The sequence below is a fragment of the Rhinolophus sinicus genome, chromosome 1 (assembly GCF_057876585.1).
Source record: "Rhinolophus sinicus isolate RSI-liver-muscle chromosome 1, RSI-T2T, whole genome shotgun sequence".
Lineage (NCBI taxonomy): Eukaryota > Metazoa > Chordata > Mammalia > Chiroptera > Rhinolophidae > Rhinolophus > Rhinolophus sinicus.
The window spans coordinates 18,142,716-18,286,894 of record NC_142501.1 but is presented as its reverse complement, the minus strand read 5'-3'; the positions used below and the strand labels follow the sequence as shown (position 1 = coordinate 18,286,894).

The 144,179-nt window shown below is 38.7% G+C and overlaps 1 protein-coding gene across 1 annotated transcript; it reads right to left on the bottom strand.

Annotated features, from left to right (window-relative positions):
• Nucleotides 1–54,249: 54,249 nt before the first annotated feature.
• Nucleotides 54,250–115,238, bottom strand: C1H12orf42 (chromosome 1 C12orf42 homolog). The gene is made up of 3 exons (XM_019732077.3): nt 115,133–115,238; nt 58,041–58,418; nt 54,250–54,698 (listed from the first exon to the last, which is right to left on the bottom strand). Exons 1-3 carry the CDS (start codon nt 115,188–115,190, stop codon nt 54,250–54,252), a joined length of 885 nt encoding a protein of 294 aa, XP_019587636.3. The 5' UTR covers nt 115,191–115,238.
• Nucleotides 115,239–144,179: the final 28,941 nt, after the last annotated feature.

Genomic DNA, 144,179 nt, shown 5'->3' with positions numbered 1-144,179 from the left:
GTAACACTTTGTATAAGTTTTGTAAGCATCCTTCTGACTTTCATTGGCCCCAGATATGTTTATAGATCTTTGGTAACCTACTGTGAGACTGTGAGAAATATATATATATATATATATATATATATATATATATATATATATATATATATATATATATATATGAATGATGCCAAAACATGTATACACATTTTAAGAAATAAAAAACTATTAAAATTGTAATACTCAATATATACCAATAACAAAACATGAGTACAAGTCACGTTTGACTTCTGCAATTACAAGAGGTGCTCAAAGTGGTTACCATCAGCATAATTTTAATGCAGTGTTTTTTTTCTTAAAATGTGTATACATTTTTTTGGCACCCTCTGTATAAACATTCACATACACACATATATGCATACATATACATATAAGTATAATATATATACACATATATACATAATATATATACATAATATATATACATATATACATAAATTTTTAATGTAAATATATATACATAAAATTAAGAAATCTATAATATTTTAATGATATTAAAGTTATATAGTAGAGAAAAGACTATACACACTTTATATGTTTTCACCAAATTTCAGGATAGGGTCACAATTTAAAATTAAAAAAAAAAGGTTTTGGCCACCCTCAAGGCAGTGTTGCTCAAATAATTGAAATACCATTAGGCTTGCCATGTGCTGGGTGCTATGCTAAGTGCTTTACGTAAGAGATCTCACTTTAGCCTCTGTGCAGTGGTACAATGCTGCTCTCATTCCCAGTTTACAGAAGAGAGAACTGATGCACAGAGAATTACTGGTCCAAGCTCCAGTAGGTGGGGGAACGTGGGGGATATAACTCCAGAGCCCATTCAAAACTATTTTTGCTTACTTACAATGATACGGAATTTAAAAAAATATCTACTTACTGAAGAGAGGTTCACCAACTTCCGCAAAATTGACTTGTTAGATTCCAGAAGGGATTTAGTTCATTGGGGAAGATGCATTTGTATGCTTTGGATGTCTAAAGCATATATGCTCTAACACGGCAAAGCAGATCCTAAGAAGACTGGTCACCGCTTCTGCCTCTCCCCTCCATCTGCTGTGGCATTTCATAGAGTTCTCCAGGAGCTGTAACGCACTGGTGTGAAAAATGAAAGTGAAGAATAAATTGGAAAAATGTCAAGAAGAATCTAGGGAGCTATGAAAAACTCACCAGAAAGTTTCAGATTGCTCCCATTCTCCTGGTTCCTTTTTGACAATGGAACATGTGTCCCACAGCTTTCCTTTCTCTGTAATTATACATTATACAGCTGATTTCTCTCCCTTGGGATTGAGTCTGGAATTGTCAACAGGACTCCCATCTAGTGAGACCACAAAATTCCACAAGTCTCATGTTCTGTGGGTTGATTTACAACACGTGAGCCAACCAAAGGTAGGCCAGTTTAGTTTTCAGTTCTGTCCATTTGCCAGTGATCAGATGAGAGGACAATGATCCTAAGAACGACGATGATAATGAACTCATTATGCACTTCCTTAACAGGGCTCAGCACTGTTTTAAGCATTTATATATAACATCTCATTTAATACTCAGGTCACACAACTGGTAAATAGTAGCGCTTGAACTTGGATCCAGTTTGACAGAGGAGCCTGTACTCTGAACAACAGCACCAGAGCTGTCGTGACTGGATGCTTAGACTTTAGAATATTGATTCTCCCTGTGATCACAGAACATAAATAGAACAGTCACATCATTCAACCTAGTAGTACAAATCTGTGGTGTCTCTCCTTCTCTTTTACCTTTTTTGTCTGGTAGTGATGACTTGAGAGCGATTGAAGATGTATCATGAAGGTTTGTTGAATGATATCTAACTTTGTGAGAGAGAAACCGCAGCATATAACAATGATCTAAACATTCTCTTTTCCAAAATACTGACAAAGGCAGTTTCTACTGACAGGGCTCTGCTTCATTTCTGCACTAACGGTTCAGTTCCTCTGACACAAAGATCTAGTTTACCTCGTAAGTGGCATTCTCTATTTAAACGAACTACGTTGACAAGTTGTTAGTCAAAAAATATGTATTCTGATTAATAAGACTACTGAGGTAAAAACATATCAAAATTAAGCCCACAGAAGAGAAGGTCCTCCTCAAGCAAGACATCTTAAGATGGGGTGTCCCCACTGCCATTTTTGTTGTAGGAAGCAACTGTCATCATAAAGCAACCCCACTGAAAACTCTGAGGCACTTGTTCCTACTGACTCCCCTGAAATGCTTATCTACTCTTTCTGCCGTGTCTGCAGGCCTGACCACCAGAGAGAAGGGTTTCTTGTTCATGCCACACACAACTGACTACCCTGACCTCTCCAATCTCTCTCAGAACAAACCTCTCTGAAACTGTCAAGAAAAGGTTCCCTTTTCTGCCAGGAATGAGTAGCATAATGGATGAGTCACAGCCACTGATCAATTAAAAAGCTGTAATCCCTGAAGATTTATTCTCTTTTCATCTCTCTCTGCCTAAGCCCTGCCCACAAAAGTCAGTAATCCTGGATGAGTGTCTGTAGAACCCAGGGTCCTCAGGTCCTGCCAAAAGGCCTGGATTTGAGGGCGGGTGGTGCAGAGTGAGCCGCCCGTTTAACCGCCTGAATGACTGCCCTCTCCAACCAAGCTCTATCCACCACCACAAAGCTGATGTTTTCATGTTCACTCTGGAGCAGGATGAAAACGCCCAAGGCCTAGAACACAGGACTCAACGGAGAAACAGAAATTAGAGTTTTTGAACAAATTGTATGGGGAAAAAGACTGACTTGGGACTAGAACTGTGTTCACTGAAAATGTGTACATTTTATAAGACAAATATGTCAACAGCCTCCCCCTGAGAGAGGAGGTAATAAAAATAGTTGTTCTTCCATACCACCTATCTTGAACTGCATTGTGCCTGCCCCTTAATTCAGATGTTGAAGTCCTAGCCCCCAGCACTTCAGAGTGCAACCATATTTGGAGATAGTCTTCAAAGAGTTAATTAAGTTAAATGAGGTCATTAGGGAAGGCTTTAATCCAATACAATGGTGTCCTTATAAAAAAAAAAAAAACAACTGGACACAGATATGCAAGCACGCAGAGGTGAGACCATGTGAAAACACAGGCAGAAGGTAGCCATATACAAGCCAAGGAGAGAGACTTCAGTTGAAACCAACCCTACTGACGCATTTGTCTTCAACTTCTAGCCTCCAGAACTGTTGTCGTTCAATTCAACTGTTGTTTCACTAAGCCACCCAGTCTGTGGTACTTTGTTATGGAAGCCCTAGCAAACCCATATACCACCCACCATGCCAAAGTGGCAAAGATGGTGTTGAATTAATCTCTTGATGGAAACAGTTCTCCCGATTGTGCTTAAGTTCACAGAACACAGGTTCTCGGTGACAAGCACAGACTCACTGGCATTTTGGCAAAAATAAAACAAAAAAAAACACATAAGATAATTTTCTGTCTCCTCCTTCCTCTTGATCTGAGCCTTTGCTATGGTCTTTGGCAACACTAATATCGGATTCCAGAAATATGATTCTTTCTGAGGTAACAGCTGCTCTTGCATTTATATACATAAAAAATTCTACCCACTGTAATTTCTAATTTCCCTTGTACTTGAACTTTAGTGACTCCTCTGTCCAGAACATTCGCCTCCAGAACCCAGTTGTCTCGGCTCAAATGTCATTTTCTTGAAGATGCCTATGCCAACCCTTGAGATGAAATGAGGCATCTCTATTAAATATTCTCATTGTACCTTTTATTTTCCTTCATGATACTTATGACAATTGGAATTAAGTACTTATGAATGTGGATGCTTTTCAAATGTCCCTCTTGGTAGGCCATAACCTTCATGAGAGCATGAGCTGTGTCAATTTATTCCACTTGTATCCCCAGGACTTAGCCTAGTTTCCAGCACATAGTAGGCTTTCAAGACATATTAAAAGCATGAATAAACCAATCCTACTCAATTTATATATGTATATATATTTTTCTCTTCAGTTTTACTCAGGCCTAAAAATTCTGGTAAAAGTAGAATCTTCCTGACATCTGAAGGAAGAGCTCAGGGGTGCTTTCATTTAGGGTAGCCGATTACAGCACAGGAGACCCAGTTAAATATGAATTTCAGATAAACAATGAATGATTTTTTAAGAGTAAATATGTCCCAAATATTGCATAATCATTATTCATTATTTACCTAATTTTCACCTTTTGACTGGATAGCCTATGTTTTTATTTGCTAAATCCAGCAACCCTACATTCAGAGCATCCTACGAACAGGAAGTAAGAAAAGAGGCCAACAAGAGAAGTGAAAACCACCAAGTCCTTGAGAACAGGAACCAGGAAACTCACCTTTGTCTCTGCCCCACCCATTCACACACACACATACACACACACACACACACACACACACACACACACACACACCCGCAGTACCCAGCACAATGCCTGCCACAAAAACATAAATAGTTTTGAACTGAACTAAAGTTTTAACATTCCAATAAGTGTTTCCATACACAAAGGACCACGAAGGTTAGCATATTACTAAAAAGAATAAATATAAGAATAAGTCAGTAATTACATGACCTTAAAGCTGGAAGGATGTGGGGATTCTACTGACTTACTCCCCAGAGGGTGAAACATGGCCCACGTTTCTGTGACCTGTCTAAGACCCTGTTGGTGGCAGTGGCATATCTGAGGCCACAGCCAGATCACCTAACTCCAGTCCAATGCTCCTTCCACAGCCCCAGACTAAAGATATTTCTGACAAAGGCAAACCTTTTCTGGACTAGAAAATTCCACATCTACCTTCTCAGCCAGCTGCCCTGGCTGTGTAACCAAACAATATCCACCAAGCTATTATGCATATCCTTTAAAGAAAGCCAACTGAGAGCTTTCCCCCTTTTTAATCTAATAAAGATTACTCTTATAGATGGATGGAACACAAGAATAAGTCAAAAATGGATATAATTGGTCAAAAACATTTAAGGCCTTTTGCACGAAGCTGCCTTTTATTTGTAGACATATTAGATTATACCAAAGATCTCTTTATACATTTTTTTAAAGGGTGGCAGCTTCAATTCAATAGTGTTAGTGAGACAATCCCTTAAGCTGTGTCAAAATGCCAGTTATCCTAGATGCCACCCAGATTTGAATAATTTAGAGAGAGACAAAACAAATGTAGAAAGAAGGAATCATCTTTTGACTACTTCGGCTTTTAAGGAGGCTGCTTTCCCCTACCCCGTCTTTTTCCTGAAGCATCTTTTTCTCTCTATCAGTGGTGACAAGTGTCAATCAAGCCTTCTGTGGCTGAGAAGGGGGGAGGAGTGGGCAGTGAAGCCAAGGGGAGGAGAGGGGTAAGAAACATGAAACATTCTTGAACAATTGCTCCAGGAAGATTCCTATCAGTGTGTGGTCTGGGGGAAAGAAGTCTTTTCCTTTTTTCCCTTCTAATCTCTAACCTACTATTTACCCCTTTTTATAAACTTGAATCTCTCTGTTGCCCCAAAGGCTCCAAAACAAATCGCTGCTCGGCCAGGATTAAGCTGCTTTGTTGCCAACGATTAGCAGGTTTGCTTGCAGTTTTAACATCTTCAGCAACAGCTGAATGTCAAATGATACAGGAAATACTGGTCTTATTTTGACCAAAGCCATATGAATCTTTGAAATAAATTGGGAGAAGGTACCAAAGAGAGGATTCTAGAACATTCCAGAGAGGAAGAGTTTAACAGGGACAAACTGAGAACTCTATCAACATTTGTGTTTCTGTTTTTTTTTTTTTTTATGCAGCCATTGTCTTGAAAAATGTTACATCCCAGTCAACCCCCTGTCTCAAAGAAAAAATCTGCAAAACATCTAAGTTAAGTCCCAGGCTCTAGGAATATTAAATATTTTGTGGTTCAATATCCACATAGCATTCATTTACTGAATACCTACTATGTTCTAGGCACTGTGCTGAAATAGAAATGAATATATTCTCGTCCCAGTTTTCAAGAATCTTCTGTTATATTCACTTATATACTCATTTCAGCATTTAATCATTTTTGAAAAACCAACAATATAATTACCAGGTTTCTTCCTATACAACACTAAGACCTTAAAAATCAAGGGCTACCCCTTCAGTCTTTACCATTTCCTACTGCATTTCACATTGACCTTCCAAAGGGTAGCTGCTTAAAGCAGCATCGTGCTACAGGGAAAAGCACCAATCAGGAGTCAGGGGCTAACCAATTTTGTGGTTTTGGACAACCCTCTTAATCAGTGGGTCTTTGGCTTTCTGCATTTTTTATGTGAGGGAAGCCCCTTTCTATTATCTCTTCCAATGTTAATGCCTGTGATTTCTTGACTTAGGGCAAGGAGAGGAGTAGGGATTATCAGATTTTAAACACCTTGAGGGCAGGGTTTGTCTCTCTTATTGAAGTCAGGGGTGAACTGAGTGCCCTGTGTGCCCTGCAGTAAAGATCTATACACTTCAAATTCGAACCAAGAGTCTGTGAAGCAGAAAAGAAAGTAACCTGTGTAGGCCTAACAAGGCCCTAGGGCTCAAGCCAAAGCCAAGATCTAGAGCAGACCCAAGATTATATTATATGTGGATAATTTGAGGCAACCAGCCCCCAGCAGTGTCCACGAGGCTTGCAGACAGGAGCAGATCAGCTCGTCAGGGGCTTCTGTGTAAGAATGTATAGGAAGCAGGAGCGGGGATGGAAGGAAGGCTGCAGTCTTGGTAGGTCTTGAAATACTAGCTATACAAATGAAAATGGACATAGTTCCCTTGTACTGAGTATATTTTGCCATAAAGGCAATTTCTTCTACCTTTGTGTGAATCTGCTTCCCGTCCCCACCTGGATGTCCCACCACAAATCACTAACATAACAGTGAAGTTATCCTGTGTGGGACACAAGGATGAAGCTAGATCAAGCCCAGAAGTCTTATTTCTGCTTCTCTCTCAACAATCTTGCTCCATCCTCATCCTCATTTTCTCCAGTATCTCCAGTATCTCTCTCCCTCTCCATCGGCTTCTTCCATTCAGTCTATAAATATTGCTCAACTCATTCATTCATTCATTCATTCATTCATATTAATTGAGTACGTACTATACACAATCTATAAAAATGACTAACTCTCATCCTTAATACCATATATCTTTATAACTTTCCACAGAAACCCTCTACTTCTTTCCCAATAGGATCAACGTAATTGATAAGAGTATGTTCGATGTTTTTTCACTCGTTGTAATTTCTTCACATCTGCCTTCCTTCCTGACTCTTTGGTATCACAGAAGACTAAGAAACAGAAAATAAGAGCTTCTTCTATCAGTTAGGAGGTTTCAGCATGCCTCTCAATAGGGAAATAACAGGAAATCCAGTGATAGCCCAAGCTCCAGACAGAGTATGATCAGTGTTCTGGTTGCTTTACTCTGAGATTCTTTCAGTGATTTAAAACACCAATGGTAAGGTAATGGTGTATTTGAGAAAAAGGGGTGAAGAGAAGGAATAAAACAGAACGAAGAAAAAGTAAACAGGAGTCTTCCATTATATTTATAATATTTCATATCTTTAAGCTGAGTTGTGGGTACTTGGGAATATATAATTTTAGACTTAATATTTTTTGTGAAAAGAAATATGCTCAAATGTACTAATAAAATGAACATTCATAACCACATAGAACTTGAGTCCGTCTAAAGACCCCTGTGGTTCCCGCCCCATTCACATTTTTCTTCTAGACTTGAGAGGAAATTAGCATACTGAATTATGCATGTGTTTGAATTTAATGTAAATGGAATAACTTTATATTTCACTCATGACTCTTTTTCTTCTATGTCTTGGCTCTTTTATCTCAACTTTTTTTTTCATACATGCTAATGCATATGGTTACAGTTCATTTCTTTTTAGTACTACATAGTATTTCATCATACAAATTGACTACAACTGAACCTTGTGGGGAATGCCAAGAAGCCAATACATCTGTGAGGTGGAACGTTTTGGGAAGTACCTATGAAGCTTGCCAGAGTTCATGAAAAGGTTTGCATTCTGAAATGTCGATGACGTATAAGTTCAGGAAACGTAGGTTAATTGTGGTCTCTTTTACACTAATTTTTAAAAAATTTGTTGATGCATCCTTTATGTATATAATGTGGTCCATCTTTATATTTTTTTCAAGAGCTTAAGCAGTTACATATCTGCTTATTAAAATCCTCTTGTTAATTTTATTCTTCAAATCTTTATGTCTTCTATTTTTTTTTATTTTTTTTTTTGGTCTGACTACTGTTCTAGAGAGATTTGCCACTGTAATGTTTTGTGGATTGTGGCTAGTGAAGAAGTGGTAGAACCGAGGAAAGAGTACTTGGTGTTATGATTATAGTCTCTGAAAAAACATCAAAAAAAAAAAACAACAAAAAAAAAACATCTACATGGATAAGAGCAACACTCAATGCAAGCCCACGGCGCCCATACCCGCTCTACTGGTACACAGCATATCCCACTTACTGCTTGGTGTGCTGTGAGATCACGGGTCTCTCTACAAATTTACACTTAATTTACTTTCTCAAACTTTCCCCTAAACTGCCTCACATGTTTGACAGTGATGACACATCGGACCACTTAACTTGCCTTAATTCCCTGCCATGTCTTGCTTTTGCTCCTGCTGTTCCCTCCTCTTGGAATGTCCTTCCCCAGCCCATATACACATATCAAGAACCCTCCATATCCTCGTGAGTCCTCTTAGATTCCTCCTTCCTCTGAACATCTATAGCTCTTACTCTATTTCTATTATGAATTGCCCTATTTTGCATTGAACGATATTTTTTGTGAACATATACTCTTTCTCCTACTGTACTCTTTCTCCTACTGTTATTAAAGAACCTTGAAGTCTGGAACTTAATCTTGGTCCTTTTGGTGGCACAACATACCTAGGAAGGACTCATTACACAAATGTTAAGAGAGTACACAAATTTCCATGTTTGAATGCAGAAACTTTCATGACTATAATTTTACTAATTAAAAATCACTTTGAAAGACCATCTCCCTGAACTTCATAAATGTTCTGGGTTGGAGCAAACTAATTATAGGATATGAACAGACTTCCATAAATACTACTGACATTTTTATATTAATTGCGTAATTCAAGACCCAGATGTTCCAGACTTGTACTAAAACAACTTGAATCAATTTGGATGCTCAGTTCACACCCATGACAGCTTTTGTGATATGTCAATTATATTTCCTATTTAGCTGATTTTGTCCCCATTTTTTCCAGCATGATAAGTTGAAGTGGCTAAAGGTAGAGGCGTCAAGAGAGGCATAATATGAGGGTCAAGAAAATAATAAGCTATTGATCATTTTAGGAGTTTCATTCAAATTTGAACTTTTCATGAAAATATTAATAATTAAGATGATTTTTTAGACATGTTTGTAACAATTTTCAAAATAATTTCTTTTCCCTGCGGAAGTGTAGACAGACAGGTGTACCTTGCAAAGGTATCAAGGCAGTGGTGATGTGAGTACAGAGTGAGCCACACTGCTTGGGTCTGAATACTGACACCACCATTTACTACTGTATTTCCCTGAAAATAAGACCTAACCATAAAATAAGCCCTAGCATGATTTTTCATGATGGAATCCCTTGAACATAAGCCCTAATGCGACTTTTGGAGCAAAAAATAATATAAGACCCGGTCTTATTTTTGGGGAAACATGGTAGCATGGAATCTTGAGCAAGTTACCTAACCTCTCTGCTTCCATTTCCTCACCTGTAAGTGGCTTCATTGACAGTACTTATCTTATAGTGTTGACTCTAGCATTAAGAGAGTTCATACATGCAAAGCTGCTGGAACAATGCCTTCCATACACTGTAGGTGTTGAATTTCTGTCATTCTAATACTGTACATGGAAATGTGCCTACAACTGCCTCTCCTCTACCTGATGAATCTTTTTGTTTTTCAAATAAAGCGATGAAAAAACATGAACTTAAAATATATATGTGTACTACCTTTGGAATAACTTTTTAAAGATTCTTGCCAGTTCTGGTGGTGACTTGTGTTGGCAAAATAATTCGGAAATATTGCTGGTGGCCCAGGAAACAGAATAAGAAACTATTCTTGGTCAAATGCACCGAAGTTTCTCTAGGAGTATCCCCCTCCCAGTTGCCATTATCTAATTGCTCTGAGATTGTATTTTAGGAACGCTTATGTTTGCCAAGCATTTTATTGTTTTTCCTTATTTTATGAACAAATGCATTTTATTTACATATTTTAATTAATCACCACTTTTAAATATCTTAGTTGTCTATTATGTGCATTGTGAGTTGGGAATGTATCCTAACTCCAGATCTGGTTTTGATGTGACACGTCAAATGCTATTTTAATCCTCGAAGGCTAAGCACACATTGAGATAATAAATTACTGGGTTAGATTTTGCCAGATGAGTAAACTCTTTCAAGTATAACTGGAAACCTTGTTCCCCTAATGGCTTGAAAAATGAAACACACCTCTAAAAACACTTACCTTGAACTCAGTGAGTTGTTGATTTGCCCCATGGGACCTGCTGGGGTTTATCACCTGAAAGTCTCTTCTTTAATAATGGTTGAAATGTAGGTTTACACTCAGATGGTATTTGTGATTATCTCAGTTCAGTAAACTGCAAACCTGATTATGCTCCCAATTAAAACAGCAGAGGTTGCCTATTTCTCAGCAAGACACATGAAGCCACAACAGGATCTTGAATGACCAAGATTTCATTTCTTTCTCAGAATATTTCATACGATTCAGTAATCAGTAAAATTGGTTCTTCTACAATAGGCCTCCTCTGTCATTAGTGAGAATTAGCAAAGTTCTATTGCCTTAAAAAAATAAAGTGGTCTATTACTGTGAATGAGCGTGCTTTTCTGTGTGTGAAGACTTCTTTTAACTTTAAGGAGGGTTTTCATGCTTTTGTGTTGTGAATTAAATCACCTTCTCACGAGGTTTTCCCTTGTCCAGGAAGGAAGAAAATCAATCTTTCATTAAATCTGGGAAACGCCAAATCGTGCTTACAAAGACGACTGCAGACCTGGCAGTTCCAGGAGCATGTTGTACATAGGGCGTCCAAGGAAGCATCACTTCTCATCCAATGCCTACACATTACAAAACGTTTGTTAATCTTTTTGTAACAAAGTACCATATATATATATATATGTATATGTATATGTATATATATGTGTGTGTGTGTGTGTATATATATATATATATATATATATATATATACACATACATACACTTTTTTTTTAAGTTTTAAACAGGAACACCAGTGCCCATTTTCCTATAGTAGCTTCTTGGCTTGTGGGGCTGAAGTATTTGAAGTTAAATCTTGCATGCTCTGAAATGTAACCCATGCAACCTGGCCTGAGAACTATCACACAGTTGTTATGACAGATACCCCTCAGCATCTGTGTTAACTATGGCTTCCTGGTGGATTTGAACTTCAAATGTCAAGTCCTCTATCGTGTGTGTGTGTGTGTGTGTGTGTGTGTGTGTGTGTGTGTAGATGTTGGGGTTGTGGGTGGGTATGAAGAGCGAAATAGCAAACCAAACTGAGATGACAGACAACATTGGTTCAGTGACAGGAGCCCAGGCCCTGGAATCAGTTTGAAACCCAGCTTTTTCACTTACCTGCTATGCTACATGAGGCAAGTTCCCTAGCTAAATCTTGGCTCCTTAGCTGTAAAGTAGACGTAGAATACTTATTTCATTTGGTAGTTGGGAGGATTCTTGATAATGTCTGTGTTTATCCCATAGAAGGTGTACCAGTTAGTTTTTACTGCATAACAATCAACCCAAACTATGCAGCATGAAAAAAAATTTTTTTCGTTTTCTCATGATTCTGAAGCGTGGCAATCTAGATTGGCCTCCATTGGGCCGTTCTAGTCTTTGCTGGATCCCTGCATGCATCTGCCAATCGCTCTGCTTCTGCTGTTCTCAGGGTGCCTTGTCTTTCCTTCATTGGTTAGTGCAGACTTGTTCCTTTGGTAGAGGCAGGGCTCCAAGAAAGTGAAAGTGCCGAAGGCCTCGAGAACGGAGCTTGTTACTGGAACAATGTTACATCTGCCAAGTTCTATTGGCCACACCAAGACACAAGGAAAGTCCAAATTCACAGAATGGGGAAACAAATTCCATCTCTTAAAGAAAGGATCTGCGAAGTCACATTGCAAAGGGCACAGATATAGGGAGGCCATGAATTGAGGCCATAAGTGCAGTCTGTATACTACAGTAGGTGTATGACGGATTAAGGCTATAACTATAGAGACAAATCTGCTTCCTAGAGTAGAGCAGGAAAGGTCATGAGCCAAATCTGGTCATGGCTTGTTTTTGTGAATACAATTCTATCGGAACACAGCCACACCCATTTCTTGACATATTATCTGTGGCTATTTTCACACTGCAACAGCACAGTTGAGTAATTACAATCCAGGTGCTATGGCCTGCACAGTCCCAAATACGTACTATTGGGTTCTTTACAGATAAAGTCTGCTCTAGAGCTTTGCTACTCCAAGTGTTGTCTGTGGATCAGCAGATTTAGCATCACCTGAGAGCCTTTACAAATGCAAAATCTCAGGTCTACTGTATTAGGGTCTGCACTTTAACAAGGTTTCTTAGTTAATGCACACTGAAGCTTGAGCATTGCTGGACTAGAGAACAGCTATACTGCTTGGATATAATCTGAGGAGTTGTAAGGGTCCCAGCAATGGTTCTTAAAGAGATAGACCCCAGCTGTAGGGCCCAGCAACTGTTGTTTGTTTGGGAGCTTTGGGAGCCAAGCTAGTTGCTTGGTTACTTCTAGGATCTTTGGCAGAGGTCTTGCCCTTGACCCAGGCAGTCAGAGGGGAATGCAGGCCCCATGAGTGCACACTGTGAGAATGAGGCTATGGAGCGCCCTAGTCTAATCAGCCGATCAAGTCTGAGCTCTAATTTTTGAGAGACCTAGAGAGGAGGGACCAGGGAACAGCCAGGAGCAGGGTCTGAGTCAAGCCAGTTCTGTAAGTTGATGGTGTCAAAAAAAGAGAAGGGAAGCATGCAATTCAGGGACCATCCCTAGTACTGCAGGTGGATGTTGGCATGGCTGGCAGCTGAGACTTGCAGGACAATTGAGACTGGGCCACGGTGCCTGCCCTTGGGAGGGTGATTGAATCCCTGCATTAGCTGTCTTCTTGAGCTTTCAGTTTTTTCTCAAGAATATATGGATGAGAATAAGTGCATCTGAAGGATTCCTATGAGGCTACAAGTGAGCGCTCTACAAAATTGGAAAAAAATAAAACCTTCTTTAGGGATTTCTTATAAGCATTTAGTTAATTCCTATAAAGGCTTAAAATGTAACCTATTGTTATAAACTTTGTCAGCATCATAATCATCGACATCATCATTAGACCGAGAACCAAAAAGTCATCAAAATCCCAGGTCGTTAGTTCTTAAGATCAGCTTTGGTCTTGATTCCCTCTTACCTTTCTCCCATCCCTCCCTGGTCTCTTCTCTCTGCGCCGTTCTCAGAATGTCTTTCTCTTTCTATAAATCACCTTCATCCTCCTGTACTCCATGCTTTTTCTGGTCTCTCACAACCTTGGTTGGCTTGTTGTGCTAAGAGTTACCCCTCTCCTTCAGCTACACTGCCAGGTGAAAAATTCACGTTGTGTTTCCTATCATGAGAAAATGTGGCTGGTTACCTTGGCCATACGTGGTTAGCTGGCCTACCTATGATCGATTCCCCTTGGGTCCAATATCTATCTCTGGTCCAATCACCTATGTCTGGGTGAGGATGGATGATTCTCCTTGGCAAGTGGTGTGTGTGCGACAGGTATTGAGGCTTGCTCTTCTCAGTCATCTTTCAAACCCTGTTGGTCTGGGGGGTGGGGAAGGAGACCCTGAGGATGTATATGGCAAAAGCTGTTGACTTACTGTGGAGACGAATGTGGCAACTGGAGACAAAGTGTGACCGATCTTCCTGTTGGAGACTGGTTGAGGTTCCAGCTTCAAAGGACTATGGACAGAAATCAGGAGAAGAAAGGAAGAGGCTAAAGTATCAGTAAGTACAGCTCTGAAAACTTGACATTTAACTCATACATAGTTTTGGATCTTCCACCATGTGCAAAGACCCTTATTAAAATACTTCATATTCAGAGTTATCCAACACCATGGAGCATTTACTGTGTAACATGTTACTTATAATAGTAATAATAATGATAATAATAATAATAAATGTTATTACTATTATAAAAATCAACACTTGCTGGGTGTTATCATGTGTCAGGTACTAACATAAGTCCTTTACATGCTTTTTTTATTTAGGCCTCACAACAACTTTGGGTCACACAGGAAGACACTCAAAATGCCTCACAACCTACATGGCCCAGACACCAAGCAATCTGAATAAATGCCAATCAGAAACAACTGGTAAGAGCATATAGGGCCCCATGGGTTTAATAGCAGCTCTAGACATAGCTTCTCTTGTTATCACCATTAGTAAGTGAGAAAACTAAGACATAGAAGGAAAGACATATGCTGGCATGGCATTTGAAGTCAGAGCATCTAATTCTCAAGTTCTCACTTCCTTACCTACAAAATTTGGAGCTCTGAAGAGTCACACTTGTTCCTTAATTAACAGAGTTGAAGTAACCGTACACCCACGAGGCACAATAGTAGTTGGACTGCATAAAAGCCTACAGCTGGAGTTTGTATTTAATGCCAGGATGCTTGTTTTCTTGTCCCAGGATAACAGGAATGTTAATCAATTCCCACTTCAAGATTCATTCCAAACATTACACTTTCTTTGCGGCCTTTCCTGAATGTCTGCACCCTGTTCCATACACAAAATTAGAGTCACGTCTTCCTTGGTGGTATCAGGAGCACTTTGTGAATAATTCTGTCAAAGCATATCTTACATTGCTTTGAAATTATGTATATGTACATTTCCCCAAGAAGACTGTGAGATCCTAGAAGTCAAGGACTGTGGCTTTTATGACTTTGTGTCCCAAGTATCTAATATAACATTTAGGACATAGTAAATGCCCTACACGTGTTGTTGAATAGATGAAAGAATGAATGAATGGCTGACATAACAAATTGCTCATGGTAGAATGAATGCTATGTTCTTATATCATTCAATCATGATGAAGAGACAGTTACATCAAGTCTCCAAAAGCAAATATTTAATAGAATTTCTATTCTATTTATTATTAATGTATTATTTATTACATTTTGGAAAAATTATGAAAGTTATTGACAAGGAAGATTATAAAAATCATTTGGCCTCAAGATATACCAAAGCATTGTTTTAAAACCTCTGTGAAACACAGAGCTGTTTGTTTAAAAAAAAAGAATTGTATTCGATGTTTCTTCCTGAGTCCTCCTTCTTCTGTATCTGACTTTCCTTTTCCTCACCCCGTAACATCACGCAGCACTAAGATGCCACTTCATTTATTTAGATTCTATTTTAATGGGTTAGTCATTTACCTAATGGAGCTGGCCTCTCTTGTTTGGGAAGCAAACATATTGAAAAGTAAATACAACTGAATAGATCAAGTAACCATGTCCGGTGGTTACACCTGCCATTCAGACCATTTTCCATGGGCAATTTGAAAAATATCTGGCAAATTTCTCTATTTGCCTTCTGACGATTTAATAGAAAGAGCACTGGAACATCAGTTAGGAAATCTGGGTCACAGCCACAGCTCTTTGATCTTAAGAGTAGTGTGATCATTGGCTGGTCACTTTCCTCCCTTGGTCTCATTTTACCTCTAAAGACTTTCCAATCTTAAAATTCTACATTCAATTCATTAAATAAATATTCACTCTTGCTTCCACTCTGAGTAAGGCACTCTGCAAGGCATTGTGGGACACAAAGGTGCAGACAACCTGGCTTCTGCCCTCTCAGAGCTTGAATCTAATAGGAGAACTGACATAAGATCAAAAAGAAGCTGGAAACATGTATTAAACTCACCTGTTGTGAGGCTACCTATCCTGTGTTATAAATCCCTTTCGAAGAGTAGTCTTCATTATTAAGCCCTACAGATCTACACCTATACACTTATTTAATTAAGCATTTGCTGAGTCCTAAGTAATCTGAAAAGACCTTCCAAAGACAATTAAAAGTGAAAGCAATAAGTGAGAGAAACATTTTCCCACAGTGGATGCATCTTTTTCTCTTCCTTCTCCTTCGTTTGGCTCTTGGAATTTACTATTCCATGTCTGAGAGCACGAATCACACAGGTTCTCTAACCTCTTGCTTCCAAGAAGCCAACAAAGGAACTAACTGTGAACCTTCTTCTCATGAGCTTTCCGAATTCAGCATTGGAGCCCAGCTCTGAGGCCTACCTGTTCCATGATGGAAAAATGTAGGGACACTGTAAACTGCATTTTGCTTAACCTAAGTTCATTTTCTTTCAGTTGTAGTCTGAAGCATTTCTCCAGACTTCACTTCAGTCTTAATTTTTAAAGCAGAAACTCTTGAATAATAGCTTAGTTATGTTTTCTGCACTTATATAACCATGGCAATATCTTTCTTTCTTTTTTTAAAATAGTAGTAGCTTGCACAGAAGTGGTCATCAAATAGCCTGTGAAATATTATTTTTAAGATTGCCATATTTCAGTCTGTCTTTAAAAAAATGTTGTTCATGATAATTTCCAAATCATTTCTTCTTTCTGTTAAAAAAATCTTAAAAGGTCACTAAACATCAAAATTCTACTTTCTGAGAAGTCATTTTATCCCACTTGCCATCTGCAATAAAATAAGCATCACATGTGTACTCACAAGATACTGCCACCCTAACATTTGGAATAGAAATATATAGCAATTTGGGTTAGGTGGTTAAACATCTTTTTTAAAGAAATCAAAAACAATATTTTAGTAGCTACTTTAGAGAAAAAAACAACATATGGAAATCCAAATTTATACAAAGGATATATCTGTGATGATTCACTTTATAAAAAGATTCACCAAAAAAATTACATTTAATATTACATTTTCCTCATTGAAAGGAAATTTATGTATATAAACTTCTACTTAAATCCAACTTTCTATTATGCAAATTATGACCTCCAGCATTATTATATTATACTCTTATTTTACTAGTTGTCATTTACTGTCATAGAATCATAAACTCTGGATTTCTATGGGAAATCACTGAGCACCTGCATGTTATGGAAAATCCTACTACATAATGTATTTGAAATGAAGTAAAGATAGGAAAATAAAGTTTTGAAAAAGTCAAGTAGTTGATAAATGTTCCTATGCTGTACATGCTCCAACCTCTGCAAAAATGTTCACAATATTCTTTTTGCAATCATTAAAATAATTCCAATTAGATATTCAGGAAATAATGCCCTGTTTTATTCAGTGTCCTATCACTTGCATTTTTAAAGTCTGCTTGAAAGGCATATTAATATTATAATTGCATAATGATTTATCTTGCCCTTCGCCTAAGTAGAAAATGTTCCTTTTTGTTAACAAAACCCTATTCACGGTAAGCCTAACTATATACTGGGAATCATTCTTAGTCACTAGATTTAATTCTACGAAAATGCTTAGGTCTGCCACCCTTTTCCAGCTGTAACAGACAAGGTAATATTATTTCTGTTTTGTTAGAAAAATGAATGTCATCCTGGCAGTGCCAGAAGGAGAAGAAAACGAAATAAATGTGTGTGATGTCATCAAGAAAGAGGTACTTTAGGGCCGTGTCTTTCATTGCTGGTTGCACATTAGAATTATCTGGTGAGTCTTTAAAAATCCCATTTCAGAGGCTCCACCCATTCCAATTAAATCAGAATCTCTGGGGTGAGCCGCCCTAGGCATCAGTATTTGTTAAAGTTCCCAAGGTTGATTTCAATGTGCAGCCAAGGTGAGAACTGGGTTATGGGGCAGACAAGAGGAAGATACAACCTGATCTCTTGTCTGCCTTCCTATCTCCAGATCTCATTTCTGATGCTAACAAATAAAACCTTCAGCCACCTCAATCTTTTGGTCTTGAAAGTCCTACTACCCTCATCGGCAAGGGCCCCAATCCCTGGTGGGGGTTTAGGCTGATTTCAACCTAAGAAGGACTCTTCTAGGAAAGAGCTGATCCCTTTGAGACGATGAGGGCTACCTGCTCCAAGCACACCCGCAGCATGCCATCCCCTTGGGAGGTCATCTGCTTCATGTGGCTTGGTCCATGTACAGATGCTTAGAGAAGGGTGGTAGTGGTAGTCACTCCATGTACTATAGGAATCTTCCCACATTTTCAGTCTTGGTCCCTGAAGACCTGTTCTGACAATCGTCTGTCAAGTCTAAGGCTATCTCTTCCCTTGAGCAATGACCAGCATCTATGAAAAAAGAAAACAGATATGAAAAAATTCCTAAATTAGTGTCAAGGCAGAATGCTGATCAACAATGGTGCTATAGATAATTATACATATAACATGTCCCTTCTTTGTCATCTTGTCTCCAAGGTCACAATCTAATTTATTTTCTACTTAGACATGATGTATTTCGCACTTTTCTTTTCTCACTTTACTCCCTACCCTCTTTCATGCGATGAAGTTCTCTCCATTTACTTCTAGAGATTTATCCAGTGTGTAAGGACCCACCATCTATAAACTGATATTCTTATTAAATAATCAGAGACGATTCCAAACTACGTAGACATCTCTGTGGGTCTTTATTTGAGGTGATTGTAAAAGCAAATATATTATTTCATTCCTTAAAAGAACACATACAATGGTAAGCAATAAACAGAAACAAAGAAAAAAAGAAAAGAGGGTATTATTATATTATCCTGTTTCCACCAAGTATCAGGGACGAATGTAATCAATAAATGTCTACAATGAATAGAGTTAAATAATCTCAAAGGACTGATAAAAGAGTGTACTTTTCAAAACTTGAGCCCCACCACAACGGTACAAGAAGTATCTAATGCTATTATATTGAAATAATAAAAAATAATTGGAAACAGACATTGGAAAACTCACCTAGTAAAGAAATTTCAGCCATGGTTATTTGCTATACAAGCTTAGGCAAGATTATTAAGCTCTCTTAGTTCCAATTTTGTTTTTGTTTTTTAACCTATGTATTCATAATAATTATAGAGGGACAAAATAGCTTCACAGAGGAACACAAGCTATGGAGTTAGAAAAATGTGTCACTGAATTCCACTTCTGTTAAATACTAGCTGAGCAATCACAGGCAAGTTAATTAACCTTTCTGAGCTTCATATTTTTCATATAAAAGAGTGAAAATAATCCCTCATGTAGAAGAGTTATTTAAAAGATTAATGAGATAACATGAATAAAGTGCCTATTTAAATGCTGGGAGCACCCTAGCACTTTATAATTGATATTATAATTTCTCATAAAGTTGGAAGCTACTGCAAAGATTAGTGATTGTAAAAGCCAAATACTGGGCTGGCAGTTTTTAATTTGTATCATAGGTATTTACTGAGCTTTGACGCAGAGAAGTCACTGGGGAGGAATAAAACAATGTATACAACATTACTTTGCCCTCAATCAATAATAATTTAAGTGAGACACAGGACACATACACATGTAACTATTGGATTGGCAGTATCTTGGCAACTAAGAGCCTAATACCTGCCCAAACCAAGTGCTTTAAGGCAGCAGAAGAGGAGTTTCCAGCTAGGGCAATTCAGAGAGTAGAGGGCCTTTAAGTTGGACCTTAAAAGAATTGGATGGGCCAAAATGTGCGTAAAGGACATCCAGGTGGGACACATGTGAATTAGTCAATAAAGCAGCCAAAATAATGGACATACTTTACTTAATTTGGCCCTAGTTTTGACGGAAAGGAAATGATCAGCAGTAATTTGATTGCTAACCAATTACTGTGAGTCATCCTAAATTTGTCAGTATGATTCCAGTTTACAGATTCAGCCAAAGTAAATCCAAAAATAAAGTATAATACTTTAAACGCCAAAACATGGAAACATTCTATGTGACTCTAAGAAACAGTTGCTTCGAACACTGAGGCAGAAAGATGTCACGGGATTGAGAATATCCACTCTCCTGATACCAAATGGAACTGGTTATCAGTATCTTTTACAAGAACATAACTGGAAATCAAAGTGACTTTTCCTGAGGGAAGTTTCACCAGATAAATATTTGCCATACATTAATTTACCTCTTTAGCAATTAATTCTATTTTAAGAGGGCAGAATTTAAAAGATTTGGAAATATACCAGAATATATTCAAATGATCTTATGTCATATGACTCTGTACCATATGTGATCAAACTTAATTAAACTGATTTTTTAAAATGTTACTGTTTGCTTACAGTGTGGGTATAACTCTTGGAACCTAAGCATTCTAAATACTGGAAGTAAAGTCATAAAAGTAGTTCAACCGTGCAAAGATTTAATATCTTTTTAAAGACATGGATGTGGGAGAGAGGGATTATCTGTTCATATGCTCAGAGTAAATAACCCACTTTTGGGCCCAACAGATGGAGGCTTTGAATCTGGGGAAGAGAAAGCAGAGAAGAATAAAAATGCTGAGCTTAAAATGACCATGTGGACTATATTTTTAAAAGCCTTCTTCTCTACTCAGGGTCAGCTCAGAGGCTCATTATTTACAGGTATAAGAAAACACAGAAGTCTTCTGGGTCTGAAATTTCTTAGTTTGTATTATTTATTCCTCAATAGCTACGCTTGATTTTTAATATGATACTTAATTTTGTAAAAACTGAATTAAGATGATCATATTTTATTTTCCCTATTTTCAAAAATTTATTTTAGTTCCTTTAATATATTATCTTGATAAAACTATGCTTTGCAAGAAACAAAAAATTTTATGATTGTTAAAAAAGAACCAACTATAAAATCAATTTGTAATAAGAAATTTCAAGCACATGAATTTTTAACTTGGTCAAATAAAGGTCTCTTTCTCATGGTAACGAGTAACATTTTCTCAAAAAAATTGTTATCAATAATCTCATCATGTTAATATTTTGAGTTCATATTTAATCAAATGATATTGAGAAAGTATACTGGATATGTAAGTATTGTAACAACAGAAGACAGCTAAGTGACTTGCAATTTCTCAGACTTATTCTTGCTTGAAAAATAGAGCAAAAACACACATTAAATTTGTTCCAGGCACTATAAAACAATTTAAACGCTGATGAAGAAATCTGTCTAATATTCTATTCATTTTATGTCAAAGGAAATTTTATGTTAAGCATATCATCTGTGAAATTGGTATTTCTTACAATTTCAGAAAAGTAACTATTCATTATTCTATTCAAAGATGAAATGTTTAAATGTTGTGAGGTTGAAATGAGAAAGCTCTGATTCTCATGAATATTTCTAGGCTGGTTTGTCCTCCCTACACCCGCCCCAATAATTTCCTCTTTCCTGTTGAGTTCTCCTCCCTTTAAAATTAATCTAACCCATCAACTTCTCCAGGGCACCTTCCCTGAGTGCCCCTACTCCAGCGGGCCAAGCATCTTGACCACTCTGCCTATATCTCTAGTGATTGGACTTGGCTATACTGATTGGGAATGAAAACTTGTGTTAAAATGATCATGTAGCTATAACTGAACTAATTAAGCCTTAGTTATGAAGAGAAAAAAACAGCTAATAGCTCTTAAGTCTTCATTAGGTACCAGGCTCTGTGCTCAGCCCCTTATATGGATTATCATTCCAGACTCCCAACAACCCTATCTGCTATGCACTATTATTATCTCCACCTTACAGATGAGGAAACTGAGGCTTGAAAAAAACATAGGTAATCTGCCCAAGGTTGTGCTGCAAGTAATTTGCGGGGAGAGAGAGCACTTCAACTCAGCTCTTTCTGACTTCAAAATCTATTCTCTTAATCACTGGGATGTACGTCCTTTATTTGGGGTCTTATTCTAAGCTTAAGACCTAAAACTCCTTTGAGATGTAAATTCAGGATTTATAAAAAGCATTTAAGAGAAGAAAACTTTTTAAAACAATGAATTAGTTTTTCTTATCAAATGTTCAGCATACACTACTGTTACTCATTTACATCTATGGAAATCAACGTGATAATATTTAACTCTCACTATCCAAGGCTGTTATTATGATAAGTCAACAATAAAGTACACCAAATAGTTCAATTTAAACTCTCTGGAAGAGTCTTCATAGCTAAATGACCACTCAAGTCAAGGCAAGGCAATTATGTATTCATTTAAGGGTTTCATGTGAACAAAGCATTTTTAATTTGAAAATCATATTGTCTTTCTTGTAATTGTTTAATGTATACATAAAAGATATGTGTGTGTTATAGTAATATATTATATAAAAGATTTCCTCATCCCCTTGAGAAACATAAAGACATAAGAGTGATCTAGACAATTCCAAAGACTGACGAAGGGCTTTGAGGCAACCTCTTGGTGCCAAATAGAAATGGAATGAGATTCTGGCCTGACCCCCTCTAGCTGCGGGACCTTGCAACAACCCTTTAACTTCTTTGTCTCTTAATTTCTCCACCTGTAAAAATGGTTTATTGAAAGAATTCCATGTATGTGACAGTGTTTGCTATATATTGACTTTAACAGTGCTTGGTACATCGTTCACTTTAAAAAAGAAGATAGTTTCTTTTCTCTTTCTTTTAACATTTTACATACATTTATTGAACCCCTACTAATGTCCTAGACCTAGTTCATCCCCTGGGACTAGAGAGAGTGAAGACAGAATTGAGCCTCCAAAATCATCCACAGCTTAGTGGATAAGACGGATCAGAAAACCAGCCAATGAAACAACATGACCTGTGCTGCACAGAAATGAGCAGAGACTGGAAGGAAGGAGGACCCAGGTTGGAGTGAGGGCTCTCAGGGAGGGAAGGAGCGTAAGGTGAGTCTTAATGGGTCAGAGGAAGATTGAGGTGGGTCTGGGCAGGGCGACCCCAGCTTGTGAATACTCATGGAGGTTCTTATGTCTTCTCATTTAAACCTCACAGCAACCCTGCAAGTTACATATAACTATTCCCACGATTCTGATGATGCAGCAGCAGGGCCTTATTAATGTTTAGAACTAGGAATACCAGAGAATAAGTAAGGCATGACAATGATGTCACACCATGATTCAAAGACATAGCAAAAGAGGGTAGGGACTAAGACCAGTTGGGCCAGAATCTCAACAGAAGTAAAGCAAGAGACCCCAATCAACTCTATCCCTAGGTTGCAGTGACTAGACTTCTAAAGATACCAAAGGTCCTGTTGGAAGTCCTTGGAGTGGTGAAAAGTTTGGGAATGTCTGTTTTCGCTAAGAAAACTTCCTCACAGGGTCCCACATCTCTCTTTTCCTTGGTCCATCTCAATCCAGGAGAGAAGGCAGGCACGCATTAGAGGCTGCTGAACAAACAGAGACTACCCGGTTTCAGTACACCCCATACTAAATACGAGAACAAACTCAAACACATAGAGCAGACAATACCAAGTGATGCAAATCAGTCGGCTTTATGTTATCATACTGAAAGACTAATATTACCGGTTAGGGAGGAAACAAAAGCCGGGGTGAGTGAGCAAACCAGTCAGCCCTTCGATTTTCTTGCCTTCCAGGAAAGAGTTACATTATGTCAACATTGACTCAGCAGGGCTGGTTGCTATTTTGAAAGAAAGTCATGTTACACCCACTAAGCTTTTTGTTCAAGCCAGGACAATATCCCCTGTAGAATATCAGTTTCTGCATAGTTAGAATCATGATCTGGGTTGAGGTAAATGAAATTGTTTTCCCACTTTAAAGAAATCAAAGATATCTGTGTGTGTTTAATTTTATAAAGGACTCTAGTATACGTTATTTCTTAGAATGTCAATTAAGACTCTTTAGAGTGAGATAAAAATGCAAAGAGGTTTATCAGCTCCTCTAACAAAGATAGGGCTTGCTGCAGGGGCATGGTTCAGTTGCGGGTTCAAATGATATCGCCAGGCATTGGTTTTCCTGTCTCTCAGCTCTTCTCTCTTCCACGTTGGCTCTCTTCTCCTGTGGTTGCAAGATGTCGTTGGCAGCCCCAGACCTCACATCTCTCACCTTCACATCCAGTAGGAAAGGCAAGCCTTTCCCTCAACAGCACCTACATAAAGTTCTGAAACACAACCCGATTGGTACAGCTTTGGATGGAGCCCACCCCGATGACACCAGTCATCATAGCCACAGGCCTGCAATATGTGGACAGCCCAGGAAAGAGAGAGGAAAACTGAAGGAGTCTACTGGATTGACAACAACGCCTGACCTTCCCTGTCCCCAGGCTAAAGAGTGGTGCTGAAGTGCCCAGATGCCGAAGGACAGAGAAGTTTCTTCACGATACTTCCAGAATGCAAGAGATGTTGGAAAGGTCCTAGAGACCCTTAGAAAGAAACATGTCATGGGGCCACTGCCTTTTTCAGCTATAGGAATGCCTGGAGGGGAGACACAGAGAAACCTCAGTCTATATCAATACATGAATACTGCTGTGTCCCCAAGGGGAGCAGCCTGTGGTTTCATTCACTGCTGAGAACCCACAGGAACACTGTGGGAACTCTGGCTGGATCGACGACTAAACTCAGCAAGTAGAGCATTGCCCTCAACTGTCTGGCATGGCTATCATTCCCCATTGTATGAGACTAGACCCTTGGGGAAATAAAACACCCATAATTAACAACACAAGTTTCCTGTGTTGGGTGTTTCCTATATACCAAGAACTTTGCTGGGGTCTTTCAAGCATTATCTCATTTACTCCTCCTGACATATCTGTGAGGTCGGTAATATCATCATACCGGTTCCACAGATGACTGAAAGGAGTGAAATAACTTGTCGAAGGCCACACAGCCAGCAGGTAAATCAAATCTAATGTCAAACTCCATGCTCTGAGAGGATGATGATCTTTCAAAAGCTCCTCAGTAACATATCAGCTCTTAAAGGAGGTAAATGGGGTCTTATTAATCTTTGTGACCTTTATCACTACGACAAGCACAATGCCCAGCATATTGGTACCCTACCAATTCGTTTATTGATTCCCCACACGCTATGGAGGCCTAGTGTGTGTCAGCACAGTATTGGTCCCTGGTCATACAGAGCATGGCAAGGTGCTCTGCGATGAGCTGACTTTCACCATTACTGACAAGACAGAATAGTCACGTCATTAAGCTGACTTGATAGGGTGGGGGCATACATGGGTAAAGAAGAGGACACACGACTTCCCACTGGATGGACACTGAGAAACACTGGAAAGAGGTTCAATTGAGCTCTAGACACCAGAGCTATAAGCTAGTCCTTAGCTTTCAAATTAAGGGTTCCCATACAGCTAGGTTCTAACACCCAGGTAGCTAACTTGGATGTGGGACCTGCAGCTTCAGTTAGTGGGACATTGGAAAGATTCCAGATTTTGGTCAATGAGGTTGAGAACAAAGATCATCTGTGTGCCAATCCTGGTTCTGCCACTTAGTAGCTTTGTAACCTTGAACAAGTTGTAAGGTGAGATAATAATAACATCACTCCTGAGGATTAAAGGAGCCAATACGTTTAAACACTTATTGCTGTGTGTGTTAGCATGTATCGATTCAAGCCTCACAGCTCAACACTGACGTCCCATCACACACTGCAGGCTGATCCTGCTTTCACACCGCCCCTCCGAGTATCCACATTACAGACCTAACATTCATCAGACTCATATACTGCCATGAAAAATGCTTGGAAGTTACCACCTATGTGACTGTGCTCAGGAGATGCAATGACTCCTTCTGCTCCCTTGCTGACTATCCCAAAGGTTAACAATGGCTTTAAAAAAGAGGATAATGTATCCAGAACCAGGACTAAGGTGGACAGAGAAGCATAGAGCTCAAAACTGAAGGAGGCACTCTCTCTTAGGATCATGCAGGTGTCCACGGTTTTAAGAAGAAAAGCTGATAGGATTTCAGTATTTGAGTTGCCGTTGAGTGTACAATTTATATAAGAATAATTTATTTTCTAGAAAAATTATATTTTTCTATCTCTTTATGTCAAAAATTTCTTCCTAAATATGTCTTAAGTATATTTATTACAAAGAATGTATATTGAATTTGTTGTTGTAACTTTTGCCTTTAAAGTCCAATCTAGACATTTCAAGAGGATAGTAGTTACAGTGACAGCATAGTTTTCAATCTTTTTGAGTTCCCCCGTTAAAGCAGACATAGAAATTAAACAGCAAAAACCAAAGATCCATGGAAAACATTTACAACAAAACTAGCCAACCACGTATTCCCTAAGCAAATGGGGACAAATTACCAGCAGCCACAAGACCTACATGGAATTGGCATCTGTGTAGGAGGAAGTAGACAGAAGCAAATAGTGCCATGTTTGACGGTGAAAAGAACCCCAAAAGGGGCAACTGTTACTTCCTGGGAAGCACAGTGGGCCAACTTGAGAACAGCAGATGAAACAGGATGGATTTTCTGTCTCTAGTACCAAGGGAGTTCAAGAAGTGTAAAGTTAAGGACTGGAAGGAGTTGGAGCAGCATGACCCTTATGAACTCTCGTAACTGAAACAGACTGCTTTTGAATGCAGGAACACTGCAGAGAAAATACTAGAAGTAGAATAAAATTGAGCAAGTTGGGGAAAATTAAGATTCAAAAAAAGAGAAGATTCTATGGTGATGGAAGGAGAACTGACTCTGGGTGGGGAGCACAAAATGTGATCTACAGATAATGTATTATAGAACTGTACACGTGAATCCTATGTAATTTTGCTAACCTTTGTCACCTCAATAAGTTTAATCACACAGTGTGAGGGATATAAATGATAAATGTCTAAGTTTTGCTTTGTCTTGTGCACCTGAAACTAATTAAATAAAAAAAAAAGAGAGAGAGAGAGAGAGAGAGAGAGAGAGAGAGAGAGAGAGAGAAGATTCAGACCCAAGTAGGGTGAGGTAAACAGTCAGGAAATAAATCTCAGGAAACAAGTGGTCATATTTTTAAACATTACATAAAAATAACAGAAGAGGGAGCTTTGTGACACTAGAAGGGCTTTGCTGAATACTGCCTTATTCTAAAAAGGTAAGGAAAACTAATTTCACATAAAAACGAACAACACAGAAGTATCAACCTCATATGAAGTATAAAAAGAGATGAGACAATAAAGAGCATAATAACATTTCTAGAGATGATAAAAGCATGCCAGAAAAGAATTCCACAAGCAGACCAAAATGCAACTTGCTATTTCAAAATCAATTAAAAGACATTTTAAAAATTATACATGGCATAAAAAATAACATAAATCAGAATTTTTAAAGCTGACAACTGAAATAATAGATCTTAGGAATTAATTAGAAATACAAGAAAATATCCTTTCAGATTAAAACAGAAGGATCCAGTGTGAAAAAAACACACAGTTGATGAATTAAGGGACTATAGGTAAAAAAAAAAAAAAAAGAATGTTTTTTTTAATAAACAAAAAGATAATAAGAGTTCATGAGAAAGTGATAAATACAAAGATGGGCAAAGAAGATCTAACATACAAACACTAGGAGTCCCTGCAGAATAAAACGAAAGCAAAGGGAAAAAAAATAAAACAAATACAAAAATTTTTAATTAAGGAAAACTTTCCTAAAATTTTTAAAAAATTTGAAACTACATGTTGAAAAATACATATTGACTCAGAATAATCAATATCCAGAAAAATTCTAGTAAACGCAATAAACTTAAAAGAAGAAAAATTGGGGCATTTAGAAACAAAGATCATATGACTTATAAAGGAAATAAAATTAGATTTATACCAGACTTTTAACAGCAATATTCTACTCCTAAAGAAAATAGAATAGCATCATTAAAATATTGAGACAAAAAAGCATGAGCCAAGGTTTTCATATTTATTAAAACTGACTTTAGAGAATACAAGGCACAGATGAACTCTTATCAATATGCAAAAATTAAAGGAATACTATTCTAATGAGCCCATTCTATGGAATTTACTGGAGAATAAGTTTCAGACCACCAAAATGAATAGAGGACTAAAATCAAATAAGAGCTTGAGAGAGAGTGTATAATATGTAACAGATGAATGCTCTGATAATGTACATAGATACCTTAAAATACTAAAATGAGATCAGAATGGCGAGAGAAATGTCATACCAAAACCCTGAAGAAAATGTATATTTCATGATGAAGCATTCAAATTAAATTCATGAACAAGTCAGATGCCTATTACCACTTCTATTCAACATTATACCAATGCTCTAAGCCAGTTCAAAAGTGTAAGGGAAAAAATATACTAATTAAAAGGTAAGAAAAGCAGAGTAGATAAACACTGTTCCTTTGACCTTCTGTGAACACATTAAAATTACAACTAAATTATAAAACAATCAAACTGGAGAACTATCTGAAGTCTCAATAGGCACCAGAGCCTGCGGGGGTGAATTCCACTCAGTGAATCCCACACAGCAGCCCATAAGCTGTGGACGTGGACAAATCCCATACCCAATCAGACTCAGGGTCAATCCCACCCACTGATGTGCTAATAGTAATCAAAGTTCAACTATAACAGGAAAGCACACACAACCCACACAAGGTACACTCCTGCAGCACCCAGAGCAGGTGACCAGGGATACTGTGCCAGGGCCCCACAGGGCACCTACTGTATAAGGCCTACTGGCCAAGTCTGGGAGATAAGGCAGACCTACCTCATACATAGAAACAAACACAAAGAGGCAGCCAAAATGAGGAAACAAAGAAATGTGTCCCAAATGAAAGAGCAGGAGAGAACTCCAGAAAAAGAATTAAGGAAATGGAGGCAAGCAACCTACCAGATACAGAGCTCAAAAAAATGGTTATAAGGATACTCAAAGAATTTAGGGAGAACTTCAACAAAGAGATTGCAAGTATAACAGAGGACATAGAAAACATGAAAAAGAACCAGTCAGACGTGAAGAATACAATAACTGAAATGAAGAATGCACAAGAAGGAATCACCAGCAGAATAGGTGAAGCAGAGGATCGAATCAGTGATTTGGAGGACAAGGTATCAGAACAAACCTAACCAAAAGAAATAAAATAAAATAAAAATAAGAAAAGAACATGTTGCAATTCAGTCATGATAGTCCAAGAGGTTATACACACTATTAGAATGAATAAGGATTCAGAAAATTCTGCATTTGTGATCAACGTACAAAAAGTTAGTTTCCATATATCCACAAAAACAATCAGAATGTTGTATTTTTTTCAAGGCACCTTTGAAAATAGCATCAAAATCTATGTGATACCTAGGAACAAATATAACTGAAGATATACAAGACTTTAAGAAAGGACAAAAACATATCAAGTCTCCTCATACTGATCTATAAATTCAACATAATTTCAATTCAAACCCTACCAACAAGCTGACTCTAAAATTTGTATCAGAGATTAATTGGCCAAGCAATTTTGAAAAACGAGATGGTGTCCTCACCCTACCAGCCATCAAGATTCATTAGAAAGATATAGTAATTAAGGTAGTGTGGTTTTGGTACCAGGATAGACAAAAAAGCCAGCTGAATAGATCCAAGAATCCAGAAACAGAAACACATAAATGAAAATTTGAACCCTGAGTTGTAATTGTTTTAGTTGATTCTGTTTTAGTCTAGAATCCAGTGTTTTGTCAGGGCTCAGATTTCACTATTTTAAGACCCTGAACTGGAATTAGATTATAACAAGATCTATTTTCCTGGAGTCAGTTTTTTTTTCCTACTTTGATATACATAAAATAACTTTAAATTTTAGGATATTCAGTTCTCATACTGACACTTTTTAGACTACCCACTAAGGTAAAGTGGGAAAGCTTTGGCATGGAAGGCAGGAGATGTTAATTGCAGTGTTGTCTCTTGTCAGTGGGTCATTGTGAGTGACTCTACTCTTCTTTTCTCATTTGAGGATAAAATGGAATAAAATTCACAAAAGCACTTCCAAAATTCTCAGGTATTTTTCTGGCTTATGGCCAAAAGCAATGATTATAAAGCTGTTGTAGCTTTATCATGATGCAGAAACTGTACTGAATACTTTATATTAGTTATAGGAATTCATCCTAGAAACAACCTTATGAGAAAGGTGCAATTACCATCCTCATTTTATGGTTGGCACACCGAGGTTAGGAGGAATTAAATAACTTTCCCAAGGTCAAGGTTAATTAAATAATGGAGTTCAAACTTACATCTGTGTCTGCCTGGAGTCTCTCTATGAAATATTGTTTGAAGTTCAACTGGTACATTTTTAGCCTTAATTTCAGAGTAAAGGAAAAATTGTATAATCTGAATTAGTTAAAACCAATGCTATCTCTCCCTAAACCATCTTTACGGAACTAAGTTTACTTCACTGTTTAATAAAATGGTTAGTCTGCTAACAAGAAATGCATAGGTCACCAGTAGCCTCTTCTGAAAAAAACCAACAAATTTAAAAAGTGTGAGAAACTTGGACAGGATGCTGTTTCGTGAAACAGGAGTAAACTCCTAATGCCATGTTTATGGACTAGGTCTTGCATTGACACATGAAGAAGCTCTTTTAATTAACTGGCTAGGAATTTAATATCTTCACATATGCAAGGCAAGTCGACTTGCCAGGCAACCAGATACACTGAGCTTTGTATATTAGTTCTGCTGTTCTGGCTTCTGAGTGAACCTTCTAAGTCATGGGCATTAAGGCTGTCTTAAGTAAGTGGTTTTGTGCTCAAATGTTCCTTGGGAAAATTAGGATTTGGTAACCAGTGGCAGAGAGTACAAGATGACCTAGAAAATTAAAAATTAATAATAGCAACAATAATAAACCACAGGAGCCCAAAGAAAAATACCCAGAAGTTTAATTTGCTGAATATCACATGGCCCTCACTAAATATGGACAAAAAGATCTTCAGAGCCTGGCCAAAATATGAAACTGGCAATTAGGCATACCATGCAAGTACTTATCTCTCTTTGCACGGCTTTTCCAGAAACCATTTCCAAGAAGATAAGGTGAATTTTGCCACCTTACTACAGCAGTAAATGTGAAGGCATATCTTCAGTCGCAGGAAGAGTGCCAAACTCAGGGGGTTTTTGTATCCTAATTAATGGTCTCCTGAACTATACTGCCTTAACAAAACTGAGGGTAGTTTTCCTAAAGACAGACTTTTAGTTTTTCTGATTTTCCTTCATGAAAGGTAAGAGTATTGCACTTACGATAAACAAATACTTTCCTACATTTTTTAGTTGTATCATTTACATCTTTAAATTTTTCTTACCATTTTATTTGAGCTATTCAATAGGGCCCACAAACTCTGTTTCTATTTATGACATTATAATCACTTTAAGAGTAGTTATTATAAGTCCCATTTATTTGGAAATTAGCCATCTAATTAGCTAATATTACAATTAAAAATTAGCTAGAATATTACAGCTTCAAAAGATGTGTGGTTGTATAGCAAAAGATACTTAGCATAATGTTAAGTTTTAAAAAGTTAACTTTAAAATTAAGTTCAATTTAGTAAAACGGAACTGGGTATGGGCAGTAGTACATCCAAATCGGAAGAAATAGAACAAAATCATAACTGTGGTTAATTTTCTTCTTGCATTGTCTCTGAATTTTATGAAACAAACATGTATGAGATCGAACAATTAAGTTCACGAACTCATCCTAGAAAAAGTGCCTCATTGCTCATTGCTGAATATCACTACGGTCACCTTCAAAGTACTGCCCTTGGGAAGCTATGCACCGATGTCAGTGCCTAGTCCACACTTCAAAGCAATTTTGGAACTCTTTTTCTGGAATCGCCATCAGAGCTGTTGTCGTATTAACCTTGATGTCCTGAATGTCATCAAAATGTCTCCCTTCCAAAATTTCCTTTATCTTCAGGTAAAGAAAGAAGTCATTGGGGGCCAGATCAGGTGAGTAGGGAGGGTGTTCCAATACAGTTATTTGTTTACTGGCTAAAAACTCCCTCACAGACAGTGTCGTGTGAGCTGGTGCATTGTCGTGATGCAGGAGTCATGAATTGTTAGTGAAAAGTTCAGATCGTCTAACTTTTTCACGTAGCCGTTCAGCACTTCCAAACAGTAAATGTGGTTAACTGTTTTTCCATCTGGTACAAATTCATAATGAATAATCCCTCTGATATCAAAAAAAGGTTAGCAACATTGGTGCAACAAGTTCAGAACTTAATTGTCAGACTTGGCATACATGTATAATGAAAGGAATGGAAAGGAGTGTTATCTTAAAAAGAACACCTTCTAGTCAAGGTGGGCCCAACAGGTGGCCAAGCTGAAAAGCCACTCACAAGAAAAAAAAAATTGATTTAAGTGAAGACATAATACCTCTTTATTTTAAACATTTTAATGGTCTCTTCACTACTGGCCTACCATCGTGTTATGTTTCCTATCAGAACTGAACTTGGGCCCGGGCAGGGCATCCATAGAGCTATAAATGCTTCAAGAATATGGTAATGCCCACTGGCAGCCTGGTCCTGTGTTCCTGGCAAGAAATTTCTCACCCTTCCTCACACTCTCAGCCTAACCATCTTTACCTGCATAGGCTAATCCCATTATGTTCCTACATGACTGTATATGATCCCAGATCATACCATAAAATCAGGACTCTCACCCCTATATGTCTCTGTACATCCCGTAATCTGATTCAATCTCTCATGTTCCTTCATGACTCCATTCCATCTTGGGGGAGGCAGCTTGGTCAGCAGCAAAATACCCTACATCCTCAGTCTCTTCTTTCAACGTCCTCTTCACTTTTGTTCTTTAACTGAAACCTGTCTTCTGGAGCCATGAAAGGGTTGCAAGAGGAAGGGGTTTAATTCAGAGTTGACTGCCCATTAGACTATAGTGTCCCAGGGGATTAAGAAAGGAAATGAGCCATCACCCAATTAGGACAACTTCTAATAAACCAAAGGAAGAGTCCTATGGACCTTGGCATCCATGGCCCTCAGCGCAGTCCAGACACACATTTGATACACAGTGCCCCCTGCGGACATATATTAGCTGACTGACTAGTGGATTTTAATGCCAGGCTGCACATTCTACACTCGTTCAGCCCAGAAATCCCTTCAGCCTGACGTTTCCCATTCAACAATCCACAATTTAGCATGTTATTTGATCTTTTGGTTTGACTGTTGCTTAAAGACTGGGATGTGTAGGTTCTGTCTCACAGGAGAATAGAAAACAGAAGGATATAAGAACTAAAGAATAATTCTTTATAACTACAAAATTAAAGTCTAAAATTAAAACATTCCGATCATATGGTGCTTTCATTTGACTGGATGATTTTTTTTCACTTCTTATGGTTTCTCCTCCTCTCCCCTATTTATCTGGTTACCTAGGCAAATGGTCCCAACCAACATTGTCACTCATTCTTTGCAGCGCTTGGTTTCTTTAGGCAAGTGCTTTTGATGTGTGAGGCAGTGTGTGAGATGCTAGGGATATAACAAAAAACAAGGCTGAATACATCCCTGCCCTATTTACCTTCTACCAAAATGGCAGATGAGTGCCTTATACATTTTGATTCTATTTCATTCTGTTCTATTCTAATAGACTTAGACTTGTATAAGAAAATAATAATTTATTGCAATAGCCATTTTAAATTAACAAAGTAGCTTTATATCTGGTATCTTTATTTGATGCTCAAAAACAATCCAGAAAAGGGGACTTGTTTTTCTGATGTCATTTACTGATGTCAAGACCGCTGAACATAACGACATTAGCAGGAGTTGTTCCAAGGGTATGTGGACACTGAGATGGGCATAGAGTGGGTGACCTGGAAATGGTAGAGGGAGAGGACAAGAGCTGGCATCTGGTGGAGAAAATAAATTCTCTACACAGTGCCCACCATCACTCTTTGGAAATTTCTTAGCCTGGGTAGGTGGTTTGCTTTGACTTTTGTAGGACACATGCTGTTGCAACAACTCTGTTTCCCACCATGCCTCAACCTCTTGCCTGGGGATGTCTGTTGACCAAGGCTACCTGGGATGTCCACCTTAAACAGAAATCCTTCTCCCTGGCATTTGTGGGAAGACCCCTCTCTAGTGTAATCTACCAGGCTGGCAAGCAAACAAAATGACCTTAGCCCAGACAAGTTAACCAACATCATCTGTGGTAGGGTTTACATTCCTTGAAGACAAACACTGTGTCTTTCTTTTATTAACTTCTACAAAAAGCTTCTAAAAGCATTAAACAAATGTATGATTAAAGAGGTCTCATTAAAATCAAATTATGATAATTACAGAGAAAACTATATTTTTATTTTGAAGTGATACCCAAGTTTTCAAAATTGGATATCAAAACTAAAAGGAAATCCCATACAGCAAAACCTATAGGATTGGTTGTATTTGTGTCTGTATCTTTATGTCATAAGGCAGGTGACCCAGCCCTGGACTGACCAGCTGAGGGTTATCAGTTAGGAGAATGTGTATGTGCTGTATTACCAGAGACTTCAGGGATGTGAAATTTCTATTAGATTATCTAGTCTGATCAGCCCCCTTGGCATTTTTTTCCTCTGCATTTAAAGTAGCTATCTTTGCACCCCTTTGTGGTTTTTAAATTCTGTAGAAATTCAAACAAATAAAAATCAAAGCTTAGGAGTGTCAATTCAGTCAAGATAAGCATGTGCAAGATAAGTCTATCTCTCCATTTCCTCTCTAGATGTAGGACTAGACAAAAACAGTAGTCAGATGGAGCCCAGGTTAATCTTGAATGTTTCTTGCTTAATTTGACTATTTAAACATTTTAATTTGGTTCTTGTCTGTTCTACATCTTTAAAAAAAGAAAAAAGAGTAGAGTATTTTTAGATTTAAAAAAAATACCATATTTTGTGAGCAGGTGGAGAACTAGAAAAAAAATTCCACTCACCAGGTGTCACACTATCAAACAGTATACCAGGTGTAAAAAGTGGAAAAAAATAACCTTCTAGGGTATCTGCAGAAAATTCCAAGAAAGGCCAGAGCGTGACTTTCCTAAACCACGGCAGCCATTTTGCTTTGGAACTTCACTACAAAGAAAATGCAACTATTATAAAGATATATGCCAATTAGGAATACCTTCAAACCTAAATCTAGGAAGAAACATACACGGAGAAGAGTATAAGTAAGGGGTAGCTGTTTTCAGCATCGCCTGCTTTTTCTCACATTCTCCCACATCCTTTTTCTCACATTCTCCTGCATCCTGCAATGCTCACCCATCCTTCACTCACCTGTGGATATCCCACATAGCCTTCCAGTTCCAGATAAGACACCATCAATTCCAGGAAATTTCTTCTGGTTCAAGTCAATTCACCAACACTGTGCCAGGCACTGAGGAGTCAGCAGCCATGAAAACAGACATTGGCCTCAAATTGCTGAGCATCTAGTGGAAAGAGAGACATCATCACTTACCAAACATTGATTGAGCGCCCACTGTGGGTCCAGCAGGAGTCTAGTAACACATATGACATGAGAAGGTATCTAAGTCCAGTACCAAAGGGGAAAAAAGCCGTTGTAATATGTATAGGTGTGTGTGTGTGTGTGTGTGTGTGTGTGTGTGAATTTGTGCAAGTTATAAGTACATAAGTGATATCACAACTGCTTATAAATAGAATTAGAATTTTAAATAATAACATTTTAATAGTAATTTATAGCTTAAAAAGCACTTTCCTATCAGGATCCGATATAATTCTCAAAAAAGCTCCATGGGATAGGAAGGACAGCCAGTCTTCATGACTGCATTTTACTGATGACAGATGCAAGGGTAAGCAAGCGTGGTAACCGTACAAACGTAAGCTGGAAGGATACAGCAAGTTCAGCGTAAGAGTTACCTCTCAAGAGGGAGGGCCAATGAGGCATGGGAGGAAAAAAGAGAACAAAGGTGACTTCAAGTTTGTCTGCAACATTCCATTTCTTTTATTTAAATAACATTCAAAGCACAAGGGGCCAACAGTGAACTTTAGTTCATTCTTTGTGACGAGTAAACAGGCCTTCCTCTATGAGCTTCCGGTCTTCTGCATTTCAAAAAGTCTTTTCAAGATAACAAAGAAGGAAAAATATACAAGAAAAAAGGAATTAATGGCACTGTAAGAAACTTACATCTCCCTCTGTATTTCCACCAGGTATTGTAAAAATTAAATGTGATCATAGAAGTGGAGGTCTCGCCTGGCTAATAACAATAAGCATCTCATAAACTGTCCTTCCTTTTCTTTTCTTTTCATTGTTTTGTTTCCTATTTTTCTTCCCCCCTATACTCAGCAATGAAATCGTTCTGATTCATACAACAATTAGAGCGAGTTGTTTACATGTCTTCATCCATTCATAAATCAGAGCTTCCTGCAGGCAAGGTTCCTGTCTCAGTCAGCTTTGTATATTCAGGGACTGGCCTCATGCCTAGTTAATAGGTAGATAAGAAAAGTTTGTTGCAAAATACACATACATATATACACACACACACACTCACACACACGCATGCACACTTCACAAACTGGGGCCTTAATTCTAAATGGTACTAGTACAGCCTTTTTCATTTATTTTTTTCTCCCTCAGTGGTCTGCTTTTTCACTGGGATTCAAGAATAAAAAAGGAAGAGTGATTTAAAAAAAAGAAAAAAAACCCAACTCACTCAGGATCAAGCTCACAATGTCTTTCAAGGGTGGCTGTCTGAATTACAAGTCCTCCTGAACTTGGAAGCAAGATTTGGTAGCATTCTACTTGGAGAAAAATGAGCACTTGCTATTGATTTTTCCCCTGATTCAAAGAGCATGCAGGTGTTTAAGCATTTATGAAACTGATTGACTCCCCTCCAGCCGCCAATTGATAATAAGTTTAAGCTTTGGCGTGAGGCTGTAAAAGGTTTGGTTATATTAACAATACTAACAGTCATGGGTTCATAAATCTTAAGAGAAAGGATGCATATGTCACATATAACGCATGAAAAAGTTGTTCTTTTATCATGGATAACTCACTATTGTACAGAGACCTAGTTGATCAGCTAGCTATTCCATTATTTGAATAAGTATCTGATGTCTTGTTTTCTTTCAGGAAGGCAGGTGCAGGATGAAGCAGGAAGCCTGCCAAGAAAGATGATAAATTACCATTTGATGCTGGCGACCAGAGCTCATGAACACAGGGCTGCCAGGAATTAAGAGGGAGAGTAACCAGAAACGAAGGGGAAATGACTTCTGACTACAACTTGAGAGCTGTTTACTTTCAGTCTTCATTATCTTTGTGGTATTTTAAGGGTCTCGGTTACTTTTGTAACCTTCAAAATGAAGTACTGCTTTAAAACAATCCTACATGACCTCAAAATATTACATTACACCTGCCAAGGTCAAACAAGAAATCAGAGTTGAGAGAGAACTGGTCAGTGGAAGCAAATAGTCTAAGCAATCACATGATGACTAAAGCAAAGGTGAAGTGTGGCTGCACCTTCATTTGGAGGGAACACCTGGGCTGAGCTCAGAGAAATACTCTGCCCCAAGCCCACTGCATTGAACAGGGCATGTTCGTAAACTTAGAGTAAAACTAGTAATAGTAATTATCATAATCATGGTGTTTGAAATCAGTCTGTTTCATTAACTTCTCCTGCCTACATGTTACCTTTTCTGTTATCCCATTACACATTTATAAATCAGTTTTTTAATATGTATGCAAAGAATCTACCCGAATCACCACTGACAATGGCTATTCTTAATTTATTAAATTCAACCAGGATTTATTGAGCACCTAAAAAGACCTGGCTCTTGGCTGGGTGTTGGGGATGTACAGATAGAAGACCCAGCCCCTCCCCTGAAATCATGATTTAGTGAAGAAGGGCAGATATAATGCAGTGTGCTCAGTACTGGTGATGGTGGTACCAGAAGTGTCATGGGAGAGCAGGGAGAGTGCACCTGAGGAGCTGGGCAGGCTCAAAAAAGGGTTCCTAGCAGTGGTGACATCTGAACTGGCAAAGATGTGAGTAACAAAGCCCTTTCCAACATGCCAGCTTTCTGTCTAGAACTCAGGATGAAAGTGTGGATGGTAAGATGTGAAATGACAAGTTCTCAGGGTCTTATACCACAAAGGATTCTGGATTTCCAACAAACAGTGTGGAATTGATTATGGAATTAATGAGAAGTCCTGAAAGAATTTTGGGCAGGGGAACCATGGGATCAATTAGCATTCAGCAGCAAAAATGTACAATACAATATGGTGGGCACCGTGCTAGGAACATGATCTAAGTACTATGTGAACACAGAAAAAAAGCTACTTATTCTGGGAATGGAGAGGGGGAAGGTCATGCTTCCCAGAGGGAGTCACACGTAAGACGGGTGTTAGAGGACCAGGAGGAGTTCACCAGGTACAAAGGGAATGGAGAACATTTCTACCAGATGCGGTGGGAGTGGTGGGGAAGAGAGACTGAGGTGAGAAAAGAAGGGGGAAGAGGAGAAGAAGAAAAAAAGAGAGAGAAAAATTTTCAACAGAGTTACGAAAAACTAAACACAACTTCAGATTAGATTTTGATCTATTATACAAATTATACATTTCTAATGAAGAGCACCCTTATTTTCGAACACACTACCTTTTTTTTTTTTTTTTCTGACAACTGATATAGAGACTAGTGGGGTTCTTCTTCCCACAGAAAAAAGAATCATAAGAAATAGAGTAAAATCAAGACTAGATAGAATTGTGTAGACTTTGAATATTTGAAAGTCTCTTTCTCTAAAGAGACTTTAGAGACCAGTGAGTCTGAACCCTTCCTTACATCCAGGAAAAACTGAGGCCCAGGGAGGGTGAGTAACTTAGGTCCACAACATAGGCACATAGCTAGCTAGAGTCCATGGTGAGAAGGGCAGCTCAGGTCCCCGGACTAGGGTGTGACCTGCCATTCTCTGTCTCTTGACTGTCACCCAAGTGTGCTTCTCAGTGTTTTGGTAAGCTCTCCACTTCCGATAAATCACAAGTTCATTCTATTCACACATAAAGTCTGGTTGGTTCATTTGTTCTGGTTGATTTTTATGTTACCTGTGTGTTCCCTATCAGACACTAAGTAGACGAATAGTTTTTAATCCAGATTGATTTCTTCCTCACACCTTCAACACCTAAGATGCTTAGCTGTTAGGATATTAGTCATTCTTTCTATGCTGGCGTGACTCAGTATCAGAAGAACTGGGAGCTAGAATTCATGTTTGCAGCCTAGATACACCACTGAATTTCCTATTGGGGACCGCTGGGAAGCCTTTGCCCAGGTTCAATGTGATAAGGAAAAGAGCATGGCCTGGGCTGGCCCGGTGGCTCAGGCGGTTAGAGCTCCATGCTCCTAACTCCGAAGGCTGCCGGTTTGGTTCCCACATGGGCCAGTGGGCTCTCAACCACAAGGCTGCCGGTTCGATTCCTCAAGTCCTGATGGCTCAGTTGGTTGGAGCGCGTCCTCTCACCCACAAGGTTGCCAGTTCAACAACAAGGGATGGTGGGCTGCGCCCCCTGCAACTAGCAGCGGCAACTGGACCTGGAGCTGAGCTGCGCCCTCCACAACTAAGACTGAAAGGACAACAAGTTGACTTGGAAAAAAGGCCTGGAAGTACACACTGTTCCCCAATAAAGTTCTGTTCCCCTTCCCCAATTAAAAAGAAAAAAAAGAAAAAAGAGCATGGCCCTCTTTTTCCACTTAGAGTCACTCACGTTAAACAAAAGAAGTTAATAACAAAGGAATAAGAATGCATTGCGTGTACACATTACACTAATTAATATATAATAGTATTAATTGAACATTAACTGAATATTATTATTCACATAATTATTGAAAACTAAAATTTTAATGGATGTAGTGATTATTTTTCAATAATTAGTATAAATAAATACAGCATTGAATACTGGCCATACTCTCCTATAATGGAAAGTGTGCTGCTCTAACTAGTAGAAGCCATGTCTTAACTATGTAATTTTAGCTCCATTGCCAACTCTGTAACCTCGAACACACCAATGAACTCTCCAGGCATATTTCCTCATCTGTGAAATGAAAGGTTTGGATGTTGTCATTCCTAATTTTGTGACTGAAAACTGGTCAAGTTTATTAATATACAGGATGCTGAGTCTAGAGGTCTAAAGGTAAGAATAAGGAGGTGGTGTGGGAATAGAATCATTAAGTTACTTTAAGAAACCAGAAACTGGGGAAAAGAATGAGAAGAGAGGAAGAAAGGGAAGGAGGGAGAGGAGAAAGGGTGGGGGACGGGAGGCGGAAGAAGAGAAGCACTCGTCTCTTACTAGATTACTTCATGCGTCTGCAGCAGAATTAATAAATATATCTACAGAGTCAGACTGACACACTTGCAGAATGTCTCTTGATGTTGGCTATTTTAACTCGAAAGTAAAATCTAAGAAGTGAAAGCAGACGGAAACAGTATTTTTTCCATCCCCATAGTGAGTATTCAATGTGCTGTCCAGGGTCAAGTTTTCTCCCAAAAGATCCTTGTGCCCTCGCCTGTTTCCCAGTTGTCTTTCCTTTCCAGACTCATGATAAGATATTATCAAGGGCTGACTCTGGCGCAGAAACCACTCTACGTGCTTTATTATGTATTCATTCATTTAATCCTTGCCACAACACTAAGAGGTAGGTACTGATAGTAATTCTATTTACAGAGAGGGAATTTGAGACACAGGGAGGTTAAGTAATATGCCCAAGGCCACACAGCTGTCAAGTGGCAGAGCAGGATTTAAAATCAGTGTCACTGCATTGTCTGGGTTCTTAAACATATACTCGGGTGTCACGAATCAGATGGTCCTGTGTCCTTCACATAGGAGATGGTTAACCTTGGGTACATCTGTAAATTCAGTCTGAGCTTTAAACTGAGAACAACAAGAAAACCTATCTCTCTGGGTTGTAGTGACTATTAAATACTCGGTATATATGAAGGGCTTAATTTTTTTTTTCTCTCCCCCTTAGAAAGCTCAAGTCTCTCCATTTTGCAGCCTGTAACTCTGCTTAAGGGTCATTCCTGGTTTGCTATCCTTTATCATTGTGCCCGATTTGGGAACCTGATTTATCATAAATTAGTTCATCTGGGCATAGAATAGGGTGTTTGTTTGTTTCGGGGGGGGGGGGAGGTGTATGTGTGTGCGTGTCCTTGTGTTGAACAGTTTCATATGTAGTGAATAAAAGAATCCTTTCCAAGGTGTAGTATTTGCTGCCCGAAAAAAAACAGAAATACAGCTTGCTTAAATTTGATAAACAGAAGTTTCCAGCTGTTATTCTTTCGATCTGGCCAAACACTTTATGTTCAATTTGAAATTGGTTTCTGTTAGTTTCCAAGGGTCCTAATTGATATGCCAGGATTGAGCTCTCTTTCCTCCTGATATCTTAATTGCTTAGTTCTATCCACATTTAGCACATTTCAGAGTATTCTTCCATGAGAAAAGAGACAATTTTGGAGGAAAAAAAAAAAGTACTTTTTTTGTCCCCATCTCTAAATTTAAGAGACTTATAGCAAATGCCTTACCTAAGTTCAGTTGAATTTTAATCCTTAAATACCAACTATATATTTTTATTGGCATCTCCCACAACTTCATTTTCTTATGATTAATAAGTTGAAAAGAAAAACCTTATTTCTGTGGGTAACTCATCTAGAAGCATTAGGAGAAATAATTTTATTGAAAATCTCACAAAAACAAAAGAAAACAAGTTTATAGAATTAGGAAAATATGATAAACAGATACCTTTTAAATCATAAAAAGACATCATGCATAACCATACACCAATAATTTTGATACCTATATGAAACACATTAATTTTGGGGAAAAGGTAAAAAGCCTATATTGACATAAAAATAAACAGAAAACTTGAATGTAACAACCTATTAAGGATATTAAAATTCTATGGATGAGATCTTTTTTCTCCCCTTCAAAATAAAGTCCTAGGCTCTGAGACTTTTATGCCACATTTCGAAGGAACGAATAATCCTCACTTAAATAAATTGTTCTAGAATGCAGAAAAATAAGGAAAGCAGCCCAGTTCATTTATGAGGCTATGAGTTTATACAAAAAAGGACATATAAGAAGAGAAAACTTATAGACCATTTTCACTTAATAAAATAAAGGCAAAAACCCCAAATAATATATTAGCTAGCTGAATCCAATGGAATATTTAAAAACATATCAGAATCAAGTAGGGTTTCTTGTTGTTGTTGTTGTTGTTGTTATTTTTCAAAAAAGTAAGGTAGACCTTTGAAAATGACATTTAATTCATGCTAATGGACTAAAGGAGAAAAATTACATGTTCACCTCAGTAAATATTAGGAAAAAATGTAATGAATTTCAATACCAAGGTAGTATTTTTAAAAAGTTAAAACTACCAATAGGAGAGAACTTCTGTAACCTGACAACAAGCAACCTACCAAAAAAACTATAGCGAGCATTATACTTAATGAAAAAACTTTTCTCTCGTCTCCCTTAACGCTGGAAAAAGACAGGGCTAAATACTCTCATCATTATTGTTATTCATAGTATTTGTGGAAGATTACAACACCTTTTCTATTCCCTGCCTCTCTGCCAGGCCTGTCTCTAGAGAGCTGTTCCCTGGGATCCTTGAGGCAGCAGAGTGGACTTCCCACCCCATTGTTACCAAGTTTGGCCATGCCACATCCAACAAGATGCTATAAGAGTCACCATGAGCTTTTGCCATTGATCTTTTTCCTCTGCCATAAGAAGGCCATTTTTCAGATGGGGCTGCTTCTTCCATCTGGATCCCACAAGAAAAGAGACAGAGCTGCAGCCAACTACAACTAACCTGCTACTGGTGAGTAAATGTGATCATGAAATAAATCTTTGGTTTTTGTAAACCCCTGGGATTTGGAAGCATTTCTTATCGTATCATAACCTGATGAGAGCTGACCAATATAGTCCTGAAAGTCCTTTCCAACATAAAAAATTTTAATTACATGTGAAGACTGAAAGAGAAAAGGCAAAATTTTTATAATTGGATGATATAATGATTTACAAAAAAACCCAAGAAATGCAAAACACTAAAAGAAGTAATAAAGTTCAAGGAGGTTGCTGGATACAAAATACTAAATCACTGATAGTATCTACCCTTGATATGATGTAATGAGAATGGAACTCTTCTCTGTCCTCTTCCTCTCCCAAACCCATGATCCAGTCTAACCATAAAAAAGCATCATAAAAACCCTAACTGAGGAACTTTCTACAAAATGCTTGACCAATACTCCTCAAAAAGTCTGAGAAATTGTCAGTGCAGAAGAGCTTAAGGAAGCATCACTGTAATACCCAGATTGATGATCTGGGTTCAAATGATGGCTTGTTTCCCCTTGAAAATGCCCTGTTTCTTTGTCCCTCTACAAATAGAAACAGCCGTGCAGATCATAATATAGTGATATTTGACAGTTTATATTTGACTTTCTTGATTTGTCCATGAACTAGGTACATTTGCAATAGATGGGAAATAAACGATGTGTCAGATTCTACCTCAGCATGAATGTATAAATATCTGATCATCTTCTGGACCCTAAAAAGAGAGCATCAGTTTGAATATCAAAGAGAGACAAAACAGTGACACATCAGAGGCAATGGCAGCCAGAGCTAAATTCCTAAATAAGAATACCTATTAATGACCCTTTCCATGTGTCAGATACTATGATAAGACTTTGACATGTATTATCTATTGTGTTTAATCCTCACAACAACCCTCTGAGGTAGAGACAGGTATGATTAACTGCATTTGGTAGAAGAGGAAACTGAGGTCAGAGAGCATTACCCAAGTGGAAAATGATGGAGCCAGAATTAGAACAGTGTCAGTCAGGGCTACATTTCACTACAGGTAATAGAAACCGGACTTTAGTGGCTTAACCAAGTAAAGGTTTAATTTTACTTACATAATAAGAAATCCAAGGGTAGAAGAATTAAGGCTCAGACATTAGCTCAGGTGGTCATTAAAGACCTATTTTCCTTCTAGCTTCCATCCTTGGCATGTGGCTGTGATCCTCAATGTCAGGACATGGCTGCTCCACCTCCACGTGCTGCATCTGTCATGAAGCAAGAAGAAGGGGAAAAGCAAGGAACAAAGGCCATGCCGGCAGACTCTGTTCCTTTTTATCAAGAAAATGGTAGCTTTTCCACTAGAATTCTGTTTACAACTAGTTGACCAGAACAGGTGATCACAGCTATTCAAGCTACAAGGAAGTCTGGAGATGAGAATATTTTTAACTTACCATGTTGTTGCCCTGAATAAAACTGGGTTCTGTTACTAAGAAGCAGAGAGTGGATATTTGGTAGACAACCACAATGCCAGTCGTGAATCCAGATGGTTCTGGAACGCTAAAGCTTGATAAACAAATGTGTTTATCACCTTTACCCCAGCACAAAAATCAGAAATTCTACCCCTACCTCCCTCCAAAAATGTTTGAGGCCAACTTGTCACAGGAGTGATAGTTTCTGTTACATTGCTGCAAACCCAGCCCTGGAGCAAAGAGGAAGGAAGCCTGACCGGTGTCCAGGCGCTCTAATGGCCACTTGCCTCCCATACCCTTTTTCAATGCAGTAAATGACCATCGAGCCTTCTGCTCCCCCATGACCAAACACCGAAAATAATTTTCTTTGAGAAGACTTTGTTCAACCTAATTTGTGAGTAAAATTTCCCAAGGGCAGCGGTGAAAGGCCTAAGATAATGAGGAAGTCTCCAAACTCGGGGGAACTGATGAGATCTGCTCTCCAAGTTACCATACACCATTAATCAATTGTTACTAGGCAGAGTCACGGAACCCAGATAGAGGTCAATGGATCACATGACCCACGGCAGGCCAAACTGCCAGTATTCTGTTGCTTAAACTAAAGCAGAAGTGATTTTGTAAGTATTCCTGATTAGCAGGATTCACAACCTAAGCTGATTTTTCATATTGACGGTTCAGTTCAGACTGTGTGGAGTCACTGAATAAAACAAAGCAGAGCAGCTGGAGGGGGTTACTAAGTAAACAGGATACGTTGTAGTTTACAAGGAAAACAAAATGGAAATAAAAATTACATTTGCACTTTACCCAGTTTCCTCTAATGTGTCCTTATTTGAAAATTACAAGTACTTTTGTCATGATTTTCAATAAATATTTCAATTTAATCTTGTCCTTTTTTTTCAATCCAAACTACAGTTGCTATATTTCATCCTTTTCCACATAGCACTAGATTTCCATTTTTTAGATGCTCTGTAAACTAGATGCTATATGTCAGATTTGTGACGATCTTGCTCTTCATTGACTTCTGTGTGATACTACTTGTATGGTAAGGCATTTTCTTTGGAAGGAAGAGTATCTTTAGATGGTTCTGAAAGGTAGATGGGTAAACATCTGAACATCTCCTTTAACTACTTGTTATGTTAGCAAAACCCAAAATCCAAACTCCCTCTCTGTTAGTTCATTCTTTCTCTAATTCTAGCATACTCTTAGTACTAAGGAAAAACAGAAATTAAAACAAAAAAGTAAAAATCACTTATTGCAGACAACAGGGTGATTTTTACTTTATTTTGTAAACAATTCCTTCGTATGTTGGTTCAACCTGTTCTTTTTAGTCATACTTGGGACACAGTACTGGGTAACAACCACATTTAATAGAAATACACAAAAGGACAGCCAGAGAAATAAACTGGGCAATGTTAAGTTTCCATTTTCATAGCAGTTTAAATATGGAACAGTTAGTGCTCTTCCATCATATACTTGGAAGCCCCCAGTTTCAGTTCCTGAAGTAAAAGAATCCCTCTATTTCGTAAAAAAACACACACAAATGTCCCACATTTATACAAAAGCAGAAAATTCTATGTAGATCTAATTCACCATGGCAAAAGGTGAAGAGGCAAAATGATTTAATTTAGGATCTGTGGTGTTTATTTTTGGTTTAGACTAAATCTTTTCTAACTAATGATATCATTTTTTTTTTTAAGTTCTAGAAGTCAGAGAGCATGTCAGATGAAATGCTTAGGAATCTTCCTAGACAGGAGCAAAAGATAATCAGAAGTTAAATCTTACATGCATTTTGACCAGCTATTCCACTGTTAGGAATTTACATTATAAAAATAATCAGAAAAGTACATATAAAAATATGTAAAATATATTCATCGCATTGATCACAAAAATATTTGCTATAGTGAAATGTGAAGTCCCTAAAATGTCCCAAAGTTATAAATTGGTTAATTAAATTATTCTGGTACAATGAAAATCTCTGTGGGTATTTAAAATGGTCATGAAGATCATCACTATCTGTTGATATTGCAAAGATAGCCACAGTTCATTGTGATAGGGGAAAAATCAGCTTAGAGAACAGTGTTTGCAATATGAGCTTATTTTTCCAAAAACAGTACAAAAATGTAATATGCTAAGAAAAATGTATGAAAGGATATGCTCCAAGATGTAAGCAGTGGTTGCCAATGGGTTACTAGACCACAGATAATTTTCATTTTTTCCACAATAGACAATGCATGTCAAGGGAATAGTGTAATATCTGACACATGGAGGGTGGTCTCAATATATATTAGGTATTATCACTATTAGGGTTTTAGCTCTGTCAGCCGTTGCCTCTGGTGTGCTACTGTGTTGTATGCCTTTCTAAGGAATTTCTTTCTCTTTTGTTCCCTCCCCTTTTTTAAAACGATAATGAGAAAACTATACAAGAAGTACTTTCCATCTTGAGGGGGGAAAAGCGTGGGGGGAGGTTCGGGGAGAGGTTCCTGCACCGATGCCTGCCTTCTTATTCGGGTTAGTGACATGCATGCAAAGGGCCTAAAGAGAGATGTAGATGGAAAGTGAGAAGGAAGGCTTCACCACACTAAATAAAGGGAAAACAACATGCATATCAGCATCCTAAGATGTACCACTCTGCTGGGAAAACTCAAGACAAAAGAATTATCGGACACAACAGTTCAAAGCATATTGCACCTGTCAAAACGTCTGTCATCTTCTATAGAAATGCACCATTCTGAGAGAAAAAAGGAAAACTTGAGCAAAGTCACTCAGGAACAACAGCTTACTTTGTCTCCTTCCTCTGGCCAATTCCTCCATCTGAAAGCCATTTAGCTCCATGCTAAAGATTGCCTGGAAGGACCAGACAATAAGAAGGTCTCTTTCATTGTCAAGGACAGTTACACTTTGAAGATGACGCTCAAAAGAGGTTAAAATGGGTCAACAAGCAATTGTTGGGCTTATGCAAGGACATGTGAAGAGAACATTGTTTAAAGTCACACACAAAAAAATCTCGATCTCAAAGAATTCAACTTTAACCTAGAGGAGGTGTGGGAAGGAAGGAACTAACATGCAATACTGATTTCATCCCAAAGAACTAAGGGGGAGGGAATCTACCTCAAGAGGATTAATTAATAGACAGTCTGGGGATGGTCTTTGCCATTCCAAATATCCATTCACCTTGTGTATTAGAAAGATAAGTATTATTTAGGGAAAAGTGAGAAAAATACGATTTTTTTAATGGTGTAAAATATGCAAGTGGTGTTCATTCCATGCAGACCATTAGATTTGTAAGAATTATGTTTTCTGGAGGCACTTTAGGAAATATGAGTAGCATTTAGCCAGATGGTCAATTAATGGCTAGGGGTTGGGTATACTATTTAAATAGTAGTTAATACTTTTGTGTAATTTCTTAAATATCCTTAAAAGAAAAGCTTAGAAACCCATCTGAAAAAAGCTGATCTAGAAAGAAACAGCCTGGCAAAATTCGAGTCAGCCTGCCTGGGTTTATGGCCTGGCTTTTCCTTGTACACATCACATGCCTTTGGACAAGTAACTTACCCTCACTAATCTCAGTTTCCACCTGTGTAAAAGGAAACAGCAACAACAAGCCACAGGAGTACCAGGGGGACTAAAGGAGAGCCTGCACCCAGGAGAAATGAAAACGTATATCCACAGAAAATTTGTACACAAATGTTTATCGTAGCAGCATGTTCATAACAGCCACAAAGTGGGAACAACCCCCATGTCCATCAACTGAAGAATGGATAAACACACTGTGGTATAGCCATACAAAGGAATATTACTCAGCCATAAAAAAGTGAAATACTGACACATGCTACAACGTGCATGACTCTTGAAAAATTACGTTAAGTGGAGGAAACCCATCACAAAAGACCACATATTATATAATTCCATTCATATTAAATGACCAGAGTAGGGAAATCGATAGAGACAGAAAGTAGATTAGTGATTGTTTAGGGCTGGGGGAGGAGAGGAGTATGAGAAGATGACAGCTACAGGGTATAGAGTTTCTATTTGAGTGGATGAATGTGTAAAATTGACTGTGGTGATGGTTGCACATACCTGTGAATATACCAAAAGCCAGTGAGTTGTTCACTTTAAATGGGTGACTTGTATGGTACCATATCTCAATAAAGCTGTTTAAATAAATGAAAGAAACCAAGCAAGAATGATCATCAAATCTTTGTGGCACAAACAAAAGATTACAAAACAAAAAAAAGGAGGGTGGAGAGATACTGTAATAAAGGAATCAGAACAGTACTTGGCCCATAGTAAGTACTCAATAAACATTGACTATCAGTATTATTTTATGAGTAAATATAAATCATGTGTATATCTTTGAAAAAGAGTATTGCTATATAGTCTGACTAACAAACTGAAATTTCCATTTTCACCTTAAAGTTTTCATCTTTAAAGATTTTTTAAAATTCAAGTTTATCCCCTGAAATCTAAAGACAATCTATGCCTACCTAGATTATTTAAAAGGAAGATTACAAAATGAAATGCAGCTTTTTTTCTTTTTAAGAGTTTGCCATTTAAGTACATGGAATTATTTATGACTGTCAAATCTTCCTAAGCTTTAGAAATTGACTAGCTACAAACAGGCAAAAATTGAGAAAGGCCATTTACTCTGAAATACACTAATGATTGGATTTATTCTTTACAAACAAATATTTGGACTATTTTTCAAAGGTCACATATATTATGCCTAGATAAAAAAGAAAGCTTGCTTTGGTTATCAATTTTCAAAATCTCAAACAATTCAAAAGGACAAATGATGTTTCACTTCCGTACCCCACAAGAACCCAACCCTTCTCTCCTCTTTCTCACTCCATGTATTAATATATGTATTTATTTATAGATCTACAGGTATATCTCATTTTATAAAATAAATTATCTATGCCTTTGGCCTTGCTGAAAATAAATTTACAAAGAAATGAATGAAATTTATGCTTCAGGGCCCTTCATTTGCAAAGGTCCTTCCAGAACTCTACCTAATTATACTCACAATTTTGCACTCTTTTCCTGAAAGAGTCTCCCTCAACATATATAACCTCAGGCCCCATAAAAGTTGATGTGTTCCTTGTTGCTACTTTCTGTACTACCCCATTACTTTGCCTTTTCAAATCCTATATTCTCCAAAAGCAAGTTTAAATTCAGCCATATGAGGCCTTCTATGATTATTCCAACCCAAATTCACCTCTCTCTTCTATAAGTTTCCATTGCATTTATTTACTGAGCAACTTCAAATTTACAAAACCCTTCAGGTCAGTTCTAAGTTTTAGAACTTAAATATTTGTGCATATTATGGTTCATGAACTATATATTATGTAATGGTGCATAAATCATGTATTATGTAACACTATCCATCACGGCCTCAGGTAGCACTGCATAATCAAATATATTAACACATCTTCATCAAAATACATGAATATTCACACAAATGGAGATAAAGGCTATAAATAACTTCACTTTAGTTTGGTCATAACTAACACCAAATATTTATAAAAGAACTTTCAATTGTCAGAGATTTTGGATTTCAGAATTATGACTAAAGGATTATAGACGTGAACATTATTATGTCATTATTTTATGTCTCATCAGCTAGCGAATGCTCAGTAAGTGCTGATTGAGTTGAATCACACCTCTCAAATCTCTCACAATGATTACCTAGGATAGTTATTACCCAATAAACACTTCATAATCGATCCCAATATCACTGACTTGCAAAATCAGATCGAACCCTATGGGGGAAGGAAAATACGGGTTAGAGGAAATGGAGGGAGCAGTAGAAGGAGCTCAGACAAGGCAAAAACTCGTGTGGAAAAGTATTGATGGGGAAGAGTATTTCACAAAGATCTTGGGCTGTGCAAGAATTCTGGAGCATATTTCTTAATGTCAAGTCTTCACCTGACAACAGCTTTTTTCCTGGGTCCCTGCCTGACTTATCATCCTCAAGGTCACATTTGTAGTTACAAAAACATTGCCTTATTCTTCCCCTTTTCTGGGTAGTTTCAGACTTTTACAGAGAGTTGGGCTAAAAGTTCACCTGATGGTAGATACTGCCAACTGGCATGCTGCACTCTAAATTGAACTTTTCTAAATTGGAAGTTCTGAATGTAATAGTTTGTTAATTTTTCAACTACATACATTGTAGTTCACTATCATTGTTGGGCAAATTGCTTTGTCTCTCTGTGTTTCATTCAGTTTCCTCATCCGTAAGTGAGATACTACTACTTACCTCGTAGTGTTGTGATGAAGATAAAGAATATGGTACATAAAAGCTTCTCAGAAAGGGACATGATCGCATGGTCACCAGAAGTAATACTCGTTGTCAGCGTATGGCAATTGGATCTATAAGACCTTAAATTAGCTCTGTATAACCAACGATGGTATTTATAATTATTGTTGATATTAGTCACAAGTAATGACTTGCATTTGTATAGTGCTCTGACTTTCTAAAATGTTTGATTTAATAGAAAACTTAATCCCCAAATTATCTTTGCAGGAAACAAAACAGGTTATGTTATCCCAACTTAACAGTGAAGAAACTCCAGCCAAATGATGGAGGGACATTAAGCGTAGATCACGTTTACAGGAACACATTCTTGGTTCTTCAGATCCAATTGGCCCCAGCACCTTAGCTCTTCATTAACTCTCCCTTTACAACATCACATCCCTTCCACAAGTCTGAGGTCAGTCAGCTCCAATAACCTTGAAAAGTGTTGCCATCCTTAGTAAACCTCAAAACTACCTTCCCTTCCCTTATTTTCTGAGCCTTCGTTCACAGGGATGATGACGTTTCAAACAAAAAGAACTATGTGACAATAATCTCTCACCCTACTTTGCTCTTCAAAGAATTTAAACATATTATAAGTCCTCAACCCACAGTTACCACCTCCCACTCTGCACCTTGTTATCAGGAGGAGAGGGGATGTAAGTAGAGTTTCTGTACTTTCCTCACTTAGGCACCAATAGCATGGCATAAAATCTGATTTATAGATGTTATCTACATAGGTGGAATACACACATACAGTCATATGTACATATATATTAGGCTTAATAATACAGTATATAGTAATATAGCTTTATATTAATATATGAAATAAAATTTTATAATATATAATAATATAGTTTTTAAAGCTTACATGTACATATATATACATAGATATATACATATATCTTATTATTGCTAAAAATAAAGCTTCCTCATCTATGAAATGGAGATAATGATATTAGTAAATACTTCACGTAGCCATTGTGAGGAGTAAATGAATTAATACATCCTAAATAAACACTCAGAACGGTCCCTCATACATAATATATACTCAATAAATGTCATCTGTATTATAATTATTATTTATTTTACATATTATAAAAGGATTTCTCATTTGTAAACATTATTCACTAAAGTATGTTAAATACTTAGCTTCTTCGATGCACCACTTAAAAAAAATTATCAATATCTATTTTCCAATGCAACTTTCAGAAAAACATTTTTTTGCGAAAGTGGCATATAATCTTTCTTAGAAGACACTGAGAGTATGTAGTAATAAATGTACCATAAGTCAAATCATGTACCCCTTAACAAATAAAAGCAGGCCGTAATTCAGAATCTTAGCAACAATTATTTTATACCATAGGACTTGTGTATTCCTTAGTAACACTACTATAAATAAACATATTATTTCTTTCCTAAAATTAATTCATCCTCAATAATAACTGTTTAATTAAACACTATTCTCAGAAATAATGGCATTGGGGAAGATTTAACTATGTTTATTTGGGTACATTTGTGTCAAGTTCTAGTACAAAAGTAGCCAAATGTAGCCATCATTCAGAAGGACTTGAACACCTGCAGCGCATGACCATGACAGCCAAAGCTGGAAATAGTCCTCATCCATGACTGTCTAAGCGTGGTCAGAGCTGAACCAACTAACCTTCTCCCAAGCACACACAACCCAAAGGAGGAAAAATAGACAGAGGCAGCTTGCTATATTCCTTCAAGGAAGAATGGGTGTTTTATTAAGGGCTGCTTTCTTTAGTTCTGATTCTTTCTTCACGTCTCTGAAAAGCAATCCTTACTTTGAACCCTACCAGTTTATATGAATTTTGGCATATTTAGAGCAGAGTTTTTAGCAATGTTTTCTCAAGTGTGTTTCACAGGACACTAGTGCGGAAAGATATTAATAGGTGTTATTTTTTTAAAATTACATATACATATGTGTATACATACACAAACACACACATATATATCAAGGTTGCCTGGTCAAAGAAAGTTGGGAAACACTAGATTAAACAGAATTATCAGATTTTTTTTTATCATGGCATTTCTCAGGATCCTTAATATGTTGCTGTGACTCGCTAAGAGGAAGCATGCTGAGCCCTATCTCTCAGACTCTCCATCTCACAAAGCATCTTTCTAATGTCCGTGTTCCATGGCACGTGCTTTGGAAAACTGCCTTCGAATATGATATGTCACATATTTCTCATCTTTTGCTTATATCCCTTTTCTCAACTCTGAACAGAATTGTTTCTTCTGTATTGTATTTTTAGTAAATCCACTATTTTGCACTTCAGGTAATGGAACCCATTTACTATATCAAAAATATTTTCTCCTCCTGAAATTAAATCACTTAATGCAATGATTTCTTGATCTAAAAAAAAATCAGTTTGTACTAATGCATAATTAAATAGGATATTATAATATCCCAGAATCAAAATTTTATGGTAATCTATGAGTTTGACCTCACTTTTTCCCAACCAAACGGCATGAAGTTGAACTTAAGGTTGTCATATGACTCTGGTGAGCAGATGCCATTATACCCTCAAGAAACCATAGCAATCAGCACTGATAACCTGTATACTCTTTTGCAATAAAATCATGTTATAAATAAATAAAAATAAATAAATAAATAAATAAATAAATAAATAACAGATTTATTATAAAATCATATTACTCTGGAACAAGACAAACTCTAAAGTTTGGGAATAACTTTTCTTCTTGAAAGTGCGTCCTTACTCCTAGAGGACGTTAATATTCAAAGAAATCAAATCATCCTCATAGGACTAAATGGATTCCCAAATGTTAATCACTTACTGGTTATAACATATCATTCCTATTGAAACTTTGATACTTAAATTTGGACTTGAGATTTGATGATAAGTCTCAAATTTAGGAAACGGACTTATCACCAAGTCTAAAGTCCAAACATATATTATAATTTCTATGTATCAAACTCTATGAATCCAAGCCTGTAGGAAAATTTCAAGGAACTTGAGTGTACCTTGTATATTGATGTATTGGTCACATTGATTTATATTTCTCTCTCAATATCGAAAGAAAAATAGTACATTAGAAAGAAAAAAATAAATCTATAAAATAATTTGATAAGGTCAGTCTCTATTTGCATCATGATGCACAGCCATGTTTAATTTAAGTTAACCAAAATCAAAAACAGCGCCTAAAATGACCACTTTGATAAAATATTCCCAAAGCTGCTCCCGGATTTTTTTTTTTTTTTAATCACAAATCAGAACATTCAGCATGTCTTGTGCACTAAACTTAGTTCCAAGTCTTTCAGAGCCTCAAAAGAAGATCCAGCCTCAAGTTACTGACATAAAAACCTTAACATAGCCTGAAGAATTCTCCTAGGCACCTCAGAAGTAATCAAATTTCATGTTAACTATTAAATTACAAACATTCACTTATGTTTTCCAAACCTCTGTTTAAAAATTCAAAAGGCCCTTAGAAAACATCCTTAAACCAAAGCCCAGGTTGGCAAGTGAAGCCATTTACCTGGGAGAGCGAAACAAAGAAGGGTCCTTGCTGTGCCTTCAGGCGCATTGGGAAGTGGCACACGATGTACCCCATTCCCATTGTAAGGCACAAATTCTTTGTGACACTTGGAGACACCGCAGAACAAAAATACTATTAGAAATGCTTCAAAAGGAACATTTTTGGCTGTGATGGAGACTTTTGACATTATTTATTAGGTTCAAAACTACTTCACAAAAGCCTAACAATGGTTCTGTGGAAACCAGTACATCTGAGGCCCTTTCTGTTGTTCTGGGCAGGCATTGATTTGAAGATGGGCAGCCCTCGCCGAACAATTCCCTCGCAGCGGTCAATGTAAGTGAGCATTCACCCCCGGCCTAGGAGGGGCCTGTGAACAAACCGTATGGAAACGCTGGGGTGGGCGGGAGGGGGGAGAAGACCAAGCCTTGATTAACCTCTTTGAGGGGAGATGGGTGGGAGCCCTGGCAAGCTGAGGAAGGGGCGCTCCTGCCACACTGCCCTGGAGGGAGGCGTCTGCCCTCAGCCCCCTTTTCCCCAGGGGATGAGGATGCTTGGGGAGCATCTCCAGTGCCATGGCAACTGTGCCTCTTCCCACTGGATTTCCGGGCACGCCCTCGAGCCTGCTTTGGGAATCTGGGTTTGCCAGAGGGCCTACTGTGGCTGCCACCCTCTCCTCCAGCTTGGCCTCTGAGGAACTCCAGGAGACCCTCGAGAGGGCAAAGGGGGTCTGGCTTCCCCTGCAGATACCGATGGCTGTAGAAGGCCTCGCAGCAGTACCTGGAGGACAAAGAAGGACAGGAGTGACACAGAATTGTGTGGAATTTACCCATCCTGCTAGGACTTGTGAAAAAAAAAAAATCTTCTCATAACTGAAAGTTTGAGAAATCAACACTTGCAATGTTCAACGAGAGGGGGAGGAAATGCCCTGACATTATCGTTACATGCTCCCCCACATTTCTTTAAGAAAATAAAATGCCATCTGTCCCTTTCCTAATTTTTGGAAGCATCCCCACCAAATAATTTTTACAGAATCCTCATAAAACTTTTTATTTCAGGGAAAACTGTTCAAAACTTCTAAAAAGACGGAACCAGAAGAATTGGTGACTAAAACTGGGCCTCAAATTCTAAATTTGGACAAAGTTTGTGAATAGAAAATTATTAAGTGGAGTTAAGTATGCAAAACAAATGGATCCACAGCCCATTTAGCCTTACAACTGATAATTTAAAAATCTAAGAGGCAATTACTTCATGAGTTTTATTAGAACTTTCGAACCAGCTGAAAATGAAAACAATTAGTGAATTAATATGATGCTGGGTCTACACATACATGCACACTAATAATAACAGATTTGATATTTTCTTTGTTCAACCAAATCATATATTCATATAACAGATGAGGTAATTTTTACAATACAGCCAATAATGTAAAAGAATATATATGTATGTATATATATTCCACCTGCATTTCCACATGTATATATATAATGTGTGTATGTGTATATGATATATACAATTTGAAGTTTTTACCTGAGAAATTCTGCCCATTGACCCACACAAATTAAAGTCTAATTTTTCAGTAGTTAATTAAGATAACTTACATGCTTTAAATCACTTTCTACACATTTTTACAGGCTTTGAACAGCATGGAGATGTCTAGAATATTTGGAACAACTTACAGGATCATTTGCAAATTTAAAAAAATATGTAAAAGGTTTACAATGTACATTACCTTCCTGACAGTGGGTGTCAAATAGCCAGTCTATCTCCGGGTAATTCAATTTAGTTCATCACATACTGTTTGTTCTCTGCCCGGTATGTATTGAGTATCTCCAATGACACACTCAACATAACCAAGTCAAAGAGCGAAACATTTTAATGAATCTGATTTCTCCAATGTGAGAATTATTTCCTGGAAATAAAGTGGGATGACCTTTCAATATTGCTACTTAAATAAAAGCTTTCAGAGAGCCCAACACATTGGCTTGTGAAAACTACATGCTGAATAGCTGTTTGTCAGTTTGGATTTCCAGCTTTGGCCAATAACCCATTCACTGGCGTCAATCATCAGTGTAAGAAGATTCCAGCACAGAACACAGACACAGCTCTGGAATTTGAAGCAACAGAATATAACCTAAACAGAATACTCTGTTCTCTGTCTTGAACCAAAGCACAGGAATTCCTTCCCTGAACACGCTTTGATAATGATGAATTTTGTAACAAACTGCCTTAGAGGGGCTGTGGCGTATAATGGAATAAACGATGCTTTGGGGCCAGACCATCATAGATTCAAATCCTGGCACATCACCTGGCTTAAGCTTCTTTGTCCCTACCTGACAAATGAGAATTGTATTACCTACTTCACAGGATTGCTAGTGGAATTGTTTATTTATGCATTTATTCATCCATTAATATTTGAGTGTCTGTTATGTGCCTGGCAGTATTCTAGACAATGGAGATATAGAAAGAAATGAAGCTGGTGATATCCCTGTACTTACAGAGCTGCCATTGTAGTTGTGGAGAAAGGGAATGGGAACAGAAGTAGACCATTAAATAAGAAATGATGAAATGTGTGTTAGCAGGTGGTAAATCATAAGGAGCAATATAAAGCAGGAAAGGTTAGGAAGACTCACATAGGTCATATTTCAGCAAAGACCTGAAGGAAAGGAAAAAGCAAACTAGTTAAGTATCTGAGGAAAGAACATGATAAAATGTAAAATACCTAGTACATAGTGAGTGCTCAATACCCATGAGCTGTTATTGTCATATTTAGAACCTTAATATAAAAATGCTCTGACCTGGAGTCAAATTGGAGGGTTTGAAAGCTGGTTCCAGTTCTAAAGTTGCAGAATCACTATGCGCCTCCAATTCTCTATCTAAACCATGGGAAAATAACAGTGCTTATCTCAGAGGGTGGCCATATGGATCAAAACTGAAGATGTGTGTTCAGATCTTAGCACATTGCTTTATACACAATAAGACAAAAAATGCTGACCAACCAGCATCCTCAGCATCCTGTCCTCAAGCCTAGCTTCCCAGAAATGAAGGAGTCTCTGATTCAGCATCTTTGCTAGATGGTCTCCCAGCCCATACTTGAACACTTCTAGCCCAAGGAGTATAGTCTCCTCTAGTTCAAAGAACACTCTCCTTTTTATTGAGTCAAAATATGTCTTTTGGTGAATTCCAACAAACTGTACAAACATTTGAGAACAACCCACCAAAAAAGTTCCCTTAAAAAAAAAAAAAGCTACATAAAAGCAGTCTGATCCTTCTTCTGCATTATAATTCCTAGAATATTTAGAGATACACATTATTTCCTTACATTTTCTATCCTCCAGTCTGAATATCAAAACCATAAACACCACCACCATCACCACAACAGCCATTCGTCCCTGCTATGTTCAGGACATTTTATATATATATATATATATATAAATATATATATATATATCAGTCTTCTAGTTACAATATCTCGTGAAAGCAGGATTTGTCATTAGTTCACAAATAAAAATACTGGGGTCAAAGAACATTTTTGGGACTTTATCATGGCTATAGAACTGAAACGGGAAAAGCCCGGATCTTCTTGGTTCCAAAGCTTATTCCTTCTGGTCCATTTCCTTACTTTTCATCATTCCTCCTGTTTGTGATTTTGAGACACTTCGTTATCATACATCTTATTCTGTGCTATGAATTCACAGCTTTCTTACCTTTAAAATGGTGATAATCACATGATCTGCCTGAGAGTGGTATATGAGGATTTCATTAAAAAATGTGAAATGCTCAGCGCAGTATCTGCCATATGGTGAGAACGTAATAAATGGGGGCTGGAATGACGATGATGATAATAATTATCATTATCATTATTATCTGGTACAATACCTGATTCATCAAATAGCTTGTTATCAACTCACACTTGTTATCAACTTACTCTCTCTAATACAATACTTGGCAACAAGTAGACTTCCATTAAAAACTGTCTGATACAGTTCTTATAGAACCTTCTAGGATAGGCTCTGCCCTTGAGTTGTAACTTTGCTGTTTATATTGACATTAAAAAACAAAATCTAACCAGTTGAAAAGACAGAAAAAAAAAAGGAACTAGGAGCCCAAAGTAAGACTTACCAGATGGGACAATATCTGTCTTGGAATTTCGAGACGGCTGGTCCTGAAGTCTCACATGTCTAATGATGTGTGTGCCTACAGCCTCCAGGTGTGCAGGGTATACTGAGTAAGACTGCATAGGCTTTTTTGTCATTTGTTGTTCCCAACACGGACGGCTCGAGGCCTGCTTGGGTGTTCCTCGGTCCCGCTTATTAATTTCTTGTCTGACAGTGAAGATCAATGTGGTCTCGTCCCATTCACGGGATGGTGCTGGGGAGGGACTGGTTTCTCCGTGTTTGTTTTCTTCGAAGGAAGCTACACTTACAGGAGGAGACCTGGGGATGCTGTACTGGCAAGTAGAAAGCTGTTTTTTCCATGCCACTGGCGTCTGAATCCTGTCTGGAAATACCGTAACAGGTAAACACATTAGTTTGAAAGAATATCACTGCAATATCACCTACTAAATTAATGACAGGAAGGATGGATCTGTGTTTGTTTCCTATTTCTATCCTCAGCAAACAAAAATGACAAAAAAGTCAAGGATCTGGGTGACTGAGTGGAGAAGGAGAGGAGGGAAGAGATGTGGAAAGAGAACAAAAAGACAAAATGCTTTTGTGGAGTTCAGCTATGTTGTAGGCACTATAAGAGGGCCTGGAAATATTGGTTATTTCATCCTCACAAGAACTATATCTAACAGACACTACTATTATATCCATTCTACAGGTCAGAAAGCTAGTTTGAAGCTTCTGGGTTGAATTGTGTCCCCCAAGAAGATATCTTGAAGTCCTAACCCTCTGCACTCATGAATGTGACCTTATTTGGAAAAAGGGTCTTTGCAGAAGCAATCAAGTTAAGAGGAGGTCGTTACACTGAGTGAGTGTGTGTGTGTGTGTGTGTGTGTGTGTGTGTGTGTGTTCGTTCCTGGTTTTTAAATGTTGGTAACACAGTCTTTTTTTTTTTTTTTAAATACAGTGTGGGCTACACAAAACATATCTGCTCTCTGAATCAGCACAGGCCACTAGTTTGCATCTTTGGTCCATGGTCAGCCTTATAAAAGTCACAGTATCATTTATCTCCTTTTATACCATCTTCATCTCAGAAAATGATTTTATAAATATTCAGCTTTGGCCATGAGAGTGCATTTGCAAGCTGTGTGCCTAAGCAGACTTTAGAGCTCTAGAAGTCTCAATCCCTCTAACACTTTAGAACGACTAAGCTCTTAATTTTAATTGATTGCCCCATTTCATTATGAAGCCCAAAATTTGAAATGGTAGACAAATGTATCAAGCTTTCCCAAATGCAGAGAAACATCTCGAGTCTTTCAAAACAGTAGCCCTGGGACTCTTGATCCCAAAGGAAAATCTACACCACCAGAACCAGTGACATTTAATTGGCCCTCATTCTGTTGTGCAAATATCAAGCATGGAATGGAAGCCCTGACGGTACTTTATACACCTTCTCATCCTAGAAATTATGGGTTGAATACAGGTTGAAAGAGACCTTACCACCCTCATCATCCACTTCTGTGTAGACACCTCCAGAGGCCTGAGTCCCACTACCTCTGCGTCAGATCTCATTGTTTATCAGAAGAGCAGATAACTAACTTTGTATTTGTAATATATAAGGCATATTTAGATAGATGATACATAGATCGATCAATAGATAGACTCTGAAAGTCGCCTTATCTATTGAGACAGGTGATGACTATATTTATTTATATAGTTATTTTACCAAAATTTGTTGATTTTATACCATACACTAGGATACTACTCCAAGGACAAAACATTCCTCAGGCTAACAGAATCAATCATTTTGAGACTAAACTGACCAGCTGATTAGAGCAAAATGGACTTCAATATGGAAACCCAAAGCCTCCCAGCTTCACAGAGCCCTGAAAGAATTTCAGGTTTTCTCTATGATACAACTATCAGGTTGCCTGAATTGAATAGAACAACCAGCTGTTCGGTCATTAAAAAGAGACAACAGAGACTGTTGGAAACGGAAGGGCCTTTTGCAATCTCCAATGGCTTCCAGTCTTTATTTTTTTAATTTTTTTCAAATTTAACCACCAAGATAGTGACAGAACTTGAGCCAAAATCCATTGTTCATGATTTAAAGTCCAGTGCTCTTTGTTAGTTTACATACCTCGTAAGTCTAATTCAGTATTTCTCAATCCTGGCTACACATTAGCCAATATCTGGCATGCTTTGAAAACTACAGGTATGTGGTCCCAAGACCCCAGTACATATAGTGTGTAACCCCCTCAGAGATGCGCAATCAGGGAGTCACTGGTCTAATTCACTCATCAGCGATTTCGGGTATTGTTATAAACTTTATTCAGTCCAAACAATGATGAACATGCTAGGACCACGAAGTTAAGGATGTCTTTCTCCTCAGTTTTACTGCTCTGTGGACAGCCTTCATTTCAGAATTAGAATTATACACCATCTTACAACTTGTATATTCCTTTGCATTTCATTTGCTTTCATACTAGTAAGCCCAGTTGAGCCCGACAAAAATGCTTCATCTCATTCCTTTCTTGAGGAAGAGACTGAGGTCAGAGAGTAAGCATCTTGTCCACACACTAATCAGGCATCAGAGAAGCTGGGGGCGGGACCCACATCTCAGCTTGAGAAGGTTTTTCGTTTTTCCACTACACAATCAGTGCCAGCAGAGCCAGAGGAAACATGGCTACCATGAACTGGGCTTGATGAAGGGAAGGATGCAAATGTCCACAATAAGAGCTTACAAATAGTGGGCACTGACCACTGGTCAGGCACTACCCTCCTGTTCATGCCTTAGCCCTTAGGAAATGTTATCAGCATTACTGCTAATGTACAGAAGAAGAAAGTGCACCCCAGGTTGAGAACTCTGCCCATAGCCCAATGACCAAAATCAGCTCCCATGAAAACCCACATTCTAATCGCTCCCCCAGGCTACCTCTCCAGGTGTTCACTCATGGAGTAAGTAAGGACCCAACTTTTCCCAATTGCCGAGGCACTGGTTTACTGGGGTTTTGTTTGTTCAAAAATTCTTCCCAACATTCAAGTTTTGCAGTTTCTTTTAATGTGCGGGCAACTTTGCCTCTTATATTGCAGTGCAGGTCTTCCATCTGTTGCTAATTTCATTCGAAATAATATTGTGGCAGACAGAAGATTTCAAGGTACAATAAAATAAACCTTGGAGCTAAATGTATTTTACAGGAGCAATTTGTCTCTGTTGAGTTGCAAAATAGCTCATGATAAATCATGGCAGATGCTGACTTCTTCATTGCTATTCATTAGAAAAAGACAAAGATGGTAAATCCTGCACATTCAACCCCTCTGAGATACCAGCGAGCAGGATGCCACACCCCTCCATACCCGCTCCTGGCAGCTATCCCTCAGTCCTTAACTTCTGTGTCTTTGTATCCCTGCTCTGTCTTCCCCACTCTCTTGGGCTTCTAACTCCAGCACGTTCATGTTATAAAAAGACTGGAGGCAACTGTTCTAGAAGGAGAAATGAAATCCAAGGATGATTAATTCCCCAAAGCTCATTTTGCTCTTTACTGCATTCACGAATAGGGACTAAAGCTAACCGAGTTCCTCTCCTGCATATCTGAAATCAAACGTGAACCTTCAATAGGTCTTTCATGAATGCTACAAACTCCAATGCACACTCTTTAAAAGCCTCCTGAGACCACATAATGGAGTGTAATGAAGGCTGCCTGCTCCCACTCACTATTTCTCCAATGGAGTGAGTCATTTTTAAGCTGTTGGGGTTGAGTCCGTGGAAGAGTCTGGGATGCATCAAGCCCTGAGCAGCGGTGAGCTTAGAGGCCAAGTGCACAAGCTCTGAGACCAGACTTCTTGGGTCAAATCTATGTTTTACCCCTCCTGGCTGTGTTACCTAGGCCAGGCTACACAAGTGCTCCTGGCCTCAGTTTCCCCATTCATAAAATGGCAATAAAAATAATACCTACCACACAGGGCTGAGATGCACATTGAGTTAATAAACAGGAGCTTAGAGCAGTACCTGGCACATTGGAAATGCTCAACAAGCCTTGGCTATTATTATTATTATTATTGCTATTTTTATTGAAAATGTGTCTTCCCCCCTCTCCCTCTGGAGCTCCTGAATGGCCTCTTTTGGCAATAAGGACACAAGTGGAAAATAATATATTTTCCATTCACTCAGTTTGCCTCATTTTATTCATGCCTTCATTCAACAATCTTTATTGCATGCCTACTATATGTCTTGCCCTGTGTTTGTCCCTGGGGATACAACAGCACAAGGCAAATGTGGTCCCTGCCGTCATGGAGCTTACAATCTACTGGGGGAGATGGCAAAAAGGTCAAAACTAAGGAGTTACAAATGGTAGATAGTGATATCAAGGGGAAAGTGATAGGCTGAGACAGAGAAACAATGAGTGGAGACCTGTGAAAGTAACATTTAATCTGGGATTGAACCAAAGGCTGGAAAGACGTTGTCATGCAGGAGTGGGGAGAAAGGGCATTCCGGCCTGACAAGGACGGACATGTGTTCCGAGGGCCATTAGCCACAGTGGCTGAATAGAATTGAGCAGGAGGGAAGGGGCAGGCAAGGTCTGGAGGTTATACCACGGGTGACGGAAAGCTACTAAAGGTTTCACATGGATGAGTGATGACAGCAACACTTACCTTTGAATAACTTCTCTAAGGGAAAGTGGGCAGAAGGGGACAAGAGTGGAAGCCAGTTAGAAGGTAGTTAGCAGTCAGCCAAGTGTGCAGTGATGGCAGCTTGGATGTGTATGGTAGTTCTGTATAGTGATTAAGAGCTAGACAATCTGGGCTTGATTTTCTTTATCTGTAAAATGGGGATAATGATAATATGGTTGATGGGAACATATAAATGAAATGGGCTTCTGGTTTCACTTCCAACATGGAAACAGCTTGGAAATTGCTATACCTATTCTTACAACAAGAAAGAGCTGAACAAACTAAAAATCAACAACTTTATTTGGGTCCAATAAAGAACTTAGTTTTCAGGGCAAAAGGCCATCTCAAAACCTGGAGAGACAGGTGAATCCAAAGAGTCAAACCAAGATCTGTTTACTTGGGGTAGAAGCCTCTGGAGGTACACGCTAGCAGGTGTGTTTAAAGGGTAATTTTGATGACTTGCTGGAACCTGGCTATAGACTATCTTGAGAGTAAGAAACTCCTGAGGACTCCATTTTTAGGGGTTCCCTGTGCTTCAGTGGGTTTTCCCTAAAAGAACCCCACCAGTTTCTCAAGCTGAGGATCTGAGAAAGGTCCCTTTGTAGCTCAGATGCAGGGAAGGGAAGGACAACAATTGTAAAATGTGCTCAGCACATTCTTCATCACAAATACCTATAAGAGCCTTGCCCCAGCTGAGGAAGGGGCATTTTTCCCACTCCAGCCCCCGTTAGCCTTCTTTTCTCACCTAAGGGGAAGTGAAAAAGCTAAGAAACACTTTTGAAGGTCATAGCCAGGGACATAGACCTACTAAAAGACTAAGATTTAGTCATAAGATTATAGACTGTTTCCTCTACCCCACACTTTATCATTACACAAATAAGTCTCCAGGGTGATAATATTGGATTTCAGTTGAAAGAGCTGCAAAATGCAGACTCTCTCTCAGGAAGAGTAGTCAGGAAAGCCCAACATCCAGAGAGGAGGCAAAAGGGAGAGCCCTGGAGAAATTTGAAGCCTCTGGCACTTGCAGCTGTAGCAAATATTAAACACAGCCCAACACCTAGCCAGATGAACATAAAAACCACACCAAAGATCTGTTTATCTCAGTTCCGATTACCTGATACATCATGCTTGGCTTTCAACAAAAATGAGGCATGCCAAAAGGCAAGAAAAAATATCACCTGAAGGGACAAAGCAAGCATGACCCTAACTCAGCTATGACACAGATGTCGGAAATGTCAGAGAAGGCATTTAAAATAACTATGGTTAGTATGCTAAGGTTTCTAATATAGAAAGTAGGCAACACAAAAGAGCACATGAGTAAGGTGAATAAAGAGATGAAAATTCTAAGAGAGAATAAAAAAGAAATGCTACATGATCTCACTTATATGTAGAATCCAAAAGTGTCGAACACATAGAAGCGGAGAGTAGATCAAGATACACCAGGGACAGGGAGGTGGGTGAAATGGGGAGATGTTGGTCATAGGGTACAAAGGTGCAGCTCAGGAATAAGGAATAAGTCTTGAGAGCTAATTGACAGCATGATGACTATAGTTAATAAAACTGTATTCAATACTAAACATACGCTAAGTGTAAATTTCAGGTGCTCTCCTCACACATACACACAAAAATGGCAACTATGTGAGAAGATGACATGTTAATTAGTTGACTGCAGTAACCATTTCACTATGTATATGTGTATCGAATCATTATGTTGTACACGTTAAATATACGCAATTTTTATTAAAAATAAAATACAGAAAACACAAAAAAGAAAGACTGCAGACACAAAACCCTGTGACAGAATTGAAGACTGTATTTGATGGGCTCATCAGTAGATTGAACATGGCCAAGGAAAGAATCAGTGAGCGTGAATATGTGAATATAGGTCAATAAGCACTCCTAAATGCAGAGAGAAGAGAAACAGAAAAAAAAAAAGAAAAAAAAAAGAACTATGGGACATAGTTCTTGTAGGACAATGAAAAAAAAAAAAACTATGGGACAATCTTATGTCACATGTACATCCTAATTGGAATACCAAAAGAAGAAAAAAAGAGAATGGGGCTGAAAAAATATTTGAAATAACAATGGTTGAGAACTTTTCAAACTTAATGACAAACACAAAGATCTAGGCAGCTCAGAGACCATAAAGCAAGGTTAAATGCCAAAAAGAAAAAAAAAACAATTACATCTAGGCATATCATATTTAAACTGCATAAAACCAAACACAATGAGAAAATTTGGGGTGGGAGGGGTGGGCAAGAAACACCTTAGAGAGGAATAAGGATAAGAATTAAAGTGGATTTCTCATCAGAAACCACACAAGCAAGAAAAGAGTGGAATGAAATATTTACAAAGTTTTGAAAGACAACACCAACCTAGAATTCTATATCCAGAAAAATTATCCTTCAATACTGAAGGAGAAATCTTTCTCAGATTAAAAACAGCGAATTCATTGCCCATAGACCTGATCTGCAAGAAATATTAAGAGAAACTCTTCAGGGAGAAGGAAAATAATATAGGTCATAAACTCAGATATACGTAAAGAAAGGAAGAGCTAAAAGAAGGAATAAATAAAATAAAATCTTTTATTTTTCTTTGTTTTAATTGATTTAAAAGATAACTCATTCCAAAATGGCCCCCTCTGCCCTCCGTTATGTCTCTTTTCCCTGCTTTATTTTTATTCAGTATAACATAACAATATATTACATATCTAATTATTTATAAGTTTAGTGTCCATCTATCCCTTACTAGAATGTCAGCTCTATGAAGGCAAGTATCATCTCTGAATTGTTTTTGACAGTATCCCAAGCACCTGGCAGGTAGTAGATCCTCAGAAAATTATCTTGGAAAGAAGAAACGAGTGAATGAATTTCTCACCCTCCAATGGATGCTCTTCAGCATTACAGCATTACCCTTCTCATCAACCTCAAACTCCCCTTCAGCAGACTTGTCTGGGGGTAACTACTTCACTTCTTTTCCCACTAGAATTGATCCATGTTGATTAGTTCACTGCAGTCACCCATTCCAGCTTTAGTGTCTTGTCTCCTACCAAGGTAGACAAACTAGTTCCATCTCAAACACCAGTACCCCGAATTGGTTGTGGCATTAATTTTTTGAAGAAAAGTTCTAGGGCTGTGTCTCAGTTCCTGGGGAAATTACAGATGTCTATCATGGATGTGAGACACAGAAGTGGCCATAAGAAGGGCAGGTTCTTCTCATAGGTCAGGTACTCTGCTGCCTTCTGGAGGGATGTTCTTTGTCCTGATACCACTCAACCACCTTTCTTCCTCCAGTAACGCGACACATGGAGTCAGCCTCTCACCGTGCAACAGAAGGTAACTGAAGAGCATTCAGATGGACTTTACTCTCTTCCTAGGACACCCCCTTTTCACCATGACACCACCAGACTTACTCAGCTGCACTTGAATCACAGACAACATCCAGCCCAGGGACGTACATGTGCATTGCAATGTTTTGTTTTTAAACTTCTGGGTTAGACTACAAATCATTGCAAACGTAAGGTATAATTTGAGAGCCAACACATCTGGTTTCTGGTGTATTCATTGAATGAATGTCTCCAGGTCTTAGTATTCTAATTTACAGAAAAATTAAAATGACCTCTAACTTGTTCTCCAGTCCTAACAATCCTGTGGGTTTATGAGGGTTTTTATTTTTAAATGTACTGAACATCTTTTTCTTTAATTACTTTATTTATTTTTTGAAACATGATGTTGTCATATGAAATTGATGTTTTGCAGGACAAAAATCGTCAAATGTAGGCAATATTATATGTTACAAAAGGTTATCATGCTTATAAGAGTATACATGACATATACACACAGTTTAAGGAAAACAGCCACAGACCTACCTAATTTCATTATATGAAAATCCACAATTTATTCATCCATTCTCTTACTGATGGATGTATGGGTAAAGTCCAGTTTTGTTTTGTTTTTTAATATTAAAAACAAGGCTGTTATGAATGAACGTTCTTGTATTTGTCCTCTGTTGTGCATACTCTAGTTTCTCCAGGAGCAGAACAGCCTAGTCATAGAGTATGCATATCTTCAACTTTATCACACAATACCCACTTTTTTCCAGAGTGATTTTACCAATTTACGCTCCCACCAGCAGTGAGATGTTGTTTCACATCTTTGCCAGCACTTGTTATTACTTGATTGTGTTTTTCAATTTTTTTTATTTATTTTTTTTTCCATTCTTGTGGGTATAAAACAGTACTGCATCGTGGGTTGTTTTCTTTGTGTGTGTTTTTTTTTTAACTTTTATTTATTTTTAAGTGTGTTTTTCCAGGATCCATCAATCAGCTCCAACTCAAGTAGTTGTTTCAATCTAGTTGTGGAGGGCACAGCTCACAGCAGCCCATGTGGGGATCGAACCAGCAAACCTGGTGTTATGAGCACCACTCTCTAACCAACTGAACTAACTGGCCATCCTGCTTTGTGGTTTAAATTTGTATTTTCCTGATAAATAATGAGCTTGAGCATCTTTCTTTCCATCAATTCTTTAATCTGAATTACTTACAAGCTACAGAACTCTGGGTTGAGTTTCAGTCCCCTGCCTTTCTCCTGCCCTCCATATTCTAATCAGCTGGCGAATAGTGAGTGACAGAGCCCTGGAGGAAACAGTGGGGAGCACTTGGATAATCCACAAAAATATTTATAGTTATTTATAAATAAATAACCAGGAGTTGACCCTCAGGGATTGTACTTGTGCAATTCAACTACCATGACCCAGTGTAATATTTCATGTCTTGCTAAAACTCTGGCCAAGCACTATTTTGCATGCAACTAAGTACTTGGACAATTCTTTCATCTGAGTGATTAGCTTATTTCAACCACAGCTTGCTTGAGACACAAAAGGCCCATGCTACCTGCCTGTGGTATCACTCCAGATGGCACCTTAGCCTTCTGACATGAAATGGTTTTCACGTTTCTCACCCTTCCCCCTTGAGGATGTGCCGTTTCTCAATGACCCTTTTTAAATGTGATACTAAGATTGGAAAACATTTTAAACCACATCATTCAATAGCATATACTCAGGAAAGCAAACCTTCATTACATTTATTCTGTAGGAAAAAAAAAGCAAAAGTGTTTTCACCTCAAGCTAGAGAACACGAGAGAAACGATATCTTTCTCAAATTATTCTGGGAGTAAATGATTCTGCTGAATAAAATCAAGGAGAAGGGTGGAAAAAAGTCACACATAGAGTAAGGAACAATTGAAAAAGGAATCCAGGCTACCCCCAACCCTGGCCTTTGTGGAAGGGATCACTGGAGATCTATGTAGATATTATTTTGAAATTTAGAGCTTCAACTTGTATGAACATGAATACCCATGCTGAGTTTTTGCATGCCTCTGTGAAACAGAAAAAGAACCCTACAGGCCCTATTCTTGCATTAAAGCAACACACTGTGGAAAGCCTGAAAATAAACCATCTATGCTTGATTAATTAGGTTTGTAAGTATTGTTTCAGAACCAAACAATATTTCTAAAGATTTCAATAGTTCAAAGATTGCCCTATGGCCGTCTGGCCAATACATCTTCTAACACATGCAGTTTACAAGCATTTTTCTTCCCAATATGTTGTCTTTGGTTGGTGCGACATTGTTTGGGTGCAGGGCTATTTGGGTCATAGTGGTTTTCTCCCCTGCACAGCAGTGGTGCTGAGCACAGCACTTTGACCATACATCTTCCATGTCATTTCCATCAAAGGCACATGATACTTCCTGGTGACCAATCGGGAGTGGTCCAGCATCCTAACAGAGGGCATATTGGTAAACCAAGCTTTCTTAATGACAGCCATTGTTCAAAGCCAACAAAAGGGAGGTCCTGAATATTAACATGTGGCCTTGTGTAAAGGTCACCAGTATGGCACATCCATCATATTTCACAACCGAGAAAGAGAACTTTATAAGTTCTGTCAGAACCTACTGTTGTCCAAATAAATGTACTGGGCTGACAGCTGACACCAACAAGGCAAATGATCTTGAGTGATGATCTCCTCTTTTAACAAATATCCTTTCACTTCTTTGAAGGAGCAGCAGACACTATGAAGAGAGACCATGCTTAAGGAATATACCTCGAGGCCACAGGGGTTTAGAATAACAAGGCAACCCAATTAAAATATTAATTTAATGACATGTAATCATTAGACCAAATGGCATCTCCTTCTAACAGGCAGAACTTTCTACACTGAAAAGAGAAATCACTGAATGATCTTAATGGTAAAGAAAAGTCCATGAAAATTCTAGCCATAAGATTTAGACTAACACAATAGGCATAAAAGAATTCAAAGGCCTGGGTTTGCCGACAACCCTGCATCTTGGCTAAGGTCATTCTGACCTTACTGTCATAATCATGGGGGGCGTGGAATGAGAGAGGAAAAGAGAGTTCTTTTTAGTTCCTTGGATACATCATGCTCTCATCCTCTCGCCTGACATTCAGACATTTTCTTTCTATCTGGAATGTTTTCCACAGTCCCTGTTCCTCTGACCAATTTTTACTCCTTTTTCCCTTCTTTTTCCTTTTCCCTGAACTGCTTAGACCCTTCTGCTATATGTTCTCATAGTTCCTTGAACTTGCTTTATTATAATACTTGCTTTATCATAACGCTCATAACACCTGAAATTGCTTATTGAATTATCTTGCTTCAGAATTACTCCCAACTCCATGAGGAGAGGAAAAGGGTATTTCAATGATTTCATCATTGTACGTGTTCCATAAACATTTGTACATAAATAGTAACTTCTAATAAGAAAACAGGATGAAAGTCTGAATTCATTGCCTCTTGACTTATACTAATTTCTGGTAAATAAAGGGATTCCCATGCACATGATGGAAGGATTCAGCATTGGAGCAATTTGCCTTTGCTGTACTATAGTTACCAAGTAACTACAATACAGTCTCATCAATTCATACTCTTTTCAGAGCAACGCATAATCAGACAAGAATAGAAAGAAGGCAGGTTTTGAACTATCTTTAAAAAGGGCATTGCTAGGCAAAATAACAGTGTACATATCAGAGAAAAAGTCGCCCAAAATAATGGTGGTTCAAAACACTCAGCCACTTGTCTTGGCATTGAGTCTTCCTCTCCACCTCTGTATATTGACGCCACTTAGAATGTCCTCCACGTGGAGTGTTGTCTACCTGTCCACATCCTGTTGGCCTTTAAGGCCCAGGGTAAGTACCACTCCTTTGGTGAAGTCTTCATGCTCATGCTCACAACACTCTCTCAGACTCTGAATGGCTCATTTCTTTCTGCATTCTCACTGGACACTGACCATGTTGCAATTGAAAGTCTTAGATGAGTACACATTTTTTTCTAATTGCACACATTTTTTCTAAATAAAAGCACTAACATGTGAAAGTACTCATTCTAAGTATTTAAGAAAATTCTTACAAAAAATAATCTCTGTTGCTGATGCTTTATTAAACTTATACAGCAATCATATTTTTTTCTGTCTGTGCAGTCACATGCACACGCACGCGCGCGCACACACACACACACACACACACACACACACACACGCACTTTCCAATGATCCTGTGGCTCTAAGTGGTTTAATGAGAGCTTCCTTATTATTAGATTCCTTCCTTCAGCTACAATGGGAAAATCATCCAAAATGGTACCCTACTCCCAGTCCACAGTGACAGGTCCAGGTTTGTGCAATTGACCCAAGCCTGAACAATCATTCCTTCAGTGGATTTTTGTTCTTAGGACCTAAGAGACCTCATCTCAATTCCTTTCTAGAGGGAGATGCTGTGAAATATGAGCTGTGAGTTATTTATTGGTTGGATACCATGTTTTCCGTCTTCATTGAAGAAGCTCCTCTGAGGAAATAAAGATGACATGGAGGGAGAATGAGAGATACAAGATGCAGGATCCTAGGGGTTCTCATATTTCCTGGTTCAGATCTTCCCTGAAACTTGACTCACCCCAATTTCCATTTCTTTTAGGTATATAAGACACCTCTCTTTCTGACCAATGTAATTCAGAATGATTTCTATGATGATTACTCAAAAAAAAAATAGCTTTAATAAAACTGCACTTTTTTACACGTTAAAACTGGTCTCTCCACCACAAACATCTAAATTAATAAGAATGATATTAGGTTCATTTGCTATTTCTCTTAAATAAATGGAGTGCTTATAAAAAAAAAGATTAAATAAGCTGTGAAAGCTTTTCACCCTCATAAATGTGGTGAAATTTATTACCATTTCTTAATGAATTAAAAAGATAAGGCCCCAGGTAACAATAATGTGTAACTGTACATTTCCTCCTGAAAATATTGCAATTATGCATTATAATATAAAATATGACTCAGTTCCAATTTATCTGTTCTACTTTATAGATGATGAAGAAATCGGCTAAGTTAAGAGACTTGTCCAAGGTTGCCCAACTCTTCATTGGTAGAAACAATCTTCTGGGCTTGACTTAAGGTGCCAAGCTCAATGTCTAGTTCCCCACGGATCCACGTAGCCACTACATCTCTTCCATTTTCTTTTTCCCCCAAATGCTTGAATACTGTAGGGATTCTTGAAGCTGAATTCTACAACCTCTCTTTCTGACTTAGCATAGCTCCTAGTCCTCTCTGCCTCTGTTTCCCATCAGTAAGAAAGACAGAAATAGTTATTATATTCATGCAACAAAAAGGAAATTAATGGTTGATTAGATGCCTGTTCAACACACTGAGGATGAAAACCAGTCTTCATGGTGAATTATTGAATTAGGGGCCAACTTACAGTGAGGCTGTGTCTACACAAAGCCAAACATCCAGTCAAGTCAGCCAAAAAAAAAAAAAAAAAAAAAAAAAAAAGAGTTTAGTGACAGGAAAACTAAAATTAGTTGATCAGGACTGTGCAGACAAAATAAAATGAGAAACCAAATACAATGCCACGGTAAAAGTCCCAGCAGACTTTACAAAATTAAAAGAGAAGATGTAAGAGTGAGACTTTTAATGCTCACTGTCAGAAAAATAGACTCAGTAATTTTGCATGGGGTTATACGTTTCTTTGTACCTTTCTTCTATTTCTGTTTCATTTTAAGAATTCAAATTTAAGATGGAACTCAAGTGAAAAACAAAGTCACTATCCAAAGATCTGAGTTATGCGCCAGCCCAGGATATTAAAAAGAGCTTTCCTTTAGTAGGTCTGGCATATGACATATTATGATGGAATCATTCAACATGACTTCGTTTTATATTTGGTGAATTAAATATCTCCTTTTCCTACAGGACAAAAAAGTATATTGAGATACATATTATTTATGGAGAATTCTAAATAATAAAATTTATTTGATGTTCACACTGCTTTTCCCAAGTCATTTTTTAATACCATGACAAAAATCGGAAAATCCTCTGTAAAATGCGTTAGTTTTTGGTTGACTCTTTAGATAGCAGTTGTTAACTAGCATTATTAGTGTATGTGAATTGTTTGTAAGGGATGTCATTTTAATGTCCTGTATCATTTTCAGATTGATATTTCAGTTATGAGCACTGCATTACTATACTGTAATGTTTAAAGCCCACATACTTTAAATAGGCTCTAAAAGTGCATTAAGTTTTCATAACTGTTGACTCTTAAGTTTGGTAGGAGGAGAGATGAGGATAATTTAACAGTAATTTATCATTAAGAACAAAATACAATTAACATTGTAGACCTTAATTAATAATGTATTAATTTAACTCTCCCCCTAACCCTAAAAGAATTAGCCCCAGGAGTTAGACAAAGGAAGCATTTTCCAAAACAAATTGGAAAGTACAGTTTTGTGAACTGAGTCCTAAACCCCAGGAATGAACAGTTGCAGCTGTAACATGGTCCGTTCTCTGTTACCTTAAATACTGCTGGGCCATATGGAGCATTTCTGAGGACTTTGTATTTTAAAATGTTCTGGTCATATTTTATGCTTTTCCATATGTCCCATCCTTACTTCAGAGTTCCTATTCATTTCCATAAAAATAAGATCTTTGTTTTATGAGAGTTCATTTTGCTCTCTCTCCCTCATCCCTATTATGGCCGCAAACCTCTACTTGGGATATTACAGCCACTCTAGGGCCGGCTGATTGTGGCCAGATGAATAGAGAATTATTTGGAAGAAAAACAGCAGCAGCAGATGATCTGTGGGGCTGTAAAGCTCCTGTTTTCTCTGCTCATTCCAGCCAACCCAGTGCGGAGGATAATAAACCTGACACTGGTGTTGAACTGCTTCAAAAAATGAATCAGATGTTTACAGAAATCATCGTTGAAATGCTGAAGGAAGTGCTGAAGGAAGATATAATTTCGTTAACCGAAAATTAACCAAAATGTGCTTTCTGTAAAAGGCAGCTCCCTGTAGTTTGGGGTTGACTTCCAGCAATTATCCAAACAAAACAGTTGGCGCTTGTGTTGGCGACAAAATAGTATTTGCATAAAGTAGAGGGAGAAGACAAATATGCATGAAAATTAAATTTAGGCCTCTGGGTCTGCCCTTTTGGGGCCATAGAAGAGCTGATTACATGTTCACAGCTGGAATTGGTGTTGGCAGGCAGTCCTTTTTCATGGGCAGAAGGAGGGTCTCCCTTTTTGAGCAACGCTCTTGTGGCAAAGCAAGAATGGCAGCATTTGAAGCATCTGATGCTTACAGACCTCAAGCTCCATGGTCCCACGTTGCTCAGATCTGGCCACCAAGTGGAGTTGTTTCCACTGAGTGTGGCTCCAAGTGTATGTGTCTGCTCAAGCACACGTTCTCTTTCACACCCCTCATCACACTCTCATCTGCCCAGACTGCTTTTTGTAACCTTTCCATTGAGAAAGCCATGGACACAGCCAAGAGAACAGCCAGCATTCTGGATGATAGGAAAGCGGGGTTTTGCAATGCCATGGTCGAAGGTCACAACATCATGCTGAAGTTGTCTTGGAACAGGGTCTCTTGGGTAATTTAATGACCAAAAGTGTGGTTTTAGCAGCATTTGGCAGTAGTTCTCTTGGCATGGGTCTCTTGGCATCTGTGCTGGTAGATTACAAAAATGGCTCCAATTTTCCACCGTTCCTTTGCAATGTGACTTTACATCCATCTTAAGATAGACTGTGTTTCCCTACCCCTTAATCTGAGCTGGCCATGTGACTTATTTTGCCCAATAGAATGTGGTGAAGGGGATAGGGAGGGCTTCCTATAATAACTTAAAGCATGAAGGATGAGCAGAAATCAGCCTGATGAACAGGGGGAAATGGACAATAGAGTCCATTGTCAAGAAAGGGCAGGTTATACCCAATAATAACAGTATCTAATATTGATTGGGCAATCGTAAGGTGTCAGGAACCATTCAAAGCATTGTACTTATATTAACTAATTTAATTCCACCATAAAAACCCAATGAGATAGGTATCATTTTTACTCTCGGGTTTTTTGTTTTTTTCAAATTAAGAAAACATGGCCAAAGGTTGCTAAGAATCTTGGCCAACATGCCACAGATAGTAATCGTAAGAGTTGGTATTCAAATTGAAGGCCATTTGGCTTCAGAGCCCATAGCTTTTCACTATTGTGCTATGGTAACTCTTGAAAGAATGGGAAGATTAGCAAGACAAGAACAGGTTGTCACAGGCAGGAGCTAGGACTCTGCAGAAGCTTCACAACCAAGGTCCAATGTCCATTCTCATGATCGATAGAGCCACCAGAGATCCTTTTAAAAGTTTAATCAGATCCTGTTACTTCCTCACTCGAAATCTTCCACTGACTTCCCATTGCACTTTCAGAAAAAGCAGAAGGTCTTATCATGGTCACAAGTCCACCAGATCTAGCCCCTCCTACCTCTCTACCTTTCTCCTGTACTATCCTCAATCTTTTTCACTCCACTCCAACTTCTTTACCACTCCAAGCTTATTCCCACCCAAGTATCATGCCTTTGCTGTTGCCTCTGCTTAAAATGTTATTTCTCTAGATACAGGCATTGGCTCATTCTCTTGCCTCCTTCAAGATCTGCATAAATCTCACCTCCTCAGAGAAGCCATCCTTGATTGCCTTCTCTAAAATGGCACCTCTCGATCTCATTGCTTTCTCTTTACCCTGATTTGAAGACATATGGTATGAGGAAAACTTCATAGGACTTACCACTGCCTGAAATTATGCTGTGCTATATTTGTTTACTTGCTTACTGTCTGGCTAGTCCACTAGAATGTACATTCCATAAGACGGCCCTTTGTATTCTTGTTTATTGCCTAAACCAGTGTCTTGCTTTAAAAAAAGGGTGGGGGGGGGGGAGAGAAAGCACTCAATACACGTTACAGAATATCCCAGAGTCTTGATGTTGCTTAAGATTGCTTTATTTTCAAAAGTTTCAAAAATTTTGGAACATTAACCCACAAGAGTATGCCCAGAACAGGATAAGTAGGCATGTAAGAAATAGTTACAGAGAGGTTCTCAAACTTCAGTGAACAAGTGTGTACCTTTTGTGTCAGGATCTCAGGAGTGGGGAGCTCCTAGGTGATTCTGACCCAGATGATCTACAGATATGGTTGTCACACTTAGCAAATAAAACTATAGGGTGCCTAAGTAAGCCTGAATTTCAGATAAACAACTGATATATTGCATGGGACATGCTCATACTAAAAAAAAAATTGATCTGAAGGATAAACTGGGTGCCCCATAGTATATCTGAAAGCACTAGCCCATACTTAGAGAAATGATATTCAGTCTGGAGAAAGTAAGTTTGATTGAGAAAAGGACATGATTCATAGTGATATTCAAGTATCTGAAAAGACTACTAGTTTCTGTTACTCATGAGGACAGAACTAAGACCAGATGTTGAAGTCACCTAGCCAATAAATACAGACAGGCAATGGTAAAATGGGTTACTTCTCACGGCAGTGGTTTTCCATCTCAGTCATATACAAACCACGTTGTTGAAAGAATTGAATGAATATGGACTCCCATTCTGGGTGAGGGGGGATCAATTTCAACACTAGGAATTCAGTGTCGCAGGAGCAAGAACAGACCGCCTCTGTATTATATGGGACTACATCCATTGCGAGTAACCAGAATCCAACTCAAAGGGGCTTAACCAAAGGGGCTTAACACAAGGAGTTTCTCATTGTGTACTGAAAACCCCAGGAGGATGTTGATTCGGAAATGACTAGATTCAGGTGTGGAGAAAGGATGGCATTAGAATTCAGATTGATCCCTCGGCACTATGTTTCCCTGCATTGGCTTCATTCTCACCCAGTCTCCTTTTTCATGGTAATAACATGGTCTTTTATATTCCAAGCTGATACCCTAATAGGTTAGCAGTCTCATCAAGGGAAAAGCATTCCTTTTTCTCAATGGTTTCAGCAAAATCATGAGGACAACACCTCATGACCTGCCTTGGGTCAGATGCCAACTCCCAAACCAGTATCACATTGCCTAGGAGAATTAAATGCTTTGATGAAACTCATTTGGGTCATGTGCTCATTCCTGGAAGTTGAGAGTAGGGTCAGCCTCACCCAAGTCACAGGAACTGAGTAGGGGAGGAGGGTGATGTTATCAGGAAAAAGGGATAATTGGATGCAAGGCAGATAAAAATGCCAGCTAGTCCTATATTCCAAATGTAATCTGTTAGCTATATGAAATAGTATCGTACGTGCTAACACACTTTTATTAAAGTCATCTTCCTCCAACGCTGACTTCACCATTTCTTCCGCAATTTCCTCCTTCACAATGGGAAGATGCATCTCTCCTCCTCCCTCAAAACCCGATCCTTTTCCCCCTGTTCAGTGTCATCAAGTGAAAACATTTCTTAAACAGAAAATTCTTTCAATTCTTTAGAAGGACAACTTCTCCAATAAAGACAGGTGAGCAATGGTGGGATGTGTTAAATCTCAGGGCAGTGGTTTTCTATCTCTAAGAGTATGCAAGCCATACATTGCGGAAAGAACTGAATAAATGTTAAGGAAGAAGTCTGTTCTGGGTGAGGGCAGCTAATTCCAAAGACCTCCAACACTAGGAATTCAGTACCTCAAAAGAAGAGAGACAGAACTCTGTGTTTCTTGAGCATTTCCTATTTGAAAACATTTATTGAGTACGTAGAATGTTCCAGGCACTGTGCCAAACTAGGCATAGAAGGATAACGAAAGCACGGTTTGTGCCCTTCAGAATATGCTGACCTAGTGAGACAGGAAAACAAATACAGAAGAGATTATAAAATGATGTCAGAAGTATAGTGAGACAGATAAGCATATGGGGCTATGGCAGCACAGGAGGTGTCACTTAACCCAACAGAGACGCATGGCGGGCTCTTATTTCTACTCTTTGCATAATGCAGGGGCCACATGTTTATGTGTAAGAATTGGTAAATCGTTTATTTTGTCACCTCGCTGTTTCCATGGTTACTAAAATAATCTAAAAGACACTAAACTAAATGATGCCATTGCTTTTTACCAAAAACAGAGGCTTTTAGTTGCTAATAATAAGTCCCTATTAACATTTTCACTGGTATTTCTTCTTCCTCTCTACAAATAAACAAATAGATAATTGTAATATACATGTATTAATATATGTAAAATGTGCAATGTATATGTGCATCCACGGAAATGTGTGTATCCGAGGTCGGACAATTAAGTTCACGAACTTCCCACCACGTAAGTGCATAGTAGAAAGTTCGTAAACTTAATATGTGTGTGTGTCTATGTACGTGTGTGTGTGTGTGTGTGTACACACAGAGGGTGCCAAAAAAAGTATACACATTTTAAGAAAGGAAAAAACTATTAATTGTAATAACGTATACCAATAATAAAAGATGAATACAAGTCATGTTTGACTTCTGCAATTACAAGACGTGCTCAAAGTGGTTACTATCAGCGTCCAAACACTTCTGATTATGGCAAACTACTGCTTGAGCATAGATAACATCTCTTAAAAAGTATATACTTTCTTTTTGGCACCCCTGGTATATACGAGTATATATATTACACCTATGGTAATACAGATGATTTTATATTCCATTTTTAACTTAAGTCTCCATCATTATACATTTCCCATGCCAATAAATACCTTTTAAAGACTTTTTTAGGACTCTATAATATTGCTGTACAATAATATCACTGTCCCTTTTTGGACAGTCTTTTTGACAGGCAATAAAAAGAAATTGCCAAGTGAAATGACTCATTTTGGCAGGCAAAGCTGTTACACTTCAAAACAGGCTGAAATTCACAACTCCAAAAATTTAAGAAAATGAAAGTGCCATCGACTTTAAGGAAGATGAAAATGTTGGACTTCCTTTGCTCATTTACCTTTCAAAGTATAGAAGCCATCATGAACTATAATGAACAAATAACTATTGTGTGATTTTATATCTTCCTTCACATTTAGACCACCATCCAAGCATTTTATTATATCTATAATGTTGTGTTGGGATGAATGCCAGTTACTTTTAATACTCCATTTAAAAGAATGTAATGAGTCAATCCTATTCCAGGGGGACCTATATAACGTAAAGGATGTGGCTTTTGATTTTACAGACCTGCATCTCTGTTAAATACCACTCATGATGCTCAGATTGTCTTATCTTATTTTGTAAATTCAAGAATAAGGAGGTAGTTCCACTGGAGGTAAAGAAATTGCTCTCAGAAGTGCCCAGGGAGTTCTAATAGGATTAGACCTATTAGTCTCAACAAATCCCTTGTGTCAAAGTCTGGATAATCTGTAACCATTAACTTTAAACTGAAGTGGTGGGCTGCTCAGGCCCACAACATAAAGGCACTATGTGGGTCTCAATTTATTTCAGAGAGACGGCCAAGGCGAGCGTGACTTTGTGGGGAAGAAGGACGGCCATTTGTCCACTATCACTACTGCTCCTAAATTGTCATCTTTTACTTTCCAGTCGTACTATTTTTCCATCATCTTCCTGTTCTGACTCCCCATATGCTTTGTTCCTCACCACCTGTATCATCTTGAATTAGAATCACCTGTCTTCTTACCTGAATCCTTTGCTTGCAAGGATTATCCTTGTCTTCCTCATCTGTTTTGTTTCTGTGTTCTTAAACTTTCTAAACCAGTGTCAAGGTCTCACTGGTCCTCTCTCCTAACCTCAAGCTTGCTCTTCTCCCAAGTACAGAAATGGCCAGATTGTCAGCTGCAGGGATCGCTATATCTCAAAGCAGGGAAATAGGACTTACTGCATTCTGTCACCCTCCTGTTTTCTTACAGGCCTGCTCATGCAAGACAGGCTCACCTGTGCCTCCAGTGTCCATGCTGTAAACACACCAGGCTGCCTTTTCTCACCCAGCTTTACCATTAGTTGGTACAACTGAATCTTTGATCCTATTCTGGCTCCTTGTGTCTAGTCTCAATTGGATGGGGAGGAATTAGTGACCCCCTCCCTCCAAACCTCCAGTGCTCCCATTCTTATGGAGTGCACAAAGCCATACATGGCTGGGTGTGCTTCAGTGAGAGTACAACCAGCTCTCTGTACCAGGAATATCCACCACCTCCTGGAAAGGCCTTATAAGTATTATTTACTGTAAGCATTATTCGTTCACAAAGAGGACTTAAACTGAGAAAGTTCACCTAACAATTCCATTTACTATGTGTAGGGCATTGTGCTAAAAACTGGTCTTAGAGTAATGAATAAATTAAGTGCAATCTCTGCCTTCTAGAGGTTCCAGTCTAGAGGGAGTAAGATAAGTAAACAAACAATCAGCACATAATGAGACAGAAGCTGTCATGGAAGTCTGCACTGACGGGATGGGAGCATCTCACAGTAGTCCTGGATGTAGAGACAGCAGATATTAATCTTCCCATTTTACAGATGAGACAACTGAGGCTCAGAAAAACTAAGTTCCCCACAGTTAAATGGCACAAGATAGTTAGAGCCAGAGAAGGCATGGTCCATTGCATTTCTATTATAAGTACAGCATCTCTGCAGAATCATAGGGCATCATTTATCCTAGAAGGGAAGGAACGCTAAGATGATTAAGGCAGTCATCCATTATGGCCCCTAGGTTTATGCCACATTGTTACAGCTCATACAGATATTATGATTCCTTGAACCACTCTTCTAGATCTCATTGCTGATTGGAAATCATCTAGCACCTGATTTCAATTTATACTTTTCAGTCAGTTTAAGGCTAGGTTATGCTGCAATAACAAATAACCCTCAACAGAAACAAAGTGGTTTCTGTTGGTTAACAGAAACAAAGAGTTATTCTCATTCACAATTCATGTTCAGTAAGTTGGCTTCAGCTCTGCTCCACATCATTCTGGGCCTCACACAGAAGGAGCAGCCTCTATGTGGGATAGTACTTGTATCATAGTAGAGAGAAAAGAGAAAATAACTCTCACAGCTTCTGCTCAGACATGACAAACTTCTGTTCACACTTCACTGGCCAAAACAAGTCACATGATCAACCCTGATATCAATGAGGCAGAGAAGTAAAATCCTCCCACAATTTAAGGCAGCAAGTATTTTGAACAATAACCCACTATCTCTGTTCATGACAATGAAGGTGCAACTAAATGTAGAGACAGAAGACCCAGAGATGAAAATTAGCTTATTCTTGACAGGTAAACTGAAATGAAACTCTCTGAAATTTAGTAGCATCACCTGTAAAACAAGGATAACTATTTCCATCTATCTCATATCACTTGGTATGAGAGTCAAGTGACAATGTGTAAGAAAGTTCCTTGTAAACCATGGAGCACAGTGCTCTTGTCCTTACACATGGCTTCATGTTTAAATATCTTGTCCCTACCTATAGATCAGGAGTTGCAAATTCAAATACCTATAGAGCCATGCAGATAACACAAACATAAACATATAAGTTGCTTGTTCTGAAAACAAAAACAAAAATCCTAATACCTACCTAGTAGTTACATTGTCTTTCTAGTGTTTGTTTGTTTGTTTGTTTTTCTCTTTCTTTCTTTGAAGCTGCTTTCCAGGGAAAACCATGCATATCTGAAGGCTAGGTTTGGGCTGTATAACCACTACCATAGACTGTGTATTCTGTAGAGAGAGAATAGGACTAATATATCCAACACATGCCTTCAAATACTGTTCTAACCCTCAGCAAATCTCTAATGAAGTTAATGAAATTTAAGTCCTTTATCAAATAAGTAATACATTTATCTTAGAAGTATGGACAACAGCCAAACATAAAGAACCTAGAATGATATTTATGACTCATATCTGGCAACTGGTGGCTCTGTCTTCATAAGTAAATTCTTGACATAAAAGATACAGTACTTCATGATTAACCCTGATAAAAGCATCAACTACTTCAACTGCAAAGAAGTATGGACTGATTCCTTTATCAGATGTTTGGGTGACTGTTCCGTGGCAGGGATTGTTCTGTATGCTCTCATGTACAGTATGGTGGAAAGACAGCAACTCTCACACAATGTAGAAAGCATGAAGATAAGGGCAGCCCAGGAGCCAAAGGGGGACATAGGAGTAGCATGCAGCCCAGGACACTGATGTCAAGGAATGGAAATTGTCACTTTACAGATGGAACTACATTGTGAAAGACTGGAGGCAAGAGGATGATGTAGGATTAGAAAAAAGGACTGTGAGGGGAGCACACCATGCTGGGAGGTGAGCAAAGTGACATTACTCAGGGCCTTGGCGAAAGTGTCAGCAGTTTAGACACACGGAATTAAAAAAATGAGCTGTATAGAGAGACAGTCCTTGCCCACAAGGGGAAGCAGGTTAGGACACAGCATAACATTACAGGCTACAAGGCATGAAGTCCTACGGAAAATTAGAATAGAGAAGCGTTCTAACCTTCCCACCCTATGCAGTGGGGAGTAAAGGAAAAGATGCACAGTATTTGACATGGGATCTGGAAAATGGGGAGGATTTCAATTAACAGAAATTGGGCAGGGGGGGCAATTCTGGGAAAGACAAAGAAGCAGAAATTAAGAGAATGATAATGAAAGCAATTTGCACAAAAAAAGAAGTACAAAGAAAGGAGGGATAAAAGAAAAGAAAAATCCCACACTGTAGAGCTATTGTTTATGAAGGACCTGTGTGCTGGACTCTGGGCTTAGCACCTTACACAAACCACCATGTTTCCCCGAAAATAAGACCTAGCCAGACCATCAGCGCTAATGCGTCTTTTGGAGCAAAAATTAATATAAGATCCTGCCGTATTTTACTATAAGACCAGGTCTTATATAATATAATAATATAATATAATATAATATAATATAATATAATATAATATAATATAATATAATATAATATAATATAATACCAGATCTTATATTAATTTTTGCTCCAAAAGATGCATTAGAGCTGATTGGCTGGCTAGGTCTTATTTTTGGAGAAACACGGTAGCTCATTTAGCCCTCACAATAGTCCAACTTCACTGATAACAATACTGATGTTTTCTTTGAAAGTTACTTTCTTCAAGGTCATAAAGTAAGTGGTGGCCTCTCTGGCTCATCATCATACCAATTTATTCTAGAAGCAGTACGTCAGAGTGGTGAAATCAGTGTTTGGGGCAAATTCCTTAGGCAATGAAGTGCAGGGTGAATTTGAAATGGGAGATTAACAGCACAGGGAGGTTACTGACAGCCATTTAAGAGCCCTTAACTATCAAAAATCTCCCAACAAAGAAAAGCCCAGGACCAGATGGCTTCACTGGTAAGTTCTACCAAACATTTAAGGAAGAATTAGTACCAATCCTTCTCAAATTCTTCCAAAAAACTGAAGAGTGGAGAACACTTTCAAACTCATTTTATAAGGCCAGCATTACCCTGCTACTTAAACCAGATGAGGACACTACAAGAAAAGAAAATTACAGGCCAATATCCCTGATGAACATAGATGCAATAATCCTCAACAAAATACTAGCAAACTGAATTAAACAGCACATTAAAAGGATCATACATCACGATCGAGTGGGATTTATCCCTGGATGATTCACCACACACTAATCAATAGATGCAATGCTCCACCTTAACATAATGAAAGATAAAAATCATATAATAGTCTCAGTAAATGCAGAAAAAAAAACACATTTAACAAACTTCAACATTTTATGATTAAAAAAAAAAAAAACCTCAACAAAATAGGTTTAGAAGGAATACGCCTCGTAACAAAAGCCATATATGACAAGCCCACAGCTAACATCCTGCACAGTGGTTTGCTGCTTTTCCTCTAAGATCAGGAACAAGACAAGGGTGCCCACTCTTGCTACTTTTATTCAACACAGTACTGGAAGTCCAAGCCAGAACAATTAGGCAAGAAAAAGAAATAAAACGAATCCATATCAGAACAGTAAAATTATCTCTGTTTGCAGATGACATGACCTTAGATAAAAAATCATAAAGATTCTGCAGAAACTGTTAGAATAAATGAACTCAGTCAAGTTATAGGATACAAAATCAATGTACAAAATTCAGTTGCATTTCTATACATTAATAATGAACTATCCAAAAAAGAAATTTAAAAATAAAATTCCATTTACAAAAGCATCAGAAGAATAAAATACTTATGAATAAATTTAATTGAGGAGGTGAAAGATCTGTACACTGAAAACTATGAACCACTGATGACAGAAACTGAAGAAGACACAAATGGGAAGGTATGCCGTTATGGATTAGAATTAATATTGTCAAGATGTCCTTAAAACTCAAAGTGGTCTGCAATTTCAGTGCAATCCCTATCAAAATTTCAATGGCATTTTTTACACAACTAGAAAAAAACAATCCTACAATTTGCATGGGACCACCAAAGACATCGCATAGCCAAAGCAGTCTTAAGCAAGAACAAAACATCACATTTCCTGATTTCAAATTATATTAAAAGATTATAGTAATCAAAACAGTATGGTACTGGCATAAAAACAGACATATAGACCATTTTGGGGCTCAAAAACCCAAAAATAAACCCACACATATCCGGTCAACTGATTTTCGACAAAAGTGTCAAGAACACACAAATAGGGAAAGGAAAACCTCCTCAATGAATAGTGTTGGAAAAACTGGATTACCATATGCAAAAGAATGAAATTAGACCCATACACCATACATAAAAATCAACTCAATATGGATTAAAGACTTAAATGTTAAGATCCGAAGCAGTAAAACTCCTAGAAGAAAACAGAGGAAAAGCTCCTTGACATTGGCCTTGCATTTATTTTTTGGATATGACATCAGAAGCACAGGCAAAAAATAAAAAATTAAAAAGTGGGAAAACATCAAACTAAAAAGCCTCTGCAGAGCAAAGGAAACAATCAACAAAATAAAAAAGGTAATTAATGGAATGGTAGAAAATATTTACAAACCATGTATTTGATAAGGGGTTAATATCTAAAATATATAAGAAACACGTACAGCTCAATATCAATAACAAAACAAAACAAAACAAAACAAAAAACCTGATTAAAAACTGGGCACAGGACCTGAATAGACATTTTTCCAAAGAAGATATATGAACGGCCAGCAGATATATTAAAAGGTGCTCAATATCATTAATTATCAGGGCAATGTAAATCAAAACCACAGTGGCAGATCATCTCACACCTGTTAGGATGGCTATTATCAAAAAGTCAAAAGATAACAAGTGTTGGGAAGGACGTAAAGAAAAGGGAACTCTTATACACTGTTGGTGGGAAAGTAAATTGGTACAGCCATTCTGGAAAACAATATGGACATTCCTCAAAAATTAAAAATATAACTAACATATGATCTAGCAATCCCACTTCTGGGACTATATCGAAAGAAGATGAAATTGTTCTCTTGAAGAGATGTCTGCACTCCCACGTTCACTGCAGCATTATTCACAGTAGCCAAGATATGGAAACAACCTCAGTGTTCATCAATGGATGTATGGATAATGAAAATGTGGTATTTATTTACAATGGACTATTATTCAGCCTTTAAAAAGAGGAAATCAGTCATTTGCAACAATATGGATGAACCTGGAGGCCTGGAGAACACAACGTGAGTGAAATAAGCCAGACACAGAAAGACAAATACTGATGATCTTACTTAGTTGTGGAATCTAAAAAAAGTTGAACTCATAGGAACAGAGAGTAGAAAAGTAGTTACCAGGGGCTGGAAGTGTGGGAAAAACGGGAAGATGTTAGTCCAAGGACACAAACTTTTCAGTTATAAGATAAATAAGTTCTGGAGATCTAATATAGAGCATGGTGTTTATAATTACTAACACTGCACTGCATGCTTGAAATTTGTTGCAAGAGTAGGTCTTAAGTGTCTTCACCACACACACACATACACACACACACACAACACCAACCATATGATAACTATGTAAGGTGATTAATATGTTAATTAGCTTGATTTTGGTAATCACTGAACAACGTATACATATATCAAAACATCATCTTGACCACCTCAAATACAGAGGGTGCCAAAAAAATGTACACACGTTTTAAGAAAGGAAAACTGTATTAAAATTGTAATACTCAATATATACCGATAACAAAAGATGAATACAAGTCACGTTTGACTTCTGCAGTTACAAGCGGTGCTCAGAATGGTTACCATCAGTGTCCGGACACTTATGATGATAGCGAACTACTGCTTGAGCAATGGTGACCAAAGTGTCCACTTGTATGCATTTTTTTTGGCACCCCAGTATATACAACTTTTTTGTCAATCATACCTCAATAAATCTGGGCGGGGTGGGGAGAAATCTTTAACTGACCATTCCACTAAAGAAACCACTTGAGTTTTTATATTGTTACCCTGTTTGATTTCCTAAACAGCACTCATAGCTATCCAAAAATATTTCATGTGTTTGTCTTTCTGTCTATTCCATGGAGGGTCCTTAAGGCAGTTCTGTGTCTACCTGGTTTGCCACTGCATTTACAGTAACGCCTTTCTCATGCTAGGCACTTATTGTGAGTTGAATTGTATCCTAACTGCTGGTACTTGTGAATGTGACCTTATTTGAAAACAATCTTTGAGAGGTAATTAAAATGAAAGTTAAGATGAGGTTCTACTGGAGTACGGTGGGCCCTTAATTTACCATGACCAGTGTACTTACAAAAAAAGAGAGAAGAGACCCAGAGACAAACAGGGAGAAATTCACTGGATGAAACAAGCAGAGATTAGAAAGACACAGATGCAAACTAAGGAACTCCAAGGATTGCTGGCTAGGAATTGCTTCCAGAAGCTAGGAAGGGGCAGGAGAACCCTTCTTCCCTCAAGCCTGCTGGGCTCTGCCAGTATCCAGGCTCCAGCACTGTGAGAGAATCGCTATCTGTCGTTTACGCCACCTGGTTCGTGGTACTTATTTAGGGCAGCCCTGGGGAACTAATATACCGTGTTTCCCTGAAAATAAGACCTAACCGGAAAATAAGCCCTGGCATGATTTTTCAGGATGACGTCCCCTGAACATAAGCCCTAATGTGTCTTTTGGAGCAAAACTTAATGTAAGACCTGGTATTATTTTCGGGGAAACACGGTAGCACTCAACAAATATCCTTTAAATGAATGAACTGTGAGGTGATACAAGCTTAAACCAGTGATAGTTGCCTGAGGGAGTGGATGGAAAAAACAGGAATGAGATACATTGGAAGCATCAACAGGGCTGGTTGGGAATGACGCAGTCTGAGTTTCCACTCGGTCAGCTGACAAGTCATTTTTGAAAGGATTCACTCTGACTTGGGAAGGTTCTTGTTGGGGATCCTCAAATTCTAGAGTTCTAGATCTATAGACAGTATAGCAGAGTGGTTAAGAGTAAGGCATTGAATGAGACAGGCCTGGAGGGAATCGGGCTCAGTTTCTTAGTGGCTGTGTAACCTTGAGTAATTACTTGACATCTCTGAGAAGGCTCTGTGATCTAGCCCAGCGTTTCCTCTTTAAAATGCAAATTCTGTTTCAGGTGATCTGGGATAGGGCCTGTGATTCTGCATTTCTAACAAGCTCCCAAGCAATGCCCATGCTGCTGGTCCCCAGAGTACACATTGAGTAGCAAGGAGCTAGAGAACATTAGCTTTTAAAAGAAGCTGAAGGATGGATTCAGCATAAAAGAGGCTAAAATGAGCTTCCTTAAAAATTTAAGAATAGAATTACCATATGATCCAACAATCCCTTTCCTGGGTATCTACCCAAAAAAATCTGAAAACATTTGTCTGTAAAGATATATGCATATGTACTCCAATGTTCCTTGCAGCTTTTTTACAGTGGCCAAGACATGGAAACAACCAAAGTGTCCTTCAATAGAGGATTGGATAAAGAAGATGTGGTATATATACGCAATGGAATACTACTCTGCCATAAGAAAAGATGAAATACTGTCATTTGCGACAACGTGGATGGATCTGGAGATTATCATGCTAAGTGAAATAACTCAGACAGAAAAAGTCGAGAACCATATGATTTCATTCATATGTGGGATATAACACTGAAAGGAACAAAGGAACAAGACAAACAATGAAACAAAAACTCATAGACACAGACAACAGTTTAGTGGTTAGCAGAGGGTAAGGGAGGGGGGATGGTAGAAGAAGGAAAAGGGGATCAAATATATGGTGATGGAAGGAGAACTGACTCTGGGTGGTGAGCACACAATGTGATATGTAGATGATGTAATACAAAATTGTACACTTGAAACCTATGTAATTTTACTAACCATTGTCACCCGAATCAATTTTAATTTTTTAAAAAAAAGAGAAAAAATGAACTAGCTAGAAATATGTTAATACTTGTTTTAAGAGAAATAGAATACTTGTCCAGCCACACTGCTTACATCAGCAATCTACAGCCCGCAGACCAAAGCCAGTCCACCTATGTCCTGCAAAGCCTAAAATATTTACTATCCTGACCTTTACAGAAATAGTTTGCTGACGCTGGATTAACAGGCCTGCCTCTCTGTTTTGAGAATCAAACGAATACTTAGGAAGCTGCTCCAAAGTGCATAACACATAAGCCGATGACTTGGTACACAAACAGGGGAATGTCAGATGGTGAGGAATGAAAATATGAAATTCTGATTATGCTTGGCCCATAAGGCCTTAAAGGAAAGCCACAAATTTAAGAACAGAGTGATGGGCTTTTGCCTAATAACTTACTGAAAGTTAAAACTAAATTTCAGAAACAAGGAGGAAATACACAAAGAAGGAAAACCAGTCCTTTTTTCAACTCTAGCAGGTAAACTGTGTTCTGGCTATAAAAACTCAGATCACATCCAAGATGAGTTGGAAAACTGCCAGGGTTCCCCTTCAATAATACCTTGTTATACTAGGACCAAATTGTCAATGATAGAATTCTAAGATGTAAAAAGACACACACACACACACACACACACACACACACACACACACACACACACACACAAAGGCCTATAATTCTTTAAAATCAAATCGCCAACCGATTTGTTTTTAAAAGATCGCAAAATATGATCCACTGTAGTTGGTATTGAGGATGTGTCTCTCTGTGAGGAAGTCGATCTCCAGAATTAAGACCAAGAACACTGCCTCATATTTCATATGAGTACCAGGGCAAAGAAGGCAGCATAAGTACCTTCCCAAGGCTGTACCTTGGATACCCTACCTGCAAATCCTTCTTAATTAAAATTTAAGCTGCTGAGTGAACAATTTTAGCTTAATCTGTGTTTATGCATGTAAATGCACAGTGAATCACTAGTTGGTAACTTTCGCCTCCTTCTTCTATTTTGTTTCTTTTGAATAATGTAAAATGCAGAAAGCACCCAAACTGTGCCTGTTCAATGTCCATATGATTCTCAGCTTTGCTGCATAGGATCCTCTGGAAAGGAAAAAAACAACACACTAACTGGCTGCAGGAGGTTTGAGTATCCTGAATCTCAACCAGCTCTTATCTTCACTTGCCGATGCGCGATTTACAAATGGGAAGAGAACAAACAAGGAGTAATTTAAATTTTAATCTAAAAACCCCTCTATTTTCTTATCCCTTATCGAACTGCCAGCATTTTTCCTGCTGACAATGAGCAAGTGTCATTGGCATAGACCCTACCCACAACCAAGGAATCTCTTTCATCTAAAACCCTGATCCCTTTAATAAACAAAATACGAAAAGGCAGTCAAAATTACGCTGTGGCTTTATAAAAGAAGGCAGGGAAATCCTCTGAGTACAATCCCCTACTTGTTATTTTCACATGCCATGTGACTCCAAGTCATTCTGAAGGATAAAGAGACAGGGGCTGCCACCAGATCCCAGCCATGATTTCCCCTCCGTTCCCAGCCCTGGCCCATCTGTTCTCCAGAGGCCACTTGAATGGCATATGTCAAGAGAGTCAGAGCTGTGCAAACTGCCCAAAGAAATCACTCGGCCAACTTCCCTTTGCTTCCATGGCTTTGGCAATTGTTGCTGAGCCAACCACCATATGGTGAATAATTAGTTTTTCGACCCCTCTCAAGAAAAATGTCTGCTTCATTGCCAAGCGTTAGCAATATGTGTGTTAATGAACAGTGGGAACTGAATGCCTATACATTAACAAAAGTTAGGATTTTTTTTTTTCTCAGCTTCAAGCTCTGTCCATTTTGCTTTGCCTCCTTTCAAGTAGGTGACGGTCTGAAGTCCATAGCATTTAGAGGCAAACTGTATGTTGTTGTTTTTGGTTTTTTTTTAACTGAGAGCCTGCAACCCATTGGAAGATGCCTAGTTTTCACAACCAAGTGGCTTTCTTTTAATAAAATGGCTAAAGCTTCTTTTTCTCAAAATGATAAATTCAGATGAAGATTGGGATGTCAAGCCAAGTACAGGACTCTTTCTGCCCTTAATGCATAAGAGGTGAGCATAAATCTATAGTGATTCCATTAGTGCTGTCTCAAGCACAATATAATTTTGGGCCTCTTTAAATAAACACCTACCTCCTCACTCCTACAGAAAATACACTTGATGCTCTTAGCATGAAGATTTGAGAACCCAGTTAAGATTTCAAGTTCACTATCCCCAGAGTAGAAGCCTTCATAGGCAGAACGTTCTCTCAATAGTAAAAGATATTTGTGCACTCAGAAAATAAACATTTATTTAACATGTAAGGTGCAAGATAAAAACACCTAAGTTTGCGTCTATTTTTGCATTTTTCTAGGACAAGGCAACACTGATTTGTTTCTAATAAGTTTGGAATATCACTGCTTTCTGACCTTGGTTTTTGACATTCTCTGCATGCAAACAAACAGACCCTGAGAAAAAGAGACGGGGAATTGAAATGTTCTCTAATGTAATTCCCAGAGTCTTGCTATAGGTCAGTGGTTCTCAAATACCTTCAGTTTGCCAACTATCCTACCATGGCGGAAGTCCCCAAAGATCCTCCCTCCTATTTGTAGCTAAAAAAGCAATGCCTCGCAAGAATAAATCAGCAAAGTGGTGCTGATTTAATGAGACAGTTGAGAAGAATCTCACAAGCAAAATGTGAATTAGCGTCAGACACAATGACAGCTGTCTCATTCTTCTTATATTTGTAGTCAATTAGAATAATACCTGCATCACCCTCTAGACTATAAACTCATTGAGAATGTGGATTGCTTGTTTGCTTATCACTGTATCCTCAGGACCTAGAGCTATAGGACCAGGTAGATGGTTGGGGCTACAATGTGTGTGTGTGTGTGTGTGTATATATATATATATATATATATATATATATATATATATATATATATATATATAAATTTCAGCAAGCTATTTTTGAGTAAAAACCTTAAATAATTTGAATAATCTTGAATATTACACAAGGCTAGTCTAGGAACCACTAGCATTTTGTAGCTGACAGTTTGAGAATCTTTGCCAGTGGGCATTGTAAGTTGATATTGAACCTGGCACCTAGTGGCATCTCTAATTTCATCTAATGAGCACTGACCTATACTTATGGTCTTTATGTGTTTCTGCTCTAAAATTCTAATTGTAGGACAAACATGTTTCCTTTTTGGTCAAAGAGCAGCTGATCTGGTGTTTTCCATATCTTTTGGCCAGAAAATTTAGGGACAAGAGTATAATTTGGAAGTTGTACGTACATCCTGGCCCCACGCCACACTTCACCATTCATTGACTGGCTCCCTCTTCATCCCTCCATGCCTCAATTTCCCCTTCTGTTTATAAAAGGTGGTAGGAAAGGGAGAAAATAATACCTCCTTTGCAGCACTTTGTGGATTAAAAAGTCAGTTGTGCAAACTGCCTAATACTGTGTTGAACACATAGTAGATGAACTATAAAATGTGGCTTTTCCTGAGTTATAATCAATGAATATTTCTTCAAAGCATCAAACCTACTTAATCCTGGGGCTTCAGATTTGAAAAACCGTTGAAAAACACTGACTTGGAACATGAGAGGAGAAGATTATGGGTCTACCCTCTTATTCTGAGCAAAGCCCTTTTTCCCCATACATATCAACTCATGAAACAAACTGCTTTAAGGAGTTCTTTTTAAGGCTTGAACACTGCACTAGAAATCAGTGTCCTTTTGCTTCCCATCCTGAGCGGAATAACAATAACTCGGTCAATTTTAAAGATTCTTAAGTCTCTGGCACCCTATCTTCCTCCGGCTGGTGGGCATCAAACCTGGTTCTAGGTCCTTGAGGGAAGGATGGGGGGAGGGAGAGGTGGGGGTGCGGCAAGGCTTCACCAGTGATATTGCTCTTAAAGGAAGTATTTCTGCTGCGTAGCCAAAAAGTTGTCCTGCAAATTATAGTTAAAATATGCTGAGCTAATTGGAAACTTATTAAAGCAGAGCTGCTGTTCTGATTGGTCGAGAATCAAGAAAAGGATTCAAGGAGAAGACAAAGCAAAAAGTGTAAAGTCAATTGTTTCTTTTTCTTCTTTTTTTTTTTCAAAGTCAATTGTTTCAATGATCAAGTGACTGCCTGCGGAACGAGTTTGTCCCAGTGCAGTCTGCCCTTTTGTGCACAGCTAAAAAGTTTGCTCCTATGTTTATTGCAGCACTATTCACAATAGCCAAGACATGCAAATGACCAAAATGCCCGTAGGTAGATGACTGGATTATGAAACTGTGGTACATTTGTACAATGGAGTATTACTCGGCTATAAAGAAGAATGAAATTTTACCATTTGCAACAATATGGATGGACCTAGAGAACATTATGCTAAGTGATATAAGTCAGACGGAGAAAGACAATTACCATATGATCTCACTTATATGTGGAATCTGACCAGTGCACTTTACACCTGAAGCTGAAACGGAATAATATTGTATGTCAACTACAATTTAATATGTATATAGTCACGGGATATGGAATACAGCATAGGGAATAGAGTCAATGGAATTGTAATAGATGTATACGATGTCAGAGGGGTAATAGATTGGGGAAGGGGCTTATCACTTTGTGAGGGGTGAAAGGTCCAGCACATTGTTTTGTATACCTGAAACTAATTAAAAAGTTTGCTCCTATGTGGCAGCTTCTAAATCCCAGGTGTAAGGTGAGGGCAAGGGTCTGAGACCATGAGGAGAAGCAAACAGGAAACCTGGAGGGGCAGGGAGTTTTAATAGAAGACACGACTTAACACTTGCACCATATCCTTCTAGCTGGGTTTCCTCTACTGAGCCTCACACACCCTGGCATCCTGGCCCTAATCTAAGCTAATGCTCTCCTCTTCCTCTTCCCTCTCCATGCTTATCTACCCCCAGTCCCCCTAATCAATGGTTAAATGGGTGCTTTGTTAAAAAAATGATTCTCTGAATATTCCCCTGCAAAATGTTGTGCTGCCTCAAATGAGCTGGTTGAGTAAATAGGAGGTGACAATCAGGGTTAACTCTACAGAGGGTGGAGTGGGGCCCTCCCTATGTGAGGTGAGCTGAGGTGCGCAATAAAATCTCCTTTCCTTTGCCAATTCATATCTTTACTTGGGCTCAGTAGCTTACCCTGAAATTCTTGTCCTTACATGTAATCATGTAAGGGTTAAGGGTTTTGGGTTAAGATACCGCCTCCAAAAGTTCTCCATTCATAAGGCCATACTTTATTTGGAGAGGAATACCGGCGTTAATTCCTCGGCACTCATTACTTCACTCTGTGGAGTTGCCATGGTAGCCATACGAACCTTCTCCATTCTCCTCAAATCCAGAACCTCATTCCCAGCCTGACTCTTCCATCACTGAGAAGACTAAGCCGAGGGCCTGAACCCCTTCACACTGTTCCTCTCTCTATGCCCACCCACCCAATCTTTTTCTGCCCTATTTTCTTTGCTAACACTCAAGCAAGCCTCTCCCTGGCCTCTTCACTTCATCCCCTGCCACTTCGCCCAGGGACACATTGTGTTAAGTGTCCGTGTTTCAATTGGAAATTTTCATCTCTTTTTCTATACCTATTAATGACTCAGATTTTTAGCTTTAATATTACTATCTTATCATTTTTTCCCTTTGCAAACAAACTTTTGGAAAGAGGAGTTAGAGTCTACCCCAGTTGCCTCCATTTTCTCGCCCCCAACTTGTTTCTTAATCTTCCTATTTGAATTCTGCCTCCATCTACTGAAACTGCTCTCCAGGGGGTCATCACTGAACCGTTGTCACCATATCCAGGTACCACTTCTACATCTTCTTCCTTCTTGTCCACTAGGCAGCATTTCCCTATTGTGTACGCTTTTTACTTTTATAACTCTCCTTATCTCCTTAGACATTGATCTCTCTGATTGTCCCCCCTATTTCTGATTTTCTCATTTTCTGCCTATGCATTCTCCTTCCATCTCTGCCCAACCATCCACTGCTCTGAAATGTAAGCATCCCCTGAGGCAGCACCGTACAAGAACTTTCTGCAAAGACGGAAATGTCCTGTATCTGTGCGGGCCAATACTGTAGCCACCAGCCAGACATGACTAATCGATATTTGAAATATGGCTAGTGCACCTGAAAAACTAAATTTAAAATTTTGTTTTATTTTGATTGACATTCAACTTGCTACATGTGGCTAGTGCTAGTGTATTAAACAGTGCAACCATAAAGTTCTGTCTCTTTTTCTGTGCATCCCCTCTCAGGCCCGGCACCCTTTCCCATAGTTTACCCTATCTGCTCTATGCAGAGAGTGATAAAAGCTTTCTAACAGAACAAAGACAAAGTTCCATGTTTCTAGGTTCTTTTCGAAAACCAGCTCTCTAGCCAACACTTGGAAGTCAACATTTCAGATTCTGTGTTTTACTGCTGTACTTACTCACTTGAAATCGATGGCATCCTGAAAATGCTCAGAGCAGCGTCTGGCTTCTATACAGCAAGCTCTTCTAAGGGGACCTGAAGAAGTGTTTCCTGGTCACTTGCAATTCTTCTGTTGCATTTAATTGTTACAATTCCCTCCTCCCAGATTATATTTCTCTTAAATCAGCTCCTCAAGGTAAGAGCTTCCTAAAGTGTTTGTATATTTTCCCAACATTTTCACGTCTTTCAGTTTTCAGACCACAGTTTCATCCTGTAGGCTACAATTTCTGGTCCTTGGCACTTGACAAAAAAGAGAGATGCCCTGTGGAGTCTCTGGCTGATTCGCAGTTCCAAAGGTTGGTGATGTGTGCACTTGCTGGAAGGGACTAGAATGGAAAGCAGTTCAGCAACAGTGGGAGCAGGAACGGAGGAGGAAGACGGGAACCATTTTGACTGATTTCAGCACTTTTAGCAAATCATTAACTGAATCCAATTCTTTTAAGAAATAGCCACCTAGCCTCAAAGGCATGAGCCTATCTATCTCTTGTTACGAAGATACATAGAGAAGCACGTTTTTCTAAAAATAATCTGGAATATTCATTCACATTAAACAATAAATATTTGCCCATATTTCGTCATTTTACTGATTTTTAAACTACAAATAGATTAGATTCAGAAGATTTCCCTTTTCTTAACCTTCACAATAGACAATTCAAGACACATATTTTTTACATTTTGGATCTCTAAGGAAGGTAACATATTAAGATACATATATTATTGGGTAATTCAAATATACAGAAACAGCCTATATGTCTATTCATATATCAATAGACATATGAACAAATGCTCAACTTCACTAGCTAGTTGGGAAATGCAAATCAAAACCACAATGAGATACCGCCTCACACCTGTTAGAATGACTATTATCAACAAGACAAGTAATAAATGTTGGAGAGATTGTGGAGAAAAAGGAACCCTCTTACACTGCTGGTGGGAATGTAAATTGGTACAGCCACTGTGGAAAACAGTTTGGAGGGTCCTCAAAAAATTAAGAATAGAATTACCATACAACCCAGCAATTCCTCTTCTGGGGATCTACCCCAAAAAATCTCTAACGATATATATCCCCCTATGTGCACTGCAGCATTATTCATGGTGGCCAAGGTATGAAAACAACCACACTGTCCCTCAATAGATGACTAGATAAAGAAGGTCAAACCAGAATTGTACATATATACAATGGAATACTACTCAGCCATAAGAAAAATGAAATACCTCATTGTCCAGTCACCAGGTCTCTGCCACCCTTCCAGAAAGAAAATAACCAGACAAGTGCTGGAAGCAGATTCAAGGGTGCTTGTTTGAGAACTCTTTCCCTCCTCCTCCTCCTGTTTTCAACTCAAACTCTGCATCCAGGATGCACAGAGTTTTAATAATCTGTTAGTGCAGTTTTACAATTGAAAAAAATTAAAGGAAATATGCAAGTATCAGAATTTTAGTACAAATTCAAATGGAATAATTCATTATCAAAATGCCGGAGTTTGCTACCAATGAGATTTAACAAAATAAAAATTCTAATGTTCACAAATGAAAATAAAATTCTTCTATACCCAAGTACACACAAAATAATGCCCCCAAATGTCCCCCAAAAATAGATATATTTAATATCATTTTTTAATTTGTTTCTACCTAGACATTTGAACCACACAATAAATTCAGTTTGACTCTTTTTACCATGATAAAAAAAATAGCTTTTTGGTGGAGTCTTTAGGGTTTTCTATATATAGCATCATGTCATCTGCAAAGAGTGATAATTTAACTTCTTCATTCCCAATTTGGATGCCTTTTATTTCTTTCTCTTGCCTGATTGCTCTGGCAAGGACTTCCAACACGATGTTGAAAAGCAGAGGTGATAGGGGACAGCCCTGTCATGTTCCTGAACGTAGAGCAAAGGGCTTCAGTTTTTCTCCATTAATTATGAGATTAGCAGAGGGCTTGTCATATATGGCCTTTATTATGTTAAGGTATTTTCCTTCTGGGGGTGGGGGGTGGGGGATGGGGGGTGGGGGGTGGGAGATGATGGTAAGGGGGATCGAATATATGGTGATGGAAGGAGAACTGACTCTGGGTGATGAACACACAATGGGATTTATAGATGATGTAATACAGAATTGTACACCTGAAATCTATGTAATTTTACTAACAATTGTCACCCCAATAAATTTAATAAAATAAAATTTAAAAAAAAATAATTCAGTACAGTAAAATTGAAACATTGCTTGAAAAGAGAAAACATGCTGCAACCAAAGATATATTCTCTTACATTAGAGTGTGGACAAAGTTCTCCATTTCAAAAGGAATATTTATAAAAGTTGTTATGTAGTTGAACAATCTTAACAGAAGCAATATAGTCAGCTGAGGAATACTTCCTGAGACACATTTTAATGGCATTTCAGAAGCCAGAATTTTTAGTAATGCTTGAATCGAAGCACGAGAGAAAGTCCAGTGTTTTTCTCTAGGGTTGCTAGTTTTAATGTTACAAATTCATTGGGTCAGCACCATAATAAGTAGTACCAATTAGTGCCCTGAATGTACATATCCAGAAGGGAAGATTTTTATCTTTGTCATCTTTGAACCCAAGCAAGAAGCTCGGGCATGCTACTAGATGTCAGCAGAGGTGGACAAAATAGGGAGAGCCCATGCATTTGGAGGCCCTCTTATATTTGTGTAAACTTAAGTCGTTTAAAGCCATTTTCATCTTTGTTATAAAATAAAGAGAGGGCAGGGCAGCTGGATCTTGGATCAAGAAATCATTTCAACTTCATCAGCAAAGAAATCCAGTTTCAACTTCCCAAAGCTGTTCTCATGGCACAAAGAGGGGAGCTGCTGAAATGGCCATGATGATGCTAGAGGGGCAGTCCATGGACGTTAAACCCCTCCACACAGAATTATACATGAGAACGCTGTGCAAAGGTTGATCAGCGAAGCCACCAGTAGGTGGCAAGAACCATGCAGCCCCTTTCCTCTATTTGAAAAGCTGGTTTCGCCTATCGAATTCCAATCAGTAATAAATACCATATGTCCATTCCTGTTTTGCTGCCCGGAACTGCTTTTTAGAGAAATGAACCCACCCACAAGCTTTACCATCTGACACATACATATCACACAGGTGATTGGATACACCCTGGGCCAAATTGGACAAATCAGACTCTCCATTCTTAGAAATTTGAAATGCAGACACAGGAACTGAATCAACTGGCTGGAAAGTCTAAAAGACTTAGACAATAAGGGCATATTTGGAGGCTGTCCATGATAGTTCAAGTACAAGTGGAGCGGAGGAAGCTGGGTAACAGAAGGAGTGAAGCAGATGTGCAAAGAATAAGAACACCAGGCCCCAGGAGGGTGGGGTGGGGTGGGGGCAGGGAGAGGGAGGGAGGGAGGAACAGAGAGAGGAAGGAGGGAAGGGAGGGAGGGAAAAGTGCTTAATGCAATGATAGTAAGTCAACTGGGTATAACGTTGTCGAGACATTAAAAATATATGTGAAATAGTTAGTCGTACCAAACTATGAAGCAATATAGAAGTGATATAATGATAAGTTAAAGCAGAATATAAAATTGTACGTGTTCTATGTGGAAACTCTGCAATAATGCCTACGTATGTGGGGAGAGTCTAGGTCAGCCTTCAAAGCAGTAAGTTCTGTCAAGTGACAAGGCTCTGAATTTTTCATGACAGAAATAATTGACTCTATTAATTAGATTCCTCCAGTGTTAAGTGACAAGAAAAGTCATAGAAAACAGGTCCTGTTGTTTGCAAACATAGAGGAAGCAGATGACAATCTACAGTTTTGACTAATCACTTTCCTTAATTGCATTGTGTTAAATATAAAATTAGAATTGGTTAAAGGTTAAGTCTTTAAATAAATAATACATTATTGCTGCTATAACTATGGGCTAATCTACCCTCATATATTGCCACACATTACTGCGGTGTATAAATGAATGAACACTAGAACGTAACCATGTGTAACCAAGTATTCTTTTTCTAAATCATCTCTGTGCCATGCTAGAGAGTGTTAAAATAAAGGGAGACTCTAGCAGATGTGGTTAGCAAAGAAGAGTTTCTATTCTCTTCTGGAAACCCCAGTGTAACTTCAGGAGACACTCCGACACGCATGTATCCATTTCCAGTGGTTGGCCATCCTGGGCAGACTCCCTCAGCCATTGATTGACAGACATGATTTCATTACAGCAGAACTCCTGTATCCAGATTCTTGGGTGACGTCAGTCCTGTGAGTTCTTTTATAAAGTCTAGTACCACCTTGATAGAACTGCACGTTGAAGCAAAGGCTAGTTCCAGAGGTCTGAATGAATGAAGATAAGTTTCAAACTATATAGTAAGAAAAATGCATTCTTGCTCATCTATAGAGTCTTATTCTAAGTATTGGTGGTAACGAAAAGGGACAATAAGCTCATTATTCAAAACAGATACGATTTGCCAAGTGATGAGAAAGATGGAACAGCTTGCTGGTCAGTCCCTCCCAGAGTGGATATCACGGCATTACTGACAGTCTGCACCATCTTTTATAATGACCACTTTTATGGGTGCTGTGAAATGTAAATAAGGACACATGGCGAGAATTCCATAATTTCAATAATCCCAAGAGAAAATCCATTATTAAAGGACAGTGTGAACTTCTAGCCATCAGTCCCAGGTGCAGCCTCTCCCCACTTCTTGCTAAAATCTAAGCGTATGCTGGATTCTAAGATGCATTTATAAGAAGAATGAGATAGAATGAGAACAACTGTCACTACCATGTACATGCTTTGGATGATTAACAAAGGAACCCCAGCTGATGGAAAACAGAAACATTTTGCCCCCCACAGTTGTCCATCTTTGACTCCCAGACCAAAAAACAAAGGTCTGTGGCCAAAAATAAATAAATAAATAGGGAAGTGTAACCACCTCTGTGTACTGTGCACTCTGATTTTTGAGGCAGGTCATGTACTTCTGCCCTAGAACCCTGCCTGGATGCAAAAGGGAGAGAGGAGAGTGGCAGCTGTACAGTCTGTCCCCGAAGATATAGATCCTACACAAAAGTGTTAGGTCAAAGGAAAGTAACAATGCCTGTAGGAGTCGTAACTCCTCTTAAAATCCATGAGTACCAGAGAGTCAGGCAATGAAGGCAGGTCCCACCTGACCATGGGAGAGGAGTCAGATGGATGCAGGGTTAGAGTCAGGGTTAGGATGTAGGTAAACCCAAGGAACAAGCCTGAGTCTGTACTCATCAGCTCACTTTGGGGGGTTGGAAGGGACAGGGAGAGCCAAGTCATTTATTTGTCTTTGACATGAAAACAAAATTTGAAGGATAGAGAGGGAAGGGGAACAAGAGAGGAACTAGCCAGCTTGCTTAGCTATTTCTGAAGTTGGAATGGGGCAGCTGTAGGCCAGGAAAGGACTCAAATAGCAAACGACACCTGCACATGTCTTCTAGAAAGCACCAAGGACCAGAGAGACTGCTGCTTATTAAAAGATGAAAAAATATAAATTTATATAATGTTCTATAGCAATGGATACGTAGTTGTAGAGAAAAAAAATGTGGGAGAGAACATAGCACCCTGAAAGTTCAGAAAAACCTGCAGCTAGTCCTTTTGGGAATTCTAGAAAACAAAGTTTGGCATCCTTAATGGATACACAAGCTATAGCTTTAGTGAACAGAAATAGCAACCTGCAAAAGAACAGGATAAGAAGAAAGGACAAGAGTATGGGGTGATTAAAAACAATAGTAGATGAGCAAAGACCAATAATCAGAGACGGAATAGAGCAGGGTGAGATAAGGAACAACTCCAAGGAAATGAAATGTCCCAGAGCAAAATCAAGATCTTCTTTAGATGAGTAAATAGAACAATGAACACACACAGACAGACAGACAGACAGACAGACACACACACACACACACACACACACACACAAACACACACACCCTCAATACTAAGGAAGTTGCAGCAGACACTGTTGGTGCAGAGAGAAACCATGTTCTTTGCAAACAGGAAACACCTTGTGTGCAAGTATCCCACAGCTCAGAGAAGTAGCCCTATTCCCAGTTCAGAAGGAAATCCTCAGTACTTTTACTGTGATTGGTTTAGGGGAGGGTATGTGACTTATTTCATCAATGAGACTGGAGGAGAAGTCTGTTGGGGGCTCCTGAGAAGAGTTTGCTCATAAAGATGACAACACACAGGAAGATTGCTATTCTTCTGGAATGCGAGCCTACCTTACTAAGGATGGGGAAACTAAATGGATGGAGGGCCCCCATATGGGTCATGGCAGATGTTCATTAGTTGAAAGAATCCTGATATGCAGGACGAGCTGGAGAAGCACACCCTTTCTAAAGGAAAAAAAAAACAAAAATGAAAAGAGTGAGAGAATATTGAATACGGAAGATGAGGACAAATGACAAATATATAAACCTAATAAATACAGGAGTTCCCAGATAAAAATATAAAGAGATCAACTGAAATGTAAGCAATAAGTGAAGATATAATTTTTTAAAAAGTGATCCAAGTGTAAACAATGAAAAGATCCTAATAGTTCAAACCAAAAGTGCTCACTATGTTTTAAGTAAAATTAATTTAAAAGGGTCCTATATAGGCTTATTACAGAAAATTTTGGTTTTCATTTTAAGGACAAAGAAAATCTGTGTGAGTATTTTGTTGGCAACTAAAAGAAAAAATGTCTACCTCTGCATAAAAATAACACTGGCATCATGCTTTTTATTCAATTCTAAATACCGAAGACAGCGAACTAACATCTACGAACACTGTGTAATTTTACTTCTAGTTTCCATTCACACGGCAAAACAATAGAAAAATGTTTTCTTAAGATATGTAAGGGATCAGAAAATATACCAAATAAGTGTGCTTCTTTAAATTTTTACTGGAAAATGTGCCTAATAAACTGAAAAATTAATCAAGATTAAAAATTGAGAATGAAAAAGTTGTGCAGAAGGCTAAAGGTGAACACAGAAAAAATTTAAGCACAGATTTGCTTTAAAAATATATATAATTCAACACATTAAAGAAGTTATATAATTAATTAAACTACAGTCAAGTTATGTATGATTAATTAAATTAATGATTTACTAAAATAGTCTTTTAAATTATAATTATGTAAACAATAAACATAAGCATGTGGGCTACATTTTTTGTTTACAAAGGCAAGCGTCACAATGCATTTTTTCACAAATTTTCCAATCATAGAAATACAGATAGAAGAATATTTTGGAAAATATGAAAGGTAGCCACTAAGATAATGACCCTATTCTTACCACCATTTTACAGTGAGAGGAAAAGTTAGAGATTGGTATGTACCCTCAGAAAAAAAAAGAGTAAATGTATCACTGATCTCAAGATGGGCAAGACTTGCCATGCACAAAAATAACATCGATGTGGATTTTGAATAAAATCTTCTTGGTCTCATCTTTCTGAAAAGTGTCTCCGGGGCTATCCAGAATGGTCTATCACATGATATGCCACGTTGACCGAAGGTAGTAGGCAATGATCAGTTAAGAGGAGGCTCTGAAATCAAACTAAGGGTTTGAAATACTAGCTCTGCCGTGGACATAATTATATGCCGATTAAATGAGATACATGAAAGAACTTAGAAGAGTTAATGACACCATTAAATAAATGTTACCTACTATGATTATCTCTTCTGTCCGATATTTCCAATATTGAAATCAATCACAGCCCAGCAGGTGCAGCTTATAGCCACTGCTTTTATGTGAACAAGTCTCAAGCATGTTCGTTGACCAAATAATCTAATAACAGTACTCTGCCATTAACACTTTCTAGAATAACAAATTAATTTCTCCTTGGAAAGCATCATCTGCAAAACACATGGATTATGGTAAGCCTTTAAATATCGCTCAAATTCTTCAAACAAGGCCTGCTACACTGCGTTTCTGTAAAACAAATGAGCTCATGTCATTGGGAAGTAAGGGATGATGTCAATATAATGCAGGAGTTTGAAAACCACATTTTGCATGGCTAATTTTTCCCAGTGTGTTTATGTGTGAGCCACCAGGAAGAACAGCTGCATACAACCTGCCTTAATACAGCCAAGCACAGCAAGTTGCAGAGGAATAAAATTGTACAACATGCCTGCTCACTATCTTATTCTTCTGGACTCAGTTTGACCAAGGGCTCTGTCCTGCAAAGCTAATTACACAAATCTAGCAAATCTTTACCTATTTGCACTTGCCTACAAAACTTAGCAGCCTCAACATTTCCTTATGTTTCCTTACTTTAAGCAACCTTAAGATTTTTTTAAAGCTGTATTTACTGTATTAGTTCTTTATGAGGAATTCAACACATCTTCTTAACAGTGTCAGTATTTTTGTAACATTTCAAAGTTGCATGGGTTATGAGTGATCAGCCCCAACCTTATTTTTTTTCCCATTTTTGTTCATGATTTTGTAGAACATGGGGCAGCTCCGAAAACCATAAGTAGTATAATAGCAGAAATGGCTGTAACTCGGCCCTTCTCCTTTCTCTTTTAATACCCCTTCAAACCCAGTCCTATATCAACCTATCTCAGATTGCATACCAGATAAAGAGACAACTCTTAACTGTCTATTAACACCTAGTACTAACTCCCAAGGGAGAGTACATTTGACATTTGAAATGATAAATGGCATGACAAAGCAATGATATTTCTCCAAATGAGCAGCCAGATACCAAGCAAAGGACTTCAGTTCTCACCCACGAAAAAAAAATTAAGGACTACTCCTCAAGAGTTTATTTTAAAAGCATGCGTCTGTAGAGAAAGCTGTGGAATTTCAACACTCAAGTGATAATAGCAAGTTGCTCAATAGCAAATGTCATTCCATTTTGTAAAGGTTTTTTTAATAAGTAACTAGTACCTCAAAGCCACCCAGCATTTCTTGAGAACGCAAGAGTCACAATGTTCAGACGTAATGCTATCAGTGTCAAAGAAAATGCTTTAGGTTTAATGTAATGTACTAGCCCAGACTCAGAAGTAATAATTATTTAACATCCTACGCAGTCTTACTACACAGGGTGCTGTTTTTAGTAGGCTATGAAGTAAGCTTAGCGTGGTTACTTTTTGTAGAAGAAAAACATGCTAAAGATCAAGAACAACATAAACCTTCTTATGCAATTTCACTATGTTCAATAGGTGGCCAGTTAATAAAAAAGGTAGGAAAGCAAGGAATCAAAATGTTTTAATATATATCTTAAATATTTCATTTTAATTTAAAACATATATATGTGCATTTTTGACCAAATTTTTGATGTAGAGCCAAAGCTTTTTCTTTGAGCATGGACCTGCTGATGGAGTTTTGAGTTCCCTTTCTTACATATATTTATTCATAATACGTATCTATAACCACCTACCTATAATTTCTGATTTTTCATTTCCTAAAATAGAATGGGTTGCTTCCAGACAATCTGAGTGCAAATTCTTTTTAGAGTTTAATAATTTACTTCTTAGTTGTTATAGCTATCTTAATAATTTTAAGTCTAAAGATATTTCTGAACTGTGTGACTTAATTCTCAAAGAAACAACTCTCTTACATTTATATAGTATTTAATTGCTACACAATCATAAAAATATATACAATTGACATAAACACATGAGGGAATAGACAACTAATTATTGGCAAACATATTAGTCAATTAGTGATAGAATTGGATGTAAAAAATAGAGCACAGTTTAATATAAATATGCTATGGGTGTCAGAATGTTCTACAAAGGAAATGGAGAACATTGATTAACATGGAGGAAGCAGAGGGTCAATTAAGTAGAGTTTTGTAAGAGAATATTAACTGTAGTCTGGGAGCAGTTAAGGCTTAAGATTCCTGGTAACTGAAACCCAGATGGCATGTTCCAGGAGCCCTGATACAAAACTTTTTTCTTTTTTCAATAGGCTATTGCATAGAGTTAAAAGACAGTATTAGAGAGTCTCATGTCTTTATGTAACAGAGAAGTAAGTTATAGCCCAAGGACTTCCAGTGACTTGCCCAAAGTCACACAGGTGATTAATAGTGAAACCAGACTTTCTCACTACTGAGGAACCTTCCCACCATCACTCTCCTCTCTTTTTTGGCAAGATATGTGCCCAGAAGCCTGGGCACTCAGGTGAAAGCATCAGCTCAGCTCCCTCCCCCTTTGGCTCCCAGTTGGATTTGGACAATGGGAGGCACTGAGAGATGAAAGGATTGGAAGACAGAAAGCACAGTTCAAGAACCCATTCATCAATGGTGTAATTCCTGTCAGCCAGAGAGTTCCAACTGTCACCAGACACTGGTAACCACATCTGGAAATAGTAATGGCCTCCCATTGTTGTTAGTCCTGTGTGCCTTACCTTACACAACCTAAACCCTGCCCACCTGTCTGCATATTGTCCCATCACTAATTTTCTGTGAAACCTTTGAAGTGTGCCAAATATTTCTTGCTGGATCCTACTGATACAACCAGTTATCACTATGTAATCCTTCAACCATATTTTTTCCCTGCCCCTGAAACACTAAATCTTCACTTTTTAAAATTTACGACAGGAATTTAACCAAATACCTTGATTTTATCTTTATAATTCAGCAGTTTAACAAGGATGTGTCTTAGCATGGATTTCTTTGGGATTATCTATTTGGGATTCTTTTAACTTCTTTAATGTTTGGGTTTATGTCTTTCACCAAATTTAGGAAGTTTTCAGCCATTATTTCTTCAAATACTTTTTTTTTCATATTTAGGATATTCTTTAGTATAGCCTACTTATTTCACTAGAAAATGAGCTTTCCTTTCCAAATCTGTGGTCTGAAATGATTCGGACCTATTTTTTTTATTAGTTTCAGGTGCACAAAACAATGTAATAGTTAGACATTTATCATGTATATCCCTCACACAGTGACAACCCCCCCCCCATCCACTACCCCTCTGACATCACACACAGCCTTTACATTTCCACTGTCTCTATTCCTAATGCTGTACTCCACTTCTTGTAAATATATATGTATATATAAACTTGTAGTTGACATTCATTATTGTTCAGCTTCAGTTTCAGGTGTACAGTGCAGTGATCAGGCATCTACATCTTCCGAGTTGATCTCCCTAATGAGACAAGTGTCCATCAGATACCCTACAAATTCTCCACAACATTATTGATTACATTCCCCAAAATTAACTTTCGTAACCCGTGGCAATCTTGTGGTTACTGACTGTGCTTTCTAATCCCCTCACCTTCCCCCTTATCCCCTCGCCCCCTCCCACCTAGCAACCCTCAGTTTTTCCTCTATGTCTCTGAAACTGTTTCTGATTAGTTCATTCATTTATTCTTTTCTTTAGCTTCCACATATAAGAGAGATCATATGGTATTTGTCTTTCTCTATCTGACTTATTTCACTTAACATAATGTTCTCTAGGTCCATCCATGTTGTTGCAAATGGTAAGATTTCTTTCTTCTTTATGGCTCTGTAATACTCCATTGTATAAATGTACCACAGTTTCTAATCCAATCATCTACCAATGGGCATTTCGGTTGTTTCCATGTCTTGGATATTGTGGATAGTGCTGCAATAAACATAGGGGTGCATAATTTTTTTTGGATTAGAGTTTTGGATTTCTCTGGATAGATACCTAGGAGTGGAATTGCTGGATCATAAGGTAGTTCCATTTTCAGATTTTTGAGATAACTCCATACTGTTTTCCATAGTGGCTACACCAATCTGCAATCCCACCAACAGTGCACAAGCGTTCCCTTTTCTCCACATCCAGGCCAGCACTTGTTGTTTGTTGATTTATTGATGATAGCCATTTTGACTGGGGTGAGGTGGTATCTCATTGTGGTTTTTATTTGCATTTCTCTGATGATGAGTGAAGTTGAGCATTTTTTCATATGTCTGTTTGTGATTTGTATGTCCTTCTTCGAAAAATGTCTCTTCATGTCCTTTGCCCATTTTTTAATTGGGTTCTTTGTTGTTTTGAAGTTGAGTTGAATGGGTTTTTTATAAATTTTGGATATTAACTCCTTATCAGATATATCATTGGCAAATATCTTCTTCCATTCAGTAGTATCCCTTTTTGTTTTATTGACAGTTTCCTTTGCTGTGAAAAAACTTTTTAGTTTGATGTAATCCCACATGTTTATTTTTTCTCTTACTTCCCTTGCCTGAGGGGATATATCAGTAAAAATCTTACCAGGTAATGTCTGTAAAGATTCTTCCTATATTTTCTTCTAGGAATTTTATGGTTTCAGATCTTACATTTAAGTCTTTAAGCCATTTTGAATTTATTTTTGTATATGGTGTAAGGAGGTGGTCCAGCTTCATTTTTTCGCATGTGTCTGTCCAGGTTTCCAAGAACCATTTATTGAATACACTGTCTTTACCCCACCATAAATTCTTTCTTCCATTGTCATAGATTAAATGACCATATAGGCATGGATTTATTTCTGGGCTCTCTATTCTGTTCCATTGATCTATGTGTCTGTTTTTATGCCAGTGCCATGCTGTTTTGATTACTGTAGACTTGTAGTATAATTTGATGTCTGATATCGTAATACCTCCCACTTTGTTCTCATTTCTCAAGATTGCCGAGGCTATCTGGGGTCTTTTATGGTTCCATATAAATTTTAGGATTATATGTTCTATTTCTGTGAAAACCGTCGTTGGTAGTTTGATAGGAATCACGTTGGATATGTATATTGCCTTAGGCAGTATGGACATTTTAACTATATTAATTCTTCCTATCAATGAGCATGGTATGTGTTTCCATCTATTTGTATCTTATTTCATTTCTTTCTTCAGTGTCTTATAATTTTCTGAGTACAGATCTTTTACTTCTTTGGTTTATTCCTAGTTATTTTATAGGAAATAAAATCCTGATCCCTGGGAGTATCTCTGCAGTTGTAATTGCCCTGCCCTAGGCAGGCCAGAAAGGGTGGGGGCTGGGGATGGAGGGGTCTTCTCTCTCCCAGCCCAGCAGTTTACACTCTTCCTGCAGGCCAGAAAAGGTGGTGGCTGGGGGTGGAGGAATCTCTTCTCTCCCAGCCCAACAAAATCACACTCTTCCCAGCCTCTTCCCTGGGTCAGAACTGCACGCCAGTCTTCCCAGAGCCTGAGCACTAAGGCTCCTCTGTAATCTGACACTACTCCTCAGTTCAGGGGCCAGCTTAAGTCACTGGAAGGGCGGGGATAGGATTGAGAGAGTGGGGAGAGGGTCCTAGGTATGGAGTTCACGTCCTTTGTCTTACCTAGGGCCCAGTTGGAGGTCTCAGCTGAGGTTACTGCCTCAAATGCTGGCTATGCTGCCCTCTAGGTGGGAGAGATCAGCTGTGGGATGCAGGGAAAGAGCCCACCCCTGGGTGTTTGTGGTCTCTGTTCCGTCCTGGGATCCTCTGCCTCTCTGCAGCCGTGGATGCGGGCCGCGTCTCCACTCTGCTCCCTTCCCTCTTCCCCTGCTCGCCCAATTTGCCCACCTTCAAGTAATCCTTGCACGAGTCTCTTAGCTGTTCTGTGTGATGAGCAGAGAGTCCTTTGATGGGTTACAGATTTTTCTTTTGTGGTAAGATCCGGAAGAGAACTCAAGAAGTCCGCCTCACTGCCACCATTCCTATGATGTCAGTCTTCAAACACTTTTTCAGTCCCACTCACATCTCCTTCTGGGACTCCAACAATAAAAATGTTAGCACTTTTGTTGTTTTACATTCCTGAGAATGTTCTCTTTGTCAGTCTATTTTTCTCTCTGTAGTTCAGACTAGATAAATTCTATTGGTTGTCTGAATACTTTGATTTTTTAAAAAAGAATGATGTGATGAAATCTTATTTAAAAATATTTTTTCTAGGCATTTTCCTAAAAATTAGTAACATAGTTTACTTTCCAGAGCTTTTCATATCACTATGTCCTCATTTTTTCAGATCCATATTTAACCATCATTTTTGTAGGAAGTGGCTCCAAGTTTACCTTCTTCACAGTCACATTCACAATCTGTAACTGCATTGTTTATACAGTTTAGTGGTTGATTTTCTGCTTCCTTCCCTAGAAAGTCAGCTTTAATGGAAAGGACTATACCTTGTTTGTTATTAGTTTGCACAGAGTAGGTAATCAGCAAACAATACTGTGAACAACAACAAAAAAGAATAAATAGATCAGCTACCCCATATATGTCCAAAGAGAAACAACTGGCATGTCCCACATGGTTTAGTTATGGGGCAGAACTTGGACCAAGAAAATGGTAGCACATGTGAACACAACCTAGAGATTTGAAGATGTGTAACTGCTAAGAAGGGGAACCACTGTGGCTCCTTTTTGCCCAGATGTGCCTAGAGGTCTCCATAAAGTAAACCTTCACTGGCATCTAAAAATTACTTAAATCTTGGGGTGGCCGGATGGCTCAGTTGGTTAGAGCAGAGCTCTTAACAACAATGTTGCTGGTTCCATTCCCACATGGGATGGTGGGCTGCACCCCCTGCAACTAAGATTGAAAACAGCGACTGGACTTGGAGCTGAGCTGCACCCTCCACAACTAGATTGAAGGACAATGACTTGGAGCTGATGGAACCTGGAGAAACACACTGTTCGGCAGTATTCTCCAATAAAAAGTAAAATAAAATAAAATAAAAATTACTTTAATCTTAATTTTAGTCTCTTGAGGAAATACTGAAAAAGGTTTAGATTCATAAGGCACAACAGATTCCTTGAAAGACATTTTCCAACTCTCTTCCTCATTTTCTCCCTCTCCCTCTCCTGCTCTCTTCTCTTCCTCGTCCTCTATTTCTTCACCTCATGCTCTCTTGTATAAATAGCAGCTGAACCCTATTGCTCTACTTCATTCGCCCCCATGCCAAGTCCCCCAAAGCCCTCCTTCTCATGAGCTCACGCCACAGACTCCCATGCCTTTTCTTCTTTGTCCCACTTGACATAATTTTCCTTCTTTTCTTGTTCTTGGTACTTTTCTGGTTGTTCGCTTTTTCCAGTTCTTTGTGCACCTGTAACCCTGCTCTGATATTAAATTCCAAGGAGCTCACTGGTGAGGGCAGAATTCTTTTTTGCTGATTAATGTGAAGAAGAGACCAAGTGAGTCGAGGCAAAAGAAACACTTCTCACTCTGGAGGGAAGGCGAGGGAGGAGGGTGCTGTCAGGAAAGAGTCTATGAAGAAATAAAAATAGCTCCCTTCACCCCATCATAATGGCCCTCAGACATAAATAAGTACAAGACGCCAAAGTACCTGCCGATGTTGATGTATTTCAAGACTGCTTTTTCTCCCCTGTTACTAGCTGCGCTCTTATTCTCCATCTATTTCACATAGTAAGGATTCAATAAATTTGTTGGTTTTTTTTTTCCATGAGGTTTCAATCAGGGCTTTCCAATATATGAGTGATAAAAACTATGAGCTGTGGGCCCAAATAGGAAACTGTCTACCTTTTATTTTGCTGTGTTTCCCCAAAAATGAGACCTAGCCAGACCATCAGCTCTAATGAGTTTTTTGGAGCAAAAATTAATATAACGCCCAGTCTTACATGATATTATATTATATAATGGTCCTATAGTATAGTAAAATGAGACTGGGTCTTATATTAATTTTTGCTCCAAAACACTCATTAGAGCTGATGGTCCGGCTAGGTCTTATTTTGGGGGAAACACGACAGCATTTTTAAAAAGGTACAGTTCATTAAGAAACTTACAACATAGCCTAGAAACATACACCTAATTGTTAAAGGCATGATTAAACAAGGCTTAAGTGAACTGGCCTCAGCTGCAAAGGTTAGGGTCACAGATTTCGGAGAGTACTGGATCTGAGTTGTCTCCACCCTACCACTTAGCCCTGGCATGAACTCCAGTGAGATACTGAATATCTCTGATCCCAGTTACTTAGACAGAAAATAGAGATAATAATATGAATGCCTTATAGGGTTTTGATGAGGATTAAATGGGTACTTCGTGTGAAGTGTTACATCCATGCCTAGCACACAGTCACCTTCAACAAACTTCAATCACTGTTGAATTAGACATGGACCCATTGGTCTTATCCCAGAAAACAGGGAGGCATGGGTTTAAGAAAGTTAAACAGACTAAAAAGAGTTAAAATCAACATATATGTCTCTAACCAAGGGCCTTACCTAATATCTTTCAACATGCACTAATTGCCTTTAATTCAGTTCTTGCTCTTGTTAACATGTAAAAAATTGTAATATGCTACTCTTCACTCATAGCAAACTATGCAGAGTGTAGGGTCCAAAAGACACCCTGAGTTTTCCCTCAAGGCACAGAGCTTACCATACAGGCACGAACAAGAGTTTTGTATGCTGAGAAATTCAGGGAGCCTACCTTCCAGAGGGTTGGACCAATGGACCAACGGCCATAGTACTCATAGAAAACGCCACTCCTTTTGTTCCCTCAGAGTTCCATAGAATTTAAAACGGGGGGAGGAAGGGGGCACGTACAAAAGCTAGGAGGCACCAGTGAGTGAAGGCCACTGTGTTTTATTAATCCATGTGAGTAATCCAGCATGCTAAGGAAGATTCTTTACAGAATCGAAACTTGCGTGGTTTTGATCCACATGGATTAGAAAACACTATTGCATTCACTTGCCAGTGCCTCCTTTGCTGTGGCTAGAGCTGTATTCTTTGCAGTCCGGTAGGAACAAAAGAGAAAGAGCATTTATATGAGGACTAGGAGCATAGGCACTTTGACAAATGTCCTTTTTCCCCTCCCCTCTGTGAGACGCTTCCTGAATTTCCCAAGAACTAAGCCCTGGGTTTGTATTTGCATGGTTTCTTCCTAAAAGCTAAACAACTGGAAATTGCCCCCCAACAAATGCAGATTTATGTCAACCCATGAAAAGTGGTTTTCACCAAGGGATGGGTGGATGACAAATCCCACCCAAGCTCTTTGCAAGAAAGTGGTGAGAATGATACAGAAGCATTCAAGGTTCCAGTGGGAACCACCATTTCTTCATGAGGCTAAGTAACCTGAAAGAGTCCTGTCAGAATTCAAGAGTTTTCTCACAAGTTTTAGTGGGAGAGGAATAGGAGCCTTTAGATATGGCAAAGAAAGAGCAAGAAAGCTTCAGGGAAATAGAGAAGGAGCTATCTGGGCAAGGCCCAATCAGGCTCCGCCTGCCACAGTCAGCCATAATGTGATTCTGAAAACTGGCAGGAGGTATGTCTGAACAAACGAAGACATTCTGAAGCAATTGCATCTGTTCTTGTTATACGTGGGAGGAGTAAAAACGAGGCTTCTCCAGGAAGCCCCTGTGGTCTGTCATACAGGGGTCTCCAAACGTGTTGAGACTTTTCCAGACAATGGATTATGCTGAGGATGTTCTCAGTGGCAACATAATGGCGGCGTAGGTTAGTACTCACAGAGACCTTCCCAAAGCACATCCAGGGACAAGGGAAGCACCTGACTTTGAGTTCTAGAAAGAAAGAATTATGACTTACAAGTGAAATTGGGCTAGTGCAGGAGAACAAGACCTCAGCTCTCCCTATCACCTTCCTGTCCCCCGTCTCCCCATAGATCTCCAAGCTATGATTCCTAACCCTACTGCAAAGACTGAAGCCCAGCAGCAGGAAACCTCCCAGGTGACATGCTGAGACCATCTGGTTCTTGTTAATCAATGTAGTTCAAAAAAATAAAAAAGTAAAACTGAAAGTTTATGAGGCCTTCCTGTTAGAAATAATTTGACACTCCCCTTCTTTTTGTTATGGGTCTCCCCAGTACCCAGTACAAGTGCTTGGTGCAGAGTCAGCATTTAATAAATATTTGTTAAACGATACCGTAGAACTCAATACCAGCCAGCTACCTTGCCCTTTGGGTAAATTCCTAATCTCCCTATTAAATTACAAGATCTTTAAGGACAATTACCCTGACAGATTTATCTGTGTGTCCCCCAGCAGTTAGCACAACACTCAGAACATGGTAGGCTGTCAATAAGTGGTTGTTGAATAAGTGGTCCGTGGTTTAATCTGCTTATGTGCAATCTCGTCATACGGGTCTCTGGAGAGCGTGATTTGTGTTTGTGCGTGTGCACATATACACGTATGCAGCCTTGAGTTTACGTCTGTGTTGGTGTAGATGTCTGGCTCGGAAAGGAGCAGCACCAAGGAAGATAAGCTTTGGCTAGTCAGCAACATTCCCATTTGAAAAAACAAATTATTTCTATAACATTCTGCTGACTGACCATCTAGGTTCTCATTAGTTGAGTGAAAAGATATTTTGCAGTGGAGAATAGATGATCCAATTTCCTCCATCTTTTGTTTTATAACAGAGGAGACTGATGAGAGAGGTGAAGCAGCTTGCACAACGTAACACAGCTGATGACTGAGTTAGGGTCTCACTTCCTCTTCAAACCTCAAGTCCAGCAGCCTAGTTTGAGCTCTATGACTCTAGAAAAAGTTATTGTTGCCAATGTTCCCAAGACATCCGAGTTGTTAAATCAAATGAGCATTCTTAGTACATTTCTTATTTGTCTTTCCTTAATATTTGATGCCAATTAGCCTTTCCCTCCTTTTGAAATCCAGGACCTCCTTTGAATGTCCTAACAGTAATGTTAATGCTTATTGGGCATTTAATATGGACCAGGCACCATTCCAAGAACTTTAACTATATTGTGATATTTATCTGTCACAAGAAACCCTAGGGGTTAGATAGATTAGTATTCCTATTTTAACTTAGGGAAACTAAAGTGAAGAGAGGTTAAGTAACTTGCCCAAGGTCATACCACTAGTCAGTGGTTACCTTAGAATTCAATCTCAAAAACCTAACAGCAGACGGGGCCGTTCTAACCACAGTGCCCCTTGTTAGCTGCTGCTTTTTTCTAATTTTTCTAGGCCACATGCCTCCAACTTCTCTCCTTTTCATACCCCTTAAATACTATTCCTTTGAGTTCTAGTCTCAGCCCTCATCTCTTCTCCCCTCTCGTGATCATCTCACCTACTCCTAAGACTTCCTTAGGATCTCGTTATGATTCCATTTCTTTTTTCCCGCTCATACCTTCATTGTAAGTCACAAATATATACATGGCCATTTGCATATCTGTGTCTACTCAGGTCCATTAGAATGGTCTCCTTTGCTAACTTTTACTCAGCGAAAGGCTTCGAGTCCACTTATTTAAAACAAATATCAACACAGCAAGTAATTTAGAGCTATCAGAGCAAGCCACGTAATTATAAACTGTGACATTTCTCAAAGTTATGCCTGTACTCTCCACAAGATCCAGCTTTACCGAATCTTGAAGCCACACATTTTTCAGATGCTGACAGTGCCAAGCAATTATTTCCTCTGTTCCTGCATTGTATTTTAAAAATAATTAAGAGGTTGGCATTCACTTTTATTGAACTGCATCAGTTGGCTGGAACTAAGCTTCAATTACTCTTTCTTAAAAACCAACAACAGTGGACGGGGTCAAAGTTTTGAATACTTTTAATACATGCCAGAAAAGCTGTGAAATATGATGTCCTGATTATTTCATTAGTCCTTCTTGGGAAATCACTAGGGTCCATCAAAGCAAACTGGCTAAATCAATTAAGGTATAATCATAAAATATACGACGCTCAAGTTGTAAGAAAAATGAAAGAGGACAATTTCAATGTCCTGCTGTGGACAGAGACCCAAGTTACAGTGCGAAGTGAAAACTGCAAAGGAAAGAATGCTGCTTGCTGTTCAGTTCTATTTGCTTATACACACACTTTTATTTGCTTAGAGGAAATGCGTAAGGATTCCCAAGAAACCAGAAAAAGTGGTTTCTTGGGGTTGGGTGGCTAAGGCAGATTGGAGCAGGAATGAGAACAACACTTTCCACCTCTTTCTAGTTCTGGTTTTTGAACAATGTGATTGCATTACCACCTCTCAGTTTCCAAATTTTTGTAAAGGAAGGAGAGTACGAGTGGTTCCACACTGTGATTCTAAAGAGGCCCCATTAAAATGGTATTACTCCACATCCTTTCTCATAAAATCAGCAAAGTCTTTCAATGGCTATGACATCTATACACATGTAATGAACTTTATCAACATGCAAGTACCAGTAAATAAATACATTATAAATTAATGCATCATCGAAACAAAAATGTAGCAGTCATCTGCTTTATCAGTTGTCCTAAAAACTTCATTTTCTCATAGGTAGGAAATTAGACATGCAAGTTCACCTACCCTTCCAGCTCAAGGAAATCATCCAAGGTTGGCAGAATAACCTATGGTGCCAGTACTGTATAGACTATAACAATGCTACCACACTTCATTTCAGCTTGACACTAAATAATATTTTTTGCTTGCCCCATATTAATTTATTCTGGGAAACCATCCCTCCCATTCTCACCCTGCTCCCCCCACCACACACAAAATTTTGTGTAATTTAAATGTAGCTGTTAGAGTTCAATGCAAGGGTAACAAAAAGTTGACTGTTGTGCTCTGTTCCCTTATATACCTGTAATGCAGGACTCAGCTCCCGCTCCCGACACAAGAATGCAAGATATAGTGAGGCCAAAAAGGAACACCCACGGAGCCATAGGTAGGGGAGTCATACCACTATATTCTTGATGGTGGCTGATCAAGATACAAAAGCAAACATCCTCCAGCACCCCAATGAGGGGTCTTCCTGTACCCCAGTCTCACTGGCAGCCGGAGAGACACAGAAAGTAGGTTCAACACAATCCGCAATCCACAATCTGCTTGTTAACCACACTTGTTAGCCACAATCTGCCCTCCACTTCTCTGACAACCAATCTATCCCCTAGCATAGCCATGGCAGTTATGTTAGTGGCTAATGACTAACCGGTAACAGCTGATGGCCACCCAGCCACAGCGGATGGCCATCTGACTATAGCTGATGGCCATCCAATAACCGAGCCAGCACCTTTCCACGTGAGGCCGAGAGCCTGGAAACTGCTCTCCTGGCTCTGTCCCTACAACACCCTAAATGTTTCAGGAATAAAATGAGACTTAAGATGACCAATCAGGGTCATTGGCTAGGAGGTGGGGACTGTTATAAATGTAGAGCAGAAGAGAGTGTCTTTACTTTTGAAATTATAAACTCTAAGAATCATACAAGCCTGTATCTACCAGGACCCTTAACTGCTATTCATTCTAAAAATAAACCCCAAATGAGAATTAAGTCAACATGGAGATTTTTAAAAAGAAAAAAGAAAAAAAATCATGATAATGTTGGTAAATCCTGGATCCAGCCATGCTTTGAGCCAGTCCACCTCTTGGATTTACCAACTTCATGAGCCAGTGAATTCTCTCTTTTGTTGCTATTTTGAAACACAATTCAAGTGTTCTTCGACAGAACCTTCATGCTTTTTACCTGTACATATTCCAGAGTTTCTTTGGAAACCTTTGTCTTTCTTGGGATTATTTCTTAATTTACCTGGAAAACGCAGAAAACGTAGACTGCTAACGTTAAGAGATTCAGAGAAATTCTTCATGTGAGCAGTGAATCTGGAGCAGGGTAAGGCAATTCTCTCATGATGAGGGCTGGCCTGTAAGGTAGAGGCAAAAATACACAAAAATCAGGTTTGTGGCTCCAAAACAATCCATGCCACCTGCCATTTTTACTTCCCTAAATGAATTGTATTTAAAAAATATTTTTGCTTCTTTATTCTTTGAGTGAAACAACCCTAAAACAAGTGCAGTTGACTCCAGTTATCTATACATGCACTTCCTTCCCATATAGTTCATGAAAGTGGCCAATTATTTATCTGTTCATTCACCAAATTTTTATTGCATTACAGTATGTGCCAGACATTGTTCCAAAAATGGGATATAGTAAAGTCTCTGTCCTTGTGAAATTGACATTCTAGCAGAGGTGACAGAAAAGTAAATAAATATATCTACGATATATCAGATGGTGATTTTTCTATTGCTAAGAAAAACAATAAGCAAAGGGAATGGAAAAATGTTGAGGGTAGTATACTAATTTATATACAGAAATAAGAGACTACCTCATGGGCAGGGTGCCATTAAAGCAAAGATTCGAAAGCATAGAGGGCATAGCCACGTGATTTCCTGAGTGAGGATTATTCCAAGCACAGCCAGTGTGTCAGAGGTCAGAGAGACTGGGCACAGGGAAGGGGGTCAGAAGATTGGGGGTGGGAATGCCAGTATCGACTTGGGCTTTGCCACCTTGAAATAACCAAACTCAAAATATATAAAAAAGAGAAAGAGACCCAAAGATATTGGATAATTAATATGAAATAAAGTAATCAATAAGGACAATCTGATTAGATTTTAATTTAAAACAATTCAGCAAACATGTAGTCAGTACCAAGTGCCCATTCGTGTTTATGTGTAATTTTTATTGCTTGGATATGATTGGACATTATTGTTTGAATAGTGAATATCATTTTCTGTATAGTATTGCTTGGATATTATGTGTTTAAGGTGGTGTTAAACTGCTAGGTGTCTAAGCACTCAAACCACCCCTGCATGAGGGAGAAGATCTTGCCTAAGGGTTGAGGTTTTCATCTTGTCATTTCCCACAGTTATATCATTCACCCCGCCCCACCCATTCCCTGAGGAAAGGCTTGTATCTCAAGCCACAAATTTTAAACTGAGTGGTGGGACCTAGGAGGGGACCAGAGTAGGAAGTCTCCCTTTGCCATGACTACTGACCAAGGAGGGAGAACAGAATTGCAGGGATGAGGCCTACGAGGATATATACCTCTTAAAAGGCAGAAAAAGAGGTGGAAACAGAGTGACTTAGGTCAGCTGCATTGGTGACAGTGTGTGGGAGATTAACTGAGGAAGGGTCACTTGTATACCTTTTGTCATGCAGGGACTCTGTTCCCACTCCCCGCACAAGAACACAGGATATGGTGAGGCCAAAAAGGAACACCAACAAAGTCATAGATAGGGGAGTCATACCACTATATTCTTGCTGGTGGCTGGGTTGGAGACACAGGAAGCATGGGCTGCAATCTGCCATCTGCTTCTCTGCCAACCAACCAACCAACCCACGCCCTAACATAGCCATGGCAGTTATATCAGTGGCTAATGACTAACTGGTCACAGCTGATGGCCATCTACTACCCGAGCCAGCACCTTTCCACATGAAGTCAAGAGCCTAGAAACTGCTCTCCTGGCTTTGTCCCCACACCTCCATAAGTCTTACACTGTGCTTTATAAGTCTTTTCTGCTGCCAACGTTTTCCTTACTTCTATGTATATTTGCTTGGTCTTAAGTGAAGTCTTTTTGGAAATCATCTTAGATGAGCTAAGAGAAATAAATGGAAGGAAGTGGTATTCTACAATCGTACAGAGAGAGGAGCAGTAGTGATAGTTAGAACCTAGAAGGTCCCCCTGGACTCCCCCTGCCCCTTTCACCCCCAGATCCACTCATAACCAAATGCTGTCAACTCTACCCTTTCCGTGTCCTTCAGACCTTCTCTCCTCTACAGTCCTCCTGCCTTAGCTTCGCTACCGGTTCCCTGCTGCAGTTCACCTCAGTGGAATTCTCTTTTCATATTCTCTTTCTAAAACCCTATAAAATAAAGGTAATAGTAAATATGGCACTCACCTTCTTAATAGTGTTCAATGGCTTCCCATCATTTAAACAATGGTTCTCAAACTTTACTGTGCATAAAAATCACCAGGGGAACATGTTAAATGCAGATTTTGATTCAAACAGTTGAGGGTGGAGTCCAGGAATGTGTATGGTTGACAAGACTCACAGGTTATTGATAGAAGTAACAAGCGTGGTCATGGACCAGCATTGTTAACATCACCTGGGAGCTTGTCAGACACGGAGATTCTTGACCTGCAGAATCAGGGACTGAATATTGACAAAGTTCCCAGATGATTTGTATGCACGTTAAAGACGTAAAACACACTTTCACCTAAAGAATAAAATACAGAATCTCTTCCGTGGTATAGGAAGCTGCTCATGACCCACCATCTGTTTATCTCTCCCCCCCTATTTCACAGGGCTCTTTCTGCGACCTAAATATAACAAACTAGGGAAACTGGGGCACCAAAAAGCTGAAGCAGTGACCCCGTCTTCTCCATTTTGGTAACCTCAGTAACTGACACAGTCTCTACTACCTAAGATATGCTGCCTTATTGACACATGCTGAGTCAACCAAACCAGATGAATTTATAGTTAAAAACACATTTTAAAATACAGTATTACATTCATATTGTATCTTTTATCAAGGTATAACTGAACTGGAATGAAAAAGAATGAACGGAGAAAACCAACTGTCGATTTTATGAGCTCAGATGCACTTACTCCTTAAAACACTGAACATGTCACCATTGGGCAGGGGCAGGGGGTGGGGGATACTTAGTCCTGTCTGCAAAGTCATTGCTGTTCTCAATTGATTTACTACCTGAAGTCAAACCCATGCTCTGTATATTAAAGCACAGCCCCCACCTTTTTTTTTTTTTTTTAAGAAGAGCAAACTTTCACCACAAAGATACAAGAACAGTAAATATTGATCTTCTTGACAGACAGTGCACCTCACGCCACAGGCCACTCAAGCATCTGCTCATGACCACCCAGCCCTCCCGTTTGTGGGGAAATAATGCCAAGTGGCCTCCTGTGCTATCGGCTGCACATTGCAAATATTTAAAAGAAATAAATTTCTCTGAATGAAAAGCACCTTTCTTTGTTCTCCAACCCCCTCTCCTCCCAAGTCATGTTGATTTTGGGGCTGTGCATACTGCCAGCACCTGTACTTTTCAATTGTTTGCTTGCCAAGATCACTGTGGTTTTCTTGCTTGGTTTTAGGAACCATTGTAAGTACAGTAGCCAATGAAGGTGTATTTTCTTTCTCGCTTGGCAATCTGTAGGGGAAGCATCAGCTTCAGGACACCTAACAGCAAGTTTAATGAGAGGACATGGAAAGAGGAACAGAAATTAGAGGTCCTTTACTGACTACTGTCCCCATATGACAATGAAAATAAACCACCGCTGCGACCAAAAAGAAAGGTTTGGATTTCCTCAACAGCCTTATTATTACTCAGTAAGTTTTTAAACTTGGTTTCACTGAAATTCAGAACCACTCCTTAACTGAACATGAAGACCTGCAATAAGAAATAAGAATGGAATTTCAGCAAGCGGAAATTCAAACTGTGATTGAAAAAGTCCACATAGATTATTACCCCCAGGCTCTAATTATAAATATTGAATAAAACTATTATTTCTTCTACATGAAGCACCACCCACCACTTTATGGCGTAGGTTCGTGCCCTGTGTAATCTTGATCACTGTTCTTAATCTCTTCCCGCTGAGCCATGTGACAATACACCATTAGAGTAAAATCAACTGCAGCCAGTTACGGTGATCTGGTCAATGTAGATGACAAATTGGGTGTAGGGACAAATAATCAACGTGTAACGATTCAGCCTCTACCTTCTCTTACCTGAGGCTGACTTCTCATTCAAAGAGAGAGTTACCGCCTCTGTTACCACCACTGGGGAGGTATTTGTTACTTTTCTTTCCCTGTATACTTTTATTCTAATTTTGGGAATAAGCGTTTGGGGGTCCGCATGACTCCAAATCTTGAGTCATGTGGTTTAAGTGAGCCCCACCCCCAAACTTCAAGGGTAAAGCAAATGCCCACATTGGCACATTATATTCTATTGGCTACAAGGATTGAAGTTCAGAACCAATGGAAAAGAATGAGATTTTGTCAAGATTTCTGGGATCAAGATTTGACTGTGAGAGATGGCAGAGTCTCTGGCTGCCACAGCCATCTTACCAGCAGGAGGCAAGCGCCTGTTGGCTTTGGATTGCTTTTCTGGTAAGACAGCCGGAGTTGGGTGAGCTGTACTCTCTTGTCTACTCTACTTCATGCCCAGAGACCTGTATTTATGATATGAGGTTTCAAAATGCAGTATGTGGTCATGGAATGGTTTATTTCACTCTGGGTAAAATCGATCAGTTCTGATAAGGATGATGCCACTCGGCCTTAGTTGCCCTCATCCTTCACCCATCCGAGCCAAAAATCTTGGTCATTTACTTATCCCAGATATGAAGGAGATGATACTTGCTTCAAACACTTACAAGTAAAACAAAGAAGTATTTTGGTTGTGTCAATGTATGTAGTGAGCTACAGAGTAGGGAGCTGAAACCAGCCGCCCTGTTTGCACTGGATTAGGCCGAACTTCATGGAATTGCATGACAAGTGTTTGGAATTATATGAAAATCACTATGCCACCTTCGGTTCTTATAAGACGTCCACCAATTACAGGAAACGTCAGGGGAAACATGAAAGTACCATTGTATACATTTAAAATTGAAATTGAATTCAGATTTACACAAACGGATTTGTATGAACCGTTCAATTTTTTCACAAAAATTGTTCTGTGAGAATCATCAGGTCTAGAAGTATTAAAATGTATAGTTTAAAATAATTTCTCATCAATGTATTCCCAGTGTTGCCACAGTCCGTATAATACCCTTAACAGCTTTAGTAACACTTGTGTCAGCAGAAAGATTCTTCTCAAAATTAGAACTTCTCACAACTTATTTGCAATTTGACTAATTATTCATATTGAATCAGAAGGCATACAAGAGGGGCTGCAAACTCCAGGTTCACTTGAGCAAGGCTCATCGGCTGTTGGGCTTCCCTGCAGCAGGAGGCAGTGAGCCAGCCTTTCCCAAGACAGATCCCTCAGTGTCAGACTGTGAAGGGCTTTTCTCTGGTTTCTCCAGAGAAGAATCATCCAAACACCAGCCCAGGAAGCATTTGCCTGGCTGATCTCATTTTGGGAACAGAACAGGAGAAAGGACCTGAAAGTCCCACAGATCAATATCTAAAATTTCAAGAAGTCCCTGTTTGGAGGCCGCACCTCAATTCTGAGCCCAGGGTCCCTCAGTTGAGAGCCTCTCTGACTTAATTTTGCCAGAGATACATCCCTGTACTGACTCAACAGGGTAAGCCAAAGGAAAATGGAGCTCTGTATCCAGACTCTCACCAGCCCTTCTGAAGCCATGTATGCATACATATAAGACCACAGCTGTCACCTGTCTCTGCAGTCCTTATATGTGATAGTGGTGCTAGGCATTAGCTTTCTGATGTTTTTCAGGAGAAGAACAAAATTACCCTCTGCGCTTAGTTATTAATTAGCCCTTCAAATGGGGTCAAGCGTCCTAGCCTATTGTTAGCCCTCTTTTTTTATAAGACCATAAATAAAAATACAACTGATCTCTTATTTTTCATGTCTCACTCCGACACCAACCTACACATTATTTTATGTGGCAAAAAAGAGCCCAATATGAATCTTTGAGACTAATACCGTGTTTCCTCAAAAGTAAGACCTAACTAGAAAATAAACCCTAGCATGATTTTTCAGGATGACATCCCCTGAACATAAGCCCTAATGTGTCTTTTGGAGCCAAAATTAATATAAGACCCAGTCTTATTTTCAGGGAAACACGGTTCACTGAGGGATGTATGTGTGTGCAGGACCAGACCATCACACACTTACAACTATGTGTCCCAATGTGTCAAAGGAGAAGAATTACTAAAGTAGAATAAAATAAATAAAAAGGTCAATGCCTCTTTGACAGCTCTCGGTACATATATCATTAACTTTAAAGACGTACCTTCTCAAGAAAACGTAAACTGAAGTTCTTTCCAGGTTCTCCTTCATGATGGGGTTTGGGTTATGCTTGGACAAAGGACTCATAATTCAATTATCCAATGATTTATTACAAAACACTTTGCCCACACTGGATATTTTGATGTGTAAACATCAGCGTATTACACTTCCTCTATCCCAGGCTTCACATTTCAGATTTCATTAGCCAATAAAGCCAGGTTTATTTATAATAAAGTTAAGCCCTTCAAACCACTGACCATGGAAACCAGATTTTGAAATAATTCAGATTTGTGTTTCTGTTCTTTCTAATTAAGGGTAATATCGGGAAGCACAGACAGTGGGTAGCATTGTTCAAGCACCATGGATTTAAGCAAGAAAATCTGATTATCAGCTCATGTCAGAAGCCAAGCGATAATGCAGCTTAGCATTCGTTTGGGCTTTTTCTTTGGCCAAAAGATAATTACCGTTCGTAAGGCCTTACGTAAGTGTATCTAATATCTAAGGCCCTAAAATTTATGAATAGCAAAGGCACACAATAGGCAAAGAAGAATTACTGTATTTATTATTTCTATGGCTTGTTCCACCATGATAATTTCATTATCTAGCAACGTCGAACCTCTAAAATCAAAGTATAATTTCTTAAAGGACAAGAAGTTAAATATGCTGGCAGGGTTTTCTGCCCAATTTCCTCTGCTAAAAGTTATTTCTAACAAATAAGAAGACCAGTCAGGATTTTAAAAGGAAATTTACCAAAGGGGATTCAGAATTACATAGTGAGGACATTGCACAAACAGATGTTAAGCTCCTCTAAAAAACTATCCTGAGATAGTTTTTCCTTTCATAAAGTGCTATTTCTTAATCCTGGGCTGTTGATAATAAATGCAATGCTTCCTTCCAAACAACACCAAAAATCTGAAAATTGAAAAGCACTTCTTAGCAAAGATGATGGGGTCAGAATAAGCATTTCTGTAACACAAGCAACTTTAGTATGTATGTCACACAGAATAAATTCTGGTAATCCAGAGGGGAAAAAATCATTTGAACTAGGGGTTATAAGTGTGTTGTATAAAACCAGATATGATGGAAAAGATGGGAAAAAAATCAAGATGTGAAAAATAAGCATACTGAGATCCTCCAAAGCATAAAGAAACAGCTACGTTTTGGAAGAGAATACATTTATTTTAAGGAATAAATTTTATTGTTTACTAGTTATTATATATCAACAGCAACTAAAACTTTTTTGAGTACATACCATAGACCAGCTATTGTTCTAAACATTTTAGATATGTTAATTCATCAAATCCTCATAGTAACCCTATGAAATCAGCACTTTATTCTCCCCTTTTTACAGAGTTGGAAAATGAGTCACAGAGAGGTTAAATAACTTGCCCAACTGACTCTCACAACTCCAAACTTTATATATAGGGTATTTGATTTTATTCATCCTCATAATTAGATATGGTTTTATATATCAGACTTCTAATCTCTAGTTCATATAACTCTTCCCCCTGAGTTCCCAGAATTTATTATAATAATGTTCACTCTGACACTATCGTAAAGCAAAAGGAAATGACATATTAAGACTCATCAGAATGGTTCCCCTGCTGGCTGAGACACTAACAGTCAGCTCTCCAACCTTGGGCAAATCACTAAACTCTCTGTTGAACAGAAGTCAGATGGGAGCAATGTTTTCTTCCCTGTCTATTTCCAAGTTCCTTGAGACAGGATGGGGAGTCTGGAAGAACCTTGAGGTATGTGAAGTGCTGTATAGAGATGAGCACATTGACAGGACAGTGCCATTGGCCAAGATTGGAAGTAGAGGGTGAAATTATCAAAGGCACGGCTCTTAGAGTCTTTATCTATCACACTCCCCTCACTCCCCCACTCGTTTCCTGAGCTCTTACTTGCAAACTTAGTTGGAAGGGGAAAGAAATGAAGAACATTCAGGATTACAATGATGACAACAGTGAGGATAATGATAAGAGATGTGCTCCTCAGTGCAGAGAGCAATGTGTGCAATGGGTCACTGCACAGGCCCTGGAGTCAGACTGCCTACGTTGGATCCTGGATCTAACACTTGGGCAAATTGCTTTACTTTTCTCTACCCGGGTTTTCTCATCTGTAAAATGAGACTAATACTAGTTTCTATCTGATAAGATATTTATGACAATATTCATAGAGAATTTAGAACAACCTGGTAGAGTCACCACTACACACACACACTCACACACACACACACACACACACACACAAGAGTTGTGAATAGTAATATAGCTAATCTAATTGATAGCAGGTGCCAATGACTCATTGGTTATTGTACTAGCAGGTTAAAAAATTGAATCATGTCTTTTCCTAATTTCCGTGTTTTATCTTGATGAAAACTTAGTAACTTTTTTCCATTTTGGTCAAGCAACTAGAACAGGACCTTGTGTTTCACAATTTATGTGTCTGATTTCATCTACTTCTGACTGTTTTTATATTTTAGTACCAAAATATCCTCTTGAGTATCATAGAATCATATTTGATTGTTGGGACTTTGGGGTTTCATTGGGACTGTGTTTACGGAGAACCCAAGGCAGCAATAGCAGAGGACAAAAGAGTCAAGTCAGTACCAGTCATAAGCAGCAGGCAAAAAAGGAGCAGACAAGCAATGGATCTCCTGCCCAAAATCCCTGGCCAGAGCCGCTCTGCTCTTGCTCTGATCCTAATGAAATATATTAAGGACGAAAAACAAATACGCTCACTACAATGCTTTGAAATGAAGTACATTGTGAACATTTTACAGGTAAAGAAATTGTGGGTGACAGTGCGTGACTAAACTTGCCAAAGGTCAGCCAACAATGAAGGAGTGGGAAGGAGCCACAGGGAGAAACCACCTACATTTGAAGAGAGCCCTGAGTTCTGTGCTGCTGGTGGTTCATTGCACATAATGATTGAGTAGCAAGCAGATCAGAAACCTTTAATACTTTTTGTAGTGTTTCCCCATATTTCCTTTACTAAAGACCCAAACTAAGTATTTTCTGGTAATACAACATCAACTTCGATTAAAGCAAAGTTAGCTATCAACATTAGCCTAATATCAAAGCCAAAGACACTACCAGAAACTATAGACCAATATCCCTGATGAATATTGATGCAAAAAGAAAAACTCAAAAAAATATTAGCAAACTAAATTCAAACACACATTAAAAGAATTACATAGCATGACTAAGTGAGATTTATTCCTGGAAGGCAAGGATGATTCAACATATGAAAACCAACCAATGTAATATACCATATTAACATAATGAAAGAAAAAATCTACATGATCATCTCAATTAACGCAGAAAAAGCATTTGAAAAGATTCAACAACATGTTGTAATAAAAACACTCAACAAACAAGGAATAGAAAGAAACTACCTCAACAAAACAACAAAACAAAGGTTATATATGAAAAGCCCATAGCTAACATCATACTCAATGATGAAAGACTGAAAGCTTTTTCTGTAAGATCAGGAACAAAACAAGGATGCTCATTTTTACCACATCCACTCAATACTAGTTAGAGCAATTAGGCAAGGACAAGAATCAAAGTCTTCCAAATTGGAAAGGAAGAAGTTAAATTATTTCTGTTTGTAGATGACATGATCTTATGAATAGAAAATCCTAAAGATTCTACAAAACAAACCTATTAGAATTAATAAGTGAATTCAGCAAAGTTGCAGGTTACAACATCAAATTGCAGAATGTAAAAATCAGTTGCATGTCTATATACTAACAATGAAACATCCCAAAAGAAAATTAAGAAAACAATTTCATTTAAAATAATATCAAAAATGGGGGTTGGCCCAGTGGCTCAGGCGGTTGGAGCTCCATGCTCCTAACTCTGAAGGCTGCTGGATTGATTCCCACATGGGCCAGCATGCTCTCAACCACAAGGTTGCCAGTTCAAGTCCTCGAGTCCCGCAAGGGATGGTGGGCAGCGCCCCCCTGCGGCTGGCAACGGGGACTGGACCTGGAGCTGAGCTGCGCCCTCCACAGCTGGGACTAAAAGGACAACAACTTGAAGCTGAACGGCACCCTCCACAACTAAGATTGAAAGGACAACAACTTGACTTGGAGAAGGGTCCTGGAAGTGTACACTGTTCCCCAAAGAAGTCCTGTTCCCTTTCCCCAATTAAAAAAATCTAAAAAAAAAAAAAAAAAATCATATCAAAAAGAATAAAATGCTTAGGAATAAACCTGATTATAAGGGAAAAGACTGGTATGATGAAAACCACAAAACATCACTAAAAGAAATTTAAGAAAATACAAATAAATGGAAAGACATCCCATGTTCATGGATTGGATGACTCAATATTGTTAAAATGTCAATACTATCCAAAGCATTGCTCTTATCAAAACCTCAATGAAAAATTTTTCCACAGAAAAACAAAATCCATCCTAAAATTAATATATATTCTCAAGGGACCTGGAATAGTCAAAACAATATTGAAAAAAACAAAAACAAAATTGAAGTTTTTACACTTCCTTTGTAAAACATCTTACAAAGTTACAATAATCAAAACAGTGTGGTACTGGAATAGAGACAAACAAATAGACCAATGGAATAGAATAGAGAGCCCAGAAATAACCCCTTGATAAATGGTCAAATGAACTTCAACAAGGGTTACAAGACCACTCCATAGGGAAAAGACAGTCTCTTCAGCAAATGGTGTTGGGAAACTGGATATTCACATGCAGAACAATAAAAGTGGATCTTATCTTATACCACCTTTGTCTTTGAAGTCTACAGAAAGCAAGTCACTCCGATCTGCCTTTATTCATGAAATAAGCTTATCAGGAAAACAGCAGGTCATTCCACTCCACAGGGGAGTTCTGCCATTTTCATGTGCTGCCATGGTAGTTTGGGTAAGTCTGCCATTCTGGAAGTCAGAATAAAAGGCCCATTTTTGCCACACACCTGAATTACATTCCTAACTTTTCTGGTATTTTGACCTCCATTGGCCAACTTCTCTATCTCTCTCACTGGTTCAAAATTCATGCAAAGAAAAGAGAAGCGTTATGTATTGATTCCGTAGACCACAATAGGAACAGTTATCTGGGTTTGTATTTGTTTTGTTTTGTTTTCTTTATGTTGATTTCTGGCCTGTTCAGCATCAAACCAATCCTTTGCTCTGTGGGAGGAAATTCCCCACTGAGAGGCAGCACACAGCAGACACTGAAGGGGCAGACCCTCCATCATGTCCCCAATCCTTGGCATCAGGCAAATGTCTTTGTTTCTTAACCTATAAAGGTAACATAGATGTTGTTTTTTAAACTCAGCCCTCTAGACTCACATAGAAGCTAAACACCCCTGATGTCCTCTCCACAGTTTGAAAATGGAAAGCTCTTCTTCCCTGGTACACTCCTTAGATCTATAGTGAGGCATTAAACCACTCAATGATTTAGCTGGGTCTTCCCTTTGATCTGTGAACTGTTCCCCTTCCAGGAGCCTTAGTGCAATTATTTAAACGGAGGTTAGGTATTAGAAGCCGTTTTTTCACAATCTTACACCTTGAAGCCTTTTGAGGCAAGAAATACAACAGCTTTAGCTCTTCCACTTAAGAGAAATATCGCTATTCCATTTATGAAAAATTCTTTATGAGAAATGCAAACTTTATCACTAAAACATATCTACTTTTAATTATAAAATTCATAAATGCTCACTCTGAAAATCATAAATAGTATAGAAGAGTACACAGATTTCACCAGGCTCAAGAGGTCATTAACATTCCAAATTGTTCTTCGGTTGTTTCAGAAAGTTTTGATGCATACAGACACATACACACACACACGCACACACACGCACACACGCACACACACAAACACTTTTTTTTCTTATACAAATGTAACCAGGTAAAGGTGTTTCCTCATGGCCCTTCAGGATGTGTGCCACATTTAAATGAAAGCAAACCTAAACCCTATTTCCGGAAACTAGTTAGAAAGCAACTAAAATCTTTACATCAGTCATTCAAAAAACAAAAGAAGTACTGTCTTGCACAGCAAATAGCAATGCAATGGTAGCTGTCTGTCTCTCTGTCTCTCTGTCTCTCTGTCTCTCTCTCTCTCTCCCTCCCTCCCTCTCTTCATACCTCCCTCCCTTGCTCTTTCCCCCCTTCCCTTTCTGGTCATTCTCTCTCTCTCACTCCCTATCTCCTCCCAATCAAGAAACAATCTCCTCAAAACTCAATCTATGGTACCTCTAGTCTTTTTTCCCTTCCTCCTGCCTCTCCTGTATATTTTTTTATCCCTTAATAACTTAGGTTCATTCCAAAATGACTAGCCTTTCTAGGATTTTTTTAGTTCTTCTTTATACCCGTTAATGGATTAATCTGACAAAAGGTTAGACATGGCTGATGGGACCAAGCAATAAAGGCACTTTTTCTTGCAAGGCCGCTGGAGAGGTCAAGTTTATGAATATACACATGCACCCTGTCTTTGTCATAATATGGCACTTATTGTCTACAACTTGCTTCTTCTACTTGAAAATTCATCATGGGCATATTTGCTCATCAACGCATAGCATTCTGACTCATTCTTTTTAAAAGTACATAGTATTTTGTACTAAGTATGAAAAACTCATTTTACTGGTCACCTGCTAATAATATTATATATAGGTTGTTTCTGGTTTATTGCTATCACAAAGAATGTTACAAAGAATAAGCTTTCTACATGTATCTCTTTTCACTCTAGAAACTGTAGATGTGTTTTTGGCAACTAAGTTGTGTCTCTCTGACTCAGCGTCATATAATAAAAACTAATGCACATTTTAAAAATAAATGAATGAATGAGTTAGCAAATTACTGAGAGTATGATGATAAACCACAAACAAGGTGAATGATGTAGCAGTTGGGCCTGTGTTATAGGATTTAACCTCTCCTTATCAACTCTTGAATTCAACTTTCTCACCGGTAAAATGGGGAAATATTTTGGAAAACTGTTATAAGGATCAAATAAGACAATATCAGAAAGGTGCCCAACCCAGGGCAATGTACATGCTATGATAATTGAGCTAAAATCACTTATCATGTAAATCATTTAAATAAGCAGAGTCTGAGTGCTGTGAAGCTTTCATGGCCAGGGGAAATCACCTGATGTGTTTGAGAGCTGTAATGCAGAAAGAGCCATCTCAAACCTTGGAGGCCGTTTTCATGACTTCAGTAGTTTTCATGGTGCTCACAGCACTATTACGGTCATTGGAATTTGCCTTGATCTTCCATGGCAACTTAAAAAATCAATTTTGCAGATACATATGTTCTTGTTCTTAAAAAAAGAAATCTACAATGACAGCTATGTAAGCTCTAAGCCTTGGGGGTTTTATACATCACAAGCAAAACATATGTATTAAACAGTTGCTTATATGCTAGGTGATGTTCAAAGAAAGCCAGTGTGTTCTTTACCCTAGGAGATGCAACTAAATATAGTGGAGAGATCTCTGGCACCACATAGACCTGAGTTTAAAGCCCAGCATTCATTCATTCATTATTCATTCAACACAATTTAAGTGGTTTGAATGCTGGGTGCTATGTTAAGCTATGGGTGAACAAATCTCCTGCACTGTCACTTAAAAGATATTTAAACCTTATCGAGAGATTTAGCTTCTCTTTGGCTAGGGTGCAACACCAACTTCATAAGTTTTTCATAAAGGTTAACACATGTAAAGCGCACAGCAGTATTTAGAAAAAATTGGTTTCTTTCCACTCCTTCTCAACGAAGGACTAATGATTCAAAACATGCCACAAACATATTAACACACTCACAGAACTTAATGAAGAAAGCATTAACCCATAGGGGAATAAAGAGCAGAAGAGTTATATCAAAACCAAGTCAGGAAATCAAAGAGATTTTGGGGCCTACACCAGGCACATAGTAGATACTCAAAACTGTGCATTGACTGGATACATGAATCAAGAATTCAAATATTAGGTTGGTGCAAAAGTAATTGCAATTTAAAAGGTTAAAAGTAATTGCAAAAACTGCAATTACTTTTGTACCAACCTAATAATTAGAGCCTCAGATTTGACAGGAGGCAACACAGCACACTGAGCAGGGACCAATCCCAAAAATTAGGAGACCTGGGTTTGAGCCTAGAAAGTCTGGTCCACAAGCCCTGTTTTCTTAGGCAAATCATGCTCTCCAGCCTCTGTTTCCTCATCTGGGAAACTAGAATGTTAAGCTACACCCTTCTTAAGGTTCCCATGATCCCAGGTGAAAATACTTGTCAGCGCTTCAGGCCACCACTTTGTAGTTTATTTGCTCAGTCTGCAATTAAACGTTACATAGGTCCTGGTTCCAATAACCCAAGCTGGTTTGAAAGCCCAGAAAGATGGACTTTCTCAAGGTAGCTCTTTTTTTTAATTTGTCAGTCTAAAGGATAATGTATACACTAGCAAGTTAAGAAACACGTACCACTGCAAAAAAAAAAAAAAAGAAAAAATCCCCATTTTAAAACCTAAGGACTAAAATTGAGCCAGTCACTTCATGTTTTTAAGCAAACACACTTACCATTGTGTGCGGTTTTATTGTCCTCCCTGGTGAATAGAAGCCTTTAAAAATGTATATGCCTAGAACTGAATACCGTGTCAAATTTATTGGCACCTCATGTTTAAACACCTGCATCTCATCATCAGCCCTTCATAATATTGTTAAACAATAATTATACTTATGATGAGTAATGAACCCAAATATAGTCTTCCTTGAGATGTACTCACTCTTGCATGATAAGTAACCCATTACCAGAACATGAAATCTACTCAGGTAAAACAGGATTTATAAATACATCCATACAATACTCAATAAAGCTTTTACATGATTATAATAAACTGTAATGATCTCATCTTCCTTATTAGAGAATTCTCGCCTTACTTGTTCCAGGATGATCGATTTCATCATTTCTGTTTACCAGAGTTCTAAATTTCCCTTGCCTAATAAGATTTAAACCCCCCAAAATTGTTTTTAACTTTGAAATTTGACCAAGTTTACTTTGATTTGTTTTTTTCATGTTTAAAATGAAAATGGAAAGTTGAGATAAAGGCTAAGCTTGACTTTGTTTAAAACCAACATTTGCTGATAGATTTAGAAAGAACCCCAGAGGAAGTGATTAGTCTACTTCCCAAAACAGAAAGACAATAGCTTGTTGATCACTGTGATCAAAAAGGACAAGCCTCGGCTGGCCGGGTGGCTCAGGCAGTTAGAGCTCCATGCTCCTAACTCCAAAGGCTGCCGGTTCGATTCCCACATGGGCCAGTGGGCTCTCAACCACAAGGTTGCCAGTTCAATTCCTCGGACTCCCGCAAGGGATGGTGGGCTCCACCCCCTGCAACTAAGATTGAACATGGCACCTTGAGCTCAGCTCCCGGATGGCTCAGTTGGTTGGAATTCATCCTCTCAACCACAAGGTTGCCGGTTCGACTCCCGCAAGGGATGGTGGGCTGCGCCCCCTGCAACTGGAGATGGCAGCTGGACCTGGAGCTGAGTCCACAACTAAGACTGAAAGGACAACAACCTGAAGCTGAATGGCACCCTCCACAACTAATATTGAAAGGACAACAACTTGACTTGGAAAAAAGTCCTGGAAGTACACACTGTTCCCCAATAAAGTCCTGTTCCCCTTCCCCAATAAAATAATAAAAAGAAAAAGGACAAGCCTCAAAAAAACCCAGCCTTCAATATATCTGACCATAAGATTCAATATTAGTTAACACTGGTGAGTCAAAAGAAAATATTTCATTAAAAAAAAAAAAAAAAAGGATTAGCCCTGTGAAAAAGAGACACACAAATAGGCAGTACATTCATCAGAAGTAGTCAAAGTTAACATGCATGGCTGGCTTTCTATGTGTGTCAGACACTGTTCCAGGCATTTTACATAGAAATCACTTAATTCCTACAACTTATGAGGTTGGTGCTATTATTAGCCCATCTTGCAGTTGAGAAAGCTGAGGCATACAAAGATGAGACACATCTCCCAAAGTCACAGGACGGAAAGCAGCAAAGCCAGGATTTGAACTGAAGCCGTTACGACCCCACAGTTTGTCTGTAAAATCACTATATTTAACCATTTACTCAGTTTGCCAGCTACTCCAGCAATAGGCATCAGAAAGCAGGGACCAACAAGCTCAGCATCACATTTCTAGGTAACCTGCAGACAGTCAAGAACTTGGTGGGAATTCCATACTCTATTCCGGAACTAAACTGGCCTTTTAGAAATCCATCATGTCCTGACACCAGGTTAGCTCGGGCTTATTGAGACGGACTTATCCTCCCTCTCTCAACACTCTCAGCCCTAAAACTTATCGGATCAATGTCACATTCGCCACAAGTAAAGGAGGCTACGGGAACCCTGTGCTCAAAGTCGTCAGCCACTCACAGTCTTCCTGAAATCACTGTTAATGTGAGCCTTTGACCATCACATGAGCCAAAAATCAGCAACCGCTCCTGCAGCATGGGGTTGCTTAAAGGCCTTGGAGCAGACTGAAGTCGCTCCCTCCAGCTGTTTTCCTGCATCCATCATGAAGTGAACCAGTTTGAAGTGGACTGAACACCCACAAGTACCCTGGCGTGTTGACTGAGACTCCAGGTGTTAGACCTGGGAGGGGGTCCTGAGAACCAGGCCAGCTGCCCTGGCACCATTCCCGCAGAACCCCAGTTTCCTGGGGGAAATCCAGACCTGCTGCTAGCTCTTCTTCCACCTCCAAGAAGTTAGTCCACCTCGTCCTGTTAAACCTAAGTCATATCCTGCCCCTCATAGCCCTCCAGTGGCTCCTTATGTCATTCAAGGTCCAGTCCTCAATGGCCTCCTACTAGAACAGGATCTGGGACCCCCAGAACTGCTTTGATTAATTTGGGACATTTTTGAGCATCAAAGAGGATCCCACTAATAATAACTCTGGAACAAGAACAGGTATAAACCTGGGCTATCGTAGGCAAACAAGGACATCCCTATTACCTCTTACTTTATCTGCTACTCCTCTCACTCACTCTGCTCCAACACCTTTGCTATTCTTTCAATATCTCAGGCCCATTATTGTCTCAGAACCTTCCCACTTGCTGTTCCCTCTGCCTGGAACATGCTTCCTCTAGTATCTTCATGGCTTCATCCTTCATCTCCGTCACCTCTTTACTAAATATTATTGTTAGTCTCCCATGACCACCGTATTTTAAAAGCGATCGCCCCCCACACAGACACTTATCCCCCTGGGGTTCTTTATCATCATCAAACCACCATATATTCCGTTTATTTATTGTGTGTGTTGTCTGTCTTCCCCAGGGCCTGCACAGGTGACTGCGCAGGTTGGCCTCTAGCCCACATTCCACTTGTCAAGCCTCACACAAGGGCTTGGGGTTGCATGAGCCTGGAGGAAGTGTTCCCTTCCAGCCATAGGGGGCACCATTTTCCAATTTGTACAAAGGCTCCATATATCTTAGCAATGATCTTAGGCTCCCCTCCCCCTCACCCTGCCTGCCGCATTGGAATATAAACTCTATAACTTTAAATTTATCTTTCTACTTGCTCACTGTCTATCTTCATCGCAAAAAACAAACAAACAACAACAACAACAAAAACTAAGTTGCCTGTAATGGATGCTGGAAAACATTTGTCGAATAAACGAATGAAAACAAGACAAAGCTCTGTTACCATATCTCCAGGGACTGAGATGTTCTTCCCACTTTTTTGATTTAAGTTTCTTTCCACTTTCTCTGTTTCTTTTTATTTTTTAAGCAACTTTACTTTCTTAACCAAACTCAACGTGCGGTAGACGCTTTATCTTAAAACTTCAAGAGAAGTTGTAGGGTTTAAAATGATCTCTTTTAGATAAATTGTTCAGCCAATTCAAGATTTTACTCAAACCAATTCAAAGTTCAAAGTCATTTTCAGAGGGGTCTCTACCCTCAAAAGTGCTCCCCACTCTCCCCCTCCGGCATGGAGCTTGGCAGGAGGAAGCATTTTGCTTTGGCCCAGAGAAGGGGTGATAACCCCGAGCACCATCAGCTGCATTGTGCCTGGTCTCGGCTCGAGAGTCTCTTCCCTCCTGCTCTCCCATTCTGATCTCTGTTCCAGGTGCCATCATAGCTGCTGTAACTGGGTCCAACTGACCTTTGGAATGGGGAAGAGCAGTGCCAGCATCTGCTGCTGAAGCCCTGCTCCCAACCTGGGTCTGGAGGTCTATGCAGCGCGCAGTTTCCTCCTCTAAATGCCTGGCTACTCCTGGGTCCAGCTCCTCTCAGAATTCCCTCACCCTACTCTGGGTGAAACAGAGAATTCTGGATCCCCCACGCCACTGGTAGGCTGTGAGCAAACTGGGTGCTTGGCAGGCTCTTATTCTCCCCCCCCCCTTTTTAAATACTAGGTTGTACATTTTTATTTGTAAAATATCCGTTCTTAAGATCAAGTATGGGAAAACAAGTATTTGTTAGTTACAGTTTTCTTTAGATTTTTAGATGCCTAGAATATTTCACTGAGAAAAGAGGCAGGCTGCCTTGCCTACTGTACTGTTCTCACCTCATATTGTTGAGGGTCTCCTGGAAGTCTAGGAGAAATAAAGGGACGAAGCCCTCTCTGGGAATTATTAATAGTACTATACACCTCTGATACAGAGCATCTAGCAGATTGTGGTAATATATACTCATGGTTTTCTAACGTTGGTCAAATCCTGGAGCATTCTCCCTCTCTTTGCCTCCCTTCTTCTCAGGGCCAGAAAGGAAGTGGGTCATGCTGGCAACTGGTGGGTGACTTTGATTGGGAATCGACAGGATTCTGGCAGGAGTGGTGACCCAGACTCCACATAAGCAGGCTCAGGTATGGGCTTGTTGAATCTGGGTTCTCCAGCCTCACATGGTAAGTCCAGCACCTTGGTCCAAAGGGAGTCAGACGACAGGCCTACTGGGTAGCTCCCTCTCGAAAACTGACCCAGGCCAGAGGTGATGGTTCATCTTTCCCAAATCCCTCTTGCTAGAGCAAGACATGAAGACTCCTGAGAGGGACTGATAAGGGAAGGAGCTGAGCTCACAGGGGATTGTGTTCACCTTCCCATCACCAAAGAGCAACCCACACCCCTGAACTGTGCAAGGCAGTACAGGGAATGGGTTAGAGGGGGTGGAACTAAGCTGGGGGCTGGGAAGCTTGCTGCACATTCTCTTTTTCCCACTGCATTTGGGAGTTTAGCTGTATGTGAAGTATCTCATAGGGGTCAGACCCCCTTGATTCTGTTCTCCATCCAGACATATCTTCTCAAAATCTGCCTTCCCCTGAGAAGGAATCCCCGCAAAAAAAGAAGATTGAATGGATCATTCTTTTCTAAAAGTCAAGTTGCAGGTAAAGTCCTGTTTTATATTCTTTTTCCCTACATGTCTCTTTTTGAGATCCTGGAAGCATGGATATCTTCTGAACTTTCTCAACTTAGTTATCCAAGGACCTGTTTACCAGTTCCATCCTGTCTCTTTCAATGAATGAAAAACAGAATTTACCTGCGTGCTCCTCTTCTTTCAATCCAATGTTTGCATATTCTTTCTACAAGCACCGAAGGGATGGAGTTTGGGCATAGCTCATTGCAAGGTACAGATGGAATCCCCTTTCCATCCCCAGTCCTCAAGGAGGGGCCCAACAATTGAGGGTGACTCCAAACCATGGCAGAGAAACTACCAGCCAGGATGGGGCCACGTGCTGGGAAACAAGACCGGTGGCATCGGTAGTACAGATGTGGGTGCTTCCAGAGCAATGCAAGGTCATTCCAGGAACACTAACTAAACACAGCCACAGAAGAGCAGGGCCAGAGCTGCGCCAGGCTACGTGCGGTACCTGCAGAGGGTGCAGCTCATGCACTGATTCATTCAACAAATCCCAAGTGAGAATCTCCCATGTACCAGGCATCCCCACGGAAGCTGGGGATACAACCAAAAATAAAACAGACAGCCGAGACCCTGTCCCAATGGAGCTTATATTCTAGCACATAGCAGGCACCAAATCAGTATTTGTTGAATTAATCAGTTGAAGAAAATGGCCAAGTTAGCACTTCTCTTTTTTCTAGTGTATCTTCATCAGCCACATTACAAGGGAAAAACAATGATCTCAAATGAGTTGTCAAGAAGTTAGCCAAGATATTTGAAATTTAGTCAGAAGACTTACTAAAGACTTTATATATATATATATATATATATATATATATATATATATATATATGCATATATACATACATATATATATGTATATATGCATATGTATGTGTATATATATATATATATATACTATATATCTAAAGATGTTTTACCCATTATTATTAACAATAATCCTTGTGTATAATGTTCTTGACATCTTAATTAAAAATAGTGTAAATTATCATTTTTAGACCTGAAATGTCTATTTGTCTCCTTTATTTTTAAATTTGATGGGATATGTATCTTATATTTATAATTTATAAATACATTATAATGTAGTTTACAACATTCTAATGAATAGACTAGTATATATACATAAATAAATGTAAGTAGATTGAAGAAAGACGTTCTTTTTTTTTTTCATTGCTGAGAGTTGGTGATTAGAATTTGGACGCCATTGTTTTAGATCCTGGGGCACAGCCTAGCTGGTGAGTAATTTCAAATAGATTTACTTAGGAGAGCTCCAATCCTGGATTTCCCAGGTTCCATTAGTTCTGAGGCAAGTGGGGCTGAAACCTGACAGAAGGCGAGAGCAAGGTGCGTTCCAGGTAAACAGAAGAGTCAGTGAAACCGGCCTACGAGGGAAGTGTGCTCCGAGGGCTGGAGCAGTGAAAGGCTGGAGAGAAAGAGGTGAGTGACGAGGCGGTGAAGGTAATGCCAGTAGGGTCTTGGAGCCATAATAAAGACTTTGGAGTTTAGTGGGAGTGAAACTGAAGCCCATTGGAGGTTTGTGAGCAGAATGATATGACCTGTTTATATTTTTGGAAACGTTACTAAATCCTTCAATCCAACTTTGACCTCGAATATGTTTTTACCACCATCTGTCTGATTTGTGTGTCTATGTCTCAAATGACTCTAAACTGGGAAGGGAAAGCAAAGACATACAAATTTATCCCCCAAATGATGATATCTATCACACTAAACACATAATCAATTCTATAACTTGATTTGCCATTCAGCATCAGGTTACTGAGATTTATCTTTGACGGTGTGTGTAGCTTTAACTCATTCCTTTAAACTACTTGCAATAGCCCATTATATAAATATACCACAATATATTTTATCCAATCTCCTATTCATGAACATGTATGTCTTTTCTATTTTCCATTATCAAAAATAAGTGCAACAGAAAACATTCTTCTATATGTCTCCTTGAGTACAGATAGTCTCTAAATTTATACCTGGTGGGAATTGTTGGGTCAATGGTGTTTGCATTCAGTTGTGTTAGATCATACAAATGCTCTCCAAAGTGACTCTGCAGCAATGTATACGCGACTTCTCATTTCCCTACACCTTTGCCAAGTCTGTTATCATCAGACTTTTTAATCTGCTATGTCAGCTGATGCATATGTAATAAGCCTAAACATCTGTTTACACATTTATTGGATATTCAGGTTTCTGCTTTGTAAGCTGTCAATTTATGTCCTTTGCTCATTTTTCTACCCTGTTACCTCCCCTTCACTTACCAACTGGTAGGAATTTCCCTTAAATTCTAGATACCAATCCTTTTAGTATTTGCTTTCCAAATATTTATTGTTAACTTGTCTTTAACTCTTGTAAATTTTGGTGAACAAAACTTTTTAATTTTAATGTAGTAAAATTTATCAATATAGTTTTAAAGTTTGTGATTTTTAGGCCTTACTTAAGAAATTCTTCTAAGAGTTTAGGGTCATTAAAATATATTTTTATTTTCTTCTAAAGGTTATTCCTTTCACATTTAGGTGTTAAACTCACCCCAAATTTCTTTGTCTATAATATATGGTGGGAAGTATGCACACAGCTTTATCTGTTTTACTGTAAAGATACCCAGTTATTCCAGACACCATTCATTAGATGGTTCTTCCTTTCCCCATCAGTATCTAATATTCCACCTTCCATATATCAGATTAATATATTCTATTCTGTTCCATTGGCCTATTCTTGAGCCAATAGCTCACTGTCTTATTACCATAGCTTTATAAAAGTCTTGATATCTGGTAGGACAAGTCCCCATATTTTGTTCTTCATAAATATTTTTTCTACACTTAGTCCTTGATCTTCTACTCATATATAACTTGTAGGATCAGTTCTTTATTTACCAAAATCACTACAATTGTCTTCTTATTCATTGGCATAGTATCTCTTCCTTTATTCAGGCCATCTTTTATATCCTTCAATAATGTTTTGTACTTTTCTCCATATATGTCATATAAATATTTTCTTAGACTTATCCCAAACCAACTTATAGTTTTGGTTTTAATAATTTATATGTTTTAATAATTTGGAGATAATTTTCAAGGTCTATAATATGTATTGTCCTTTTTTCCTCATTCTTGTACCTCTTTGTTTTTCCTTATATTTCATTGCTTTGGATCCCCGAGACATTGTTGAATAGAAGCAATAATAGTAGACATTCTTGTTTTTCCTTACTTTGATGGAGATGCTTCCAGGGCTCACAATTAAGTCTGATTATTTTTTCTCTGGGCTTTTAATAGATTTTTTTCAGGTTAAGAAAGTACTTTTCTATTTCCAGTGTTCTAAAAGTTAACTTTTTTCCCTCCCATGAATTAAGGTTGAAGTGTCTATTGGGATAGTTATATGATTTTACTCCCTTAATATGTTAATATATATTTCATTAATTTATTTTTTGATATTAAACTATTCTTGCATCCCTAGAATAAATTCTACTCTATTGTGATGTATTTTATTGTATATATTGCTGAATTTGATTTTGCTAGTATTTAATTTAATATTTTTCATACATGAGATTGATTCATAGTTTATCAAATTTTTTGTTCAATGTGTTACTAGCTTCAAACTGGCTTTTTCTCTTTCTTTATATAATGATTATCTGACATTTGAAATTTTAATAATACTTAGCACAAAACTCTCTTGGCATGCTATTTTTGAGGGAATGGAAACTTCTGAATAGTGCTTTTAATTTGTTGATATAAGTTATTCATATATTGACTCTTGATCTGCTAAGTCTCCTTGCTATTTGTATATCACACTTCCTTTTTAATTCATAATATTGTTTCATCTTTTTTTTTCTTGATCAGTCTTGCTGGGTTTGTCCATTTTATTCACTCCTTCCAATCATAATCTTTTTTTGTTGTTGATTATCTCTAATTGTGCTTTTGTTTTCCATTTTGGTGATTTCTTGTCTTACTTTGATTAGTTCCTTCTTTTTGCTTTCCTTGAATTTATTCTGTTGTTTGAATAACTCACCTGTAAGTTGAATGCTTAGCTGTTTAATTTTCAACCTTTATTTTTCTCTACTATGAGATTTAAGGCATAAATCCACCTCTAAGAACCACTTTAGCTGCATTTCACAATTTTTCTTATCATTATTTCTGAGTATTTTCTCCTATATAATATTTTCTCCTTTTTATCATTATTTCTTCTTTGACCCATGAGTCATTTTGAAGTAGTTTTTTTGGCAACCATTTTATGGGTAATATTTGTATTATTGATTTCTGTGCCAGATACTGTTAGTCAACTACCTCAACATCCATTCTCTTCTCATCATTTGTAACAGAGCCCTAGCTGGAAATCACAGTGTGCCCAATTAATGGATATTTCCCAACCTCTCTTGCAGCTAGGTCTGACCATGAGACTAAGTTTTGATTAATGAGCTATTAAGTACCAAGCATCTCAAACTTAACAGTTTCTGAATACAACTACTAAGGATTTCTGCCAAAATCTATTCCCAAGATCCCCAATACCTCCGCATATGAAGTAAACCACTCACCCCAATTATTTTAGGCTAAAAACCCAAAAGTCCTTCTTGATTACTCTTTTCTTCCCACCCCACATCCAGCTCATTAGGATGTCCTATCAGTTCTACCTCGAAAATATTTCTAAACTCTGACCACCTCCCACTCATTCAACTGCTATGAACCTAGTGCTGGTCACCACCTCCCCTCATTGGAATATTCTAATAACTTCCTAATGGGACTCAAGTTCTCTCATTTCCAAAAAATTCTTCCTGCCTACATCATCCCATGGACCTCTTACATAATAAATTAGATCATTTCATCCCCTGCTATAAAATGAACTCTCGAATGGTTTCTGCTTTGAAGCTAGCAGACAAACTCCTTTCCTGGGCCACATGGCCCTGTGTGATCAGGCCTCTGCCCACTGCCCAGTCACACCTTTTCTCTCCATTTCCGGCTGTGCTGACATCCTGTCCACTCTCAAACATGCTAAGTCCAGTCTGTCACAGGATGTTTTTTGTTTGTTTGTTTGTTTGTTTGTTGTTTGTTTGTTTTGCTTGGAACAGTTTGCCTCCAAGAACATTCTGCCAGCCCAAACTTTACCTTGTAATAGTGCTTAACTGAGCTCAAACATCACATCTTCAGAAAGGCCTTCTCAGACCACCCTATCCTTTCTAAAGCAGTGACCTCCCCCGCTATCCCACATCAACCTGGATCTCATTGCCCCCATATGCCTTTTCACAGCACTGCAGTTTTCACTATCCGCAATTACCTTACTATTTTTTGTTTATTTTTCATTACCCATGTTCCTCACTATATGATAGGCTCCTAGAAGGCAAAGATTTTTTTCTTTACTGTTGCTTTTAGAACAGCCCTCTGACCATCAGGGGTGGCCAGTAAATACAATATATAATGTACAGTTTTAGAATACACACACGCTATGCATCATTTGATGTCTAATATTACATAAAATATGTTCTATATATGATGTGAAGGCATAATATACAATATGCAATAAAGTATTCATCAATATACTATAAACAATGACAAATATTATGAAAGTCTTTTAAAGATATACGTCTTAAATTTTTCAGCCCTATCCTATACTTCCTCCAAAGTCATACAAACACAGGAAGAGAAAGAGAAGGACAAGAAAAGGAGAAAAGAGAAAAAGGAGGGGATGAAACTATTTGAAAGAGAGAGGATCCAGCTGACCAAGCCCTTGATCTCACAAAGGACTCCAGTTGCTGCCTGGTCCTCACGTCAGCTGACAAGAGGACAGGAGTGGCAGGCGTCCAGATGGCACTTGTGTGTAAGCTTGAGAGACATTACATTGCTATAGTATAAGCTAATTTGTAACATCCAGTTCTCACTGCCACCTGCATCATTCCTTGCCAAGTGAATGGGTCTGTGTTCTCCTTTCCTGAAGTTTTACCTTCTGAGAGCCTTCACACACTAACGGAGGAATGGCAGCAATAAGGGGACTTCACCGAGGTCCATTTTCTCTTTAACACGGTCTGTGCTGGGAATCATGGAATCCCTTAGCTGCAAGGATTCTTAAGAGGTCAACTACTTGAATTCCAAATGGAAAATAAACTAATGAAACAGCATATTGCAGATGCCTAATTTAGATATACTCCTGGGCTTGGGTGGTATAAAAACAGTTGGAAAACAAGGTCAGGTTTCTCAACTAGGTCATGTTTTTCTTCTTCTCACAGCTGGCCTTTTTTTTTCACCCTACAATATGATTTTACACATCTCTTGATTTCTATTCTTGAATTCTATTTCCAGTCACCATATGCTACTTTTCAGCAAGCAGTAATCTGAGCACTCCTGCTCACAAATTTTAGAAAGTGGAGACTATAGAGGAGAAAACTGGAAGCACCCCTCCCCATGTGCTGGAGACTTTCTGATTTCATCAGTGTCACTGAGCTCTATGGTCCCTTCTAAAGGGCACTGCCATTACCTTTGTGGTAAATAGGAAGGAAACGAAGGCAATTAGAGTCCTTAGGATGTAAATTTCAGTGTAGGCTGAAAGGTTCTTTTTTTCCCCAATCCCGCTTCTGTAAACATAGCTCTGGTGGGACCAAACCTGGGAAGCTACGACAGCTCCATGACAACCTGATGGGCCAGCCATGGCGACCACCTCCATGTACACATCACAGTTATTTACGGACACACATATGCACACTGCAATGACAAACATTCACTCGGCTCTCACCAAGAGGAGGCCATTAGCAAGCAGTGGAGTAGAACGTGGGATGGGGGCAGAACATTACTAAAGGGTCAGCTTTGTGCTTTATGCATCCAGTTGTTTATTTTTATAGACTGTAGGAAGATGGCATTGTTGTCCTAGTTTCTATATGTTGTGCCACATACAAGCACTGCAAAGCCACCTAAGGTACTGCGATTTCTATGGTTTGTCATCAAATGGATAATACATTTTTCTCGTGATGTACATATCTGTGTGTAAAGGATAAAAACGGTAGTATGAATCTCAGAGATCCTACGTGCTACAGGAAATGTCTTTTAACATTCTTCTTATTTTAAAATTTAAAAAGTAAATCTTTCACCCGCTGTACAGTGAAATAATAATAACAACAACAACAACAAAAGAAGAAGTCTTCTTATGTATCAAACAACTGAACCCAAAACGATGAAACAAGGGATACATCCCTACACAGTGACACTCTGCTTACTCACATTTGCATGCGATATGCGCCTCTCCCAAAGGGTTGCACTCCTCGCAATGGGAATGTAGCAAGAAGTTTTCTGCAAGATTTGAAACAAGGCATTTAGTATCACTTCAGTAATTCTCACAAAGATATATTTCCATTCCTGGGAAGACTTTTCGGCAGAGCAGAGCTAATTCATTCAAACAAATGCTGTTCATTCAGTGAGTAACCTGATATTGTCCAGAATACTGCCCTAGGTGCTAGGGGAACAATTCATGCCCTCAAGAGTCCAGAAGACACAGGTTGTAACTAAAGAACCACACACATAAATGCAAACGTTTCAACTGTGACAAATGTTATGAATAAAACGATATATTTTAAGAATATTGGAATATATTGGGATGAAAGAGAATTAAACATTTATACCCTTTGCCATGTGGCTTTCAAGTACTTCCCAACCAAGTTAATGAAGTATGTCTCTGTCCCATTGATGCTGAGCTAGGCTCTGTGATTTGCTTTGTCCAGTGACATATTCGTACATATGACATGAGCAGAGGCTTTCAATGGACATGCAGGGTTTGGCTTGGCCTCTTGCGTTTCTGTTTAGCAAGGAAAAAAACATGCCGCAGGTTGCCACTGGTCCCAGAACGAGGAGACAAAAGTAATAAACTTGAACCTAACCCACAGCCTTGAGCCAACTATAGCTGAGCTCAGCAGAGCCGTAACCAACATAAAGACCAGTGAACATGAATAAGAAACAAATGCTGCTTATTGAAAGCCACTGATTTTGGTGTCATTTGTCATGCAAAACTATCATAGCAGAAAGCTAACTGATACAAATACACAATAGGTCCATTCAGGGAGGTCAGAAAAGGCCCCCCTGAGCATGTGACAATGGTAGGGAACCTTGTAATTGTACTTAAAATATCAAACCGCAATAATATCAGGATTTATTTTCATACTTGTGTTTTTCAATTGGATGCTTTTTATTCAGTCAGTTTAAGTTAGTCTTAATCCTCGGGTCCTTGACTTTTTGTTGGTCAATATTTGCTAAAATTGTGCCTCAGCCTTTTATTGGCCTAGGAAACCTGGTGTCATGAAGGAGAGACCCCTTCATGGGGTGACCAGGGCGTAAGCAGATTTCCAGATACCAGGAAAACAATGGCAAGTCCACCTCCTTCTAGCCTCAAAGTGATTTGAGTCAAAAGAAAGAGACAGTAACCAAAGAATCACATAAATAAAGGCAAAATTTCAAGGATACTAAATGTTATGAAGGAAACACATGTGGGGTACATACATGTGGAGCCAAGTAGTATAGATTATGTAAACCTGGCTGACAGACAGGAGAACCTCAGTAAGAGACAAAACTGGAAGAGACAGTAGCGTCTCTGAGATCAAGTACCAGGACTAACAGAACCTGACCAGAAACATAGAAGGAGGTTCCAAGTTGAATCTAGAGGAAGCAATTGGGGAACCTAAGGAGGGTTCAGAGAACTGAAAATGAGTGGCACTGTGAGTGTGCTATACTGGTACTGCCTGGCAGGTACAGGTGGGCGCCTGTGGGCCATACTTATTTGTCTTTCCGTGACGTCAAGAAATGTGTCGTTTACATAGTATCCCTGACATCAACGCATTGGGCACATAGCAAACATCCAATCAATGGATTTAAAGAATGCAGGTGGATTCTCCCGTGATCCCAAAAGGAGTCACAGAGAATGAGAACTAGAAGGAATCCTAAATCAACATTCTCAGTTGATAGGTGAGGAAACTGCCCAAAATCACACAAGCCTGTCATGACACGCCAATGGCTAAATTTCGGAGTTTGGACTCCGTGTTCTACCCCATAATCCTCTGTTCAGTCATCAGCATGAATATGAAGACATACTGTCTTCAAAATCCAGCTTTCAGGTTGCATTGGGAAAGCAACCCCAAGTCTGCGGAGAAGGGAAGGGCTCTCAGTTCCAAAGCGAGAATCACCAGGTGGAGAGTCAGGCTCATCTCCATAACGTGTATCTCAGTCCCCCTCCTCAGTGGACTTCCTGTCACTCACTCCAATCATGTACCTTCACACAGCTGGCTGTCTTCACCCTTCCCAGGGGGTCGGCACCCAGCAAAGAATGTGTCCCAAACCACACTGCTCTGACACATGTCATATTTCAGTGGAGATTTCTAAGTGTCACTACTCAAAGCTATGCCGGTTATAGATAGCACAACAGGATGGCAGCATTCACAGAGTGTAACACAAGCACTGCCTCCTCAGGTTGTTCAGTTGTACCACCTGAACATCTGTACACAGCAGTCCTGAGAATTCTGTCCTCCAAACAAT

Excerpts from the sequence above, each read along its gene's own strand:
- C1H12orf42 (XM_019732077.3), bottom strand. The coding sequence starts at position 115,190 with ATGAAGAATTTCTCTGAATCTCTTAACGTTAGCAGTCTACGTTTTCTG. Across the intron at positions 58,419-115,132 it reads ACGTTTTCTGCGTTTTCCAG|ACAGGATTCAGACGCCAGTG; the intron begins GTAAATTAAGAA and ends CGGTATTTCCAG. Across the intron at positions 54,699-58,040 it reads GACAGATATTGTCCCATCTG|GTACTGCTGCGAGGCCTTCT; the intron begins GTAAGTCTTACT and ends TTTGTCCTCCAG.